This window comes from Silene latifolia, chromosome 10, assembly GCF_048544455.1.
Source record: "Silene latifolia isolate original U9 population chromosome 10, ASM4854445v1, whole genome shotgun sequence".
Taxonomy (NCBI): domain Eukaryota; kingdom Viridiplantae; phylum Streptophyta; class Magnoliopsida; order Caryophyllales; family Caryophyllaceae; genus Silene; species Silene latifolia.
In genome coordinates, this window is record NC_133535.1 from 15,208,461 (window position 1) to 15,331,441 (window position 122,981).

General features: G+C 36.8%; 9 protein-coding genes and 2 long non-coding RNA genes across 11 annotated transcripts; 6 read left to right on the plus strand and 5 right to left on the minus strand.

Annotated features, from left to right (window-relative positions):
• Positions 1 to 1,162: 1,162 nt before the first annotated feature.
• On the minus strand, positions 1,163 to 3,389 carry LOC141607716 (uncharacterized). Its single transcript, XR_012526940.1, has 3 exons — positions 3,209 to 3,389; positions 3,003 to 3,111; positions 1,163 to 1,459 (listed from the first exon to the last, which is right to left on the minus strand). It is a non-coding gene; the product is annotated as an uncharacterized LOC141607716 (long non-coding RNA).
• An 18,944-nt stretch (positions 3,390 to 22,333) lies between these two features.
• LOC141607166 (uncharacterized) lies at positions 22,334 to 22,666 on the plus strand. The gene has a single exon (XM_074426525.1). The coding sequence runs from the start codon at positions 22,334 to 22,336 to the stop codon at positions 22,664 to 22,666; it is 333 nt and encodes a 110-aa protein (XP_074282626.1).
• A 2,994-nt stretch (positions 22,667 to 25,660) lies between these two features.
• Positions 25,661 to 30,670, plus strand: LOC141605241 (RGG repeats nuclear RNA binding protein A-like). The gene is made up of 7 exons (XM_074423937.1): positions 25,661 to 26,157; positions 27,139 to 27,445; positions 27,539 to 27,604; positions 27,722 to 27,854; positions 28,980 to 29,138; positions 29,228 to 29,281; positions 30,179 to 30,670. The coding sequence occupies exons 1-7, from the start codon at positions 25,959 to 25,961 to the stop codon at positions 30,398 to 30,400; spliced, it is 1,140 nt and encodes a 379-aa protein (XP_074280038.1). The 5' UTR covers positions 25,661 to 25,958; the 3' UTR covers positions 30,401 to 30,670.
• A 670-nt stretch (positions 30,671 to 31,340) lies between these two features.
• On the minus strand, positions 31,341 to 36,421 carry LOC141605242 (ras-related protein RABD2a). The gene is made up of 8 exons (XM_074423938.1): positions 36,018 to 36,421; positions 34,536 to 34,608; positions 33,940 to 33,987; positions 33,805 to 33,852; positions 33,556 to 33,627; positions 33,279 to 33,434; positions 33,084 to 33,187; positions 31,341 to 31,668 (listed from the first exon to the last, which is right to left on the minus strand). The coding sequence occupies exons 1-8, from the start codon at positions 36,029 to 36,031 to the stop codon at positions 31,575 to 31,577; spliced, it is 609 nt and encodes a 202-aa protein (XP_074280039.1). The 5' UTR covers positions 36,032 to 36,421; the 3' UTR covers positions 31,341 to 31,574.
• Positions 36,422 to 39,188: 2,767 nt separating this feature from the next.
• On the plus strand, positions 39,189 to 51,154 carry LOC141605244 (dol-P-Man:Man(7)GlcNAc(2)-PP-Dol alpha-1,6-mannosyltransferase). Its single transcript, XM_074423939.1, has 20 exons — positions 39,189 to 39,401; positions 39,495 to 39,580; positions 39,700 to 39,741; positions 40,008 to 40,053; positions 40,375 to 40,461; positions 40,786 to 40,841; positions 41,832 to 41,949; positions 44,814 to 44,872; positions 45,213 to 45,284; positions 45,581 to 45,644; positions 45,748 to 45,851; positions 46,648 to 46,719; positions 47,176 to 47,262; positions 47,344 to 47,411; positions 48,357 to 48,425; positions 48,503 to 48,585; positions 48,699 to 48,795; positions 49,947 to 50,012; positions 50,593 to 50,686; positions 50,790 to 51,154. Exons 1-20 carry the CDS (start codon positions 39,365 to 39,367, stop codon positions 50,865 to 50,867), a joined length of 1,485 nt encoding a protein of 494 aa, XP_074280040.1. The 5' UTR covers positions 39,189 to 39,364; the 3' UTR covers positions 50,868 to 51,154.
• An 8,346-nt stretch (positions 51,155 to 59,500) lies between these two features.
• On the plus strand, positions 59,501 to 63,600 carry LOC141605246 (pentatricopeptide repeat-containing protein At1g02150-like). The gene is made up of 2 exons (XM_074423941.1): positions 59,501 to 59,965; positions 61,974 to 63,600. Exons 1-2 carry the CDS (start codon positions 59,594 to 59,596, stop codon positions 63,183 to 63,185), a joined length of 1,584 nt encoding a protein of 527 aa, XP_074280042.1. The 5' UTR covers positions 59,501 to 59,593; the 3' UTR covers positions 63,186 to 63,600.
• Positions 63,601 to 64,147: 547 nt separating this feature from the next.
• Positions 64,148 to 68,208, minus strand: LOC141605245 (large ribosomal subunit protein uL3y-like). Its single transcript, XM_074423940.1, has 6 exons — positions 68,115 to 68,208; positions 66,534 to 66,636; positions 65,720 to 65,830; positions 65,313 to 65,617; positions 64,761 to 65,170; positions 64,148 to 64,648 (listed from the first exon to the last, which is right to left on the minus strand). Exons 2-6 carry the CDS (start codon positions 66,616 to 66,618, stop codon positions 64,378 to 64,380), a joined length of 1,182 nt encoding a protein of 393 aa, XP_074280041.1. The 5' UTR covers positions 66,619 to 66,636; positions 68,115 to 68,208; the 3' UTR covers positions 64,148 to 64,377.
• Positions 68,209 to 75,234: 7,026 nt separating this feature from the next.
• LOC141607734 (uncharacterized) lies at positions 75,235 to 82,848 on the plus strand. Its single transcript, XR_012526941.1, has 3 exons — positions 75,235 to 75,382; positions 82,018 to 82,105; positions 82,746 to 82,848. It is a non-coding gene; the product is annotated as an uncharacterized LOC141607734 (long non-coding RNA).
• Positions 82,849 to 88,653: 5,805 nt separating this feature from the next.
• On the plus strand, positions 88,654 to 98,003 carry LOC141605247 (dolichyl-diphosphooligosaccharide--protein glycosyltransferase subunit 2). Its single transcript, XM_074423943.1, has 20 exons — positions 88,654 to 88,836; positions 88,960 to 89,098; positions 90,020 to 90,209; positions 90,368 to 90,457; positions 90,578 to 90,634; positions 90,755 to 90,824; positions 91,175 to 91,239; positions 91,965 to 92,019; positions 92,378 to 92,505; positions 92,670 to 92,785; positions 94,405 to 94,474; positions 94,716 to 94,820; positions 94,910 to 94,999; positions 95,104 to 95,252; positions 95,799 to 95,910; positions 95,985 to 96,068; positions 96,634 to 96,714; positions 96,796 to 97,020; positions 97,427 to 97,549; positions 97,647 to 98,003. Exons 2-20 carry the CDS (start codon positions 88,962 to 88,964, stop codon positions 97,761 to 97,763), a joined length of 2,064 nt encoding a protein of 687 aa, XP_074280044.1. The 5' UTR covers positions 88,654 to 88,836; positions 88,960 to 88,961; the 3' UTR covers positions 97,764 to 98,003.
• Positions 98,004 to 98,406: 403 nt separating this feature from the next.
• LOC141605248 (uncharacterized protein At1g28695-like) lies at positions 98,407 to 100,273 on the minus strand. The gene is made up of 2 exons (XM_074423944.1): positions 99,847 to 100,273; positions 98,407 to 99,032 (listed from the first exon to the last, which is right to left on the minus strand). The coding sequence occupies exons 1-2, from the start codon at positions 100,174 to 100,176 to the stop codon at positions 98,508 to 98,510; spliced, it is 855 nt and encodes a 284-aa protein (XP_074280045.1). The 5' UTR covers positions 100,177 to 100,273; the 3' UTR covers positions 98,407 to 98,507.
• Positions 100,274 to 107,456: 7,183 nt separating this feature from the next.
• On the minus strand, positions 107,457 to 113,058 carry LOC141607167 (uncharacterized protein At1g28695-like). Its single transcript, XM_074426526.1, has 2 exons — positions 112,726 to 113,058; positions 107,457 to 108,035 (listed from the first exon to the last, which is right to left on the minus strand). The coding sequence occupies exons 1-2, from the start codon at positions 113,056 to 113,058 to the stop codon at positions 107,505 to 107,507; spliced, it is 864 nt and encodes a 287-aa protein (XP_074282627.1). The 3' UTR covers positions 107,457 to 107,504.
• Positions 113,059 to 122,981: the final 9,923 nt, after the last annotated feature.

Here is a 122,981-nt window from a genome sequence, read left to right on the forward strand (position 1 = left end):
GAATCACATCCTTGAACTCACGAACTACATCGAACAACATTCCACCAAAATTCCCAAATCCAGATATGATTAATAAGGTCAACCACGTGTTCTCAAATTTCGAAAGGTCAACAAGGCTACTCTATACTAGATTTGGTCAACTCAAAAGGTTTAACAAACTAACTAATTCCAAAGTACAATACCAATCCATTAAGCAACATCAATGTCCTATTGTATTCCTTTCAAGGCCTACAAGGATTAGTGCTAACTATCACCTTTAATTCTCCACAGGAAACATCGAGACTCTCAAATGAAGTAGCTCAGGTTCATTCCATCTTATGTGCTATGGCAGTACCCATGCTCAATCATCTATAACAAACAAGCTCTCAATAGACATAAATCCCAAGGTGTTTCTCATTTCACTAAGTTCTCATATCAAGCACAACTAACAAGACTAACCAAAGGATCCCAAGTTATATTCTCCTATACAACTCAAACCCTAAACAATCAATTTCTCAACTCGTTCACGCCCTCCAATGATACATTCTCTCAAAACTGGGTTCTCTTGAACAAGGGAACTACCCTGCGGAATAAAAGGAAGGTGTCCACAAGGACTCTTATTATAAGAAGAAAACGAACCAAGGATGAATCGGGAGAAAGAATAGAAGAGTAGTTACCAAGGCGAGAGAAGAGGAATTAAAAAGACGAATAAACAACGAGATTGGAAGATTAAGGTAAGATACACCGAATACGAAAAGAAGTATCAAGAAAGTGGAAGCATTCTTCATTTGGCATAACCAATCTTCAACATTCGGCAACGGCCACTCAGTCTTGGTCACCAACGAGTAAGATCACGGTCATAGCTTCAACGGCACGAAAATTAATAACTAACAATTAACAAACCCAGCTGGTAAGATTGCATTATCTACGTTTCTTGGAGAGCCATCTTGCAAAATAGAACATTGGTTAGAACCTAACAAATAGCAATCACAAACAGACTACCACATAAAATCCTAAATCTACCCATCCTACCCATCTCTCAAGTTTATTATTTAAAGGTCAAGTGACTTTAAGTGGGGTGCACAAACGTGCGTCGGGAGCAACAAGCTCTGATACCAACTGTGACACCCTTAAAAAAAACGTTAATTAAACACGTAAAATCTACAGAAAAACTGACAGGATATGTTTGTAATTGGTTCAACTAGACAAAACCTGTAATTTTTAAAACTTTCCTAACCATTCACAAACAATTCCGAAAGAAGAGTGTCAAAACCTGCAAAAGCTAACAACTAATTTACATGCCATAGCTAACGATAAGAAAATATAATGATACAAACCAAAATCAAAGAGGGAGACATATGTCCCTTCAAAATATATACACAACCAAAAGTTAAAAGGTTTACTACAAAAATAGCCAAACTAGGTCCAAGGTTCTTTTGCTCACTAGCTCGTCTGTGTACCCCAACTAAGCATCATCAACCTGTCAATCGCATTTTATACAAACACGAAAGCCACAATTCAGTGGGGAGTAACTTCGAGTCCTCCCAGCCACGAAAGGTCATATTTAATGTAACATGTAATGTAACATGTAAACAACATGATAAATAATTCAATTATCAAGTATTCTAACATATGAACACTAATTGACCAATTTAAGCTATCATGTGAAACATATAACAAACAGTCATCCAAACTTTATCAATTGTAACCGGCTTACATCTCACCTATTACAATTCATAAAATCACCATACAAGAAAGGGCAATATATCAAAGACAGGGCATAAGTTCTTAGCACCGTCAATAGTCACTCAGAATCGAGTCTATACCACGAGGTAGGGAAGGTAATCGAACCGGTATCTTGGCTCAGAGGTTCTATCAAAACATGGCCAAGACACAACACAACCCTAGCCTAAAATCTGCGCAGACCTAGACATGCGGATACACACCACCACACCCAAGACCCACAATTTTTCTAAAACAAAGTGAGTACCCTAAGGAGTCCACCAAAGGGTTGGCTAGTACTTAAGCTGACCACTTACTATCAAAATAAGTAACGAGGTCATGCCCCAACTTGGATATAATCCCACCAAGTCAGGAACACAAAGGCTATTAAGCAGTGAACATATACTCGTCAGAGACTATAAAGGCCTATCTATGACAAACACAACAACCTGCAAGAAGTATTCAATACCAATTCCAATTCTAACAATATTAACAATATTAAAGGTTTCAGGGAATCTAGGGCCGTTTCTACAATATAAGAAACTATTAAATTCAACCAACAACACATGTGAACTAAAACTTAATAAATGGCCTAAAACAAGAATAAGGCCAATTATCCCTTTTTCACATTAATTTTCATCCAACCGAATTTTTACCCGCAACCCCATCTGCGACAGTGCGGGTTAAATTGCGGCTGACCAATCACACAATTGACTGACATCGAATCGGTCAAAGGGACTAAGGCTCAGTTTTCGGTACAATCATCAAAACATTGCAATTATTGCTATAAAATTCATTTTGAGCCTATTCATTACAATTTCATTTTATAACCTATACTAATATGTGCAACTACCAATACAAACATAATTTTTACCATTAACATAATTTTTACTACTAATATGATTCAATTCAAAAGTGTACTCATATGTGACTTATACTAACTATAACATTAATTAACCCGAAATGACCAATATTGCATGAAAAACCGCGAAACAAGCAACGGGCTGACCGGGCCAGGCCAGGCTGCCGTGGGCCTGCACGGGCCTGCCGGGCCTGCTGGGCCTGCTGGCCGCCACCCCCACTCCTCCATTTCTCCATTTTTGTTCAGTTTAACATCGTCTGAAACATCAATTAATCATTTCTATACTAATATGTTAACTTAAACTAACAAAAGACAAGCATTAGACATGCATGCAACCCATTTTATCATGTGAAAATTTACTACTCAAACAAAAATCACAAAAACATACAAAAAGCAAAGAATGTGACGATTATTCGTCGAGTAACTCGAAATATGTTACCTTAAGCTAGAAAATGAGCAATTAGCACCTTGAATACCAAACCCTAATATACACTAGCCACTATCTTCAACAATATACGAGTCCCCAAACTCGTCTTCCAAATCTTCACCTAAATAAACAATAAAAACACAATAATAAGTATAAAAACCGAAATTATGCCAAAATCGTCTTAAACCAACATCAAGAAAACTGAAATTAAAACATACTAGGTTGTAGATCTCGAAGAGAGGATTCCGAAAATATAAATTTTGTGAAAAACGGACTAGTAACGAAGAAATTATGATGAAAATAGCTTAGAAATCTTTGATTTTGTATAAAAATGGTGTTTGCTAGAAGGTTCAAGGAGAGAGTAGGTGGAAAAGAAAAAAAATCAGAATGGAAGGGGGAAAGGAGGTGTGCCGCGGGAAAGGAAAGGAAAGGAGGAAAGGAGCGGGTTTTAGTCGGGATTTTACGAGTCGGTTTTTGCTTCGTTTCGATAATAATTAAAACCGTTTGTCAAACGCAAATTCCGACAAGACCAAAGTTCTTAAACACGAGATTACAAGAAAATTGAATACTCATACGACCCATTTCCAAAATCGTTTGCCCAATTTTCAAAAGAGTTGTCATTTTTCCCCGATATGCCCATTTTTCGAAATAAAAAGTTTTTACACGGTTTAAACTATTTTTAAACATTTCGAAACTATCAAAATAAATACTTTACTTCAAAATATAATAAAATTATATTTATTTGAATTATTATTACTTCAAATACATTAATATCAAATTTTACTTGATTAATAAATTACTTTCGCAAAATAATAACGGTCCGATTTACGGGGTGTTACAATCACCCCTCCTTTTAAAAAGTTTCGCCCTCGAAACTTGGAAGGAGAAATTATAGTATACAACATCTTAATAATATAATCATAAGAAAAATATAGGTATCTTTTCAAAGAAACGGTGATACTCTTGTTGATCAGACAAGAACATCCACATTCATATCAAGATATATAAAAATATTTCTACACCAATAAATGAGAAAACCCATTATTGTGACGTCTCCAATAACGAGATTTAACACTCATTAATGTTAAAACCATTAAAAATCATAAAAGCATTTTCAAAATTTTAGTTTAAAGTTCTATAATAAGAATAATATCTTTACTAATTATGATTAAATACGGCTTAGTAACTCGGAAAAAAAAAAAAGTAAGAAAAAGGAATACCTTACGGAAATAAATCAAAATTTCATTTTCAAAAATAGGTTAGGTTTGCAGAAGTGACATAAACTTTTATGAATGAATCGAAACTGGTAGCTTGAAAGTTTAGAAGTCGTACAAAAAAGGAAAGTAACTTAGATAGCATAAAAATAAAGTATGTTAAGAGAGCTCAAACTTAATCAACAAGAGAGCTATAATGAATTTCATGGGGTAAGAATTAAAGTCGAACCTAACAGGGTGTCAAAGATGGAGTTTCATAGGTTACCAACATCAAACTTATGAGAGGAGTATGATGAAGTAAGGAAGAGAGGTATGAGCGGTAACGCTCATGATCAAGGAAGAAGGGAGATTAGACAACAAGGAAACGCCAGACACTCTTATCAAACGGTTCCGAAAACTTCCTAACAACAAAACTCATAACCACATCACTCCCAAGGGTTTCCTCAATCGCTTATGTTACCTCTTCCTAATATATTCCCTGGAACAAGATATTTCACTATAAGTGTGATCTCATCGCTCCAAATCCTCAAACATCCCGAAACAACTTTCACAAGCCTAAGGTCAAGGCTTCCAACAAAGTTATATTCGTATCCAACTAGTGTCAACTATGGGTTCCTCAAATATTCTACAAGGTTCTCATTTCAAAACAAGGTAGTAACATACCAACCCCAAAATCCGAAAAATCAATAGGATCTCAAGTTCCTCTATCCTTTTACTTATTAAGGATTGCCAAAAGCGGAACTACACTCAGCTACAACACCGTCCCATCATCTCAAGTACTCAATGCGACCTCAAGGTCTATAAAACTATAGGATTAACAAATTCTTCTTAATACTAAGTCTCTCTCAACTCAAGAACTCTCAAGAGCCAACTAATACCAAATCACATCACCAATCCATTCTGGTCATCAACATCCCCAAGGAGTATTCTTTCAAATTTGATATCCTATACTTACTTACCATCAAATTCTCAAAGAACAAGGTCATAATTGTAACAACACTTTATCACCTCAGAGTTCCTAAAACCATTAATTGAAATTATGTTCCTTAGCCTAACAATTGGTGTCAACCATACCATTACCCTTTCTAGTTACCAAAACAAATGCTAAAACCTCCCAATAATGTAACTTACTCTCACTCTCATACCATACCTCAAGTAGTAATCAATATCACTCACTAAAACCAACTAATAATCCCACATTTAACATTTCTCACACGGTAACATATACATTATCAAACCCTCATCTCCAAAGTGATTATGGAAGCCAATCACAAACTCGACTACTTAGTCAATCCTATATCCTCAAGTCACATCTCACTAACTCTGTAAACATGGTCAACAAGGTACCAACTATACTAAGGAGATAAGGAGTGATAACGGGATAGAGAAACGGTAAAATATTTTCGAAGGGTGCATGAGCCTGACAAGTTAGGAAACTAAGGAGTCGGACCGTAAAGATAACGGTTGGCAAAAATAAGAGGTATTCGAGTTAAGAAGATATCTCGGGTAAGAAGAAGACACGTAAACTTTGGCATAAAAACAGGGTTCAATGATCGTTAAAGAGAAGGAAAGGAGAACAGAAGCGGCATAATGAAAGGGTTACTGCTTACCAAACACTCATCAAAGCTTATGATCGATATGGTAAGGTTACATCACTAAGGTGCTCAACAAAGCCTCAAAAGTCCACCAAATCATAGGACTAACAAGGACTCCACGAGGGTAGGTATTCCTCAACTCAATTGGTTCTAAGAGCCAAAATCAATTCACCACACAAATTCATTTGTTACCACCCATGTCCCAAAGTATCTCCTTTACAATTCTCGTCATTGAACTTCACTTACTATGTCATCCCCAAGTACCATAGCTTGTCTACTCCATCATCTCACCACTTAATACTTCTAGTCTCCGATACCATAAATTAGAATCACATCCTTGAACTCACGAACTACATCGAACAACATTCCACCAAAATTCCCAAATCCAGATATGATTAATAAGGTCAACCACGTGTTCTCAAATTTCGAAAGGTCAACAAGGCTACTCTATACTAGATTTGGTCAACTCAAAAGGTTTAACAAACTAACTAATTCCAAAGTACAATACCAATCCATTAAGCAACATCAATGTCCTATTGTATTCCTTTCAAGGCCTACAAGGATTAGTGCTAACTATCACCTTTAATTCTCCACAGGAAACATCGAGACTCTCAAATGAAGTAGCTCAGGTTCATTCCATCTTATGTGCTATGGCAGTACCCATGCTCAATCATCTATAACAAACAAGCTCTCAATAGACATAAATCCCAAGGTGTTTCTCATTTCACTAAGTTCTCATATCAAGCACAACTAACAAGACTAACCAAAGGATCCCAAGTTATATTCTCCTATACAACTCAAACCCTAAACAATCAATTTCTCAACTCGTTCACGCCCTCCAATGATACATTCTCTCAAAACTGGGTTCTCTTGAACAAGGGAACTACCTGCGAATAAAAGGAAGGTGTCCACAAGGACTCTTATTATAAGAAGAAAACGAACCAAGGATGAATCGGGAGAAAGAATAGAAGAGTAGTTACCAAGGCGAGAGAAGAGGAATTAAAAAGACGAATAAACAACGAGATTGGAAGATTAAGGTAAGATACACTGAATACGAAAAGAAGTATCGAGAAAGTGGAAGCATTCTTCATTTGGCATAACCAATCTTCAACATTCGGCAACGGCCACTCAGTCTTGGTCACCAACGAGTAAGATCACGGTCATAGCTTCAACGGCACGAAAATTAATAACTAACAATTAACAAACCCAGCTGGTAAGATTGCATTATCTACGTTTCTTGGAGAGCCATCTTGCAAAATAGAACATTGGTTAGAACCTAACAAATAGCAATCACAAACAGACTACCACATAAAATCCTAAATCTACCCATCCTACCCATCTCTCAAGTTTATTATTTAAAGGTCAAGTGACTTTAAGTGGGGTGCACAAACGTGCGTCGGGAGCAACAAGCTCGATACCAACCGTGACACCCTTAAAAAAAACGTTAATTAAACACGTAAAATCTACGAAAAAAGCGACGGATATGTTTGTAATTGGTTCAACTAGACAAAACCTGTAATTTTTAAAACTTTCCTAACCATTCACAAACAATTCCGAAAGAAGAGTGTCAAAACCTGCAAAAGCTAACAACTAATTTACATGCCATAGCTAACGATAAGAAAATATAATGATACAAACCAAAATCAAAGAGGGAGACATATGTCCCTTCAAAATATATACACAACCAAAAGTTAAAAGGTTTACTACAAAAATAGCCAAACTAGGTCCAAGGTTCTTTTGCTCACTAGCTCGTCCGTGTACCCCAACTAAGCATCATCAACCCACAATCGCATTTTATACAAACACGAAAGCCACAATTCAATGGGGAGTAACTTCGAGTCCTCCCAACCACGAAAGGTCATATTTAATGTAACATGTAATGTAACATGTAAACAACATGATAAATAATTCAATTATCAAGTATTCTAACATATGAACACTAACTACCAATTTAAGCTATCATGTGAAACATATAACAAACAAATCATCCAAACTTTATCAATTGTAACCTGCTTACATCTCACCTATTACAATTCATAAAATCACCATACAAGAAAGGGCAATATATCAAAGACAGGCATAAGTTCTTAGCACCGTCAATAGTCACTCAGAACTCGAGTCTATACCACGAGGTAGGGAAGGTAATCGAACCGGTATCTTGGCTCAGAGGTTCTATCAAAACATGGCCAAGACACAACACAACCCTAGCCTAAAATCTGCGCAGACCTAGACATGCGGATACACACCACCACACCCAAGACCCACAATTTTTCTAAAACAAAGTGAGTACCCTAAGGAGTCCACCAAAGGGTTGGCTAGTACTTAAGCTGACCACTTACTATCAAAATAAGTAACGAGGTCATGCCCCAACTTGGATATAATCCCACCAAGTCAGGAACACAAAGGCTATTAAGCAGTGAACATATACTCGTCAGAGACTATAAAGGCCTATCTATGACAAACACAACAACCTGCAAGAAGTATTCAATACCAATTCCAATTCTAACAATATTAACAATATTAAAGGTTTCAGGGAATCTAGGGCCGTTTCTACAATATAAGAAACTATTAAATTCAACCAACAACACATGTGAACTAAAACTTAATAAATGGCCTAAAACAAGAATAAGGCCAATTATCCCTTTTTCACATTAATTTTCATCCAACCGAATTTTTACCCGCAACCCCATCTGCCGCGACAGTGCGGGTTAAATTGCGGTGACCAATCACACAATTGACATCGACATCGAATCGGTCAAAGGGACTAAGGCTCGATTTTTGACAATCATCAAAACATTGCAATTATTGCTATAAAATTCATTTTGAGCCTATTCATTACAATTTCATTTTATAACCTATACTAATATGTGCAACTACCAATACAAACATAATTTTTACCATTAACATAATTTTTACTACTAATATGATTCAATTCAAAAGTGTACTCATATGTGACTTATACTAACTATAACATTAATTAACCCGAAATGACCAATATTGCATGAAAAACCGCGAAACAAGCAACGGGCTGACCCGGGCCAGCTGTGGGCCTGCCGTGGGCCTGCACGGGCCTGCCGGGCCTTTCTTTGGGCTCGCCGCCGCCACCCCCCCACTCCTCCATTTCTCCATTTTTGTTCGGTTTAACATCGTCTCAAAACATCAATTAATCATTTCTATACTAATATGTTAACTTAAACTAACAAAAGACAAGCATTAGACATGCATGCAACCCATTTTATCATGTGAAAATTTACTACTCAAACAAAAATCACAAAAACATACAAAAAGCAAAGAATGTGACGATTATTCGTCGAGTAACTCGAAATATGTTACCTTAAGCTAGAAAATGAGCAATTAGCACCTTGAATACCAAACCCTAATATACACTAGCCACTATCTTCAACAATATACGAGTCCCCAAACTCGTCTTCCAAATCTTCACCTAAATAAACAATAAAAACACAATAATAAGTATAAAAACCGAAATTATGCCAAAATCGTCTTAAACCAACATCAAGAAAACTGAAATTAAAACATACTAGGTTGTAGATCTCGAAGAGAGGATTCCGAAAATATAAATTTTGTGAAAAACGGACTAGTAACGAAGAAATTATGATGAAAATAGCTTAGAAATCTTTGATTTTGTATAAAAATGGTGTTTGCTAGAAGGTTCAAGGAGAGAGTAGGTGGAAAAGAAAAAAAAATCAGAATGGAAGGGGGAAAGGAGGTGTGCCGCGGGAAAGGAAAGGAAAGGAGGAAAGGAGCGGGTTTTAGTCGGGATTTTACGAGTCGGTTTTGGCTCGTTTCGATAATAATTAGAACCGTTTGTCAAACGCAAATTCCGACAAGACCAAAGTTCTTAAACACGAGATTACAAGAAAATTGAATACTCATACGACCCATTTCCAAAATCGTTTGCCCAATTTTCAAAAGAGTTGTCATTTTTCCCCGATATGCCCATTTTTCGAAATAAAAAGTTTTTACACGGTTTAAACTATTTTTAAACATTTCGAAACTATCAAAATAAATACTTTACTTCAAAATATAATAAAATTATATTTCTTTGAATTATTATTACTTCAAATACATTAATATCAAATTTTACTTGATTAATAAATTACTTTCGCAAAATAATAACGGTCCGATTTACGGGGTGTTACAATTTCCTCAAGTAGTGAAAGTCCTTGATACAAACAAGAGTAAGTACCATGGTACGGATGACGTCAATCGATATCCATCCTTAGGCCCAAATAAGAATTAGGACCGTCTAGACGGGACGATTGGTCGAATGGGTTGGGTTAAGCCTAGGAAGGCCGAATGAAACGATCTAGGAAGACCGAGTTATGAAAACCGACAATTGTCTTGTACAAACTATTCCCTAACCTTTTTCAAGTTTCACCCTTTTGGCTACACATAAGTGTATTATCCCCAACGGAGTCGCCAAACTGTGGACAATGGGCCCACAGGGGCGCTTGGGAGAGAGAACAAGCGTTTGCATTTGTGGAGTCGCCACCAATTTATTGTGGAAAATTGGAAACCGTTCGAATACCTCGTGCCATGTCAAGACACAAAGTAGTGACATGAACACCAAGAACTCGTTACCCTTAGCATTCTATGTCTAGAATGACTCTCGTGGATGCCAATGAATACGGATGTTCACAGAGATCTGGAGTAAGGGGTGAAGGTACGTATTAGGAAGCTCTTTTGATCAAACACCTAATCCCGCCCGCCTCGATAGCGGCCTCTACTAATGATTAGGGAAAATCGTCTATACTTGATATATTGTCGATTATATGCATGCAATGCAACATCCAACATTTTAATCCTAACATGTGAGAATTAATACTAAGTCGGTGAACACGTAATTTATCATACAATTAATGTCGAGGTAGAGATTTAAGTGCAATTACATGTGAAGGCATACAAGTGATATAAGAAATACAATAATGAATACAATAATGAAAATTACAATAATTACATTAGATTAAGTTGATTTATGTCGAAAATACATTTAAAACGGATGATTTGAGAAAAGAAAGAATAACAAATAAACGAACAGGAATTAGGCGATAATACAATTAATAGTTAATTAAATACGTAATTAATAAACTAGGTCAAAACAACACGGAAGTTTAGGGACAGAAATCAGCCAGGAACAGGCGCAACAGAGCTGCGTCCCTTGGAAGAGGCGCAACACTCGTTGCGTCTGTTCCTTGGCTCAGTTCTGGCTGTGAAGCCGGAATTGCAAGTCGTTAATGTTCGTTGTGAATTTAAGGCTTGATTAATAATATTTACTCGGATGGAAGTGATTATCAAATTATTTGCATGTGATTAACGGTCATGAAAGCAACAAACATGGATGAAACCGATCGATACGAATTAAAACAAGCTTAATGAGATTAATGAGCAAATCTATAAATACTATTAAAAGGCTAGCATAAAAATGTCACGTAGACAATGCCACATCGGATGAAAAAAAGTCACGTATACAATAACAATGTGACTTGGCAAACTAATATGACATGGATTATCAATTTATTCATATATTGCATTAATTTAATTCACTTGTTTTCTTTAAAAATCCATTCATATTCCATTAGCTTTAAACTTAATTAACTCAAAAAAAAAAAAAAAAACTACAATAAGAAAATACACATTAACTATAAGTTAATAATTTCAAGAAATTTCATATGGATTAGTATTATATGTATTCGAAATATAAAAAAACTGAATACATAAGAAATTAAGAACGAAGAAGAATAAATGAAGTTGAAAACAATTTTTTTTTTTGTATTGTCAGATTTGTCACTAATTCACTACTTTTTTTTTTCTAAAGGCACCAATTCACTATTATTGTTATTATAACTTTGTTGTATATAGAAGATGTTTTATAGAACTAATTAATCAACAATTGATTATTAAATATCATATAAAATATTTTCTTAGGAAAATATAAAATATATGGAAAAAAATATTTATTTAATTTAAGTAATTTACAAACAAATTCAGTAAATACTTAAATGAAATTAAACACTAATAATAAAATTCTAAAAGGGGCGTAATACCGTATATTTAGTTCATGAAATTATTTCACGTAAAGGATAAGGTTTTGGAAAATATAAAATATATGGAAAAGAAAATATTTATTTAATTTAAATAATTTACAAACAAATTCTGTAAATACATAAGTAAATTAAACACTAATAATAGAATTTTAAAAGGGTAGTAATACCATGTATTTTTTTCATGAAATTATATCACTTAAATGATAATTTAAATGAGACCTTCTCCATTCCACTTTTATTGTTTAATTATCCGTTAAAATTTATTCAAAATTAATTATTTTTTTTCAAAATTTAGTATGATAAATGACTTAATTATTAGTATCTATACAATATAATAAGAAGACAAGATGAGTAGTTTATTATTTGACGTGTGTTATGTCAAGCAATTTTAAGTGCCACATTTTATGTTATTTTTCTTTGCATTTAATTTTAATCCATGTGTAATTTTTCTATTGGTTACTAATAATTCAATTATATTAATTACTTAATTATTTAACTAAAATTAAGTAAGTATCCAACTAAAAGTAATCTCTAAATATCATGTGTTACATGCTTATAAAATACAAACAAAATAAAAAATATTAGTGGCAAACAAAAAAAACAAATTAATAAAACTCTTTATTTTCCTCTCATAAATTTGGTATTAATCTACCTATTCATTTAACTTTTTTTTTTCTTTTTTTTAATAGATGGTCTTTTGGTTTTTCCTCACAATTTTTATACTTTGTATTTATTTCACCATTTTTTATCTCCCCCTTTGTTCACACAACATTCTTCTTCTCTCAAATAAATTATTGAAATTAATTACAAAATTTTTCTTATATAAATATTATAACAATCCTATTTTTCATTTTTATCCAAAAAATTGGTAGGTAAAGTATGCATATATAACCAATTGAATTATTTAACTTTTTAATTCTTATTATGTTTTGAATTAATTAATAGTTTGAATCTTATATAAATATTACAACAATCCTATTTTTCATTTTTATCCAAAAAGTTGCTAGGTAAAGTATGCATATATAAACAATTGAATTATTTAACTTTTTTATTCTTATTATATTTTGAATTAATTAATAGTTAAAATTCTAAAAGGGAAGCAATACCGTGTATTTAGTTCATGAAATTATTTCACGTAAAGGATAAGGTTTTGGAAAATATAAAATATATGGAAAAGAAAATATTTATTTAATTTAAATAATTTACAAACAAATTCTGCAAATACATAAGTAAATTAAACACTAATAATAGAATCTTAAAACGGTAGTAATACCATGTATTTAGTTCATGAAATTATATCACGTAAATTATAATTTAAATGAGACCTTCTCCATTCCACTTTTATTGTTTAATTATCCTTTAAAATTTATTTCAAATTAATTGTTTTTTCAAAATTTAGTATGATAAATGACTTAATTATTAGTATCTATACAACATAATAAAAAAACAAGATGAGTAGTTTATTATTTGACGTGTGTCATGTTAAGCAATTTTTAGTGCCACATTTTATGTTATTTTTCTTTGCATTTAATTTTAATCCACGTGTAATTTTTCTATTGGTTACTAATAATTCAATTATATTAATTACTTAATTATCTAACTAAAAGTAAGTAATTATCTAACTAAAAGTAATCTCTAAATATCACGTGTTACATGCTTATAAAATACAAAAAATAAAAAAATATTAGTGCTAAACACAAAAAACAAATTAATACAAACTCTTTATTTTCCTCTCATAAATTTGGTATTAATCTACCTATTCATTTAACTTTTGTTTTCTTTAATTTAATAGATGGGCTTTTGGTTTTTCCTCACAATTATTATACTTTGTATTTATTTCACCATTTTTTATCTCCCCCTTAGTTCACACAACATTCTTCTACTCTCAAATAAATTATTGGAATTAATTACAAAAATTTCCTTATATAAATATTATAACAATCCTATTTTTTATTTTTATCCAAAAAGTTGGTAGGTAAAGTATGAACATATAACCAATTGAATTATTTAACTTTTTTATTCTTATTATGTTTTGAATTAATTAATAGTTTGAATCTTATATAAATATTACAACAATCCTATTTTTCATTTTTTATCCAAAAAGTTGCTAGGTAAAGTATGCATATATAAACAATTGAATTATTTAACTTTTTTATTCTTATTATGATTTGAATTAATTAATAGTTTGAATCTTATATAAATATTACAACAATCCTATTTTTCATTTTTTATCCAAAAAGTTGCTAGGTAAAGTATGCATATATAAACAATTGAATTATTTAACTTTTTTATTTTTATTATGTTTTGAATTAATTAATAGTTAAAATTCTAAAAGGGAAGTAATACCGTATATTTAGTTCATGAAATTATTTCACGTAAAAGATAAGGTTTTGGAAAATATAAAATATATGGAAAAGAAAATATTTATTTAATTTAAATAATTTACAAACAAATTCTGTAAATACATAAGTAAATTAAACACTAATAATAGAATTTTAAAAGGGTAGTAGTACCATGTATTTAGTTCATGAAATTATATCACGTAAATTATAATTTAAATGAGACCTTCTCCATTCTACTTTTATTGTTTAATTATCCTTTAAAATTTATTCCAAATTAATTGTTTTTTCAAAATTTAGTATGATAAATGACTTAATTATTAGTATCTATACAACATAATAAAAAATCAAGATGAGTAGTTTATTATTTGACGTGTGTCATGTTAAGCAATTTTAAGTGCCACATCTATACAATATTGTTAAAAGGCTTCTAAAAGCATTACATTTAATTCCATGTGGCATACTCATTAAATTTTATTCTATGTTGCATTTTCATAATTTTTAAATTTGTATTGATTAATAAATTTACTAAAATTTCTTACAAAAGTTACATCATATATTTTGTAACATATAAGTTAAAGTAAATCAAACTAAAAGACTTTTAAAAGCATTAAATTTAATTCCATGTGGCATAGTCATTAAATTTCAATCTATGTTGCATTTTTATAATTTTTAAATTTGTATTGATTATTAAATTTACAAAAATTTCTCACAAAAGTGTCATCATATATTTTGTATCATATAAGTTAAAATAAATAAAGGGATATTATCATTATTCTTAAATTAATTGTATACATTAAATATTTCTTGAGTTAAAAAAATTTCAAAAGTGATGTGATTTATACAAATTCACTTACAAATTTCATAATTGTAACATATAAGCTAAACCAAATCGAAGGATATTAACATTATTCTTAAATTAATTTTATACATTGAATATTTCATGAGTTAAAAAAAATTCAAAAGTAATAAAATCTATACAAATTCACAAATAAAATTTAACATTTTAATTAAAGTTTTTGTAATAAAACCTGTTAATGAATTGATTAAAGTTCTTCATACTTATTTTTCTAATTTATAAATTTGATTAAGTGTTTGTTGGAAGTGTTGTATTTTTTTTTATAAATTGTTATACTTTACTTTCCTAAAATTAAAACCTTTTTAATTAAAAATAAAAATAATTTTGTAGTTTAATAACATTCCTAAAAGTAAAAGTATGACATTTTACTTCAACTACTATTTAAAAACAAGGCAATTGAAAAACTATGACATTTTTCACATTAGTCCAATTTACTTATTATGTAAAAAACTATTCACGCGTCTAAAAACAAGGTAATTGAACACCCACAATTTTCATTAACCTTTTTCCTAATTAATTTACCTCTTAAGGTTCTCATAATCAATTATCTTATTTATTTAATACTCATAACTCACAAAATAAATGAAAAGGAATATGAAAAATGAGAATCAATGGTTGTATAATCTTATTTAATAATACTCATAACTCAAAAAATAAATGAAAAGTTTAAAGCTAATGGTTGTATAATGTATATAAAACTAATAGTTTCCATTGACTAATCCTCCGTTTAATATTCATTGATCATAAATTTTCAAATTACATACTATATTTCATTGTTGAATAGTATATTTGATTATGGTGAGTATGAACGTATGATATATAAAAATGAATTAACATCTCTTATATGAAATTGTTATTGTTGTTGTTTTGTAGTATGATAAAATATTTTAATTTTTTATGTTATTCGTTCTTATGAATCGTTTGCTTTACATTGGAATTTATACTTTTCATCTGGATGAATTTAAATCTCCTACATGTGAGAATATTTCGATTCTTTTGTTAAATCTTCGTCATGTTGATGTTTTCTCTTTGATCAATAAAACATGTGTATCAACTCTACAGCATCATCAAAGGCACGTGAATGTAGATATGGTAGAGCCCCATGCAAGTAGTTTGAAGAAAGAAGATAATCAAAAGGCACAAGACTGAGGCGAAAACTAAAGATAAAACTTAAGGTATAAACTAATAGATCATTGATGTATCGTTTTATTAGTAGATAAAGACAAAAAATGTACTTTGTGTCAAATGACAATGAGTTGTAAAGTTTGTATAACAGATTTTGGATAACTATTTTGTTTATATTAGGGTAATTTTTTTTCACTTTCTCATATTTAATTTCGTAGATCAAACTATTTATGTTTCAAACACAATGTGTAATTATTTTCTTGTACTACTATACTACTATATCTTGATTTGTGCAAGAATTTGTTGTACAATTAGTTTAATTAAACATTATTATTCACTTTTGAGTATTAAGAAGCAAATCTAAATTTTAGTAAGAAAACTTATATTTATCCCGTGCATTGCACAGGTAACAAAACGAATATACAATTAAGAGGCTACCTAAATAAGTTAATTTTAATTCACATGACATTTTTATAATCTATTCATTCATAAATTATTATCCTTATTATTACTATTATTATTACTATTTTTTTTACTATTATTATTATTATTATTATTATTATTATTATTACTATTGCTATTGCTATTATTATTATTATTATTTATTTATTTATTTATTTATTATGAGGAGATGCGCGCAACTTTCATTAAAATAAAAAAAAATAAAAAATAAAAAATAACATAAAAATGATATTTTGAGCAATTCCTTAAGTATCAAGTGATATCATCTTACTCTAACTAAGTGATCATTTAAGAACCTTTATAAATTTTCTAACATAGATATGCACTAAATTTTTCATAACCACTAATGTAACTAAAAAGACAAAAAAAATAAAAAAGATAAATATGCACTAAATTTTTCATAACTATATGAGTAATGATTTTGGTAACTATAAAGACAAAATATAAAAATTGGTTAAATAAATTACTATGTAAGATTGTAAGAACCTTAAAAAACTCTCTAAGAAAATATGCATTAAATTGTTCGTTACTCCATTATCGTTAATGATCTTGGCAACTAAAAAGACAAAAAATAAAGATTGGTTAAATTAACTCATTAAAATGATGTTTACATCAACTCATTATAATTCATTAAAGTTTAATTTCAATAACTCTCATTATCATTAGCACTAGGAGGGTTTATTTAGATCAATTATAACCGATAACTCAAGAGATATCAATAAAAGTCATATAATCCAAGATTATAAATAAGACCACAAAAAGGCGGGGGGACTTCCATTCACCAATAATTTTTTATTTGCATACTTTTGTTTAGTCTTTTACACTCTATTTAATTGGATTCTAATTTATTTTTGTTTATTTTCAGAGTTACTTACCAAAGATCTAAACGTGAAATGTCGAGGTATAAACAATTAATATTTTATTCTTTTTACTTTTATTTCACATATACGAAGTATTTTTGTTTTGCTTAAGCAAGTTTAATTTAGTGGTTACAATGCTCGAATATTAAAATGGAATACTAACTTAGGGGTTCTCATTAAGACAGATCAAATCATCATACAGATTTAGGAGTTTTGATGTCATTCCTCATTACATAGTTTTGACTCATATCACAAAATTTCAAAATACCCTAATTATAATATATCTCCAAGTTAAAAAGAAAGTACAGAAAAAGACGAAAACACTTTCACGAACAATACACCAAAAACAAAACAACAAAAAAAAGTCAACCCCGTGATTTTCACGGGTCACACAACTAGTTTTATGTTATTTTGCTTTGCATTTAATTTTAATCCACGTGTAATTTTTCTATTGGTTACTAATAATTCAATTATATTAATTACTTAATTATCTAACTAAAAGTAATCTCTAAATATCATGTGTTACATGCTTATAAAATACAAAAAATAAAAAAATATTAGTGCTAAACACAAAAAACAAATTAATACAAACTCTTTATTTTCCTCTCATAAATTTGGTATTAATCTACCTATTCATTTAACTTTTTTTTTCTTTTTTTTAATAGATGGTCTTTTGGTTTTTCCTCACAATTATTATACTTTGTATTTATTTCACCATTTTTTATCTCCCCCTTAGTTCACACAACATTCTTCTTCTCTCAAATAAATTATTGAAATTAATTACAAAAATTTCCTTATATAAATATTATAACAATCCTATTTTTCATTTTTATCCAAAAAGCTGGTAGGTAAAGTATGCATATATTATATATAACCAATTGAATTATTTAACTTTTTTATTCTTATTATGTTTTGAATTAATTAATAGTTTGAATATTATATAAATATTACAACAATCCTATTTTTCATTTTTATCCAAAAAGTTGCTAGGTAAAATATGCATATATAAACAATTGAATTATTTAACTTTTTTATTCTTATTATGTTTTAAATTAATTAATAGTTAGAATCTTATTTAATTATTATTTTTGTATTTGTATTAAAATTGTAGGAGGATGACATACTCACATATCAAAAACATTGCATGAAATCTGGAAATAATGGTTATGAAACTTCTTTGCAATTATCTTTTGACTTGAATAATTTTTCAGTTTCATTGGGGTTTCCTTTTTTTTTATTATTATTATTATGTATGCACAATATCAAATTGTACTATGAATCTCTAATTATTGGTGACATGTTACATTATATATTCCAACCCTTAGAATATTAATTGACAAATTTTGTAAATTGTACTAAATTGTCTTATACCCTTTCGTGCACTTTATTAGTTTTCCGCTACTCTTCAACTTGTATTTTGTCAATCAGGTTATAAATCAAATATATTAGTCGACAAACATATTATAAATAAAATGTCTTAATGGAAGTGTTGAAGTTATATGCTCCAAGGATATAAATCGGATCTTTTAATGCGGATCAAGGTAAATATTTTGCATGGTTTTTGATTGAAATCCAATGATAATTTTTCAATCCATTGTTCCATTTTGAATGCTTTCAAAGTTTCAAGCCTTTAAATCATTTTTTGTTTTCCATCAAATATTTTCTTCTAGCACTCTCAATATTTCTTCGAAAAATATTTACTTTTTTTGCTTGTATATATTTTTGTTTTCTCATAATCAATTGTTACGAATATTTTAAAATTATACTGTACACTTGGGAGTTGATCATGAGACTGTTCTGGTGGAGTTAGAGCCTGGTGGGTATTCGCCCCCTTTCTCGCCCCAATGATCATTTCCTCCTGGAATGTGAGGGGGATGAATGATCCCCTAAAACAGCAGGAGGTTTTAGGCTTCTTGTTAAAACATAAAGTGGATTGTGGTGCCATCATTGAAACTCATATCAAATCTAGGTATGCTCAGGATATTCATCGTAAAAGGTTTAGGAAGTTTTCTTTACTTAGTAATTATGGCTCTCATACTGGAGGGCGAATTTGGATTTTGTGGAATCCTGGTTCAGTTACGGTTCAACTTCTTGAGGAGGGTGCACAATATATGCATTGTCTTGTCACTCATCTTCTTACTCAAAAATGTATTTTGGTTACGTTTGTTTATGCTCATAATAGGGCTGTGGACAGGCTAGTTTTATGGGATAGGTTACGTTATTTTTCCATGGGGCACCAAATCCCTTGGGCTTGCCTAGGTGATTTTAATGTGTCTTTGGCTGCTGAAGAGAGGTTGGGGTGTATTCTTCATCAGAGGGAGATGATTGAGTTTCGGGAATGTGTGGCTGATTGTAATCTGGGAGATCATCCCTACACTGGTGGTTTATTTACATGGCACAATAAGCAAGGTGGCTCTCCTAAGTGGTCTAAACTTGATAGGGCTTTGGTGAATGCTGCCTGGTACACCTATATTTCTACTTCTAATGTGGTTTTTCTTCCCGCTGGGGTCTCTGACCATTCTTCTATTCTTTTGAGTATCAATCCCTCTTCTGCCCATTATGTCAGGCCTTTTCGTTATCTTAACTGTTGGGCTCTCTCTCCTGATTTTCCTGCCTGTGTCCAACGGGGTTGGCAGCTTCCCACACATGGAGGGAAAATTTATTCTCTGTTCTGTAAACTTAGGCACTTGAGGAAGGGACTTAAATCTCTTAACTCTTCTGAGTTCTCAGGTCTTCTACAACGTGTTGAGGCTGCAAAAAATAAACTCTTAGACTGTCAATTGCAGATGCAGGTTTCTCCTTTGAACACTCTTCTTCTAGCTCAGGAGAAAGAGTGTCTTTCTGAATACCACAAGTTAAAGCACGCTGAGATGAGGGTACTCTCTCAGAAGGCTAAACTCCAGCATTTACACCTCAGTGACCTCAACACTAAATATTTCTATGCTCACATTAAAGCTAGGAAAATTGGAAACACTATTGGGGTTATTGAGGATGTGAAGGGTACTCTTTGTCATGGTCATGCTCAGGTTGCTCAGGCTTTCTTGGGATATTATAAAGACCTTTTGGGCACTTCGGTTGTTTCTCCTCTCCCCGTGGCTCTCTTTGATAATAGAACTCTTACTCATCGATCACTTGGTTGCTCCCCGTCACTCACCTTGAGATAGAAGCTGCTCTCTTTGCTATTCATAGGGATAAAAGTCCTGGTATAGATGGTTATTCCTCTGGGTTCTTTAGGGATTCATGGGACATCATTGGTCATGAGTTCACTGCTGCTGTTATGGAATTCTTTACTAAGGGATCTATGCCTTGTGCTGCCAACTCTACTATTATTGCATTGATCCCTAAGGGGGACTCTCCTAAATCTGTTACTGAATTTCGACCAATTTCTTGTTGCACGGTGTTCTATAAAACTGTGAGTAAGATATTGGCTAACAGAATGAAGCCTATGTTGGGACAGATTGTTGGCTTAGAACAGGCTGCTTTCATTGAGGGGAGAGACTTGTTTGATAATTCTATGCTGGCCCATGAAATGGCTTTCAAATACAACAGAAGCCTCATTTCTCCTAGGTGTATCTTGAAGATTGATATCAGGAAGGCCTTTGACTCAGTGAATTGGGTCTTCCTAGCGGATTGTTTGAGGTTATTTGGTTTTCCCCCTTTGTTTGTTAAGTGGATTTTGGCCTGCGTTACGACCTCTCATTTTTCTCTTAACATTAATGGTATTACTGAAGGGTTCTTTCCTGGTCGGAGGGGGTTAAGACAGGGCGACCCTCTTTCTCCCTATTTGTTTACTCTTTGCATGGAAGTTCTCTCTCTTTCTTGAGACAACTACCTAGTGCTTCTGGTTTTTCTTATCATCCCAAATGTGTGAAGATTAATCTTACGCATTTGATTTTTGCCGACGATCTTTTGGTTTTTACTAGAGGAGACCTGCCTTCTATACAGGCTGTCAATTCTTGTCTTTCCTTGTTTGCTGCTTATTCTGGACTGAAGGCCAATCCAATGAAAACTAGCTTGTATTTTGGGGGCGTCTCTGCTCATTTGAAGGCTCATATTCTTCTTTCAACTGGGTATGTGGAAGGGACTTTCCCTGTGAAGTATTTGGGCATTCCCTTATTTAGCTCTAGGCTTACTCAACCTATGTTCAACTCTCTGCTTGACAAAATACGGAGACTGGTGAGTCATTGGGCTTCTAATCTTCTGAGCTATGCAGGTAAAATTCAACTTATAAATTCTGTTATTTTTGGTCTGAGAAATTTTTGGGGTTCTAGTGTGCTTTTGCCTAAGGGTATTGCAAAGAAAATCAACAAATTATGTAAGGATTTCCTTTGGGGCATTGAACCTGGCCATAGTAAACATGTTTTCAAGAGTTGGGACAGTTTTTGTCTCCCTCGCGAGGAAGGTGGAGTTGATATTAAGGAAGTTCTTAGCTGGAATAAGTCCCAAATGTTGTCTTGGCTTAAGAAACTCATTACTCACTCACAGACCATATGGGTTCAGTGGGTTGAGGCATATGTTCTCAAGGGTGCTGACCTTTGGGACTTCCAACTTACGCTTCCTACTCATGGTTCTGAGTAGCATTATTTCTTGTCGTGACTTGTTTGGTTCAACACCTAGGAGGGGACCTAGAGCAAGCACGGTTATTCTTATTGCAGGATGATTACAAGACTAAATTTTATGAGCTGATTCGTGCTAAGGGGGTGCCATTTGTTCCATGTAAAACTGTTTGGGATTCATTCTGCTACCCTAAGCATAAGGTGGTTGGTCTTTTGGCGCTCGAATAGGCTGCCCACTGTTGATGCTCTTTGTAGTAGAGGTTTGGTCATGGTAAATAGGTGCGTTCTATGTGAATCTAGCCTTGAAACCCACTCTCACCTCTTCTTTGAGTGTCCCTATTCTGCTGCAATTTGGCGTGCCATAGCTGTGTGGCTTAAGATCTCCCCTGATACTTCTCTTCCCCATCTTTTCCACTGGTACAAGGTTTACAATCGCGGACAAGGTTTGGTTAAGAAGCAGCGTAGATGTGCTTTGATGTGTGCTCTTTACCTTGTATGGCATGAAAGGAACAAGCGCATCTTCAAAGGCATACAAGCTACCCCTGTCACTATTATTCGCAAGATCAAAGTGTTGGTTCTTCTTAGGCTATCTTCCCTTTGAATTGGTTTTGTAAATTTTCGTTTTGGTTTTCCTTTTGGTTGTTTATGTTTTATAAGGTGGCTATTCTGGCTCCCTTGTAGGTAATTAGGATCTTGTACGAAAAAACTCTTTATCTTAATATATTGATCCTGCTTTCCTGCAAAAAAAAATATTTTAAAATTATATATCACTTAGGTATTTCGTTATATAAAAATCATTTCAATAATATTTTTCCCAATACGTTGGAAATCAATTGAATTTACAAGGACGATGTTGCAAGACCGACGAGCCGACAAGAATTGTAAATGTATTATTTGTTAAAAGTTTAACAAACTCAATTGCATTTAAGAAAATAAACTTGTAATTTTAGCCTAATTAGTAAGATAAACATAAGTTGTATTTTAACATAGCGCTTTCTGTGCATTATTCGTATCGTCTCTAATTGACTAAAGGCAATATGTAAAATTCAGTTATAAAAATCATTACCATCCATTCATTTATATATTTTACATATTTACTTTATTTTACATTTCTTTTTTCATTAGAATACCTTAGGTAATAAATAATAGAATTAGATGTCCAAGTGTCCAACATTTTGTTTCTTTATCGGATAAAAATAGAACCAAGGTTCTCCGAACGCACCAAAACAACACTAAAAACAATTTATCAAGTACTAGAATGCCAAAAGCCGTCAATGTTGAGTGAACTGAATAACCACCATGACAAAGCCAAGCGTCCTCGAAATCCAGAGACAATCTAAACACCGTAAAAAGAAAAGCACAGAACAAAAACAGAAAGGGACTAACAGTAATTAACACAACAAGACAACATTCAGTAAAAGGACAAAGACAATGAGGACCGTAGCAAAATAAGAGTAGTTTTCAAAGTTAATATTCCACTGTTTGAATGCAATTTTACGTTTCCGATAATTTGTGTTGACTTTGCTTATAGGCTTTGAGAATAAGTTGTTTAAAGTGCTCTAATGAAACACAAGGCAATACAATTTCCCATTTAATTTATATGCAATACCAGTTTTCGAAATCAGATAATGGACATTCGTTGTTCTTTAAAATGAGAGATTCATGGGGTTTGGTGCTCTAATATATCTTACCCTCATGAATTATGACAGGACCCTCTTTATTGCCTTGCTTAGGTACCCTACCAACATATCTCCAAGATAATAAGCAAGAAGACAAACAAGCCAAATAACGCATTCATGAACGATACAGCAAAAATAAAAGAACAAAAACAATCAAGCCCGTGATTCTCACGGGTCACAAAACTAGTTGATGAACTAATTAGGTTAAATATGATGGATTAATGATGAAGATGATGAAGATGATAATAAACAGATGGGAATCAAAGATCGAATTCCATAAACTCAATATGAATGAATCGAATTTCTACAACCCGGTTTGACTCTAATGACGAAAACCCGCAAATATTGGTTATTTGAGATTTAAGTCGGGAATTTATGACGGATTATGTGTTAATGATGATGAACAATATTGTTAAATATCATGTGAATGAAATAAGAACAAACAAAGACGAGATAAAACGAAAAAAGACGAAATCAACAGAGGACGAAGGAAGAAGAAGAGAAGCAGGAACGGCGGCAACCTCAGGAAGAGGCGCAGCAGATGCTGCGTCCTTTCCAAGCGGCGCAGCAGTTGCTGCGTCACTTCTCGACGTCTGTCTCCTGTTAATCCGTAAAAAGGGTTTAAACAAAGGGTTTTAGAAATCGGTTTAATTGTATTTTCGACACAAATCTTATAATATGATTACAACAAATAAAGAACAATAAATAAAAGAGAGATTTACACCCTCATACTTACATGTTTGACGAAACGAGATGAACTAAGTTAATGATTAGTGATGCTCGACTTGAATGTAACGAAAGTGCCCTCGTAAGAGGAATTAAAACAGATTGATTAAAGTTGATTATGGTGTAGTTGGTCAAATTGGTCGGTCATGCAAAACGAGGTTGGTACTCAGAAGGATCCATGCTTACGTGGTCGAAAGTTCAAGCACGTAGACGCCAAAAAGTAAGAACGTGGACTTAGAATGTAAAGGGAGACGAGAAAGGCGGACACTCGCGTGAGAAATATGTGAGACCGAAGGTCTCTATTTATACTAATCACACGGAGGAAGTAGGGTTTTCGGAGAGACTTTGGAAGTGAATCTCGAAAAGATATGAAAAGATACGAAAAACACGCAGAAAAGGACTTGGGAAGAGGCGCAGCAGGCACTGCATCTCTTGGAAGAGGCGCAACACCTGCTGCGTCCTTTCCCAGGTGGTTTCCTCCTGCGGAAGAAAGATTTCCGTGTTTGGTTTATGGAATAACGGAATAATTTGGTTTTCCTTAATATTTTGTGTGAATATTACCGGAAATTGTTTACCAAAGATTAAAAAATTTATAAAATATGGAATAGAAATATCCGGAACATTCCAGAACATTCCGACTCGGTTTCAGAAAATGAAGACGGTTTTAGGCCCGGACTCAAATGTACTCTAATTATCACAAAACGACCGTATCGGCACGTAGATGACAACTAAGAGGTAGACATAAATGTTTGAGCGATCACTTGACGATAAACTTACGAATTGTCACAAATCGTTCCGCGTACCAAACATGCGGCCCAATCATCACCGGATGGTTTGCGGGAGGTGCAGAAATGAGGTATCTACAAATACAAATATCAATTAGAATACGTAGATTTGCATATAATTCGTTGTATCACACATCAATAGATAACCAGTAACTTTAAACTCTTATTTATTCACCACGAGATAGGGAAAATGTGAGATAAAAAAAAACATTTTCATAATATTTCTAATTAATAGATACTTATTTTAACTCAATTCCATTTTTTTTTTTTTGTGGTAGGGAAACTCAATTACATTTCACTATATAACCAGTTTACATTTTATCCATTTAAAGAAAAAAAAAATAGTTGGCAATAAACAAAGTTTAACTCGCTAAAGGCATATAGTATAAAGTGAGGTTCTTAGACTTCTTACTCACAAATCCACAATCTACAAAACACACACTCATTTCTCACTTTCTCACCCTTCTTATTTCATTCACTCTTATATTGCGGCTAGGGTTTAACAACAGCCACCTCTCTCTCATTTCCTTCCTCTTCCTCTTCCTCTAATCCAACATTTCCCCATTTCTCACATTTCTGCATAACAAATGCACAGATCTAATCCCCAAATGGAATAAACATTTGATTTTGATTACTGGGTTGTCCTCAAAATCCTCTATAACTTCCAAAGTTTCGATCTTTTTGTGATTTTTGACGGAAAAAAATGACAACCATGAACCCTTTTGATTTGTTGGGTGACAATGATAACGATGATCCATCGCAGCTCTTAGAGTCTGCCTCTGCTCAGCTTCAGAAAGCCGCTGCTGCCGCCGCTGTCGCATCTGCGGCTGCAACTGGGGCGAAGCAAACCCAACAAAAAGGTGCCAAATTGCCCACCAAACCTCTTCCTCCTCAACAAGCTGGTATATTTCTCAATTCGATATTTTTTAGTTCGTTTATACTTGCTTTTTCTCGTTCATTTGTTTACCTTTGATTAAATACCGCTCCCAGAGAGTAAAATAGGCAACAAACAAATGATTGTAGCTCGAACTTGATAAGATGATGTTAGTTTTAAATGGTTTTGTTGCTTAGTTTTTTGAGCTTGTGTTGTACTCCCTCCGTCCCATTCATTCTCTTGTTTATTTTATTATTTGTGAGGCGTATTTTAATCAAAGGTAAACAAATGATGAAACGGAGGGAAAATTTGTAGCAAAGTACGGAGTATTTGTTAAGGGAATAATAAGATGTCTTGTTCAACTGTTTGTTCATGTTTATTTTGTTGGGTTGTTCTATGATTGGTGAATGGTGGGTTTATGCTTTTATTTACCTTCCTTTTTTGCTGGCTATTGTCTGTAGGTTTTGAATGTTTGTGTCTTTTATTGGGGATGGTCAGTTATTTGGGATTGGTAAAGTATCGATTTCTGAGGTGACGAAATTAACGAGTTTTTTGGGGGTTTGTTTGTTTTGGGTGTGGTACTGACTTCTGTAGTGTGTTTTGAGGGTTGTTTAAATATCACCATTCTTATGTAACACGTTTTTAGTATTATTGTTTATCCACTTGTCATTTGGTAAAAGAAATATCCAGAAAATATGGTAAATTATGATATCATAATGTATACTGATTGTCTTTGATGTATGATTTTACTATTTATATTAGTAAGAAACTGTTCTGCAAGAGACTCCGTCCCTTATAGATTAGCTTTGTTGGCGACAAATTGAAGAGGATAAAAAAATGTGTCTTTGTGCGCTTCTAGCTTGTTTGATATTCTCTACGAAGTAAATTTTTGTGTTGGTTATGGTTTTTGGGGAGTTGTTTGAACCTTCATGAATCACGGATCATTTTTATTTGCAATACTAATACATTGGCATGGCTTATACTCTAATATCTTAAATATTTGGTGCAGTACGAGAGGCAAGGAATGAAGCTGGGCGTGGTGGAGGCCGTGGTTTTGGGCGTGACGGAGGCCGGGGACGTGGTGGATACAACCGAGACCGAGACTACTCGAGGAATGAAAATGCTTTCAGCAACTCGGGAGCTCCTGCACCCCAAGGAGATGAAGGGGAAGGCGGGAAGGTCTCTGAAAGGAAGGGTTTTGGTGGACCCCGTGGACCTCACCGTGGTGGTCGCCGAGGTGGCTTTAGCAATGAAGATGGAAGGGATGGTGACCGCCCACGTAGAACATACGAACGTCACAGTGGGACCGGGCGTGGGTAAGTGTTTCTTGTTTGTCTGTGCATTAGGAATTTGTTTCCTTTTTTGACCTACGATTCCCATATTTATATATCAATTTTCTTTCCTCGTAGAAATGATATCAAACGTGATGGAGCAGGCCGTGGAAATTGGGGCAGTCAGTCAGATGAAGTTGCCCCGTAAGATTGCTATGCACTTGTTTTGACTTCTGCCTTTAGTTTGATTAGTGTTCTCTGTTCGATCTTGTTTATTCCTTGGCCTGCTGTATGAATGTATGATTTTCTTTACTGTTACAGAGCTACTGAGGAAATTGCCGAAGAAACTGAGAAGACTGTGAATGCTGAGAATCCTCCAGCCGGTGAAGAGACTGTGGAGGTCAACAAGGAGGCCCAGCCAGAGGAGACCGTAGAAAAGGAGCCTGAAGAAAAGGTATTTGTTGAGTTAGTGCAAGTTACTTGTTACTCTATAGCTTTTACGGAAAAAAAGGTCAATATTAGAATTATTTCTATCTTTTCAATCTTGAGATTATACTGTGGCATGTACATATTTTGGGGTTTTTTTCTGTTTCTTTTTGCTGATGTCTGTTTAGACTTTTTCAGGTAAATTGTTCAGTGAACTCATTAGTATTGACTTCCACTTGTTTATTTGCCAGCTTATATAGGGTCTATTGATCCCTAGTGTTTCGACCGGGAATAGCCAGTTAACGTTGACTCTATTAGTAGTCTTCTCCAAGAAGCTTCTACACCTCAATTTCATTGATTTAGCATCTATTTTGTTTCTTTGTGCATTATGTCTTTCTTGACATTTTTGGTAAATTCTCCAATGAGCTTATTAGCATTGTTTCCCACTGCTTAATTGCTAAACTATTTTGATATTCATGATCTAGCATTTCGTTCTGTTTTTTATGGGGGATAGTTAGGTTAACTCGGTGATAATCTCAAAGAAGCATTGACACCCCAAATTCAGGTTTTTCTTGTTTAAGGTTTTCGAAGCTTATATTGCTTTGTGTCAACTATTTTCAAATCAACAAAAGCCCCCTGTACATATGCTCAAATGATTTTTTCATCGATGAATAAAGGCATGGCTTTGGCAACGATGTGATGAAACCGAAACCCAGTTCCAATAGAGTTCTATGGGAAAATTTAACATTTGAGAGTCACCAGTGTAACCGTCTTATAGCTCCCATTAGAACTCGTTTCTTAAATCCAATTAACTGCTTAATTTCTGTTTGGCGTCATAGCTGGTAATTTCCCACGGTAAAAAGTTTCATTTCAGAAAGAGCATACTACAATTGAAAGTAAAAGGTTTACTAAAAATCGTAAAATGCTCATAAATGGTTTAGAATGGTTCACCAAGATGTTCACGACCGAAGATAAAATGGTTACTAACATTGTGAAATAAAAATTAAATAAAAGAGTGACTAAAAAACACATAAGCGGTCACTATGAAGTAGTCTTGCATTAAGTTATTGTAAGATTTGTCAGCTTGTCACATACAAGAATTATTGATTTCATGATGATTTGTTATTTGACACTGTTTTTATGTTAAAAATAGGAGATGACCCTGGAAGAATATGAGAAGGTTCTGGAAGAAAAGAGGAAGGCTTTGTTAGCTCTCAAGCCTGAAGAACGAAAAGTCGAGGTTGACAAGGATCTTAAAGCCATGCAACAGCTTTCAAGCAGAAGGGATGAGGAGTCCGTTTTCATTAAATTGGTACGCCCCTTACTGCTTATATCTATTGACGGTTAAACTGCTGAAAGTGTTGGGAGTCGCCTCACCTGTAGAACTGCTTGCTAATGCAGGGTTCTGACAAGGATAAGAAAAAAGAGGCTTCTGAAAGAGAGAGAACAAAGAAGGTATGCTTTTGATGCACTTGTGGGGTTGGTCATGACGGTGTTAGCTCTCCGAATGATGTATGAATGCATAGTCTCCTATTGATTTTTCATTGTCAAGGGCCATTCTCAAGGAGGCAATGTTTTACATCTGCAATATTTATTTTTAGTGCCTTACACCTCTTTTTTCTTATGTCCTGCTCTCATAAGGAGCGTACTCAATTTGGGTGGAGTACTCCAGTCTCGAGGTGGTACGTACTATCCAGAGTAGTGGTGCTGTGTGGTACACACGAATCTATCAAAGCTCTTGCTGGTTGGGCCTAAAATGTTTTTAGGACTCCATTAGTTTAGAGTTATTCTCTTTCTGGTGTGGGTTTTAACCCGAAAATCAAACCATCTGCTCATATATGAGCTAAAATTCAAGCGCGAGTACTTGATCCATTGAGCTATCGAACCTGACCTTTAAAGATCTCGAATAAAGAGCGAGTGATTTAAAACTTAAAAGGTCCTAGTGTCCAACTCAAATGCGAGTTTTATTACTATCATCATGTGCACTTCTTGTTTCCCTTTCCATTCTATCTTACTAGGTTGGGGATATGCTTTGAGTTTTGTATGAGTTCATCTTACATCACATGAGACCCTACTTGTACACAATTATCATGGTTACTAGATTTGCTATGAATACGCCCTTTTACTGCGCAATTTGCTCTTACACAATGTGTTTTATGTATATTTTTATTAAGCGAGTGGAAAGGATTCGCGCTTCGTAGGGTACCCAAGCGAATCCGTTAACCTGATAATTATAGCTGATGGATTCGTCCCACATGCAATATTATCTAATTCAAATTTTTTGTGAAGAAAATTTAGGGTTGTAATTATACTGTTGAGTGTTGTTGACTTAGCTTTCTGGTGTATTTGCAGTCTGTCAGCATCAATGAGTTTTTGAAGCCAGCTGATGGAGAGAAGTACTACAGCCCTGGTGGCAGAGGCAGGGGACGCGGTCGTGGTTCAAGAGGTGGTGGTGGTGGTGGCGGCAGCGCCGGCAACAGTTATGGTGGGGGCAACAGGATGTCCCATGCTTCAGCTCCACCAATTGCGGACCAGAATCAGTTTCCGACTCTTGGTGGTGCCCCACGTGCCTGAGCTCATGCATCTCCAAGTCTTGTTCAATTTTAAGTCGTTTTTGAGTCGCAGGAATGAACTCTCTCTCAGTCACGAGATTCCTGTATCAAATTTGAACTTCAGAAAAGTTTTTGTTATGCTTTGTAATCTGTATATTTGCTGATGTCTCTCCAATTCGGTTCTCTTTTAGTGTCTCTTTCTAGTTGGTAGAGGTGGGGGAGATGAACAGTATGATAGCAGGATGATTTTGTCAATTTTGTTACTCAAATAGATGAATGGTTTTTTATTTAATTTTTCCGACTTCTGGTAAGTTGATGGTGTTGGTCATTGTTGCTCTTCTGGGCAAATAAGCTGATGCAGAACATTAGCTAATGTATTTTCCGGAGTTGAAATCGACCACCTCTTTAACAAAGTAAGTTGTACAGAGTTTCCGGAGTTGCTCTTGTGGTTACTAGTGTTATAAGAACTCCTATAGACTTGTGAACCACAAGGACAGTGGTCGTTCTGAATATCTGTTGGATAAATCGATCTTTTGCCGAGACCATTTAGCACCCGATACTTCACTACAGTGTGGATCTTAGAGGTGTGGCTGTGTTTTAATGCCTGACTGATTACACTTGTATGAACATTTGGTTGTAGATGAGCGTTTGTTAGAATCAGAAATCAAACCGCGGTGGTACATGGTTGAAAATTGATTCTTGAAACTAATCAGGAATCAAACCATAATTGTCAAATCAAAATATTCAGTTCATTTGAGACGAGTCCAAGGATTCAGGAATCAAATCGAAATTATAGCTGCCATATCTGGTGGACTTGATCCAAATTAACCTGCCAACTATCATTGTACGGCCATATCAGGTGGCCTCGCGTTCATAGTTGTAAACTTCTAAGGCAGGACTTGGTAGTGAGACAATACACGAAAAAAAATCAAATAAAAAAAAAAAGCAAAACCACACAAGTATTGAAAACGAATAAAATGACAGAAGTCTGCTAGAAATTTCCGTTATGATTTGTCATTTTTATACAAAAGATCTAACTGAAAAGAATCGAGATTAAGGAGTAACAAATTTCAAACCACTAGATACGAGAGACCTAGACAAGGCCGTATTCTTGAATTTCGAATCCAAATAATATTGCAGCAAAATAAAATCATTACATGCCACAAATGTGGAACCACCAAATAGTGAGTAATTTACTAGGAAGAGCAGCAACCACTCTTCTGTGCAACAGGCTGACCTCGGATCTGGACTGTCGGAGGCCTGGCATTGTTCATTGGCTGGCTAGCCATCCTGCCATCAAAATCGAATCGTTTAAAATTAATTAGATTTTACTATAACAAAGCGGACCCTTACGAGCGAAAGCTGACTTAGATATACTGTAACAAATATCTAGCAACTCAGCAATTCCCCATAGGCCATAACAGTCACCTTCAGGATAAGGGTTTTTTTTTTTTATGCTATACATGTAATAATTTAATTAGATTTATGCACCTATCCATATATGCTTCTTTTGATTTTGGTCAGCTTTATTCTCTCTTTTATGCTTTTCTCTCTTTTTAGTTGTTGTGTCAAACCCAATAGTTATTTCAATAACAAAAGATTATGCTACTATGTCTCAGATAAGGGTTTTTAAAAAAAAAAAATCAAAAATATATCTATCTTCTGTCGGCCTAAATCTACAAGGTTAGATAATAAACTATGCCTATGAAGTTACTGAGAAAGAAAAAGAAACTATACCCACATTCGGCCATAGCTATTCAAAAATCGAAATCATCAAAATTTCTCCCTCCCTCTCGTCTAGACTTCACAATAGTCTTCTGACTGTCACTAGGTTTGAGAGTGCATAACAGCCATATATAGGAATAGGGATAATATATACTGAGGGGGTGTTTGGTTGGAGCTTTTGGAATGGATTCAATCCATTCTAGTGTTTGGTTGGGGTGATTTGGAATGAAGTCATACCCCTTCTCTTATGTATTCTTTATTTCCCCTTCTCCTACACTTGCTTTTTTTTTTTTTTTAAAAACCCTTATCTGAGACATAGTAGGAGAAGGGGAAATAAAGAATACATAAGAGAAGGATACGGAAACATATAAGGTATAAAGAAGGAGAAAGGTGAAAGGGAAGGAGGACTACGAGGTTAAAGAAGAGAAGGTGGTTTAGGATGCAACGTTGATGAAGATAAAAGAGGGAGATAAAGAGGATGACGAAATAGAGGGTGAGGAAGGTTGGGGAAAACAGAAGGAAGAAGAGGAGAAGGGCTAATGTGAGAAGAGAAATTAATATGAGGAGGAAGGGGAGGAGGATGTGTGATATTTACGTTACTTCGCAAAGTACAATATATACTAATATCGTATATACTCAATAGAGGCAATCGTAATCATGATATCATTTTTTTCGAATAAGCATAGAGAAAGTAGACATATGAGAAGGCATTGAGATCATAGGTAAGCTAAACAAGTCATTCTTCCGATCTATTTACTAATCATATGCCTGGTTAGCAGTCAACAACTCAATACTCGGTACAATAAACTAATAAAGTATAAACTATTGTAGCAAGTAGCAACTATTCTATTTGTAATAACACACGTATTTAAATAACAAACAAGACACAGGCGTAGGTAATTCGACAGACGTTTCAATCATGGTACCAATCTAGTAAAAAAAAACATTATGTACTTTTGTACAGAATTATGAGCCAGTACCTGTTTTTAATAGAACCGGTCATAGCCATAAAAGCCTGTTCTACATTGGTAGCATCTTTAGCACTGGTCTCCATAAAAGGAATGCCGATTTCATCAGCAAAGGCCTACATAAAACACAATGTTAAAGAAACAATCAAATTACCACGCTATACCTTCTAAAAATCTGAGCACACAAAAGTTCCCTAAACAACCAACCTTAGCAGTTTCATATGGCACAGCTCTACTGGAAGCAAGATCACACTTGTTTCCAACCAAAAGCTTGTTGACGTTGTCACTAGCATAACGATCAATTTCATTAAGCCACTGTTTCACATTATTGAAACTCTCCATATCTGTCACATCATAAACAACCTAATATGCAAAACAGAAAATTATGTAAGCAACTCAAACAAGCTGGAGATTTGAGAATACCTCGAAAAGAAAACTATTAAAAATAGCTACACTAAGAACTGTCAACATCTCAGTTACTCACAATGATTCCATGAGCCCCACGATAGTAGCTGCTTGTAATTGTTCTGAAACGCTCTTGTCCGGCAGTGTCCCACTGAAGTGAAGTTGAAGCAAGTACGTTATTATAGCTTTTAGACAGACCAATAAGCACATCTCAAGAAGTCACTTAAGAGGTACAAGAGATGGAACTCTGTACTTCGAATGTAATTATGATCAAATCATCAAAAATATGATTCATAATACATGCATTACTGATGGAAGAAAATCTTACAATTTGAAGTTTGATAGTCTTTCCATCTTGCTCCACAGTGCGTATTTTCTGGAACGAGAAATATAAGAATATTAAATCATGCAGGTAACAGGAAAATATCTATCAGCTGTAAGAGATTAGATAGATGATACTCACAAAATCAACTCCAATGGTGCTAATGTAACTCTCCAAATACGAGTCATCCTGTTCCAGTGATGAAGAGTCAAAAATGTAACATATAACAAGACAATTAACAAAATTGCAGTATATAAATGGCAGCCACAAAAAAAGACGATCGACAAATTTGCAGGATATAAATGGCAGCCACAAAAAAAGTGAACTGATTATCAAACACTAACTCAGTCCACTGACAAATATTTCAAGATGACAATAACATCAGTTCAACCAACTTCACAATAAAAAAAAAAAGAAAAAGAGATTGATAAAATCCATATACTCAAGTTGTGAGGGAAATGAGCACCACACAATAGTAACTCGCAGAATTGAGCCTCCCAAGGCAAAGGAAAAAAAGTGGTTCCATAATCTACGTACTTCATAAAAGATATTGATACAACTTTGATGTTTCAGAATTATTAAAACATCCAAATTCCAAAGAAAATGAACCACTTTCATGATTTCATCAACTAAGTAAACAACCGGATTATGGTGTTTAATTATTACTACTACCTCAGGTTGCCCTCAGGTAAAGACTATATAATTGGGTGATTCACTAAATCGATTAAAAGGCTTACCGCAAATCTCAGAAGGAGACACGATTTGCCGACACCTGAATCGCCAATAAGCAGAAGCTTGAACAGGTAGTCACTGCAAAAGGAGGCACCCCTATGAGTAACACAAAAGAACAGCAAGCAGCATGCCAATACCTTTATATCTAAATGTCATTATTACATAGCAATTTCACATTAAATTACAGCAACAGACTGTCAGATCCTCATTATGAAAGACTCTAGCTGATTCGACAACAAGGGCGGCAAACTAATACAAAATTAGAATTATTTTGCTGAATAGAGTCCGATTTTGTCAGGATCACAACAATATTACCATAATGCTTTAAGGGCTCCCACAAATTGCGGATAAGGGGCATCAGGATGTATATGGCCTTGCCTTAACTCTGATTTCTTAACAAACAGAGTCTGTTTTCAGATCACCCATAACGAACATTGCTGAGATTTGCATCAAATGACTTAAACTTCACAATAGAAAATGAGGCACAACTAGTTTGATGAGTCATTTTACTGTATTCAATACCCATCGTTATTCAGAACCAAAGAACACCAAGTCATAGGCTATATTGGAAAAGGAAATGATTTTTTGTTGTAGATTACACACAGAAATTCCAGATTCAATAACTACATCAAAATTGGTTCAACAAATAGTTCACACTTCACTCATTGACAAAAAGGAGTTGATTTTACAGAGCCTGGGACGCTAATAATAAGAATAACTTTTTTAGACAAGACAAACGAGACATCCTGAGCTCCTTAACGCATAATGAAAAAGGGCTACTTTTCTTCAAGCTATACAAAGTTAACATGGTGGATGATACTACGATAGTCTACCGAAAAGTAGATCAATAAAAATTAAAAAATAAAGCTCGAAAACTTAAAAAGACGCCTCCTTGAAATCCGACGTTCAACCAGCAATACACGCCACAATCACGAAATCAGAAAAAGGCAATCTACCATGAGACAGTCTCACCATACAAGAGAACTAAATTAATTTCATCAAACTTGAAGAACTCTCGTATTAAAAATCAAAAGTTCGCCAATTTTATGATCCAACACTCAAATTGAAGCTTGGGAATCTTTAAAAGTCCTTACTTTTTCAGGTCATCTCAAACAACAACTCGCGAAGATCATACGAACAACACACAATTCTCCCATCACTAACCCAAAACTATAGTAATTTCTGCTACAAAAATCCTCGATCAACAACTGTTTTGACAAGGGATACATAATTAAAAAAAAAATACAAAGATGCGCAATTAATTCCGCAATCATACAATTCCAGGGACCAACAATCACATCAAATATCAAATAAAATCATAATCTAAGGAAACGCGCGATCACCGACAAAATTCGAAGGATCAATTGAAACGCACATATACATCTAAATAAACAACAAAATAGCGAACAAAAATCAATCAATTGTAAGATAATTAGAAGAATTAACGAAAAGTAAAGGAAATTGAGATCAAAAAGAGAGAAACTTACTACTCGGGATTCATGGCGGAGGTATGAGATCGATCAAAGAGAGAGGGGAGTTCGCCGGTTGACGGAATTCTCCGGCGAAATTGTTGTAGGAATTTAGGAGATCACCGACGAAGAGAGAGAGAGGGGGAAGGAAGGAAGGAAGGAAGAGGGAAAGAATGTGGAGGTGAAGGAACGGAAGAGTTAATTAATTAGACACGCATGTATATGTATTTATAATTTATGTATGTATGTATCCAAGAAAGGGGAGGAAGAACGTGTTTTTATTGCTCTACGCCTCTACCCTCGTGAGTCATGATCAACTACAAAAGTACGGCCAGCTATAGCCGGCAAACTTGACCCGACCGGATAAATCCGATTTCACCCATCTAACTCGAGCTGTTTTGAACATTCAATCAATATAGCTTGATAATTTGAGTTTTTTTTTTTTTTTAAATAGACAATTTTCACTAATTAATTATCAAAATGGGTCGTTTTGAAATTTATTACTCAAAATGGGTCCATGTAAAATCGGATTTATCGAACCTGGGCTGAGGAATCAAATCGCCACCTCGCTTGGCGACTTGATTTTGGGCTAAAAACAGAGATTAATCCAAACAAAACAAAACAAAACAAAACAAAAAACAAATCGAAAAACCGTAACCCCATTTGAAAACGCAATTTGTCCAAAAACTACCCTAAATCTTTCAATTGATTCAATTAAATGCCAATTTATTAGTCTCTAAGTAATATCAAACAATCATTTGGGTATTTCTTAGTCAATCTCCAAACAAATGTTTCGTTTGGTGTTTATTTGAGTATTAATGTTTGGTGTTGATTTGGTTTCAAATAAATGTCTCATTTGGTTTGTGTAATAGATGATGATGGTTGTGCAATAATGTTGTATATCAAGTGTCTAGGATTAGGATGTGGAGTGATGCAAGAAGGATATGGAAAATAATTTTGGGTATGAAAAATTAATGTTGTTTTGCAGTGTACAAAGACACGGGTTGCCAAGGGAGGTGACGACTTCAGCCCAAGACGCCAGCACCCCTGGCGATTTGGCTCTGAGACTGCAAAACTCAGGGTTGGTTACTCTTTGGGTTAGGTCGCTGACCGACACGGCGACTTGGATCCGAGCCTAACTTCGGTGTCGACGTAGACCCATTTTGGGTAATAAATTTCAAAATCGACCCATTTTTATAATTAATTGGTGAAAAACGCCTTTTTTGGCAAAAAAAAATCTGATAATTTAGTGACTAAAATCCGACCCTCAAGTGATATAATAATAATCCGATTTGAGATTGGTTTGATAAGATTGATGAACCAACAAAACAAAGCTTAATATAGATCCAAATGAGAGTGATGTCCTTTATTCGATTATTCCCTTCTGGTAATTTGAAAATCATTGATTTTCTATTACCGCTCTCATCCGCAAGGATGTTATAGATTGATTTTTTATCAATCTAGTTTCCTTTCCTTATCAAAAAAAAAAAATGAGAGTGATGTAATTTTAGCTTGACACATTTGACTTAATAATAGTAATGTAACAAATTTAAGGGGGCGTTTGGTTGGAGGTCTATAAGAAAGGGAAAGGGAAAGGGAAACAAAGTTATTGATTTTCTTTGTTGATGTTTGTTTGACACAAACAAAGAGAATGAAATTTTCTTCCTTACCCCTTAACCCATCTAATTCCTTATCCTCACCCTCCAAGGTATGAGATTTCATTACCCTTGTTACCCTTCAACCACCTTATTTAACTACCACCACACTTACGACTCCCACCACAACAGTCACCATCAAGACGACATTGCCACCACCACCACCAAAACCACCACCACCACCACCCCACATAAACCACCACAACCACCCTACTGCCACCACCACCACCACCACGACGCCATCGCCACCACCACTACTACTAAAACCACCACCACAGCCACCACACATAAACCACCACCACAAAACCACCGCCACCAACCACCATCACCACCACCACAACCACCCCACTTAAACCACCACCCGCACACCAAAACAAACCACAACCCACCACACTTCATTTTCTTGATGTAACCAAACAACTAGTTAAGTTTTAGGTAATCCCATACCTTTCCCCCTCTTACCCTTTATCCCTTTTCCTTTCTCTAACCAAACGTCCCCTGGGAGCGTTTGGTTCGGGAAAGGGAAAGAGAATGAAATCAAGAAAGGGAAATAAGGGGAATGGAAAGGGATCACCTCTAATCTACCTTATTGTTTGGTTTGTTATCAAAGGAATATAATTAATTAACACCATCCCCTTATAAACTGAACTACCAACCACCACCACCACCACCACCAATGACCAGGACCACCTCCGCCTATCACCTTCAACAACCGTCGAACGCCAGCGCACAACTACCGTTGCCGGAGATTTCCTCTGCCCCACTGCTGTACTCAACTCGTCCCCATTTCAAACCATCACAAACACCACCAAAAGCTTCGAAAAACTCTCTCCCACCACCGACGTTCACTCCCTCACCACCGATCTGGTGTTTTTAGGGGTGGGGGGAGTACACTATGGTGGTGGGGGAGAGTTTTTCGAGGTTTTGGGTGGAGTTTATGACGGAGGTTTCGACTGATAGTGAGGGGTTATGGGGCATGAGTGGTTTCGCTGTAGGTGGGATGTAGATGTCTCCGGTGTATCACCTTTCGCACGTAGGCGGTAACGACGGTTAAAAGGTGGTGACGGGGGAGGGGGATGGTGGTTTTAAGGCTTGTAGTGGTGGTGTTGGATTTAGATACGGTGGCGACGAGGTGGCTATGTTACTGGTGGTGGTGCCGTGATGGCGGTGGTGTCGTGGTGGTCGCAAGTGTGGTGGTGGTTGCAAATAATAGTGGCAGTGGTGGTGGTTGATGATGAGTAAGGTGGTTGAGGGAATGAGGGGAAATGAAATCCCATTCATTAAGGGGGTGACTGGTGAGGGGTAAGGAGTTGGAGTTACTTGAGGGTAAGGGAGGGGTAAAGGGAATGATTGAAATAGGCAAACAAACACCAATAAAGAGAATCATTTGATTTAATTCTCTTTCCCTTTCCCTTTCCTAAATAAAGTTAATTTCAGTTTATTTCAAATCAGTTTAGTTCAAGTTAAATTTAATTCAATTGAGTTTTAATTCAAAAAAAAAGACATGACCTTAGCACGGCACAAGTCCGGCCCGTCCTAACCCACGAATCGACGATCAATTGTAATTTGAACAGTGAGTCCGAGTCCGAGTCCGAGTCCGAGTTGAGTCTGAGTACCAACCACCAAGTACGAAAGAGAGAGCCAGAGACTATACCTTTCGCCTCGCGCACTAAACTTTCCTCAACATTCACACTCAAAATCAGTGCAACAATGGCTTCCAAATCCAGCAAACTCCTTAACCAATACGGTGAGCTAATTCTATTCTTCACCCAATATTTCTCAATTATTTTTCTTATCATTTCATGTATCTTATATTTGTTTTGCATAAATTTCTATGAAGGGTATGATCTAATTTTATGGTCAGTTGCTGCATTTTATGTATTTGCTACGCCTTATACTAAAGTTGAAGAGAGCTTCAATATGCAGGTACATTTTACATAATACCCATGATTTTAATTGAACATTAATTGCTAATTACTGTTCATTTTCCTGTTTATTTATGCCAATTGTTGGTTTTGATTGATTATTGTTGGTTGATTGATTAGGCGATGCATGATATACTATACCATCGGCATCACTTTGATAAAGTATGTGACTTTTTAATTTTTATGGCGCCACCGGTTGGTACCGAGACTCGGTATCACCCTCTCACATGCCCGTATGTAGGGTCCATCGTTTTGATGGAGCTACATATTGTATGTGATAGCTGTTAGATGGACCCTACAGCATGTGGGAGGGTGATACCGGTGAGACCTGATGGCGCCCTAGCATTGTCCTTTGATAAATCAACCCAATTTTCGGGTTTATATTAATGCTGATTTTGTTTGTTCTCAACTGAATTCTACTACAACAGTATGATCATCTGGAATTTCCGGGTGTCGTCCCTCGGACTTTCATTGGTAAGCTTGTATCTCATTGTTGCCAATAGATTATCTTAGGTTATTGGTCGAGATATGCTTCTTTGTTTCTTATAGATGTCATGAAACTAGGGAATGATCAAGCTGATGTTGTTAATGTAATCAAATAACAGAATTCATTAACTCTTCACTTCTTCAATGTTTCAATCTACGTCTTTAGGTTACACTAATTTATAGGTTATGGTACTTGGGAGATTCTAATTCATTTGTTTTTGAAATCATACATTCCCTTGCTTGACAAAAATTGAGCGGCAGATGTCAATTTAATCTTTGACATGACACCTTTATCCCCTTTAACTTTAGGTGCTTGGATTGTGTCAATTTTGGCGTCTCCTGCGGTATTCGTCATCAATTTCCTACACTTGCCAAAGATCTACAGTCTCTTCATAGGTGAGGTGGTCAGATACTCAGATGTATTACCTGAAATGCATATTATGTATTTTATTTAGCGATTTCTCCTTTGTACTGTGTCTTTTTAATTCTTGGCTGTCTTTCCTCTGCCTAAGTGAATTGCTGCAATAGTTAGACAAATTAGCTAAGTAGCATACTCTAACTCTGTCATTGAGTTGGTATGGCTTGTGAGTTGTGAGTAGTGATACCGTTTACAAACTATGTGGTCTCTATTTTGTTTCAGTTATGCTTTTACTTTTATCTGTTATTTGCTCATCTATGAACCATGATCTTGATTTATCGTGTTCTTCTTTCCTTGTCTAGTTCGTTTGGTGTTAGGAAGCATCATACTGTCCACCTTACGGTTCTTTCGACTTGAGGTATGATTCTTCTTTTTGTATCTAGTTCATTGTGGCAAATACTCCTTCCCATTCAATGGTTTGCAACATTGTGGTATTGATTATTAAGGCAAGCAAGTTGCATCTGAATGTAATCGGAGCATCTAACAATTACACACTTTCTTGCTTCTCCACATAATAAGAGTAAAAAAGACATTTGACTGAGTTACCTTTATCCTTCAGTGGCAATGTTGCAAATTTAGTGAATTTGCTGAAAATAGAAAATGTTGATCGAGTGAATGAGAGGGAGTACTTGAATTCCTAATGGTTGTTGTTTTTCTGATGCACAGTATTTAGTATAGTTGAATTTCTATGTAGATGCTGTGAATGTGCTTTTGTTTCAAGCCCAAGCTTGTTCAGGCTTTGTAACCACATACTTGAAACTCTTGAGTTGAAAATTAATTATCTGGCATTTCACCAAGTTTCGAATAGTTTTTGGTTGAGGGTTTCCTTTCTTCACCGTGGCATTTACAATACCAGTCCAAGGGAACAATGAAAACTCGTGGACTTAAAACAGTTGTCCAATCAAATGTTGGGTTTCCCTTAATTTTTTTATAATGGGTATATTGATCATTAAATCAGGTAAATGTGTGAAAAGCAGAGCCTAGTATAAAAAAATGGACAACTTTCGACTTAGATGCTATGTTGTTCCGACTCAGTTGCAAGCGTCTGACTCGTTTATTTTGTGAAAAGTTCCATATTTTTGGCCTAAAATCAAGTTTTGAAGCATCTGATGTGTTGGACACGCGATACTCAAAGATGCAAAGTAACATAGCTTACATGTTTAGAATACCAATCAACATATATCTGAAGTCCTTACTAACATAGCTTACAGTTTCCTCATATTGAAATGTCCAACAAATCTCTAATTTCTATTCATATTGATAGGTGATACGTCATACTTTGTCTATACTTATACTGCGGAGCAAGTGACATAATTCTCACCATCAAGCATAACTCTTTCTGTCACAGATCAGACGCAAGTTTGGCCATCAGGTGGAAGCTTTCTTTGTGATAGTAACTGTTTCTCAGTTTCACTTACTTTTCTATATCACACGTCCTCTTCCAAACATTTTGGCGCTGGGTTTAGGTGATTATGGCTTTCTCTCATCTTTACTCCCTTTAATCATTCTATTTTCTTTAAATATCTGTTTTCATTTCTTGTTTTCATTTTCAAGTTATCCCACTTAGTGTCCATTAGTTTGATACTCCGTACAACTTTACGCTTATGGTATATCATATATTGCAAATTTTGTTTGAAATGCCGTCATAATTATCATTGTCCCTTCTTTTATGTGATGCCTTTCAACCATTCTTCCCTCCAAGCTGTTTCCCATTTGAATTTTGATGCTTTAAAATTGAACAATATGATATTTGTGTATATTAGTCATTGAGGTCTGACTCATATTGTTTTAATTAAAGATCTTTGGTAAATTTAATGTTTCAAGTAGCCCTTTATATTTCCAGGTCGGCCATTAATGAGTCTCGGATACGAATGAGTTTTAGCTGGGCACAATAAGGATATTGCTTTTTTTTTTTTTCTTTTTTTTTTCAAGTGTCCTTTTATATTTGTAGGAAAGCCTTATTTGTTCCTCTTCGGTCTCTTGTATTAGAATCGAGAGATTTGGTCTCTCTTAAAGACGTCTGTATGATTAGCTATGTTACTCAACTCGGGTGCGGGTGTCGGATCCGTACGGATCCAAGTGTCGGATACTCCGTGATCAAAAATTTCAGACATGGGGACTGTGGACACGGTTGCAGGGACACGACAATCATTTAAAAAAAAAAACACTTATTCTATAACCCAAAAATATAAATTTCATTCACTAATAAAACCTAAATACTCTTTGAAACCCAAGCATTGACGTGGAAAAATAGCATCGAAGTAGATACTCTATCTTCGAGTACTTCCCATCTTCCTACACTTCAATCCTCAAAAGGCATAGCCTCAATCTCTGGTTCATTAAGAGACAACTCAACCACTTAAATCCTCCAAAGACCAATCATTCATGGTCAAACAGTTTAGCTTTTACCTCTTGTATCATGCTATCCCACATATCATATACCAAGTGTAGCACACACGAATCTTTGTCGGGAACCCTTAAAAATTTCATCATAGGTTCAGTAAAGTTTAGTAGATATTCTATCTTATCCCACCAAGTATCACTCACAATAGTATCTTTAACTTCCAGGAGTCCTTCCATTAACTCTAAATTTTTTTCCAACTGAATTAATTAAAGCATCTTTCACTTCCATGATCGAGCACCATCACTATATGACTAGCAAACCTAGTTTCAGCCCCTTTCAGTAACTTAGTGTGTGAATGTCTGTTAAATATTGGCCTAGATATAGTATGTTCTAGGTCAATATTTAACAGACATTCACACACCAAGTTACTAAAGGGGCTGAAACTAGGTTTGCTAGTCATATTGTGATGGTTGCTCGATTCATGGAAGTAAAAGATGCTTTAATTAATTTGGTAGTGGATTCTGACTGGAAAAAATTTAGAGTTAATTGAAGGACTCCTGTAGAGTAAAAGTCTAGGGAAGTTAAAGATACTATTGTGAGTGATACTTGGTGGGATAAAATAGAGTATCTCCTAAGCTTTACTGAACCTATGATGAAAATTTTAAGGGTTACCGACAAAGATTCATGTGTGCTACACTTGGTATATGATATGTGGGATAACATGATATAAGAGGTAAAAGTGTTTGACCATGAAGGATTGGTCTTTGGAGGATTGAAGTGGCTGAGTTGTCCCTTAATGAACCACAGATTCAGGCTGTGCCTTTTGAGGATTTTGAGGATTGAAGTGTAGGAAGATGGGAAGTACTTAAAGATAGAGTATCTACTTCTATGCTATTTTTCCAAGTCAATACTTGGGTTTCAAAGACAGTATTTGGGTTTTATTAATGAATGAAATTTATATTTTTGGGATTTAGAATAAGTGTTTTTATTAAAAAAAAATGTCGTGTTCAAAATATGGACATGGTGTGTCTGAAATTTTTTGATCACGGAGAACCCCACACTCGGATCCGACACACACCTGAGTCTGAGTAACATAGACGTAATCACTCTCTTTGTCCGATGTCTTTTAGTCGATTCTGATTGAATTTTGGCTGCTTTGCTATAAACTTTCCTTGATTTGTTTTTAGGTTCTTTCTTGGATGTTTTTGAAATAATAATCTTCTGGTATATAGATAAATTATTTGAGGGTCTTTGAAGTGACAATTGGATGTGAGTATGTGACTACAATTAAATCCTTGGAAAAGCTTAAATTTCAGATCCCATCTCTCAACCACCTCTAGTCTACATTTTTCTTTTTTATATATATACTCCCTCCATACCAGACCAATGGTAACATTGACTTTTTTGCACTATTTATGATCGTAGGGAATCTTCGATATTATTCTTAATCTATAATATAAAATATAGTCATGTGAGATCTTGTTTGATTTATCGTCATGAATGCTATAAGAATATCAAATTTTTATAATTTTTAATAATGTGTAACTAAAGATATTCGCGTTGCAAAACGTGTCTCGACAAGTGTGAAAAAGTCAATGTTACCATTGGTGTAGTATGGAGGGAGTATATATATATACCAAGGAGAGCCACAACAGCATGACTTTTAGTTCAGAAAATATGAAATAAATATGCAGCTATTCAAGAAGTAAGAGTCGTTCTCGAATTGGATTAAATGTTGCATGAGTATATTTTTTTGTCTTTGTTTTTGAAAGTTACAGTAAAAAAAGAAAAAAAAAGAAGTCAAAGTGGCTACTTGCATTAGATCATGATGAGCTGATGCCATTTTCTTTCTTCTATGTTCATGGATCCAAAGGGTCTCTTATTTTAGTTATTGTGTTAGGCATCTAAGGATAATTTTACTTCTGTCTACAACTCTTCTAGTCCATACTTCTGCTCCTGATATTGCTGTTTAATTCACCGCTGCAGTCAATATGGCATATGCTTATTGGTTGAGAGGGAGCTGCTATGCAGCAATACGATGCCTGGTGAGTCTATCATGCTGCAGAATTTTTTTATATTTGTTTGAACACAATTGTCAATGTATAAGGTATATTGGTTGTACGAGGACGTATCTCTGGCATCTTCTGTCCTTAAGATCAAGTAATAATCTGTTTGAGCAAATGGTTGGCATTATGTCTCATCAATTGTTTCTGTTGTATTTAAGGCTGCTGTTATCTATATGTTGACTATTTTTGCTTTGGCCATTAACAGTTTGTATGAGATGATGGTCTTAAGTGACATTTAATAGACTATGCAATGTTAAGTTGTGGCTCTGCCTGAGTCCCTTCGATCACTTATTTAGGTCATTTTCTACTCTGATGTCAGGCTGTTGCAACATTGATTTTCAGATGCGATGTGCTTCTGTTGGCCTGCCCTATCGGCCTTCAACTTCTGTTGGTACGTTGAGGTGTTACACTTTTGTCACTGTCAATACATTTAAGAAGATCGGTTTATTGAAATATAAATTCTGACAAGGAGGGAGTTTTTCTTTTGATTCTGTTTCACATTTCTTTATACTTGTTATTTTCATTATTTATTTATCATTATGATTATTATTATTGACGTCTTTTCAGAAGAAAAAAGTTTTCTACGTTTTATGTCTTTCTTAGCTTAATTTGTATATTGATTATTTATCATGTTTTCCCCTTCTTTCTAATAAGCTTTGTTGTTGTTGTTGGTGGTGGTGGTGGCAGACCAGGTCGGTCGCATTCTGGAAAGCAATCAAGTGCTGTATTGCAACGGCACTACTTTCTATAGGTTAGTAGCGTCTAAGCTCCAACTGGCTTGTGAGTGCATTCGTAGTTGACCCTTACATGATGGTAATTGTGGTTGGCCATTTTGATTGTTCTTCCACCTGTAGGTGTAACTGTCATTATCGATTCTGTAATGTGGAGACGGATGTTATGGCCAGAATTTGAAGTTTTCTGGTTTAATTCAGTTCTTAACCGGAGCTCTGAGTGGGGTGTATCCTTTTTTACCTGTTAAGTAGCCTTGTAACATCATGGCCTCATGGTCAATTACTTGCTGCTAGTGGTACAAATGTTCAGTGTTAGATTCACTATGTGGTTTAAGAACCATCATACAACGATATTGCCCCAAAGTCACAATGGCTCCTGCCAATGGTAAAGAGTGTGTGTGTGTGTGTGTGTGTGTGTGTGTGTGTGTGTGTAGGTGGGTGGGTGGAGGTTCCTAAGCAGGGTGTATTGAATCGATTCGCAAATTAGGGCGTATTGATACGTAATCGAATCGCAAATCGATGTGCCCGAATCGATTCGCGATTCGCAACCCTATGGACAAATCCGGTAATCCTGATCTTGAGTAGCCTTACCCTGTTTAAATAACTCAAAGAGGCTGTTTCGGATGACCGTTATGAAAAAGTACACTGAGAAATTGCATAGAATGATTGCTACTTCACAATGAGTGTCTCTCAATGTACTTTTAATAATGGTAATCCGAAATAGCCTCTTTGAGTTGTTAACTCAGGGTAAGGCTACTTAAGACTGACCCCCCTACACACACAGAGTACGCCGTTTCGTTTTATTTTATCTTAATCAAGAACCAAATAACAGTAAATCTTGTGGAAATCATCAGACATAAAAAATAGTGTATGATTGCATCCTATCCAGTTGGTAAAGACTTTTTCGGGTTAAAATGACGAGCTTATTCAATCCATTGTAACACGCATAACTTCAGTTTCTTACGGTTTCTGAAATGATGAAATCTCTTGTCTCTCAGTTCATCCTTAAGATCATTGCTTCAGGTATCACCGTTTCACTGGTATTTCACTTCAGCACTTCCCAGGTCATTGCTTGCTGCATACCCTCTCTTCATGGTGAGCACTAATATTACGGCCTCCGTACCATTTGACTTGGTGGTCAACTGAGGTTAACCTTGACCATTAGTTTCTAATTTTCTATGAATATATGTAAACTTTGTCTTTTTGATCTAGCAAAACAAACATCTTCGTAGTATCAAAGTAGTGGCTATTTTATTTTATGAGAAGATATCGGTCAAATTCGATGTTAATGACCATCAAATTCAATAGGGAACAATATAAAAAGAGATGGGACGCCAACTTCATACTGATGGTTTTACTATTATCCCACACACATTGATCATTGCTAGCTGTTGACAGTTTTGTTGTTGTTGAGAGGAACATTGAGTGCGGTTACGATTCCAGTTCATTTGAAAATGTGACCTTGCCATAATATACCCTCCAAAGTCGCTCAACATTAATTCTAGTTTCTATGCTATTTTGTATTATCTTACTTGATGGCCTCTTATGCAGCTTGGTCTCATGCTTGATAGGAGGGTTTCGATCTATCTGCTCCCAGTTTTGTCTTTCGTTGTCTTGTATTCCAAACTAGCTCACAAGGTAGGCCTCACTTAGAAGCATCCATGTGCTTGATTTTAATGCTAAATCATTGAAGATAACAATGGATTTTTAATGTCACAGGAGCTGCGCTTCATCATTTATTCTCTCCCGATTTTTAACATGGCAGCTGCAATTTCAGCAAGCAGAATGTATTCCATTTCTCTCTCTCTCTTTCCTTTTTTTTTTTTTTTTTTTTTTTTTTTTTTTTTTTGCAATGGGGCAAGTGGTGAAAGGACCCTGATTGGTCATTGGATAGATTTATCTCAGACCAACACAGCGTGAGTATACTAGGCCGCCTGGCCCTGAGAGTGGGGAGGCCGGGAGGGAATGAATCTTGCTGAATTCATGATGAAGAATCACGTGAATGTTTCTTAACATATACTCTATGCTCCAACATTAGAATATACAGATTTCATTATGCTAGATTAGTTTTGGATTTATAGTGACTTTGGCGGTGTTGAATAAAACCCTTTTAGTTTTACTTAGATAGCCAATGATGTTTGATTGCGGTTGTTTGTCATTTATGTGTTACAAAATCTTATAGCAAAACCTCTGGCTTTACTTCCTATCATTCTAGAAAGACAGATAGCTAGGCAGCAGGAGACATGGGATACCATGGGATAAGAGGGGAAGTTTTCTTACCTGCTAAAGTACACTCCATCAAGGCTTTCAACCTCTTGCTCTAACCAAAGAACTAATCTACTAATTTATATCTAATGGCTATTGGTATTATTATATTTTGACAAGTGCTGCATGGTTTGGTTACAAACATAAAGGATTGGCAATATATAGTCTGAAAAGAACTCCGTTCCACTTCACTAGATTTGGTTCAGGGATTGACCAACGGAGGCCCAAACCTTGTGACACTGGTTTTGACTTGGAATACACTCCAAGCTTCAGTGAATCGTGAATTGATTCTCACGTACCAAGTATTGTAATGTGCTGTATTATGGTGTTTGGTAAAAATCTATATAGTTCTATATCAGATGCTCTATTATGTGTGTATCACGAAAAAGCTAATCATTCTATATTCTACAGTTCTCTCCTTTTCTCTAGTTTGCCTACTTCTAAATGTCTTATTTTTCTTATTACAGATATAATAATAGGAAAAAGAGCTTTTGGCGGTTGCTCTCAATTGGAATGCTTGGACTATTTTTAATCAGGTTAGATTCCATTGAAGCTGACGCAATCCTATGTAGAGAGTGATGGTTGATCTTACGGTCTAATCTTATGGTTGTAGTATAGGGTGCACAATTATGTTTTTCATGGCATCATACAACAACTATCCCAGTGGCTATGCTTTGAAAGAACTCCATCTAATGGGTTAGCTCTCTCTAGCACCAACTTAAGTGATGAAGCCGATTTGGCAACTGTAGCATGTAGCCCCCTTCGCTCAATTAGGGCTAACAGTTATGGTTGACTTGTTTCTTTGGCAGGCCATTTGAACAACACTGGTGGCGTATGGGTTCACATTGACACTTACTCAGCCATGAATGGAGTTTCGAGATTTTGTGAAAGTAGTCTTCCCTGGAGGTAATCTAATTCTATTTTACTCGGACTCCTCATATAACCTTGCCTATCCGTGTCCGACACTCAGAACTTGGACAAGCGCGAGACACTTAAACATGTAAACACTTCATGTTTAAGCCAAAAACATTTTTCGATTTTTTCATAAGAAATAGCTGAGATTGGCTTGGTCGTGCACCCGTTCCGAGATACTTCTAAGGAGTGTAGGTAAAGGTAGATCTTATTTATGCTTATGAGTTGATGAGGGGTATATGTTTAAATGGTAAGTTACTACTTTCTTATAGATTTTACCTGGTTCATCCCGGATCCTTAACTCTATTTCGGTTTTTAAAAATCGTTTTAATCTTTTCTCTCGATTTAAATTTTGAGTTTTTATAAAAGAAAGACGGAATTCGATTTTAAAACCCCGAAGTTCAGCTTGACTTCCCATTACTTTTTCGTTCTCCCTTTTTGTTTTTCATCTTCCCTTTTTTATTCGCATTTTGAGGCGTGCGTTCACCCATGGACGGTTCGAAAGGATGATTCATGTCAGCCGACCCCAAATCATTTTGGGATTAAGGCTCTGATGTTGTTGTTGTTGTTGTTGTTGGTAAGTTACTAAGTGGTAACCTCTTTGTTGTGGTCTCTATATGTCACTGGCTAGCTAGTCCTTTAGTCTCTACAAATAACTGAGTCCTCTTGATGTACTGATTTCTCCATGCATATACATGCATATAGCTGATAAGCTCAATGCCCTGAGGCCTAGAGAATTTGATTGATAAAATGCATCAAGGAACAACCAGTTGTACTTCAACTTCTTTTTGCCGATATACTTCTCTGATTATGCATCCCCATTCCCTTGTAGTTCCTAACTCTGCTTAGTTCACATATATTCATTTTCTTATGATTTCCTTACCTGTTCGTTTTTCTTACAATCCCCTCTAAAATCTTTCCTGTTCATTTGAAAATTATTAAGGGGCTGGAGGCTCGTATTTGTGGGACCCATATTATTATTAGGGATGTTTGATATATCATTTTGGTTTGTTTTACTAGCCTCTCTAGTCTTTCCTGGTAATTGGAAGATGAATGAGGGTCTGGGACACAGTTATAGTCTTAGACGTTTGACCACATTTTTATTTCAGTCATGCAACTTATACAGTCTGTGGTTTATGACGCAGGTACTCCAAAGAGGAGGGTCTTGCTCTGCATGAATATTCTCATAAAAATTTTACGTACCTTTTGAAGTGAGTATTTAATTTAGTAAATTGTCTAATTGAATGCGCCATTGATATTGTCCATTTTTAAGTGTATCAAGTCTCATCTGTTGACAAACTACACGGACTGAGATAAACCTCGAAGGGAGACAATTTGCAAAGAATGGTGACATGTTAATCCCAGAATCTGCTAAAAAGTGTGACAACAATAAAATAATGATCAGTTTCTTTTTTCACTTGTGATGATTCGGATGTTTTTCATTTCAAATGGGGCCAAAGACCGATTATTCGTCAGCTTTGGAATATGGTTGAATGAAGCAGGGTGCCGAAACATTTTATGATGTAATTTTTGTGGATCATTAAATACCGGTCACTAAATGTTTCATACACCCACCCCCGTTACTCTGCCAAAGCCGAGGGCCATTGCGGCACTGGGATTATATCTCTGTACTCAAAATAATACTGCAGATGTCAGCTTGATTCGGTAGTAAAGTCATTGAGTTGTGGAATTCATGACTTGTTGATAAACCCGTCAGCATCTCAACTGCCTTGTCTCTTTAGACTAAAAGAAAAGAAAGGAATGATACTGATAAGAGATTACTTTCTGCAGTGAGCATGCCAGCATTGATGGATACCAGTGTTTATTTGCGGTGGATGCATTTTCAAGGGCTCGTCTTAGGAAGGGAATTCCACCTGTTGTATTGGTAAGCTACTACTATATCAACTATGGAGTACTTCGTATTCAAAAGGAAAAGTAAAAACATGCGCAGTCCACTGCCACAAAATGATTCTTATGCTATGTTGCAGGTGAAAGAGCCAAAGATGTATGTTCATGGATCCGTGACCAAAAAGGATATATTTGACAGATCTTGGCCTGGTTGTTGAATCTGATTTGTTCACCTGTGAGACGGTTTCCTATGGGTCTGGGCAATTTCCAGCGGCTGTGTGTCCAAACTTGCATTTGTTCCCTGTTGATGTGCTCAATGAAGATGATTTATTACAAGAGAGATGCCATTTCGAGATCTAATTTGTTCCCTGTTGAACGGGGAATGCATCTTTGTTTTCTGTAAGACTGTTGTACAGCATATAGTGACCTTGTTATATAACTTGTGGTTATGAATGTCAGCATTTAAAGATGGTAAAAAATAATGTGATAAGCTGTTACAGGGCCGTTGTATGTTTTTACAAGTTTACAACGGTCTTATCTAAAACACAATGATAAAGATTCATTCCCCGTTCAAGAATATGCATCTAATATATGACTTCCTATTACCGAAGAGGTCTTAGCCTAGAGATGGAAGTTGGCATGCGGGCCGTTAGGCTGGCACGCTGCAGCACGGCCCATGGCCCATTTTTGCACGACATGGAATTGGCACGGCCTAGCACTACACGGCATGCTATGGGTTGTGCCTGGGTCGCCATTTTCATTTGACTAGCACGACACGCTTGGTGTCACGGTCCGCTACTTTTGCCGGACCGTGGCGCGCACCCTTGCCCGTCTCAAGGCAAGATGCAAGCGACAAGGATCTTCGTACTAGTGAGGGATCGCCCACTAGCACGATACTCGGGTCTCGGGATGTGAGTCGGGATCCTAGTGTCGATCCCGCAAACACGGCTTGTTAGTAAAGTGAAGGCAAAGAGTCGTTCACAACAAAGCAACAACAAGCAATACGAAGGCACAAGGTAGGAAGTAGATTTTCATTCACTAGTACTCCCTAAAGAGGGAAATTTGATATTTACATCCCTGTAGCAGAAACATTGATTTTACAAGTTTAGTTCAAAATAGCGATATACCTATTTATGGAAACCTATTCTAAAACTACTAAGAAAATACTTACTACAAATGTACAAGGGAAATGAAATTACATAAGCATAAATAAATCTAAGGGTTCAAGTGTGCGGATCGTCACACTCTCCCCACCTAATCTGTGCCGCCTCGAACACAAAAATCTTGAACGGTGCTTGGTGAGACATCCTCGGTGAGCTCGACTTGTCCATGCGGTGTTGGGGATTGGCTTGTATAACTCGGCTTGAATGTGCGCTTCGTCCCAAACAATGATCGCCTCTTCGTCCCTTCAAGGATAGGCCGGAGTTCCTTGACATAGAAGCTGCCGAACATCATGTTCTCCAAGTCCACCACGTGCTCCTTGTCTCTCGGGAAAGTCCACTTTGCCGCTGGCAAAAGTCCTCTCTCGAGATTCCTTCAAGCATCGGCCCCAACGGACCTTCGTCTTGTCTCTCGTCACTTCGCACTGCATTCAAGGGAATGTGAGATCTCCAGGACGCCGAATCGGCATTTCGGCGCGGCCCCCACGATGGTACGAGGCCTTCTCTCTTGGGTCGACCGACCCGCAAAACCAGGACGTCGATTCAACACATCGACGCGCCCCCGATGGTACGAGGCCTTATCTCTTGGGTCGACTGACCCGCAAACCAGGACGTCGATTCATCACATCCACGCGGCCCCCTGATGGTACGAGGCCTACTTCTTTGGGCATCTCGGCCCTCATTGTCTACTCCTCGGTGAGAGGGTAGACTCTTCTTTCGTCCCCCAGGCTACTTAGCATCGTAGTTAACCTGGGTCTTGTTCGCCCTCGGCTCCACCGAACCTTTAGGCATTCTCCAAGGTCGCATCCCTTGTTTCGGCGTCGGTATCACCCTCATTGCCGAAATTCGATCGCCCCTTGTCTTCGTCGCCGTCTCACCGTCTTCACTACGATAGACCCCATTAGTAGCATCGATCCGTCACTCGGTTTCAATACCACCAATGCTTTCTGAAAGAACTGCATCCCGAGTACTAACTTGAAGTCATCCAGCGGAACGGTGGTGAAGTCGAGCTCCCCTGCCCACTCACCCACTTGGACCGCGACCTTCTTAGCCACTCCTTGGACGCGACTCATTTTCCCATTGACCGGCTTCAGGCAGCTGTTAGCATCCCGCAGAATTAGCCTCAACTGATCCGCTTCCTCTTTCGTAACAAAGTTATGGGAGGCGCCCGAGTCGATCAAGGCTCGTGCTTGCTTCCCATTCACCATCAAGTCCACGTACATGAGCCCGTTGGATTTCTTGGCGGAGGAATCTTCGTATTTCCCCATCGCGCTGATCCGTTGGAGTGAGCCCATCCGTGGTTGGTCTTCACCATCACTCGAGTCTTCCTTACACTCTTGGTGATAGTCGGCCAACGCCCCATCAAGACGTTCTTGAGCCCCTTTCGGCATCTCCTTGAACATGGCATTGAACTCCGCTTTGCTCGGACAATCGGCCATCTTGTGAGGACCCTTGCACACAAAACACGCGAACGGTCTCTTCGTCGTGGAAGCAGTAGAGTTTCCCGCCTTCGAAGACGAGCTTGAGGGCGAGTTTGTAGTGCTCGCCGATTGGGCTTGACTTCCTTGTGAGCGGAACCGACTGCTCCCAACTGAAATGGCGCTGTTTGTGGCCTTTGTCCATTGTACCCACTTTGTGACACACCAGTATTCCCCGTTGGTGCCACAACTCTTGGTGCCTCTCGCTCCCCGTGAAAGTCGAGTAGGCGCTCCGCAGCCGATATGACCGAAGACAGAGTTTTGGGATTCTGCCTCATGACCTCTTGTTGTGCCCACCTCTTCAACCCGTCAATGAACTCGAATGTCCTATACGTCTCGGACATTTCGCTAATCTCGAGCATGCACGCTGAGAATTCCCTCACATATTCCCGGATTGATTTGGTGTGCTTGATTTCCTTCAACTTCTTCCGAGCAACAAACTCCGTGTTCTCGGGGTAGAAGTGATCCTTCAAGATCCTCTTGAAGTCGGCCCACGATGTCACCGAAATCGTGCCCGCATCGATTTCCTTGTACCTAGCCCTCCACCACATCTTGGCATCGTCGACTAGATACATGCTTGCCGTGACAACTTCCGCGTCTTCGTCGAGCCCACTTACTCGGAAGTATTGCTCCATATCGAAGATAAAGTTATCCACCGCTTTCGAATCCCTCGCCCCATCGTAGGCACGAGGTGGAGGTGCCTTCACCTTATGGCTCCCCACAGATTTCCCGTCATTGGCCACCGCTTTCACGAGCGTGGCGCAAGTGTTCTCTAACATCTCGACCTTTCGATGCAGATGATTGATCTCTTTCTCCCGATCGTCGGGGATCGCACCACTGATCGCTTGGATGCGGGTGTCCATCCCGTCCACCTTCGTCTCAAGGTCACAAACCGTCTTTTGCAACTCCTCGAGGCTCGCAGCCATCCGCATAACGATGTCCTCGAGTTTGGGAAGCTTGACGTCGATTGCGTCCTCTAAGGCATCCACTCGGTCCTCGATCTTTTCGCCCATTTTCTCGATCTCGATAAACAAATGCGGCTTGCAGACGCCCGTCCGAAAACCGGGCTCTGATACCAAATGTCACGGTCCGCTACTTTTGCCGGACCGTGGCGCGCACCCTTGCCCGTCTCAAGGCAAAATGCAAGCGACAAGGATCTTCGTACTAGTGAGGGATCGCCCACTAGCACGATACTCGGGTCTCGGGGTGTGAGTCGGGATCCTAGTGTCGATCCCGCAAACACGGCTTGTTAGTAAAGTGAAGGCAAAGAGTCGTTCACAACAAAGCAACAACAAGCAATACGAAGGCACAAGGTAGGAAGTAGATTTTCATTCACTAGTACTCCCTAAAGAGGGAAATTTGATATTTACATCCTGGTAGCAGGAAACATTGATTTTACAAGTTTAGTTCAGAATAGCGATATACCTATTTATGGAAACCTATTCTAAAACTACTAAGAAAATACTTACTACAAATGTACAAGGGAAATGAAATTACATAAGCATAAATAAATCTAAGCGTTCAAGTGTGCGGATCGTCACACTTGGGCACGCTCAAAATACAAAGAAATTGTATTAAAGTGGAGGAATTGTTAAAGCACACTCGAGCACGGCACGAAACGACAGGCATGGCCCGTGGACCGTGCTTGGCCCACTATTTCCATTTGACTGGCACGACACTTGGCCCATTTTCATAGGCCTGGGCCATGTCATTTTCTCCTCTAGGCATGGTGGGCTGGCACGAGGCGCGACCCAGCACGACCCACTTTTATCTCTATCTTAGCCTAGTGGTTAAGACTCACATATTGTTACAATGATTCACGGGATCAAATTCCCCTCTCCCTTCCTATATTGTACCGGCTTTGTGTCTCATTTTACATAAAAAAAACACAAATTCCTATTTCTTTCCAAAGGTGATATTGAGATTTGAGGCAATGGTAACCGGTAATCTATTCAAATCTGATATCTAGTCTTTTTTTTTTTTTTATTAGGTAAGAAAACTAGATTGATCATCTAGGGTAGGACCAACCTATCTCATCCTTTCGAATGAGGGAGGTAAGTTGAAACCACCGGCTATCAAACCACCTCGAAAGAGTTGGACATGAATGTCCAACAGAAGCCATGAAGTCAGCAACCTTGTTGGCTTCACGAAAGCAATGTTTAATTATCACTTCATCGAAAAAATGAAGGTCTAATTTCACATCGTTGATAATACTAGAAATTTCCCACGGAATTTGCCAAGTACCTCGAATCGAGTTAATAACACATAAGTTATCACCCTCCACAATTAACTTTGAGATTCCTAAATATTTAGCTGTTAAAATACCTTCTTTTAAAGCAAGTGCTTCCGCAACAAGGATACTATTGGATCCGCACATTTTTGCTCCCAACAAAACGATTTTACCATTGTGATCTCTTATAGAATATCCTAAAGCGGCTTTATTACCTTCTATTCTCGATCCGTCAAAATTTAGCTTTAGGAAACTGTTTGTAGGTTTTTCCCACCAAATCTCTTCCTTACTAGAATTGTTTCTAGCTGACTCTTCTACCTCGGGATTCTTGAGATTCTTAAATCTAGTCACATTTCAAGTCTTAGTGCTATTATTACATAGAGTAATAAGTTTGCTGATACTTAAATTAACATTATTAAAGATAATATCATTTCTATGGAACCATGCATTCCACCAAATAAAAATAATCTTTATAAAGTCATCTTTTGGAATTAAATCTTTGAGATAATTAAGTTTCGTTAGAAAACTTTGACTTGTAATAGTACCATAATTTGACAAAAACTCGTTGAAACTAATAATGTTCAAGTCTTGGATGACAGACCCAATCAAGGGACATTCGTAAAAGAAATGATATTTGTTTTCAATAGGATTGTTGCACAGAACACAATGAGGTGGGACATCAATATGACTCTTGAGAAATCTACTTTTTGTTGGAAGCCCGTCAACACAGGCTTTCCGAAGAAAAAATTTCAATTTAGGAGGAATATTCAATTTTCAAATCCACTGAAATTCACATTTGTCAAGAACTTGATCGAACAAACCTTGCGCTAACCAAGTTGCTGTTTTGGTAGAGAAATTTTCATCTACGGACAACCCCCAAATAAGGGTATCTGGAATATCATTATGTGGCACTGGAATGTTAGTAATCTGATTAACAATATCGTTATTTACAAAACTCGATAATTTACAAATATCTCATTGCTTGTCTGAGGTTATGAAATCTTTAACCAAAAGATTAAGATCACGGTTACTATCATCATCAACCATACTGCTTGTAAGCGGGTGTGAAAAAACCCAATTATCAGACCAAAACTTAATGTTGCTACCATTACCTACCTGTCATCTCAGTCCTTTACTAAATAGAGTCCGAAGACTCATTAGTTTACGTCATTGCCAAGAAGAGGCTTAGTTAGGCTTATGATCAAAGAGTGAACAATTTCTCAAGTATTTTTTAGATACCACTTTGACCCATATATTTTCCTTATCCATAAGAATTTTCCATAAAAGTTTCATTTGAAGAGCTTTATTAGCTGCTTCAGAAGATTTAATTCCTAAACCACCAACCGACTTTGGTAAACAAACTTTATGTCAACCAACCAAATTAGGAGAACGCTGGGAAGGATTCTTATTCCAAAAAAAATCTCGATTAATTTTATCTAATCTATTATGGATCGGTGAAGGGAGGAGGAAGCTTTGCATCTGAAAAGTTCCCTTCGCGGATAAATTAGCATTGACAAGAACTAGTCTACCTGCTTGAGATAGAGAATTCGCTTTCCATTTCGATAATTGAGTGCAAGAAGATTGAATAATGTTTTCGAAAGTATTTTTAGTCACTCTGCTTTCAATTATAGGACATCCTAAATACTTATCCAAATGAGCTTCCTCGTTCATATGAAGAATGCCTTTAAATGATTCACGAACAGAACGCTCAGTATTTCTAGTGCATTGAAAGGTGGATCTGTCTAAATTAACAAATTGCCCGAAAATCGTGCAAAATTTATCTAATATAGACTTAATAGTTCTACAACTCTGGTTAGAGGCTTTAGCGAAAATGATAGTGTCATCCGCAAAAGTGAGAAACGGAATTTTCTCCACCCCGGATCCAATTCTAATACCAATATCAGTAGAGCTAACATCACTATTTTTTTGTAGAGATCTTGCTAAAATCTCGGCGCATATAATAAATATATGTGGCGAAAGTGGGTCTCCTTGTCGAATACCTCGAGTGGGTCTAAAAACATCTCCCGGTGTTCCATTTACTAACACTGAGTAAGAAACAGTGTTTATACATGCCATAATCCATGAAATCCACTTAGCATTAAAACCCATTTGCTTAAAAGTTTCCTCGATAAAATTCCATTCTAGTCTGTCGTATGCTTTCTCCATATCAAGTTTGATTGCAATCCAACCTCCTTTGCCTTTTTTACGTTTAAACGAGTTAAAAATCTCGTGTGCTAAAAGAATATTATCTTGAATGAAGCGATTAGGTGTAAAAGCACCTTGAAACGGGTGTATAATCTTATGCAAGACACTTCGAAGACGATTAGCCAAGATTTTTGCAATAATTTTATAAATTGTTGAACAAAGACTAATCGGGCGAAAGTGGTTTGCTGTTTGAGGATTTTCAATTTTAGGAATCAATGCTATGAAAGTATGATTCATTTCTTTTAGTAATTTCTCAGAATGGAAAAATGCTAAAACTGCTTTAGTGACAGCATTTCCTACAATATCTCAGTATTTTTGATAAAACTCTGCAGGAAATCCATCGGGACCTAGGCATTTATCTGCAGCTAAACTAAACACAGTTTGTTTAACCTCTTCCCTACTAATATTACCTATAAGAAATCTGTTATCTTCATCTGTAATTAAGCCACTAATAGACTTAAAATCCTCATTCTTGTTGAAATTACAAAGTTGATATTTTGTAAACCTAAGTCAGAAATTTTTTGTTTAATAAGTTCTTGATAAGTAATACAAGCACCATATCTAATCTTCTAATTGACTTTACTTACTATAAAAATGATACTTATTCATAGTATCTAATCTTCTAATTGACTTCCGAGACGAAACAGGTAATTTCATTTCGGCTTACTATTTCTCGTGTGGAATTTGCACGTCCATGAAAGCCGAGCTCCTAGCCCTCCTCTGCGGGTTGGAACGAGCAAAGTCTCTCCGGATTACCAAGCTCCTAATACACATGGATAATTCCCCATGTGTCAAGATCATTAACGAGAACCAGCTATTAAGCAACAATTTGAAGTTTATCGCTAGACGATGCAGAGAGCTAATCAAGGAGAATCACTGGACGGTCAAGCTTGAACATACTTATAGAGAAGCTAACAGAGCTGCGGATTGTCTAGCTAATCGAGGTGTTCATTCTAGTACCATTCCGGTATATTTAGACTCTCCATTAGATGAGATGCGTTCCATTCTTCGCGAGGATATTTTTGGGGTAACAATTCCTCGTGTAATAGCTAATAACAATTAATCATGGGGCTTTGCCCCTCATATGTACCAAAAAAAAAAAAAAAAATAGTATCTAATCTAAACTTTTTATAAAATCATCAAGTCTTGTATAAAACGGTTATACACGTCGCGATACCCGATACCCGATACCCGATACCGGATACCGGATACCGGATACACTTATCTTCTCCCCACCAATCTACCATCTGCACTTCCAAGTCTTCCAATTCCAACATTTCTGCAAACTAAAAGGGGAGGTTAAATTAAATGTCGACGCGGGAGTAAAGGAGGGTGAAGGGGTTGGAACGGGTATTGTATGTCGAGATAGTGATGGTTCGGTTTTATGGGGTGTTTCGATTGCAAGAGATGTTGCTTGGGAGCCATGGGTTGCGGAAGCGGTTGCTATTTTGGATGCCTTACAGGAAGCTGCGAGGAGAGGAGCCCAGAAAGTGGTGGTGGAAAGTGACTGTCTTCAGGTGATCGAGGCGTTGAAGGAGAAGCGATCTGGACGAAGTATTCTGGCACAAGTTTTAGATGACATTTTTATTATTTGTAATAGTTTTCTTTCAGTTTCATGGTCTTACACTAATCGTTTGAACAATAGTGTCGCTCATGCTTTAGCTCATGCGATTCCTAGGATCGAGGGTAGAGTAGATTGGTTGAATGTTTTACCGCCGATGGCGAACTCGGCTGCGTTGTTTGATTTATCGTTAATTAAGTAATCCCCTTTGGGGGTTTTTCCTCAAAAAAAAAAAAAAAAAAAAAGATCCCACCTTTCCCCTCAAAAACCTCCATTAAAACCCCTTAAAACCTTGAGTAAACAACCCAAAATGATCCTACAATCAACCCTTACACCATCATCACCACACCCTCTTCCTCTATCCTCACCAATCTCTTTCCCACATGGGTCTTCCTCCTTTGCATCATTCCCAATACTCAGAACACATAAATTGAACACCATTTCCATAAAATGTTCAATATCACAGATTCATAACTATGGAACTATGGATTATGAGAAAAGACCCTTGCTTAAATGGAACAATATCTTCAAGAGGATTTCAACCATGGCAGAAGATCCTCAAATGAATGTTGCTTCTGTTCTTAATCAGTGTGAAAATGAAGGCAAAAAGATTTCTAAATGGGAACTTTGTAGGATTGCTAAAGAGCTTCGAAAGTTTAAGAGATATAAACTTGCTCTTCAGGTATTCTTTCTATCTTATCTTATCTCCGTCGCGGAACTAAAGGGGTTAGCAGGGGCGCTCACCCTCAGTAGACAATGAAATGTTTACAAGTTTGTATCTTATCTTATCTCAGTGGCGGAACTAAGGGGGTTAGCAGGGGCGTTTGCTCTCAGTAGGCAATTAAATGCTTACAAGTTTTTTATTTGTATCTTATCTTATCTTAGTGGTGGAACTAAGGGGACTAGTAGGGGCGCTCGCCCTCAGTAGACAATGAAATGTTTAAAAATTTGTTATTTTTTGTTTACTTGTTTGTATCTTATCTTATCTCAGTGGCGGAATTAAGGGGGGTTAGTAGGGGCGCTCACCCTCAGTAGACAGGGAAGTGTTTACAAGTTTTAGGTTGGATTTTCGAATATTTTGCTAATTTAGTTATAAAACTGGTTCTGCTCCTGCTGGAATTTTTCGTCCCCTCCTAAGTATAAATCTTGGTTATGCCACTGTCTTTGTCTTGTCTTATTATCTCATCACAGTTACAGAACTAGGGGGTTAGTAGGGCACTCGTCCATACTGGACAATGAAATGTTTACAAGTTTTAGGTTGAATGTTCGAATATTTTGCTAATTTAGGTATAAAACTGGTTCTGTCCCTGCTGGAATTTTTTGCCCCTCAAGTATAAATCGTGGTTACGCCACTGGCTTGTCTTATCTTATCTAGATTCTAGAGGGTTTATTTTGAGAACTTGAGTAGTAGTGTCTCTTGATGAAATTGCTCAATTTGAGTAACAGATAAACAGTATCTGTTCACAGGGTTCTGAAATTTTGTGCTTTAGTATGCTGCTTGATGGATTTAGTATGGTGTTATCTGAAATTATTTATTGGTCTGATAGTTGATTGAAGATAGATGTAGGTTCCAAGTCATCTTGGATTATCTTTCATCTTTGGAATTTGAGTTAATGTGACTCCAACTCGGCTGTAAGTGTCGACTAGGGTAACATTATAAGAAAGTTGTGTGATTTTGGCCTAAGATGAAGTGTCAGTGTGTTATAGTGTCGGAATTGAATGTTAGGAATGACACACGCATCAAACTGGAGTGTTTAGGTATCTTTAACTCGTCTTATATCGGTGTGGGAGAAGGCATATCACTTACAAGGTTTGAAAGTGCAATTTCTATATTTTAAGGCTTTGTTAAAGCTGGCAAGATTTTGAAGAATTCTATTTAATAAGAATGCTCACTGTTGAGCGTTTCTAGAATTATATCATGGGAGTTTATATGAATGACATCCGTATGGACTAATTTATGTTGGTTTTACTGGGTCCATGATTGCATCTGTCTCGATTCTTCTGTTTTCTTTGTCTTTCTCATTGTGAATAACTTGTGATTCGTACAACATTACCCTAGTCCCTAGTGCATCAAGGGCTGCTGCAGATGGTGGGCTAAGTTGGATGTACGAATTCCAAAGAGGCTGTCTCCGAATGGCTGATAATGGAAAACTAGGTTGAGAATTGTATCAAATGTTTACGACTTCACTATATGTTGTCAAGTGTTTTTTACTGAAATGCAGGGGACCTTCGCAGATACCCAGTAAATTTTTGTCTTCAGGGGTCTTTATACCCTTCTTTTGTACTCCCACCTTCCCGGTCAATTGTTGTCCTTTGGTTTTGGCGCAAAGACCAAGGAAAAAGGAAGGGACCAATTACTAAATGACAAGTGGAACAAATTGAATGTGAATGATCAAATTGTTCATGAAGTTCATTCTTAAAATAGAAAGGACAACAACTTACTGAGACACCCGAATATGGAAAAGGACAACAAATGACCGGGACAAAGGGAGTATTATGTTTCACTCCCCTTTTGTTTTTCACTTTTTCTTTTCTATATTTTCGCATTTTGAGGCGTGCGTTCACCCATAGACGGTTCTAAAGGATGATTCATGTCAGTCGACCCCAAATCATTTTGGGATTAAGGCTCTGATGTTGTTGTTGTTGTTAGGAGTCTTTTTAGCATTTATGATCGTTTCCATTATGTGTAGGTCTATGAATGGATGAACAACAGAATAGAAAGGTATAGACTATCCAGCAGTGATACAGCTATCCAATTAGATTTGATCGCCAAAGTGCATGGAGTTACATATGCGGAAGATTATTACACAAGGGTACCCGATACACTGAAGGATAAGCGAATATATGGGGCTCTTCTGAATGCCTATGCTGGAGCTAAATTAAGAGACAAAGCCGAGAATTTGATGGAAGAAATGAGAAATAGAGGTCATGCTGTTCAGCCGCTTCCCTATAATGTGATGATGACCCTTTACATGAAACTGAATGAACTCGACAAAGTTGATGGTTTGATTTCTGAGATGAAACAGAAAAGTATACCGCTTGATTTGTACACTTACAATATTTGGCTATCTGCTCGTGGTTCTCAAGGTTCAGCCGAAGCAATGGAGCAAGTATTTCAAGAAATGAGTTTGGACCCGACTATTGTTCCTAATTGGACCACTTTCAGTACCATGGCTGCGATGTATGTTAAAATGGGTCAACTTGAAAAGGCGGAACAATGCCTGAAAAACCTCGAGACTAGAATCACAGGCCGTGATAAAATGCCATATCATTATCTTATAAGTTTATATGGTAGTTTGGGAAATCGAGATGAGGTCTACCGTGTGTGGAACGTGTACAAATCGGTTATGTCAAACATTCCTAATTGGGGATATCATTCCGTCATCTCTTCACTTGTTAGGTTGGGGGACATTGAGGGAGCCGAGAAACTTTACGAGGAATGGCTTCCGGTGAAGACCTCATACGACCCAAAAGTTGGAAATCTTCTTATCGGGTGGTATGTCAAGAAAGAACCCTTCGAAAAAGTCAAAGGATTCTTTGACCATATGATTGAAGCGGGGGGAAAACCAAATGCAACCTCATGGGAGATTCTCGGAGAAGCTCATCTTAAAGAAAGGAGAATATCGGAAGCATTAGCTTGCTTCAAAGAAGCCGTATCAGAAGAGGGTGCTATGAAATGGAGGCTAAAACCTTCAAATGTGAACGCCTTTCTAGAGCTATGCGACCAAGAAGACAACCAAGCTTGCAAGGAGGAAATTGTTGGGTTGCTGACTCATACGGGTTGCTTACAAGATGAATATTATAGGTCGCTTCTTACTGGATTGGGTGAAAAAGCAGTCGAAATTACTGATGAACAAGTGATGTTCAATGACCCTGAAATGTTGCACTCAGTTACTGAGTAGATTAATTATCGTTCAGCTTTCCGTGTAAGGTTTGATGTCAGCGACATACATGGAACATAGGACAATCGACCATAGCTCGTCATTGGAGCAGCAGTTGAAGTGATGCAGTCCTCAGGATGGTGGGAGATTTACTTGTCTAAATGGGCCATTCCTTACCTCGCGCAGATCTCTGATATAAAGGATGACAGTTTTGGGATGTGTAGTAATAATTTTGCGAGTTTTCATGGATATCATATTGTTCAGTGATGCGACTTTAATCAGATTTTGCCATAGCTTCTTTACGGTTTTAATAATATAGGGTATCGGTATTTTTGGGTTTCCTATATGTACTGCTCTTCCCTTGTAATTTTGTACCGACAAAAATGTTACTTAATTCATCTGCCCTCGAGCAGTGGTATGCTACTCTCTTCCGTTATGTGAGCCTAGATTGACAATAAACCATCTTTAAATCTTTGTTTTCAATCACTAAGATTAGTCGCATTAACTATTTAGAAGATGGTGGCGAAGACGGTTCGTGCTGTCTACGATTGAAAGTGCACCCCACTTCCTCGCACAACATATGAAGGGCGCTCACATTTTTTGGCTGAGCCATATCTTGTTGGGTGAGACCGAGATAAAGAAAGGACGGAGGTTACCCTGGTAATGGCATTTCTCGATCGTGTCTCCGAGGGACAGTTGAACGAGCGACTCATGAATGCTGCCAGATCAAACGAGCCAATAACTCGAACGCCTTCGGTCTTTTTTTTTGTGCAAGAATCACAGCGTTACCTTACCTACTATGAAACTAAGGTTGATACTTGTTAGTGAGCTAGAAACTTAAGAAGAGAAGCCAGGTACTACCAGTACCGCAATGACAATGTCATCACTGATGTTGATGGATGATTGTCGAATTATAGAGAGACAAGAAAATAATTCAAATATTTCCGCCATTAAGAAAATTGCAGTAACGTATAAAACTTAGATTGAAGAGGAAATATAAAAGCTTAGATTGATGTTCTGATAACTGCATTCACGTATAAAAGCGTTATTAATACCGAGTACTAGAGTGACGAAAAAAAAGGGAACTTAAAACTTCAGTCTAACCAAACAGCAAGAAAATTCGGAAAAAAAAGTGCAAAAACCAAGCATAATGTAGGACCTAAAAAGCTTGCTCTATTAAAATTCTAAGTAAACAAGTAACTCAGCCTCTCCCTCAGCGCGCAGCAGTAGGCGTGGACCGTCCAAATTGAACCGCCTTCTCCTCGCTAGTCTGGAAACGACCATGCCCAAACTTAGAGGAAGTATCAATATGCTTGATATTGATTACCTCCGAAGCCATCCTGGACGTCTGCTTCACTAGCGACTGTCGCAATGTCACAACTCTCTTCTTCGGACCCACACAGCATCCTTTAATAAGGAGGTAGTCGTTTTTCACGACACCATAATGGGGGAATCCACCCATTGGTGTAATCTCCTTCACAGTCCTGAAAGTGCAAAAATCCACACATTACAAATTGTACTAGAGCTATGTATAACTGATTCAAAGTTTTTAGTTTTAACCGAAGGTGAGAACTGGATTGAATAGGGGAGGCAAACCTGTCATAGTCAGTCATGGCTAAATGTGAGTCGGTACCAGCCTTTCCGACTCTATAAATCTTCTTGTTCATCTCAGTACGGTGGTGGTATCCATTTTGCCCAGCCCTGGCAACTGTATATGAAACCCTAGCTGGATGCCAGGCTCCTATGCAAGCAACCTTCCTAAGCCCACGATGCGTCTTGCGAGGAAGACGTGTTACTCCCCAACGGGTCACTACACCCTCATAACCTTTACCTTTGGTCACACCAATAATGTCAATCATCTCATCCTTTTGGAAAACAGCATCAACAGGAACCTGCTTTTCAAACAGACTGTAGGCATAATCCACTTTCTTAGCCACATCGCCTCCATTCACTTGTATCTCCATCATGTGAGCCTTCTTTTGCTTTAGCCCTTTCATTTTTCTGATCTGAATGACACCATACACATAATAAATAAAAATTAAGGATGTAAGAAACAGAAAACTTGTCAATAGGTTCAAGAGCAGGAAGAAATTATTTGTAACCAGATCCCATGAGGATTGAGAAATTATCTATTAGCAAAAGTGTTACCTGGGTGTGAGCAATGACACGAATTACTGAGCAATATTTCTTCATTTTCTCCAACTGGGAACAGATTTCCCGTTTACCAGGTTCAGTCTCATACTTGGCAGCGTTCTTGGTAAAAGCTTTTTTCTTGGAGCTGCACCAGTTTTTGTAGAATCTTCTTTTCACATCCTCGCTCAGGTGTTGTGCCCACACTGTATTTACAGTTCGAAGGCCACGAGGCGTTTTGCCATAACCAACTACTCCAACCACTACCATTGGCGGAACTTCTACAATGGTGACTGCCTCACATGTCTCTTTCTTGTGTAATTCTGAAAGTTTAGAATAGACTCAATTAGCACAAACTAACAGCTATTAGCAGACAATGTTCAAACTTCAACAATTGCGGACTTAAAGTAATTATTTTGACTCACTTGATCCGGGTTTTTCAACATCTCTGACTATGTGTGTCATTCCAGCTTTGTAGCCAATAAAGGCAGTTAACATGCAAGGCTTCTCCTGATTATCTGTGGGGAATGCCTTCACTGCAGAGCACAATGATTCAGTAACAACTAACGGATACCATCAACAAAAGAACAGTAAAGATGAAATTTCATGCATACAAATGAAAATAAGGAAGAATATTGACAAGTACTCCCTCCCTCCGTCCCAGTCATTTGTTTATCTATCCCATTTATGGGTGTCTCAATCATTTGTTTACATTTCTATATTCGGAATACACTTGTCACCCAACATCAAGTCATCAACACACCCAAATGATCCCCTCTCCTATTCTTGGTCTTTGTGCCAAAACCAAAGGTGGACTAATGACCACGGAGGAGGAAGTACTAAATGAAGTGAGAAAGATTATAAAAGGAAAACAGTTTCGATAAGTTTACGGGGATCCAACATCATGAGTCAAAGCAGAATAATGTACTGCACTAACACGACTTAGAAACCATTGATACCTAACATAGCGATTTGCACTGAACTAAACAAAGGGTACACTAAAGGCTAATAGGGTTTGCATCCTTAAACATACCTTATAATACCATGATTCCTAAAAATATCAACGTTACTAACTATAGAGGTAAGAACAGTATTTTACAGTTTAGGGTCTAACAAATTTAAAGAGTCAAACTAATGAGACCAAACACAAGCATAAAAGGCAGATAAACAAGTCATTGTCTATTTGTCGTCAAGAATGTTAAAAGGCGATAAATGTACAAATTATAGTCTTCAAAGTACCTTTCCCCCTTTGACGGGATGCCCTTTTCCTTGGAAGAAATCCCAGAGAACCATGTCTTGGGTGCTCAAATTTCCGATGAGACATGCTTACAGTAAATACAACCTGTTAAAAAGACATTCATTTCATCACACCAAATATAAACAACACACACAACTTCCACTGGAACTGCTCACACACAGATCGAAACAGGTTAGTCCAAAGCCCCTGACACAAATATTCCGTTAAGCAAATACATTAACACAATGTGCAATCATCTAGAGATAAAGAATATCAAAAGGCAGCTTATCCAATCAAATAATAATAGAAATACATTACTTGGAAGTTGCATAGGATGAGTACTATCCAATCAAATAATAATAGAAAAATACCGCCATATAAATTACTTAGGTTGCATAGGATGAGTACTATCAAATCAAATAATAATAGAAATACCGCCTATCCAATCAAATAATAATAAAAATACCGCCACATAAATTACTTGGAAGGTTGCATAGGATGAGTAATTATCTAGGCCTATCCAATCAAATAATAATAGAAATATCGCCATATAAATTACTTAGGTTGCATAGGTCGCATGGGATGGGTAATGAGTAATTATCTAGGCCTATCCAATCAAATAATAATAGAAATATCGCCATATAAATTACTTAGGTTGCATAGGTCGCATGGGATGGGTAATGAGTAATTATCTAGGCCTATCCAATCAAATAATAATAGAAATATCGCCATATAAATTACTTAGGTTGCATAGGTCGCATGGGATGGGTAATGAGTAATTATCTAGGCCTATCCAATCAAATAATAATAGAAATATCGCCATATAAATTACTTAGGTTGCATAGGTCGCATGGGATGGGTAATGAGTAATTATCTAGGCCTATCCAATCAAATAATAATAGAAATATCGCCATATAAATTACTTAGGTTGCATAGGTCGCATGGGATGGGTAATTATCAAGGGCTCGGCCTGTCCGATCAAATAATAAATTACCGTCGCAAGGGAGTACCTTTATGGTTAATGAACAATAATGAATGTGTGTGGTCAAACTACACTTTAGAAACATCTTAGATGGAAAGGTAAACAAATGAATGAAACACCTGAAAATAGACTATGTAAACAAATCACGTGGATGGGGAATTAGAATTGCCCAAGAAAAGATATAGTAATCAGGCATACGACGAAGAGACCAAAGTGCCCCCACATCAAAGGCCTATGGCATCAAATAAATGAATAACCAATTCTCTACGGCTCGATTTCGTGTATCGAAAATGAAAGAGAAAGAGCCCATCAGAGATTCCAGCCTTGATTCAATTTTGGAGGGTCACTTAGTACATCTTACAATCATACATCATGAATCACTATCATCAATTTCATATGCAATTCTAATTTTTTTGGAACAAATCGTCATAGAAACACAAACAGTTATGAACAAATCGTTAAATAAGATTTAATCAAGCGATAACTAATTTTAACGAAAAAACATCAATTAAAAACGAAAACGATTACCAAAAACCTTCTTATGATCAAATTTCCGCCTTACAAACAAGGATTTGTGTAAAAATCGAATGAAAATAAATACCTGGGAGCTTGGAGAAGGAGAAATATACGGAACGGAGTGGAAGAAGGATGAAGAATCGGACGATGAAGAATTGTGGATGCGTTAACGGAGAGGCGGGTTCGGGAATTTATAGATTCCTAAGAAATGAGCTTCTCTAGGGTTTTTGGTGACCTCTTCGTCAAGGCCCATTGGACATTTGCACCTCTCCATTTTCATGCTCGGGTTGGGTTAATTTAAGTCATTTTTAAGTCTGCAATAACTCGGATTAGATTGGGTTGAGTTATTTTGATTTCGTGCTATCTTCGAGTTTGTTTTTATCAAGTTCATCATGGATAACAACTTGCAACATTAAATATTCGGATCGAGGTATATTGGTTTGGGTCATATTCGAGTCCTTAGTTTGAATGACGGGTTGGATATAGGTCGAATTGATTTTACCAGGTCACCATTGAGATGAGGTATTCAATGTCAAAATTCAACCAACGGCCAAAATAAAGGGCCTAAATAACATAAATCTAGCCCATATTGTAGATAGAGGTGAGCAAGTTAAGAGGTATGGTTCCGATCCTTATTTTTTGAAGTTTCGGTTTTCGGTTCGATCTAAGCCAGGTTATTTCAAGTCTAGACCGAATGGACCGCAATATATGGCTTTCATCGTCTATTTATTGAAACTTTGTAAGGGGCTGTCAAACGACCCCTAAGTGAGTCGAATATTTTATGCTAAAATCTCATTATAAGCTCAATTACATAAATTATTTAAACTAAGTAATATTTCAAATACCTATGTTATTAGCTTTTAGATGAATTTAAAATTCAATAATCAGATACGAATTAGCGACAAATCGTACTTTTCGATCTATTTCGGCCACAAAATGGGCTGGACCAAAAATTCGGGGTTGGTCCGGTCCAAGACTGAACCTTTTAGGTTCGGTCTTTGCACTTCGGTCAACTAAATTTATTTTTTCAGTCTTCATTCCGGTTCGATTTGTACCAATGATCAACCCTAATTGTAGATGTACGCATTTGTAGATGTTATGTATAGGTAGACAATATAGCAACAACTAATCCATTATCCACTGATTTCTGCCAATTTCGTTATTGCTGCGGGATTGGTTGTAGGGCTTGCTTCTATTCGACATGGGGTTGGTTATGTACTTTTGCAGGCTAAGTTATACATACCATCACCATAAAACCATTTTAAATCCGATCATAGGAGACAAATGGTTCCACAATCCAACATCATACTTTTCAAACCATACCTAACCAAAACGTTTTGAAAACATTCTTAATAAAGCAATATGAAAACAATTCTCAAAACAGTTCGATGTTTGGTTCGAACAAAAAAGGTATAAGGTATATGTTTGGAATGAGTCAGGTCCATACCAAGTGTTTGTCAAACATAAGGGTTTTATACCATAACTAAAACCCATGAAATATGAATTTCTCATATCCAAGGAGGGGGGTGGGTATGAGATTGATGCATATGGGTATCACATTAAAACAAAAAAAAAAATGTGAAAAAAAAAATGTAGCAATATTGTAAAAGAACTTTTATATAATTGTTTGATTAAATATTTATTTTCATGATTTTATAATATTTAAAAATATTATTTAAAATATTATATTTTATATATTTTAGCTTTAATTGAGTTTAAAACATATACCACTCGGCACTCGGAATTGAAACAAACACATGGAATGAGGAATGATGTTCTAACCCTATACAACCCATGTATGATTGCCGATTCCAAACTCATACCCATTCGCGAAACAAATGCCCAATCATATCAATTCATACTCACATGTCATCATACATATTCACATTAGAGCAACTCCAATGGTTGCATTTAAGGATCTGCTTGCAAATATTGTAAATTATCAAGCAGTATACTTACCATTGGAGTACAAACGTACGTCCTGCTTACGAGCGGGTGTAGCCTTGTCAAGCTACGTAGCTTGACCTTCAAAATAATAAAATTAATAATTAAAAAACAATAAAATAATTTGTATTATAATATTTATTTGTTAGTGAGACATTTTAAGCTACATCTATTGTACCTTACCATTGAAGAGTATTGTAGTTTGAAAGTTTTTTTGCTTAGAAAAAAAAATATGGGGCAAGGCAAACTACAAGGTCTTGTAGCTTGCCATTGGAATTGCTCTTAGGCTGTTCTATTATAAAACCAATCATATCAATTTATACCGTTAATCGATTACTAACATTCCACTCCACATAATGATATTCCGTATACCGTCATTTGGGGGTTGTTCGTAGATGGAATTTTCTTTACCAAAACAGCAACTTGGTTAACGCAAGATTTGTTCGATCAAACTCTTGACAAATGCGAATTTCAGTGGATTTGGAAATTGATTATTCCTCCAAAATTGAAATTTTTCCTTTCGAAAGCCTGTGTTGACGGCCTTCCAACGAAAAGTAGACTTTTCAAGAGTCATATTGATGTCCCACCTCATTGTGTTCTCTGCAACAATCCTATTGAAAACAAAAACCATTTTTTTTACGAGTGTCCCTTGATTGGGTCTATCATCCAAGACCTGAACATTATTAGTTTCAACGAGTTTTTGTCGAATTATGGTAATATTACAAGCCAGAGTTTTATTTATAACGAAACATAATTTCCTTAAAGATTTAATTCCAAAAGATGATTTCATTAAGATTATTTTTATTTGGTGGAATGCATGGTTTCATAGAAATGATATTATCTTTAACTAGTTTTGTGACCCGTGAAAAATCACGGTACCTTTAGAATTTATTGCTAGTGATTTCATACTAATTCTAATGTAAAATAAACTAACCCAAAAGATGTTTACACATTTAAGTAACAATTTGTTGTGCAATATTTGTACCATCGCGTTTGTCTACATCCGACGTACCAACAATTTATATCTCAGACTCTCTAATGTAAACCAACAGTAAAAAAAAATACTCTACATGAATTACGTCTCAAAAGTTCCAATTCTCTCCATGTCCTGGGCAATTTGGATATGTACTTTGTCACATTTTTTGAAAAACATAACCAGCCATAAAATCAGATGATACAATATTTAAAATAGAATCCCCTCACATATTCACTCAAACTATGCTGTATGACTTTCTTCTTCAAGACATTTATAAAGTTCAAAGAGTAAGACTCCAAGGTCACTACTTCCAAACCCATTTGCTCTGCAGCTCTAGCTTCCACAACACTCGGCTCTCAAGCCTGACTTGGAGAACAACCGCACGAACTCACCTCACCCTCACTACCACGGACCACCACTCATATCCCATTCTCTCTCTAGGGCAACAGTGCCCCGTCGACATTAACTTTCCATCTTCCAACCTCCGGCCGCATCCATCTCTTAGTAAGAGTTAAGATAATAATATTATTTTTTGTACAAACCAAAAATATAATATGAGAAGATAAATCAGCAGGGATTCACAACTTCCATTTGTCAACTTCGCCATAATTTACAACTTAAAAAAAATACAAATGGTCTTCTAACTTGTAAAATCTATTGGCAATATTATAATGGGATAACTTGTAAAATCAATTATATTTTAATAAAGATTGTTTATGATAACTATGTTGGCAATATTATAATGGGATAACTATTTGCTGATTCACATGATACACGTTGGTTTAAAGGATAGTCGTTAAAGTACGTTTAATTGAGCCGTGAATATAACTGAGTAAAGAAGCACAACTAAAACCCTGATGTTGAGGTAATAGTCGTTCATTAGTAAAGATAGGACTGAAATGAATAAGCTGAATCTGTAAGATTATAATATATGAGTCGACACCCAAGCTTGTTTTGTTTAAAGGAATTGAATTAAGTTTACCTGATTTTGGGTTTCGTAGTAAGCCGTAAGTGGATTCTATGACGGCTCTGTTATAAGATTTATGATTAGGAAAATTATTCACCGTCCAGTATTAAAGTAAAAGTGTTGAAAATGAGGTAAAATTTTGTCGAGTGAGTATAAACTAGGAATGAGATTTCCAGCTAGTGTCTGGTTGAATGGTTTCCTGATAGTTGCTAAGTCTGGAGTAATGAAATTAGAACGGAGTCACAAGTGGTGGGTCAAGTTAGTCATGTTGTGCGTTCACATAGCGAATTGGTGGGTTGTGGTTGGTTACGAATGTCGAAACGGGAAATGTGATGTGGTGATTTAAGTGAGTTACGTGTTAACATGGTAAGTTGATATTAGCATGACAGGTAACGAATAATTGTAAAAAATTGGTGTCGTTAAATACATTAACCTTGTATGTCATTGTGTTGGGTGCAGTTTAAATATATTAATACAAAGAACAAAATTTATGTATGATAGTCTTGTATGTTACCTTTCCAATACCGTTGCTTAATCACTTGTGTGACTCGACCAATAAGTTATAAAATTTGCCAATCAATGGCATTCGTCATTTATGAATAAGTACCAAACCTTTGCGATGAGGATTGAAAATATTTTGGGACGATAAGTACTGCGAAACTGGTTGTCTTCATTTGTTATCGGTGATTCTGTGTGTATTGACCTGAACTTGTACAATTGTGTGAAGGAAAGTTGGATTGGACCTATTAGGTTATAAATTTTAATAAGATCGAATTACCAAAGTGTTGACCTTAATCCTTTCCTTATGATGATTGATCCCCTATATTCTAAAGTATGAAAATTACAATGATTGGTGAGGTGAATAATTACTAATGATTTTACCAGTAACGGTAGCATCCTTGAAAGAGTTGTATATCGATTGTTTTTGGTAAGAACTAGTTATCTGGAACGTGAGTTGAGAACCTTTTATCCTTTTAAGTTGTTAGCAGTAGTTTGAGACCGTTGTTATAATAATGAGGGTTACGAGGACGTAACCATGTTTCTAGTTGGGGAGGATTGTAAAATCTTGATGCTTAATTTGCACTTGTTTGTAGATTATAGCCGACCAAGTTGATGTTTAGTTGTGGGGTACCTATACAAATGAGTTCCATATGTGTTGTTCCTACTTCAGTTAGTTGGTTGACGTGTAAAAGGAGAGTGTGATTAAACTGCTGGTATTGAGTTATGAGTTGTGGGGCCTTTGTGCCGAGTTATGCTTGCGGTCCAGTGCGACCTTGGTTAATGAGTTCATGTTGAGTTTGAGATCGGAATTGAGATGGAAGGATGATGGTGCTCTCAGATGATTATATAGTGTTATACATTTGTGTTCACAGGTAGTTATTAGTTGTAGTTAATTGGGTTAAGTAAAGAAGAGCTAAAACTTCGGGACGAAGTTTATTTTTAGGAGGGCAGAATGTAACATTCCGTATTTGTTACGTTTAATTGATGAGTCAAAAGTGTGTTAACCGTGTTAGAATTGCGTGACGTCCGTAAGTACAATATACAATACCCTTCTGAGGTTTGAGTATGGGAGCGAACTTCGGACGAAGTTCATTTTAAGGGGGAAGACTCAGAATACCCCGTATTTTTATATAATAAAAATAATTAAAAGGATATTATTTTATATTAATTATTATACATTTATATTGCTAGTTATGTCGGGTTAATTGTTAGTCGAGAATTAGGTTAAGTTATCGAGCTAAGTTAATTAAGACGGGTTTATAAGGATTCGAAAGGTAAACTAAATAATTAAATATCGGTCCCAAAATAATTATGGGAACCGTATTATGAGACAAGCATAAAGCATGCTTGATTATTTTTAGAGAACCTATGCTACCCATACTCCACGCCTACACCAACAACAATGCAAGCCATACTTCATTGTCTTCTTCTTCCTTATTAAAACACGACAACCTACCCATTTTCTCGCCATGTTTACACACGACCCTCAGCGCCTCCCTCCCTTTCTCCAGCTAAAACTCCAACCCTCACGGACATAGAGAGAGAGTGAGAGGCCGTGGGTGATGACCGTGCAGCAAGGAAGAGATAGGGATGAATGTCGACGGCCGTAGGTGGCCCCGGTGGCGGCGGTGGCGGCATAAAAGGTATGAGTTAACCCCCTTCCCCATTTTCGTTTCTCTAGCTGTTTTGTTGGTGGTCGTGTGTCTGCTAGAAGTGTTAATAGTGATTGGTGTCGGGGTAAGGGAAATGTGTGGTGAGAGGCGAGTAATTTGGTGGTTGTTGGGGTGGTTGTAGGTGGTTAAGGTGGTTTGAAATAGGCGGCGTCGACAGGGGTGGTCAAGCAAGTTTTATACGGTTTCAGACGGGTTTGTGATGTATTGGTTGGACGAATAAACACGGGACTTGGGTGTCTGGATAGCTCGGCTAGGGGCGGTCTTAACGGTGGAGTTGGGGTGGCTTGAGGTGGTGGTTGGTGCGGTGAGCTGTTTGTGGTGGTTCACGCGGGTTGAGCTGTTTAGGTGGGTTTTGAATCGTTTAATGGGTCGGGCGTGGGTGTAGCAGGTAGTGGAACCACCGTGGGTCAAGGGAGACCACGGTGGTGGCCACGGGTGGTCATGGTGGCGGTAGCATGGTGAGTTGGTTAAGTTACTTTGTTATCGTGTCGGGTTTTCGGGGGTTGTTTGGGGCGTGATTTCACGGCCTGTATAGGAGGTTTCAGGTGGTGGTTAAGGGCTGTCGGGGTTGGCCGTGGTGCAGGCTAGAGCGTGGTAGGTTTGGGTGGTGGTGTCGGTGGCTGGGAGTGTCGCAATCGGCTGGTCATTGTGAGGGGTTTGGGACTCGGTATTTTGGGCATGTCGTGACCTCTGTTTTACCTTTCAACTAGTTATGCGGGATTGCATGGCCATGGAGTTTGTAGAGTTGGTTTGTGTCAATAAATTAATAGGTTGGATTATATAATTGTACACGGAAAATTAATTAATTTGTTTCCGAGTCATTTAAATAATTAAAGACGGGTTTAAGACGGGTTGTGAGTTGTTCAATAATTAATTCGGGTTTCTCTTAATCGAATAATCCATTTAATCCTTTTAATTATCATATCGGTTATTTAATTTAATTCCCGAAACATTTAATAACTCAAGTCGGGTTTTTGAGTTGGGCTTGTTAAAAGAGAAAAGTTACTATATTGGGAAACTTCCATTTTAAGAAATTCTACTTTGGTAACCTCCTATTTTGGGAAGTTGAGTCAAATACTAATCGGGTTATTTTAATTATCAGCCGGGCATATGTTGGTGTCGGGATAGTATTTCGGGAAGACTTCTAATTGAGAGATCTCCATATTTAGTAGTTAGTAATTATAATTATTATAATTGTTTTTAGGTGGCGGATTCGTGAAGGATCGATAATCCAATTCATTGCTTTATTTCTGGACTGCTTAACTGCTTAATTGGATTTGCTGGCACTTGAGGTAGGGGAAATACACTTGACCTATTATCGTTGTTATTGAATTGTGTTGACTGGATTCATGGTTGTTGATTTACGTTATCATTCATATTGGGAAGGGTGATTGACTGATTTGATCGTATTGAGTATGATATCACAACATCGGGTAACTGGCATGATTTTATGATTCATCAGTTCATTGATTTATATATATTGTGTTGCATCAATTTCTTTTGATCATTCATATGCGTTGGAGGATGGAGCAGAGATTATTCAGGGTCTGTGATATTCAGGGTCTGTGATATTCAGGGTCTGTGATATTCAGGGTCTGTGATATGATGTGGAAGTTATTGATATGGTGTGGAAGTTATTGATATGGTGTGGAAGTTATTGAGATGGTGTGGAAGTTATTCAGGGTCTGTGATATGAAATGGAGATTATTCAGGGTCTGTGATATGGTGTGGAAGTTATTGATACGGTGTGGAAGTTATTGATATGGTGTGGGCGTTATTCAGGGTCTGTGATACGGAGAGGTGGAGTATGTGACAAATCGGAAATGGAGTTATGTATTTTGTTGTCGTACTTGTTTTGTTTTCCCTACTCAACCTCGTGGTTGACCCTGTGTATTCGTGAACACCTGTGATGATCCGTTTTATGGGGAGCAGACTTGACAGGTTTAAGAGATAGGACGGGAGCTTGATGGGCGTGAGACATTGGATCAGACGACTTAGTGGCTAGATCATCATCTAGAAGACTTTCACTTTTAATTATGTCAGTTTTTTGTAATTCGAGTTGAAAAGAGTAATTGTAATAATTAAGTTGAAAATATTACATAAATTGCCTTGGAGTTTAATTTGTTATTCACTACCTCGGGAAACCGAGATGGTAACATCCGTTTATTAGAGAATGTCTTGACGAGGACTTCTTTTATAAACCGGGGTGTTACAAAGTGGTATCGAGCGAACGATCCTCGTGCCTAAACCAATGAACCCAATGAACCTAGGATGTGTCTAATTAAAATGAACACCGGGATAGAACTGTTAGGAGCACACCGAGGTAAGGTTTGAGTTAGGGGCCCCCACACACACCGAACCAAAGGCCCTCTCGGTTTGACTCGGAAAACCCTGAGGGTATATGAGAGAAAGGGTAGAAAAGTTGCATAAGGTTGAACCTGAGATTCCTATACTGTTGCCTAAGTGTTGATTGATGCATTGATTGTTGCATAATCGAGTTGATATATACCTTGAGACCTATGTATTCTAACCATTCCGCAGGACAACGCTACGGTAAGTATTTTGTATGAATGATGACGTGATCATATAATGTTGGGAAATGAGAAATAAATTTTCGAGTTCAGGTTAATAATCAATGAAGTGTTGTGCTAGTCGTGAGCATGAAAATAATTACGAGTCAATGATAATTACCTAGGTGGATGTTGAATGATGTGCTGATAGTATCATTATGTCTAGTAATATGCGGTTATGTGATCCCAAGCCATGCTAGTATAATAATGTGATAGTAATAAGAAACGCTGTTGAATTGCCTGTTTTTAGTCATAGCAATCGTAATGTAGATGTAATGAGTAGATTGAGATGCGAAGGGGCTCTATGGGGTATATGTTTACGTAAGTACACTGTGAGATCTAAGTTGGTATGAGTTAGTAACAATAGTGTGGTTGTAAGGGTTGGAACATAGTAAATGAAAAACTTAGTGATGAAACTTGTTTTGGTTAATGTTATTCTTTAATTGACCTTACCACCATTTCTTTTCTGTTTGTTGCCTACCGATGAAAATTTTATGGGAAACAGCCTCGTGAGTTAGTGATCATTTGACGTTGGATTCACACTTATACGACATACGGATTATGAGTAATAAATACCTTAGTGAACTGGGGTTAGGAAGTTCTTGTGCAGTGATGTTTGACTCGCGACTCTATAAAGGAAAATCCTCATTTAAATTGTGTTAATAATTCTCGCATAATTCCAACTCCACCGATCATGAAATTCACATGTGTTTTGATGTCTCAATATTAAATAATAAGTTTTGCAAACTGACCCAAGTTTTGGACCAACTGAGTTGTAAAATTCTTTAAAAATGGTATTCTTGTGCTTTGAACCTAATTCTTTTCCCTGTGATTTTAACTCTCCGTGTTTTGTAAAAGTAATATGAATCAAGTTTTAATCGAACGGTTAATTATTCGTGATCTCTGGAAGTTATAACGTGAATCATGACTTGTAAAATGTGTGTTCTAGGTTGAGTCTTCATATAGTGTTTGATTAACCTACGAACTTTAATAATATGAATTTATAATGTCCTTATATGATGATAGTAGCAAGCATGTTCAGTAGTTACATATCTCAACCAGTGATAAAAATTGAAGTTTAGTTGATAACATTGTTGGCGTGATGGTATAAGTAAAATTGAATAAATTAATTTGATTCGTAATTGAGGGTGAAATATTTTATATGAGTCCAGTTGTTTACATATATTAATATACATTTGACACGTTGTGATATCTCTGGGTGTTCATCATAATTGCATAGTGGTCGGATATATATAAATATAAAAACTATATTGTCACATCTTGGTAAAGTTGATGATATTAAAAGTAATTTGGTAAAGTTGATGGTATTAAAAGTAATTTGATTGTTCTAATATACTCGCATGAATAATAATTATAATAATTCTGTTAATGTTACACATGAATGATAGTAATGAGTGTGTCTAAATGTTCACACGTGGTGGATGCCATCTGAGTTCTAAGGTCTTTCATATGAGTTGTGTGCCCGTAAGTTATAATTATTACTTTCATCGCATTAAATTATTTCAGTTAAACCTAAAACCTATAGCATGAAAATAAACAGTGTTGTTAATTCTTAGTGGATATGTTCATCACTATATCGTCATAAAATACTAAAGGGATTCTTGCAATTGTAGGAGCATGATATAAAGGAAATTGTTTGATATAATACGACAGTTGGCATATCTATATTCTCGAGTCATTACTATCAATTATATTTTAATAAAGATTGTTTATGATAACTATGTTGGCAATATTATAATGGGATAACTATTTGCTGATTCACATGATACACGTTGGTTTAAAGGATAGTCGTTAAAGTACGTTTAATTGAGCCGTGAATATAACTGAGTAAAGAAGCACAACTAAAACCCTGATGTTGAGGTAATAGTCGTTCATTAGTAAAGATAGGACTGAAATGAATAAGCTGAATCTGTAAGATTATAATATATGAGTCGACACCCAAGCTTGTTTTGTTTAAAGGAATTGAATTAAGTTTACCTGATTTTGGGTTTCGTAGTAAGCCGTAAGTGGATTCTATGACGGCTCTGTTATAAGATTTATGATTAGGAAAATTATTCACCGTCCAGTATTAAAGTAAAAGTGTTGAAAATGAGGTAAAATTTTGTCGAGTGAGTATAAACTAGGAATGAGATTTCCAGCTAGTGTCTGGTTGAATGGTTTCCTGATAGTTGCTAAGTCTGGAGTAATGAAATTAGAACGGAGTCACAAGTGGTGGGTCAAGTTAGTCATGTTGTGCGTTCACATAGCGAATTGGTGGGTTGTGGTTGGTTACGAATGTCGAAACGGGAAATGTGATGTGGTGATTTAAGTGAGTTACGTGTTAACATGGTAAGTTGATATTAGCATGACAGGTAACGAATAATTGTAAAAAATTGGTGTCGTTAAATACATTAACCTTGTATGTCATTGTGTTGGGTGCAGTTTAAATATATTAATACAAAGAACAAAATTTATGTATGATAGTCTTGTATGTTACCTTTCCAATACCGTTGCTTAATCACTTGTGTGACTCGACCAATAAGTTATAAAATTTGCCAATCAATGGCATTCGTCATTTATGAATAAGTACCAAACCTTTGCGATGAGGATTGAAAATATTTTGGGACGATAAGTACTGCGAAACTGGTTGTCTTCATTTGTTATCGGTGATTCTGTGTATTGACCTGAACTTGTACAATTGTGTGAAGGAAAGTTGGATTGGACCTATTAGGTTATAAATTTTAATAAGATCGAATTACCAAAGTGTTGACCTTAATCCTTTCCTTATGATGATTGATCCCCTATATTCTAAAGTATGAAAATTACAATGATTGGTGAGGTGAATAATTACTAATGATTTTACCAGTAACGGTAGCATCCTTGAAAGAGTTGTATATCGATTGTTTTTGGTAAGAACTAGTTATCTGGAACGTGAGTTGAGAACCTTTTATCCTTTTAAGTTGTTAGCAGTAGTTTGAGACCGTTGTTATAATAATGAGGGTTACGAGGACGTAACCATGTTTCTAGTTGGGGAGGATTGTAAAATCTTGATGCTTAATTTGCACTTGTTTGTAGATTATAGCTGACCAAGTTGATGTTTAGTTGTGGGGTACCTATACAAATGAGTTCCATATGTGTTGTTCCTACTTCTGTTAGTTGGTTGACGTGTAAAAGGAGAGTGTGATTAAACTGCTGGTATTGAGTTATGAGTTGTGGGGCCTTTGTGCCGAGTTATGCTTGCGGTCCAGTGCGACCTTGGTTAATGAGTTCATGTTGAGTTTGAGATCGGAATTGAGATGGAAGGATGATGGTGCTCTCAGATGATTATATAGTGTTATACATTTGTGTTCACAGGTAGTTATTAGTTGTAGTTAATTGGGTTAAGTAAAGAAGAGCTAAAACTTCGGGACGAAGTTTATTTTTAGGAGGGCAGAATGTAACATTCCGTATTTGTTACGTTTAATTGATGAGTCAAAAGTGTGTTAACCGTGTTAGAATTGCGTGACGTCCGTAAGTACAATATACAATACCCTTCTGAGGTTTGAGTATGGGAGCGAACTTCGGGACGAAGTTCATTTTAAGGGGGGAAGACTGTAATACCCCGTATTTTTATATAATAAAAATAATTAAAAGGATATTATTTTATATTAATTATTATACATTTATATTGCTAGTTATGTCGGGTTAATTGTTAGTCGAGAATTAGGTTAAGTTATCGAGCTAAGTTAATTAAGACGGGTTTATAAGGATTCGAAAGGTAAACTAAATAATTAAATATCGGTCCCAAAATAATTATGGGAACCGTATTATGAGACAAGCATAAAGCATGCTTGATTATTTTTAGAGAACCTATGCTACCCATACTCCACGCCTACACCAACAACAATGCAAGCCATACTTCATTGTCTTCTTCTTCCTTATTAAAACACGACAACCTACCCATTTTCTGCCATGTTTACACACGACCTCAGCCGCCTCCCTCCCTTTCTCCAGCTAAAACTCCAACCCTCACGGACATAGAGAGAGAGTGAGAGGCCGTGGGTGATGACCGTGCAGCAAGGAAGAGATAGGGATGAATGTCGACGGCCGTAGGTGGCCCTGGTGGCGGCAGTGGCGGCATAAAAAGGTATGAGTTAACCCCCCTTCCCCTGTTTTCGTTTCTCTAGCTGTTTTGTTGGTGGTCGTGTGTCTGCTAGAAGTGTTAATAGTGATTGGTGTCGGGGTAAGGGAAATGTGTGGTGAGAGGCGAGTAATTTGGTGGTTGTTGGGGTGGTTGTAGGTGGTTAAGGTGGCTGAAATAGGCGGCGTCGACAGGGGTGGTCAAGCAAGTTTTATACGGTTTCAGACGGGTTTGTGATGTATTGGTTGGACGAATAAACACGGGACTTGGGTGTCTGGATAGCTCGGCTAGGGGCGGTCTTAACGGTGGAGTTGGGGTGGCTTGAGGTGGTGGTTGGTGCGGTGAGCTGTTTGTGGTGGTTCACGCGGGTTGAGCTGTTTAGGTGGGTTTTGAATCGTTTAATGGGTCGGGCGTGGGTGTAGCAGGTAGTGGAACCACCGTGGGTCAAGGGAGACCACGGTGGTGGCCACGGGTGGTCATGGTGGCGGTAGCATGGTGAGTTGGTTAAGTTACTTTGTTATCGTGTCGGGTTTTCGGGGGTTGTTTGGGGCGTGATTTCACGGCCTGTATAGGAGGTTTCAGGTGGTGGTTAAGGGCTGTCGGGGTTGGCCGTGGTGCAGGCTAGAGCGTGGTAGGTTTGGGTGGTGGTGTCGGTGGCTGGGAGTGTCGCAATCGGCTGGTCATTGTGAGGGGTTTGGGACTCGGTATTTTGGGCATGTCGTGACCTCTGTTTTACCTTTCAACTAGTTATGCGGGATTGCATGGCCATGGAGTTTGTAGAGTTGGTTTGTGTCAATAAATTAATAGGTTGGATTATATAATTGTACACGGAAAATTAATTAATTTGTTTCCGAGTCATTTAAATAATTAAAGACGGGTTTAAGACGGGTTGTGAGTTGTTCAATAATTAATTCGGGTTTCTCTTAATCGAATAATCCATTTAATCCTTTTAATTATCATATCGGTTATTTAATTTAATTCCCGAAACATTTAATAACTCAAGTCGGGTTTTTGAGTTGGGCTTGTTAAAAGAGAAAAGTTACTATATTGGGAAACTTCCATTTTAAGAAATTCTACTTTGGTAACCTCCTATTTTGGGAAGTTGAGTCAAATACTAATCGGGTTATTTTAATTATCACCGCATATGTTGGTGTCGGGATAGTATTTCGGAAGACTTCTAATTGAGAGATCTCCATATTTAGTAGTTAGTAATTATAAATATTATAATTGTTTTTAGGTGGCGGATTCGTGAAGGATCGATAATCCAATTCATTGCTTTATTTCTGGACTGCTTAACTGCTTAATTGGATTTGCTGGCACTTGAGGTAGGGGAAATACACTTGACCTATTATCGTTGTTATTGAATTGTGTTGACTGGATTCATGGTTGTTGATTTACGTTATCATTCATATTGGGAAGGGTGATTGATCGATTTGATCGTATTGAGTATGATATCACAACATCGGGTAACTGGCATGATTTTATGATTCATCAGTTCATTGATTTATATATATTGTGTTGCATCAATTTCTTTTGATCATTCATATGCGTTGGAGGATGGAGCAGAGATTATTCAGGGTCTGTGATATTCAGGGTCTGTGATATTCAGGGTCTGTGATATTCAGGGTCTGTGATATGATGTGGAAGTTATTGATATGGTGTGGAAGTTATTGATATGGTGTGGAAGTTATTGAGATGGTGTGGAAGTTATTCAGGGTCTGTGATATGAAATGGAGATTATTCAGGGTCTGTGATATGGTGTGGAAGTTATTGATACGGTGTGGAAGTTATTGATATGGTGTGGGCGTTATTCAGGGTCTGTGATACGGAGAGGTGGAGTATGTGACAAATCGGAAATGGAGTTATGTATTTTGTTGTCGTACTTGTTTTGTTTTCCCTACTCAACCTCGTGGTTGACCCTGTGTATTCGTGAACACCTGTGATGATCCGTTTTATGGGGAGCAGACTTGACAGGTTTAAGAGATAGGACGGGAGCTTGATGGGCGTGAGACATTGGATCAGACGACTTAGTGGCTAGATCATCATCTAGAAGACTTTCACTTTTAATTATGTCAGTTTTTTGTAATTCGAGTTGAAAAGAGTAATTGTAATAATTAAGTTGAAAATATTACATAAATTGCCTTGGAGTTTAATTTGTTATTCACTACCTCGGGAAACCGAGATGGTAACAGTCCGTTTTATTAGAGAATGTCTTGACGAGGACTTCTTTTATAAACCGGGGTGTTACAGTCCGGTCCAAGACTGAACCTTTTAGGTTCGGTCTTTGCACTTCGGTCAACTAAATTTATTTTTTCAGTCTTCATTCCGGTTCGATTTGTACCAATGATCAACCCTAATTGTAGATGTACGCATTTGTAGATGTTATGTATAGGTAGACAATATAGCAACAACTAATCCATTATCCACTGATTTCTGCCAATTTCGTTATTGCTGCGGGATTGGTTGTAGGGCTTGCTTCTATTCGACATGGGGTTGGTTATGTACTTTTGCAGGCTAAGTTATACATACCATCACCATAAAACCATTTTAAATCCGATCATAGGAGACAAATGGTTCCACAATCCAACATCATACTTTTCAAACCATACCTAACCAAAACGTTTTGAAAACATTCTTAATAAAGCAATATGAAAACAATTCTCAAAACAGTTCGATGTTTGGTTCGAACAAAAAAGGTATAAGGTATATGTTTGGAATGAGTCAGGTCCATACCAAGTGTTTGTCAAACATAAGGGTTTTATACCATAACTAAAACCCATGAAATATGAATTTCTCATATCCAAGGAGGGGGGTGGGTATGAGATTGATGCATATGGGTATCACATTAAAACAAAAAAAAAATGTGAAAAAAAAAATGTAGCAATATTGTAAAAGAACTTTTATATAATTGTTTGATTAAATATTTATTTTCATGATTTTATAATATTTAAAAATATTATTTAAAATATTATATTTTATATATTTTAGCTTTAATTGAGTTTAAAACATATACCACTCGGCACTCGGAATTGAAACAAACACATGGAATGAGGAATGATGTTCTAACCCTATACAACCCATGTATGATTGCCGATTCCAAACTCATACCCATTCGCGAAACAAATGCCCAATCATATCAATTCATACTCACATGTCATCATACATATTCACATTAGAGCAACTCCAATGGTTGCATTTAAGGATCTGCTTGCAAATATTGTAAATTATCAAGCAGTATACTTACCATTGGAGTACAAACGTACGTCCTGCTTACGAGCGGGTGTAGCCTTGTCAAGCTACGTAGCTTGACCTTCAAAATAATAAAATTAATAATTAAAAAACAATAAAATAATTTGTATTATAATATTTATTTGTTAGTGAGACATTTTAAGCTACATCTATTGTACCTTACCATTGAAGAGTATTGTAGTTTGAAAGTTTTTTTGCTTAGAAAAAAAAATATGGGGCAAGGCAAACTACAAGGTCTTGTAGCTTGCCATTGGAATTGCTCTTAGGCTGTTCTATTATAAAACCAATCATATCAATTTATACCGTTAATCAGATTACTAACATTCCACTGCCACATAATGATATTCCAGATACCGTCATTTGGGGGTTGTTCGTAGATGGAATTTTCTTTACCAAAACAGCAACTTGGTTAACGCAAGATTTGTTCGATCAAACTCTTGACAAATGCGAATTTCAGTGGATTTGGAAATTGATTATTCCTCCAAAATTGAAATTTTTCCTTTCGAAAGCCTGTGTTGACGGCCTTCCAACGAAAAGTAGACTTTTCAAGAGTCATATTGATGTCCCACCTCATTGTGTTCTCTGCAACAATCCTATTGAAAACAAAAACCATTTTTTTTACGAGTGTCCCTTGATTGGGTCTATCATCCAAGACCTGAACATTATTAGTTTCAACGAGTTTTTGTCGAATTATGGTAATATTACAAGCCAGAGTTTTATTTATAACGAAACATAATTTCCTTAAAGATTTAATTCCAAAAGATGATTTCATTAAGATTATTTTTATTTGGTGGAATGCATGGTTTCATAGAAATGATATTATCTTTAACTAGTTTTGTGACCCGTGAAAATCACGGGTACCTTTAGAATTTATTGCTAGTGATTTCATACTAATTCTAATGTAAAATAAACTAACCCAAAAGATGTTTACACATTTAAGTAACAATTTGTTGTGCAATATTTGTACCATCGCGTTTGTCTACATCCGACGTACCAACAATTTATATCTGTACTCTCTAATGTAAACCAACAGTAAAAAAAAATACTCTACATGAATTACGTCTCAAAAGTTCCAATTCTCTCCATGTCCTGGGCAATTTGGATATGTACTTTGTCACATTTTTTGAAAAACATAACCAGCCATAAAATCAGATGATACAATATTTAAAATAGAATCCCCTCACATATTCACTCAAACTATGCTGTATGACTTTCTTCTTCAAGACATTTATAAAGTTCAAAGAGTAAGACTCCAAGGTCACTACTTCCAAACCCATTTGCTCTGCAGCTCTAGCTTCCACAACACTCGGCTCTCAAGCCTGACTTGGAGAACAACCGCACGAACTCACCTCACCCTCACTACCACGGACCACCACTCATATCCCATTCTCTCTCTAGGGCAACAGTGCCCCGTCGACATTAACTTTCCATCTTCCAACCTCCGGCCGCATCCATCTCTTAGTAAGAGTTAAGATAATAATATTATTTTTTGTACAAACCAAAAATATAATATGAGAAGATAAATCAGCAGGGATTCACAACTTCCATTTGTCAACTTCGCCATAATTTACAACTTAAAAAAAATACAAATGGTCTTCTAACTTGTAAAATCTAACCACCAAATTTCGCAATAAAATTAATCCTCCTATTTATTCGGCTGAATTAGTTGATCCTGCAATTTCAGTTGTATTTAATTGGGCTTCCCATGGTCGCTTTGTCATTATTGTAGGAAATAGTTGAGCATAAGTTTTTTTCAATAGTATTGAATATCCATGCAATAATAATCACATTCATCACGGCCTATTAGGATTCGAGATTGACAGCAAAATGGAAAGAAAGGAATCGTCAAAGCAAAGTGAAACAACGAACTATATTAAACTAAGTTGCACTATACTCCCTACTCGCTCCATGTTCAATAATAATAATATGAGATTGTCAATGGCTACCAATCAGTCCACGAGGCAATTGAACAACAAATAAATAAAGTGTCTCTACTCAATCACATACCTTCACCCCATCATATTATCATTTGACCAAAAATGCAATTATCATATATAAGTGCCACACATAATTGCATGTCCTCTTGCTAAATGGGTTTGTATTGGTGGGTTGATGATCCACTCTTTGCTACTTACGTTCTACGAGTATATAAATGTACGACAACTCCTCTAACTATGTCATTCACTTAATCCCTTCCAAATCCTCGTTAATTGGTATAGGAACATAAGTCTTTATTATATGACTTTTTTTTTCAAAACCAACACCCCTGGGAAGACAGAATTTATGAAATAGGAGATAGGAGGTAGGACATCAAGAAGAAGATATTAGAACATATTGTTATATTAGGATAGAATTATAAAAACACAAAAGCTTCCTTATACTTCCTCTATCCCGGTCATTTGTTTACCCTTTTTCATTTAGGGTGTCCAAGTCGATTGTTACCTTTCTTTTTTGAGAATGTATTTGATGAGCAAATTGATCCTATGCATTCAATTTGGTCCATTTGTCATCTAACAATTTGCTTCCTCCTCTCTTAGTTATCTTTGTACCAAAATGAAAAGTAAACAAAAGCAAACATGCATTACTAAGGCGGTAAGGCTATGACTAAGAAATAAAGAACAAAGCGTTTAGGTTACCATATTGAAAAATACCGATTTGATAAGAACCAAAGAGTCTCAATTGCTTGAAAACTGCTTGAAAAAGGATTTATGATTCTAACAACCTGCAATTACATAAAAATAAGTTGTCAGGGAGGGATTAATAGAACAAATTATGAATTATGAATAATAAGAATAGCGCAAAAAGTTGTTATGATTTTTTAATGTCGTCTTATATATATAAATGGTTGCTAAGGAGTAAGGAGTATATGAAGTGCCATCGCCGTTAGCGGAGAAATTCCCACCGTAAAGGAGATAGATGAAGAGAGGAAGAGAAATAGCCATGAAGACTTAAATGAAAGATGTACAACTTGATAATATGAACGGTTGTTTTGTCTTTATGATTAGTAAATAATACTCATAAATCAAATCAAAAGACCGTTTAGTAGTCCATTTGCTTAATACTCCGTAGCTCTTCTAAGTATTTTGCAGCATGTCACGTCACAAATTTCATCATCAATACTTATTGAAATTGATAAAAAGTTGATGTGCTGGCAATTTTATTGCAAACGTGTCATTTGTAAAGCAAATGTGGCATAGCGTTAATCAGACGTGGCTTTTTACAATCACACGTGGCTTTGTTGACGTGGACTTTATGAGCCATTTTAGTTTAGGCTTTTAATAGTATTTTATAGATAATGTTAATTTAAGTATTAGTAAACTTATTACTTTATGTAATAATAGCACTAAAGACTTGAAATGTGACTAGATTTAAGGATCTCAACAATCCCGAGGTAGAAGAGTCAGCTAGAAACAACTCTAGTAAGAAAGAAATTTGGTGGGAAAAACCTGGAAACACTTTCCTAAAGCGTAATTTTGACGGATCGAGAATAAAAGGTAATAAAACTGCTTTAAGATATTCTATAAGAGATCACAATGGTAAAGTCGTTTTGTTGGGAGCAAAAAAGTGCGGATCCAATAGTATCCTTGTTGCGGAGCTCTCACTTTAAAAGAAGGCATTTTAACAGCTAAATATTTAGGAATCTCAAAGTTAATTGTGGAGGGTGATAATTTATGTGTTATTAACTCGATTCGAGGTACTTGACAGATTCCTTGTGAAATTTATAGTATTATCAAGGATGTGAAATTAGACCTTCATTTTTTCGATGAAGTGATAATTAAACATTGCTTTCGTGAAACCAACAAGGTTGCTGACTTCATGGCTTCTATTGGACATTCATGTCCAACTCTTTCGAGGTGGTTTGATAGCCGGTGGCTTCAACTTACCTCCCTCATTCGAAAGGATGAGATAAGTTGGTCATACTCTAGAGAATCAACCTAGTTTTCTTACCTAATCAAAAAAAAAAAAAAATTAATTTATACCGTACTCTCTAAATCTCGACAACACTCAAATAAACCCAATCCATTACCATCCCTACATCTGAACATTAGGGATGTCATTGGGGCGGGACGGTGGTGGATATAGGTTCCCTCGTACCCGTGCCACCAAGAAAAACTCGTACCCATCCCCGCCCCACCACCCGTGGCGGGTACAAGTTTCCAAAACCATCCCCGCCCCAGCGGGTGGAAATATAAAACCGTACCCGCCCACTTACCCATTAACCCGCTACACAATAATTTTATTCGATAATTTTTTTCGTAAAAGTTGGTTTAAACCTTATTCATTTCAATTTTTTTTTTTGAATTTATCTTTATAACTTTATTTTTTTCACCAAATAAGTTTGTAAAAACTTTATAAAATAGTTATTATTAACATTATATCTTAATTATAACTAAATAAGATTGGCGGGTATTAGGTGGGTAAGATGCAAAATCCATCCCCGCCCCATGACCCATGGCGGGTACAATTTTCGTACCCGCACCCGCCTCACCACCCGCCAAAGCTCTAACCATCCCCGCCCCAACTGAGTCGGGTGCGGGGCGGTACCCACTTATACCCGCCCCGCTGACATCCCTACTGGACATCGACGAGGTAGGCCAACTAGGCCTAAACCCAATAACAAACCATGGTTAGTCCACATAACTTTTAACCCAACAAATATCCAATTCCCAAGTCCACTCCATACTCCAAATCGGACCAAATATCAATTCGTCAACCCATAAGTCTTCCTTCTTATACTCTCATACTCATTCTTCTATCTTCCCTTCAATTTTCTCTCATCAATCTCTTCACTCTCACTTTGCAGACAGTATGATCTCTATCTCTCACTGTTTTTTCACTCTCAATTGATTTAATTTCAATCAATTTTTGAATTCTTTATTCAATTCACATTGCATTAATTTTGATCTTACCCCCATTTTTGTTTTTGCAGGAATGATCCGAAAACTAGTTTTTTTGGCGATTTTGTTAATTGGGTCAATCTGTGAAGCTGCGATCTTTCACCCAATTTCAGATTCTCATCGATCCGCTGCGCCGGAGATTTTCAGCCCTGTTGATGGATCGTTTAAGAGGTCTTCTTAAAAACCCCACTTAAACCCCTTTTGTCAAATGTTTTGGTTCGTTGATTTTATTGAAATGCTGGATTGAATCAATGTTTATTTGGGTGTTTTCTGATACCATTTATGTTTAGATGATGAAAATTATGTTATTTGGGTGTTTTTAATGGATCCAATTCAATAAAGTTTGTAACTTTGTGTGACAAATGTGGGATTAGCTGAGTTGGTGTTGTGTTCCGGGCGCGTGATCTGGGGAGGTCATGATGTATTGTATAGAGCTTCACTTGTTGTAAGTAGAGAGGGTTCTGGCATTTTCAGCTGATTATTCTCAAATGTTAGACGAAATCAGTTGTTGTTGGATTATAATGGAATAAATCAAAATGACTCACTAAAGTGGCTGCGCTTCTTTCTTTTGTGAAGTAGCGGTCCTTCGATGCAGTTCTTGACGCAATTTTCATCTTGGGTCATTCGGAAACAGCCTCTTTGTGTTGCTAACACAAGGGTTAGCATTGCCAATATCTATGGATACTTTGGAAGCTTATTATCATGCAAATGGGAAATAAAAGGGTGTTTTTCATTTGTGGATTAAATCGAAGTAGAAACAAGAGAGAAAGTTTGAATTCGATTTTACTAGGGGTTGGCAGTGATGAGAAAGGGTGTTTGGTGATTAAGGATTTTGTGGTACAGTTACCTTTTTCTGTTTGTCATTAAGCTAAGTAATTGAGGTAGCGCTGTTTATACATGGCTAAGTTTACAAAAATACTACTTTTTGTGATTCGTTCTATCTATTCTAAATATACTTCGTTTCAAATCCCGCTCTTCAACTGTTTTGTATCCCGATGCCTCTTGTTTGTACTCTTTAGTACATGAGGTTTCGCCATCCATTGTGGAATGTTTCTCGTCTATCTTGACCTAAGGTTTTTTGTTAATGGACAGCCTTGATGAGTCTTATGAAGCTCTGCGAACATTCAAGATTCTTGGAATTAGCAATGTTGACATAAGTACCTCAACATGCCCTTTGGTAGAGGAGACTCTCAAGTCCTCATCTGCCAGTTTGAAGGATGTTTATTTTGCATTGAAATCAAACCAAATTCTTAAATGCAAGATTACTACAGAAAATTATAAGGTATTCTTTGTTCATGGCTAAAAATACTATTTCTAACTTGATGAAAAAAATGCACCTCACCTTTATTTGCTTCAACTCCCAGCTACAACTTTTTTTTTTTTTTTTTTTTTTCTTATTGCAAAGAAAAAATATATTAATCCTATCTGTCACTGTTCTAGGCTGTCGGTTCAAGGCTGCAAGCTGCTATCAGCGATGCGAACTCATTGTTGGATTTCTACTTTCCAATTGGAGGATTAATGACTCTCAAGGTAACTGCTCACCTAAATGGTATCCTCATTCTTCTCTCAACCTAAATTTACATTGTGTTTTAGGCCTCTGAACATGGCTAACTGCTTGTAATTTTTAACTATCCATTTTTATTTATATAGGCTGGTGATTTAGATATTCAGCTTGAAAATGCTGGTGAAGTCTTTCGTTCAGTTAAGGTTGGTATATTTGGTCTTTTCATAGCTTTCAGTTGATCTTATCTTGTTATTTTATTCTCTCTTATTTCACCTCTCTTTATTCACATGGATGTTTAAAATGAGGCTTCTGCATTATTTTAGGCTCTCGCTCAAAGTGATGGCAGATGGCGTTACAGCTCTAACAAACCAGAGTCTAGTACTCGTGCTGCTGGTAATGATACGTACAACTGTACTCTCTTTTTTCTTGAGTATATTAATATATATGGTTAGGTGGTTGCTTAGCTATATATTATAACTTTTATCAGGCTCCTCATTGTTTTTTTATCAAACCTGTTGGTAGCCATAGTCATGTTATTATGGCTTGGTCTTAACTCCAAATCTCGATATGTACATTGCTTTGAAGGTTACCACAACTGCATTTATGGCCGGCCCAACGACTATGATCATGACACTGCAAACTATTTCTAGATCAAGTCTAAACCCGAGATTTAATAACACGACTAGAGTTCTAGTGTCAGGATGCTGAGTACTGTTTTAAATTGAATTGTATTTCTCCTGCAGGAATTGCTCTGGAAACTCTGGCGGGGATAGTGTCATTAGCATCAGCTGATGTTGATCAGTCACTAGTGAGTTACTTTCTCCTTACTCTCTGCAGATGGTACACTTGTTTTCTTTAATATATAGGAGATACAGATAGGGCAGAGCACGGATCGGATATCCATATTAGAAATTCCTGAAGTCAGATATCCAAATCCAAACCAAATATTTCGGATATCCAATGTTCGGATCGGATGCGAATATTCATATTTTGGAATTTACTATAAAATTAAGGTTGAAACGATCATATTCATCGTCTTACATGATGATTTTCTTTAGTATTCTTAGTATTTCTTACTCCAATGTTCTTGACCATAAATTTAAGTAGCACTTACATATTTCTCTAAAACTTTAACTAAGTTGTTGTATCAGAATAAATTGTGTTTTCTCGAAATTATACTAGAAAACTATAGTTTCGGATCTGATCGGATATCGAAATATTTTAATTCTAATATCCATATCCAAACCAAAACCAAAGATTTCGGATCGGATATCCGATCCAAACTTAACTTTCGGATCGGAGATCCAAAAATTCGGATCGGATATCGGATTGGTTTGGATAATCGGATTTTTTGCTCAGCCCGGTGATGCCTGCTATTTTTACATTGTTTTGTCTATCTTTTACACCCTCCATCCAAGCAAAGGTGCAGTCACTAGTAAGTTTGTGTTTATACTTTATATGCAGTTTTGTGTATGGAGTATTATGGTGCCTCTGCAATGAATTTATTTAACTTTTATTTGATTAATGTTGCAGATTAGCGCTCTCAAGAACGACATAGTGAAACTTTTTGACAGCATCGAAAAATACGGTATGTGGTCTCTTCATATTTTGTCACTAGTTCATTATTTGGCATGTCACCTGATGATGCTATTCAGGTCGGAAATTGGCTTCTACCCTATTAATTTTATTCCTGTACATGTGCGATTGACCTAAGTTAAAACTCCCTAATGGGCTGTATGCTTTTCCTTTTCCCTGAATTGAGCTATATGTGTGTGTGAATCAATTGATTTATGAGTACTCGATTTTGTAAATTGACATCTATTGTCGATGAAGCCTGGTTTTCTGTTGTTTGTAGTCAATTTATTGAATTTAGGCACATATATATATATATAATGTTTTTTGGTGTACGCCATTTCAATTGACATAAATTCGTGGCCTCGTTACAGATGATGGCGCCATGTTTTTTGATGAGAAAATTGTTGATTTGCACGAATATCAAGGCCCTCTGTCAACATCAGCGTCTGTTGTTCGAGGGGTTGTGGCATTTGCAGATGCAACTTCTGAGAAAATAGCTGTAAGTTGAATTATATGTGAAGCTGTGTAATTTGTTCTCAAATTAGGGTGGTTTCAGTTGAGAGTGCTTCATGCTTTCATGTGTAGTATTGATTTTTTTTTTTTTGGTGAACTTCGTGTGTAGTAATGATGGGGTATTATCTAAGTGTGTTTAAAAATTTTCAGCTTCCAGGGGACAAAATCTCAGGGTTGGCCAAATTTTTCCTTGGTATTGGGGTACCGGGAAATCCTCATGACTTCTTTGACCAGATCGATGCTCTGGCTTTATTGGAAGACAATAGGTATTCTTTTTTATTGTGCTCAGATTTTTTTGCATTTTTTTGTGGGTTGTTTGGGCTGCTTACTTTTCTTTTTTATTCTTTTAACCACTCTTACCTTGCCATTTGTCTTTTTTTTTTTTTTTTTTTTTTTAACATTCTATCCCTCTAACCTTCTCATTTGCAAGATTCCTCGAGGCACATGGGTAATGTTGTTGCATCACGTAGTCCGGGGTTGCAAATTGTAAATGCATCAGTATAAGAAACTAAAACACTTATACAAGTATGATAAAAGGAACATTGATATATACTAGTTATAGACTTGCAAACCATAAACAAAAATTTATGCTATTTTTCATGAATAGAAATATAGAATCTTTGTTTGATTAATTAGACTATAGATTGATACTGAGTGCTTTCATGATTTTAATTGACTGCGTAATGGAAGATTCCAGACAAAAATCTCCCCGTTGTTTGGATGAGAGGTATTTAGAGGGAAAGAAAGGTAGGGGGAACAATTTCCTTCGTTTGATTAGCAAGTTCGATTCGACAAATTTGTGGGTGGGAGAGAGATAGAGAAATGGAAGGATCCATTTTCTTTACAAGTAATATTAAGCTCCTTCCAATATAACCCATCTACAATAGGTGGGCAATGTTACTCGATTTTTCAACCAGGTGTTAAATCTAGGCTGGGACCATGACATTAAATCAAAGGCACGATACCAAATGACGACCATTTTTTTAAAGGTTTTAAAGATCATGCGACCAAATTTTGCTGCATTTTGGGGCAATTTAAGCTGCAGTTAGTGAGATTAGACCGCAACGGCCAATGGTTGATACTGCAACTGTGGCCGGAACCAATATTTAATATAATTATGTTGAGACATCAGATACCAATTTGTAAAGGATTCACTGCAACGACATCTGGATGTGCTAGTTGTTGGCCACATTTATGTAAAGGATTCACTGCAATGACATTTGGATGTGCTAGGTGCTAGATTCTATTCATTAGGAGCAGGCTGTGACAATCGATTCTGGGTTTCGAATCCAATATTTGATACCATAATATGCCAGCTTGTTATTATGCTTCGGGTTGGTACGACTTGTTTGATTACACTTGCGGGATATGCCAAATATTGCCAATAGTAGACGCAATATGGACACACCTGGGATGGAGGTATTAAAATTTGTGCTCGAGAAGAATTGTAAAAAAGGAAAAAGAAGTATGTCGTGAAATAGTTAAAAGAAGACAAGGAAATACAGGGAAGAAGAGATGAAAGATTCATATTAATTTGAATGGGATAATGGGATATCGGGATGGGTATATTTAATGGAAATCTTTTAATCCGCCAAAAAGTTCTCTGTTTTCAGTCCTTAGATTGTAGTCGATACTATGGGAAACTTGCTTTGACTTTATATAATGTTCTGTCTTTTCTTGCATAAACCAAGTTATCCATGTTGATTAGTGAGTTATATTACTGATTTTTAGAGTATGGATACTCTGAGCTGTATGAATAAAAATATGAATCCAAGTGAAACTACAGATGATACCGATCAGACTACAGGCTGCTGTGATTCAAAATTTGGGAATGGTGGCTTGTTTTTAATCTCATCCTAAAATGTTTTTACATTTCTTTGGGCAGGATATCAATCCCATTGGTTATTTCTCTACCTGCTACGGTGTTGTCCTTGACTCAGAATGACCAGCTGAAGGTATCACGTTAGGCTAATCATTTAATATTTGAACCTATTTTCTGTCTTTATATTTTGGGAAAATTTACCCTAGATGATTCATATGTGGTGTTCCTTCATGTCTATGTTTGACCTAAAAGTTGCTGTTTACAGTTGTCTGTTTCTTGTTCCCCAATTTTAATGGTAGTAAGACTAGTAACCTTAACCTGCCAATCTATATCTATAAACAATTCTTCAATTAAATAACAATGATCATCATCAGGTTAAAGTGAGCACAGTACTGGGATCTGCAACACCTCCTCTAACCGTGAAAATCGTCCAAGCTACCAAGTCTGGATCAAAAGATGCCCCTATAGTTGAGAATAAGGTACCATACAAACTAAGTTCATATTGCACCTGAATTTCAGCAGAACTTACTTGACTGACGGCTTGCTTATGTTCCCTAATCTATTGCAGGAACTCACATATGATGCCAATAGTGGATTTCATCTCTTTGATGCTTTTCTGAAAGATATTGATGTTGGGGTTTATGAGTTTGTTTTCAAGGTTTAACTTCTCCATGTATAACTGATTTTTGATTCTTTTTTGCTTTAGAGTATGATGATTGACATACCTTTTCACTCATCATTTTTTCTTGTTTCGATGTTTAGATTGCTCTTCATGATTCCAGTGACAGTGGCATTTATTCCACCGGAGGTCGTACTCGAGTGCAAATTTTTGTTACCGGAGTAATTAAAGTCGACAATGCTGAGATATCAGTCCTTGATAGCGACCTTGAGAATGCAGATTCGAAGAAAGCGTAAGTAATATGGGAAATTTTCATTGCCTTTTTTCAAGATTGATAATGTATTATGCTCTTTCTCCATTTTTAGTGGAGCCAAAGTCTCCTTAGTCTTTGCTCCTGGATACGATGGAGTAAGCAAAATGACTCACTAAATTGGCTGCGCTTCTTTAATTATGAAGTAGCATTCATTTGATGCAAATTCGAAATCTCGACCAATTATCATTTGGATCATCCGGAAACAGCTTGTCTGTGTAGTTGTTATACACGGGTTAGGTTGCATACGTCCGACTGCCCCTTACTCTGCAATTTGCAAGAACCCTTTAGGCACTGTGATAATGTTGTTGTATAATGGATTATGCTCAAGGACTGGTTAATACAATAATACTCGATTCTATTTCTGAGCAGTACAGAAATAAATGAATTATGATGCTTTCGTTGGTACTACTGAGACTATCTTTACCATGCAACTGGCAATCTATTGATTAGGAATTGAAAATGCTTCAGTTACTGAGAACAAGCTACCAATAGAAATTATCTTATGATAAAATTATGGAACTGCAGGTTAGATTTGTCGACAGATAGTTCAGTCTCGTTCTCTGCAAATCATCTCCAAAAACTGCGCATATCCTTCCAGTTGGCTACACCTCTTGGAAAGGCATTCAAGCCCCATCAGGTTTGATACTTTTTGGTTTCTTTCTCTAATTATGTGATTACCTTTTATTGTATGCTTATCTGGATGGGGTGCAGGTATTGCTTAAGTTGAGACATGAGACAAACGTGGAACATGTATTTGTGGTTGGGAGCTCAGGGAAAAAGTACGAGATGACACTGGTAAATTTCTTGTACCGTTTTATATCCAATGATTCATATATGTTCCCTTGTAACTAAGCACGACATCAAATGTTTGTTACTTCACATTATAAAGAAGCTCATCCAATTTAGGGAGTCATTTTACTTTATTCCATCATAATCCACAATCCAACAATAACGAGTCTTTGACTCCATTGGATTTCGGAATAATAAATAGTGACCACTTCTGATATATTTGTTTGCCAGTTTTGATTTTATCTACGTTTTATCAAAATTACTATTCTAGCAAAATAAAGAAGCATGATGTTTTGCAGTAACGAGGAAGAGAAGTTGGGTGAAGGTAGATCACTAATAGAACATCAAAACATAGAATATTTCTTGTGATTAGGTTGTGGTAATGACCCAAAAACATTTAGGTAAAACTGTCAACATAGATCATTAATAAATTTGTCATACGATTAGTTGTAGGGAAATCGAATATTTGTGCAAATACAAATAGGACAAATACAAATAGGACAGATGTCTAAAAAGATGCATTGTTACTAGGTGTCATATTGTTCAGTAAACTAACGTATTTGTGGCGTAGGATTTCCTTGGACTCGTGGACAAGCTCTATTATCTTTCAGGAAAATATGATCTTCAACTCACAGTTGGAGATGCTGCCATGGTAAGTATAATTGTGTTCAGTTTCCAGTATCTGATTTACTTGCATTGGTGCAGTTTTCTAACTTTTTTTTTTTTTTTTTAGGAAAACTCATTCATCCGGTCATTGGGCTCTGTCGATTTAGATCTTCCTGAAGCACCTGAGAAGGCAACTCGTCCGCCAGTTCAACCTGTTGATCCTCTTTCAAGGTTTGGTCCTAAAGCAGAAATCAACCACATCTTTAGGGTTCCAGAGAAGCGCCCACCTAGCGAACTGTCCCTTGCATTCTTGGTTCTGACCTTTGTTCCACTTGCCGGATTTTTGGTTGGGGTAAGTTTACTCCTCTAACCTAAACATTGGTAGTAAAAATTAGCAAGTATATTTACGCTTCCCTATCAAGTACTTCATCTGATTTAATTTCTTACCACTTGCCTTTGTTGGTCGATTTTTTGGTCTTACCATTTCCTGCTTGGTTAAATTTGAAATTTGTGAATTGATTAGAGCTCCCTTAAGAAACGACGTCTTGGGAAGATGATGTGTGAGGGGAGGATCATTTTGGAATTTAATCTCCCCACCATAATACCACTTCCTGTGTTTCTTTCCCAAAAGCAAGTCATGAGTATCGAGAGAATCCTATTAAACTAAAGAGTCTTCCAGATCTGTTATCCTCTATATCCTATTTGTACATGTTTACTCAACTCTTTTGGCGCAATCTTTTTTATATGCTTCTCTGCAGCTTCTTCGACTTGGAGTCAACCTCAAGAACTTCCCTACATCAGCAGTGCCTGCAACTTTTGCCACACTATTCCATGCAGCCATTTTAGCCGTTCTCTGTCTTTACGGACTTTTCTGGCTGAAGGTTTGCTTTACTCATATTTGAATACGATAATTAATTTTGTAATTTCTTTCATTTTCATAAATAATCCCAGTATCTCATTTCTCTTTCTTCTTTGCAGTTGAATCTTTTTACTACACTCAAGGTTTTAAGCTTCTTGGGAGTCGTCCTCGTGTTTGTTGGCCACAGGACACTTTCCCACCTCGCATCGAAATCAGCCAAGTTGAAATCTACTTGAAAATGCAGATCTAGGAAGATTATTATTGTTGAGGATATAGGGCACATGTTTGTTACAGGAAACCCTATCGCCTATCGGAGCTCCGAAAAATGAGTAGAGTTGGTAGACATAGATTCAGCTTTGTAGAACTCTGTTTTTCCTCTAATGAGAGTGTGCTAGGCTTCGGTGGATAGTTTTATCTATATACAAACATGTATTAACAGCTTCTGATCCTATAAACAAGATTGAACATGCCTCATTTCAATTTTTTTTTTTTTTTTTTTTTTTGGGTTCAGGAATAGGATCCTCTCCATTTCTATTTACGGTCCATTTCTTGTCAACGGTCAAGATTGTATTTCGGTGCAAAGTAACGGTTCTACATTTATGCATAAAAATAAAGAAATAATGGAGGAAAGCACAATACATTGTTATATGATTGTTAGAGAGGAAACATGTCCTTTATATCTTTTAGGAAATGAAGAGGATCAACATACTAGTACGTATGACGTTATGTTCTATGGAGTATGGACTATGAAGTCAAAAAAACCTTGGAAAATCAAAAATAAATTATTCTCTCTTTAAATCAAAGGGTATAATTCCGCCTTCACACAATTTTCGTGAAAAAAAATGAAAATTTCGAGCAAAAAATTTAATTGGGATAGGCACAACCAAGTCATTTTTAACACCCTCTCATAATTTCTTTGAGAAGTAAAACTAATTACTTTCTCCGTTTTAATCATTTGTCTCGATGCGATAAAACTAAATTCAGTCATTCCCATAGGTCGCGCTCCAAGAGTTTCTGCATTCCCAGTGTGGAGACCATCGAAATGAAGATGTTGCATTAGCCGCGATTACTTTGAACGCGGCCCATTCACGGAGCAATTGAGACAAATCGGCTACTTTAGCCTTAATGAACCTACAACAATTGGCATGAACCGTGATCACTGATTCAATATCCGAACTGTCTTCACAAAACCCGCTAAATAATTTGGTATCGAGAAATCGGGCATTTAGGTCCAAATCCGAAAGTACACCGTGTGATATTAACTTCTGTAGGACATCTTGTTCTTTCTCACCATGTGAATTATCCTTCAAATTATACCATTTATTGAATAGAAAAATGGTCTTGCTATTCGATTTAACAAAGTAGAATCCGGTATTAATCGGGTTGCGAGTAGACGATGGGTCGCCGTTGTAATGCCAATCGGTGCTAAATTGGATATCACAGCTTCGAGTCTTGCTTGTGGTTAGGATCGTAAAAGGATTCCTTAACCACAAAACATCTATATCCTGTTTTTCGACATCACAAGCAATAATAAGTTGTTAACAAAGGTGTATCGTCCTAGGCTGCTAATGAGAGATGTTCCTCGTTACCAAAAAAAAAAAAAAAAAAAAAAAGTCGTTAACAAAAGTTTAACAAAACATTACTCGAGATTTAGATGTTAACAAAGGTGTATCACTGATTCAATATCCGAACTGTCTTCACAAAACCCGCTAAATAATTTGGTATCGAGAAATCTAGCATTTAGGTCCAAATCCGAAAGTACACCGTGTGATATTAACTTCTGTAGGACATCTTGTTCTTTCTCACCATGCGAATTATCCTTCAAATTATACCATTTGTTGAATAGAAAGATCGTCTTGCTATTCGATTTAACAAAGTAGAATCCGGTATTAATCGGGTTGCGAGTAGAAGATGGATCGCCGTTGTAATGCCAATCGGTGCTAAATTGGATATCACAGCCTCGCTTCTTGCTTGTGGTTAGGATCGTAAAAGGATTCCTTAACCACAAAACATCTATATCCTGTTTTTAGACATTACAAGCGATAATAAGTCGTTAACAAAGGTGTATCGTCCTAGGCTGCTAATGAGAGATGTTCCTCGTTACCAAAAAAAAAAAAAAAAAAAAAAAAAGTCGTTAACAAAAGTTTAACAAAACATTACTCGAGATTTAGGCCTTGTTTGGATGACGGGATTGGGAGGGAAATGGAGGGGACGGGAAAGGAGGGATACAACATCCCTTGTCTGGATAACAAAAGGGATTTGGAGGAATCCGCTTTTCAATATAGGAGAGATTTGGAGGGAAATTTCAATTTTACGTACCGTGAAGACGAAGTCATACCCTCTTTCAAGGACCTCAAGAAGAAACAAAGTTCTTCTCCACATCATCTTAACAAAATCAGAAGACATGAACACTTCCTCCCTTGTGAAATCGACACCATCCGTTTCAAGCTTATAACAGTGAAGGCCACGGAGAAGACACCGCTCGTAGGCTGTTTGATCGACCGCCACGATCAGCAGATGGTTCACAAGCTCTCTTGTTCCTTCCCCTGCATTAAAACCCTCTAAGAAGAGGTCTAACATGTTTGGCACCACTTCTCCTTCCACATATGCCCGGTTTACTACCGCCAATATTACGGTTTTGTTTGTCATTGATGCCTTTTCTAGTGCCTGTCCTAGCTCATCTGTCGGATTATGCAATGTAGTATGTCTCTGTCAATGGAAACGATCAATTCTTTACGTTTGCTTTTGACACAAAGACCAAGGAAATGAGAAAGGACATGCTTTTAAAACAAAACAAAAAGTGAAAACACAACTCCACATGCATTATATTTGTCAACTTGTACATGCATGTTATTAAAAACAGAAAGATAAAGAAATAAACGAGATACCTAAATAAGAATATGTAAATAAATGATCGGGACATAATTTGTTGAATTACCTGATTAGGGTTAGAAAAAAAGGTTTGAAGGTTGATGAAGGATGTCGACGATTGTAAGGAGAAAAACGAAAAGAAAACGAAAGCGAGGGCTCCTAGGACTAAGAAAAATGTAGAGACGTTCTTAAGCAATGAATAATGAGGATTTTTGTCGTTAGAAATTTCCATTGTAGTAGTAGTAGTCATTAGAGAGCTAATTATTATGGTGTTTTATAAAGACTTCATTAGAAGAGAACAAAGGAGTTGACATTGGTGAGGAGGTCATGCTTTGTCAACTTAGAATCATACAACGGTGAACGGTATGTTGGAAGGGGTAAAAACGTAGAATCATACAACGGTCCCATTCTATATTACTTACGAGTAAGTCTCCTTTAGGACGGACTATTTTCGTCAGGAACAATAAGACGGAAATTTGAGACTACTTTACACTCAAATGTGTGAAGAAAAAGTCACTATGCTGTAAACACTAGCTGGAACAATGGTACATTATGGTCACATTTGATCATTAAAATGGTCTCAGACCCCATCTGAAACACGACTTATTATTTTAGACAAAAATGGCTTGGCTGAAACAAGAATTTGCGATTACCAAATATAGAAGTGTAGTGGTAATTCTATATTACTAAAAAGAGAAGTGCAGAAGTTGTGTGCAGTATCAAAGTCGCATCTATGAATGAATCTATCATGTGGAGATATTATCAGATGGTTTTAAACATACATACTCCATTTAAATTAAATTGTTCCATTTGCTTTGTTGCGGTCTCGAGAGACATAATTTTAATTATGTTTTCTCAGTCTATTACGGAGTACTAATTTTTGTTGTAATTTGTTTAAGGTTATTTTATGAGAATAATCCATCCTATGCCCTCTCTTCTCAAATTAATCTATCCTGGTGTTTAACTAAGAATAATCTCATCTTTAACTTCATTTAACTTGTAATAGACCAGCCTCATTTTTGACCTGATGCTACCAGTTTCTAAACAAGTGACCATGTAGGTTAGACCTGACAAACAGATCGGGTCGTGGCGGGTTTGTGTTCGTGTCACATGTAAACGGGTCACAAACCCTTCAACCCAAACCCGACCCGTTTAAATCTCGTGTCGTGCTCGTGTCGACCCACTTACATAAATGGGTCATCAAGCCTCAACCCTAACCCGCTAATATCGTGTCGGGTTCGGGTCGTGTTTTCGTGTCATGTCAATATTTGGAAAGTTTTAAGTATATTTATGTGATGAAAGATAAAAAAAATAGGATTAATTTATTAAACAGGTCATTCGTGTCGGGTTCGTGTTTAGAGAGCTCAACCCAAACCCGACCCAATTAAATATCGTGTCGTGTTCGTGTCGACCCACTTACATAAATGGGTCATTGAGCCTCAACCCAAACCCGTTAATTTCGTGTCGGGTTCGTGTCGTATTTTCGTGTCTTGTCATTATTTGTCAGCTCTGATGTAGGTCCCATTTTTTTTTCTTTGTTAATTCTTCATTTCTTCTTCTTATTCAATTCGTCAATTTTCATTTCTTCAATTCAACCACCACCACTGTCACCACCCCACGCAACTACCACAACACCTACAACAACCGTAAACATTGACACAATTAAAAAAAAAACCAGATCCGACGGGAAATAAAGTGAAGCCCAGAAATTCGAAATCCTTGAGCACTTGAATCTTCCCAGAGATACTAAGCCTCCTCACACAAATTCTTTTAAAATCAACCCCAGAAATTCGAAAAAAATCCAACCAAATTAAGCCTAGATATTCAAACCAAATCCAATTTTGGGGAAATAAAGTGAAGCGGTATTGTCGGGTAGAAGGAGTGTGCGACTGGTGTTGTGGGTGGTGGGTGTTGTTGTGGGTGGTGGAGTGGTGGGTGGTAGGAGTGTGCGGTTTGGTGTTGTCGATGGTGGGTGGTGGGTGTTGTGGGTGGTGGGTGTAGTAGTCGGTGGTGGGAGTGTGCAGTTTGCTGTTGCCGCTGATGGGTGTTGTAGTTGGTGGTGACTGGTGGGAGTGTGTGGTGGCTGTTGTAGTCAATGGAGTTGGAGAGAGTTTTGGGGAAATAAAGTGAAGGATGATTATTAAAGGTTAATTATAAAATAAACCGGTTGTCTAGGTAACTCTTTCATTGGTCTACTATAAATTAAATGACGTCAACGATAAGATTATTCTCAGTTAAACACGAGGATAGATTAATCTAAGAAAAGAGGGTATATGATGGATTATTCCAATGAAATAACCCATTTGTTTATTTTTGAGATTTTTTCAAATTCTTTTGAGTAATTTTATTTAATCCTTGGAAAGGTTTAGGCCTTATTTTGTATTTGAAACTCATTTTTTTTATATATATATAATACACTCACATTTTACCAAATTTTTTTTTTTGTTATATATTCATTATTTCTTTCAAAAACTACCAAAGTTGGCTGGTGTGAGTGGTAATAGCTCTCATCTCTTAAACAAAGTTATCTAAATTGGTCTCGCGGTGTTAAAATGGCGCTCATATACAGAGCGATGTTTGGATTCATCACAGGCCAGGCTGTGTTAGAACTTAATTGTTGATGATGACATGCCTATTTTAATTGTGTTTCAAAGTGTTACATTTCAGGATTAAGCCTACCTCCCTATTCATTGTGTTTACCGTCCACTTACTGATGCAACAGTAAGCAAGACCGTTGTTTAACAACGGTCTGCTTATCGAGGCAACAGTAAGCAAGACTGTTGCTTCAGCTTGTGTCACTTGAAGAGAGTCTTTGATTTCAAAATACTTAAGCTTTCAAATACAAACTTTTATTTGTGAAATGTTCATTTATGATATTTTGAATATAATGAAAGGTTTTTTTATGAAGAAAAGAATATTTCAAAGGCATCTTCTAAAAAGGCTTTACTCAAATTGGCAAATTCTTTTATCATGGCTTTTGAGAAAGTAGAACTTATTTCTTTCCAAAATTGTTTTCTAAAATGTCCTTACTTGATTGTCAACTTTGCTTTATGACTAATTTACAAAGACCTTTTAAGATAATAACAAAACTTCTTTTCTTCTTTCACCTTTGGAAGAATGCTCCCTTTTATGCAAACTTGGAAAGGTCAAAATATTTGTTCTCTACCAAAAGCTTTGACCTTCAAAACCCTAGTTCGCCCCCTATAAAAGGAGCACTCCTTTACTTCATTCACTAAGACTTTTTTCTGAGAATTTCAAAGTGTTTTGCAAAATTGTTTTTAAAGAACTCAAGTCATTTCTTTCATTTGCAAAATCTTTCTAAGTCTTCAAGTGACAACAGTCTTTACTACCGTTGCTTTAAGTATCATGTTCTCTTACCTAGAATCATTTGATCAATAAGTTGTCCTTATCAATTTTTCTCGAATCAGTTTGAGGAAACTTGATCTTGTAAACATTTTAAGTTAGAGTGTCGAGTTCTTAGACGGAGCAGTCTTTGAACTTTTGTCGCAACCGGAGTAGAATGTTGGTCCTTTTTATTTGTAAGGGTTTTAAGTAGTCGGAGTAGATCACTTAACTAATCAATAAAAAGAAGATTGGACGTAGGCCCTTAGAGCGTTGGCCGAACCAATTCAAAAATCATTGTGTGGATCTCTCGTTACTTTTAATTCCGCTGCAATTACTTTACTTGTACTTCATTTGCGTTTTCCTTTAACAACGGTCCTGAATACTGTTACTTCTGGTCTGTAACCTTTACCTCATTTGCTAAGACAAAGAAGCAACAGTCAGAACAACCGTTGTTTTTCATTTCAGCAATTTTCTTCAACAACGTGATACACTTCTAATTACTCGATTTATTTGATATATCCACTTGTTCCTCATTGATGATTCAAAGTCTTACCTTGCAAGAGAACGAGTTCGTTGCACTATTTAAGGGCCGAATCCGCAATCAAGGAGCATGGGAGAGTACTAATTGTTTTAAGTCTTTTGTTTAACTAAGTCGGTAATAATTGAGTTGCGTTTTTAAACTAGTCAACTAAACTAATTAAAATAAAATGCAATTGAACTAATTATGGAAAATGAGCAATTGAAATTGAAAGTTGTAATTCAGTGATACGAAAGGCCTAGGACCCGACTTCTCCTCCGATAAATCTTCCTACAAATTTAGCTTCCCTTTAATGGCCGATTAGATAGTGCTAAGAGGGAAGACAACTCTAGGTCGCCAAACACCTCCCTCTCGGGTTCGCGAGTGGACACTAGCAATCCCTTCCAACCTCCCTTTCGGGTTCGCTAGTCGGGTGTCTAAATTCAAGTTCCGACTCCCCCAAATTTGTGCACAAACTTAGAGGTGGCTTAAAGTGTATTTAGATTCATTAATCCCGCGTCGTGTTTTCGAGTCATCCCACTCCCTTTCTCAAGGGTCGATTTCAAATCCAAAATTAACGGTGTTCTCCCAAGGTTCTCAACCAAGGTTAACAAAAGACAAGCAAAATTAACCCAATCCTCCACCTAATTGATTCTCATCAATGGTCAAGGGTCAAGGATGAGAAGAAAATCCTAACAAGTCAAAGACACAAGCAAATCCCCTTAATTCTCCCTTAGCACCCTCTAAAATGGCCAATTAAGTGGATATTAACAAAGTAGGAAACTCATATCGGGGATAATCGAGTCCTAGTTAAAGGAATACTCACGAATCATAGTTATTAAGACAAAATAATTGATAAAGATGGATACTTTAACCATGTACATGATATAAAATTGATTTCTACAATTAAACATGCAATAGACCAACAAAACTATGGGAAGAGACTAATTAAGCTAAGATGGAGAAGGATTAACGTAAAAAGGAACAAACTTTGACACACACATTCAAAGATTCAAACTTTGGATGAGAAACAACAACTAGAAACATGAACAAATAAACAAGAGAGAGAATTCTAGCAATAAACAAGACAATCTCCAACAATTAAACTAATATGCAAGACTAAAATGAAAGACAAATGTAAACAAATGAACAAGGGAGAGGAATTATACCAACTAGATTGCAAAAGTATGAAACTTGGATTGATTGGAAAAGTGAATCACTTCAATCTTCTTTCAACCCAAAACTAGATCTAAAACTAAGCTAATTTTAGAGAAATTAAAGGTTAATTATGAAAGGATTAAGGAAAGATTAACAAAATTCAAAACTTGGAGGTTGGAAAACTAGATCTAGGGTATTGTGTCCCATAAATTACAAAGTGAGAGTATATATAGTGTTTGCAAAACAAATGGAGGTGAACCGGAAGAGAAAGGGGCGAAGTGAACCGTCCCTTAGGGATGAAATTTGTCCCGGTCGGTACGACCTTGTCTGTCCCGGTGGCTGTCCCGGTGGGATGGGTTTAAGGACGGACTCTAGCACTCGCCTCTTACTTCCCTTCTTCCATACCGGTCATTGTCCCATATGGATGGTTATAGGGACGACTCTACTTGCTTCATAGCTTCTCCTTAAGGGCCAAGGAGCCTTGAGAGCTCATCCAAAGGGTCTTCAAGTGAGCCAAGACTGTTCCTAAGCTAGGATTCCGCCCCCAAGTCCTTGCTCCATCCAAATGGCTCCAATATGCACAAATTCCGTCTCATTTTGCCTTGTTTCACCTACAAAGCATTATCTAAAGCCAAATGAACTAAAGGGAAATAATTTGTACCAAAAATCGCTCCAAAGAGCGGAAATGACATGTGATAAGACATTAAATAAGCGGTAAAATGAGACAAAATAATCACATATCACACATATCGTTAATCAATTTACTTTAACTCAATAAAGATTAAGTTGAAATTTTTAAATAGTACCTAATTCACCCCCTCTCCCTCCTCTTAGGTACTTGGAATCCTAAACTCTTCAGGCTGGAACCTTTTTTTTTTTTTTTGGAGAAGAAGAACATATATAAATAAATAAAGTGAGAGCGTGTTCAGTTACATCAAGGGGACGGGTCAGGGGAAAGTGGCGCACATGCCAAAACAAAGTCAATAGTACAAAGATCGATTACAAACGGAGGGGCATAGTCCCACTAAAAAAGACCCATAGAAGAGCTAGTATCCCGAATGGAGTAGTGGGCAATAGCATCCGCAACACGGTTGGCCGTTCTTTTCTCAAACACAAGCTTCAAATGGGGAGAGTCCTTCAAGAGTTCCCTACACTCAAGAATAATGTTAGCAAAAGGGCCGCATGGGACGTTCGACTGCAAAATAGAGGTAACCGCATCCAAACAATCAGACGCAATCAAGACATTATTCACATGGATGCTAGACCGTATAATCCCTTCACGAATGGCAAGGACCTCGCAAAGGAAGGGGTTAGGGGCAAAGAGGCGGGAAGACCAACCTAAGACCCAAGAACCATGATAGTCTCTAATGACACACCCCAGGCTAGCTAAACAAGAAGAGGGGGAAAGGGCCGCGTCGACATTGACTTTCAGCCAACCATGCGGAGGGAGGGCCCAGCTAATGGGAGGCATCAGGGGGGTGGTACCGGTGCATGGGGCAGCGGGGGTGCGGTCATTGGCCTGGACCCAGGCCGAGGCTTGAGAGGTAACGGAAGCGCAAAAGGAGGAAGAGGGCAGGAAGGTATGGGAGGAGAAGGTCAAATCGCAGTGTCTTTGCCAAAGGCGCTAGATGAAGAAGGTGAAGAGGGTGTTAGGCTGGAACCTTGGTGGCCGAGTATAATTACAATCATTTAATTTACATTAAAACTCTGGATGTAATTCGATCTCGAATGTCAATTTGGAGCTACTGCCAAGTGCTCCTTCCCTATATATGCTCAATGTTGATCGCGATAATAGAAACAGGTTGCCTGTTTATTGGCTGTTTTTCTCATGGGACATGTCTGTTTTGAAGCGGCCAGGAATCAAATATTATTGGCTACTGATCCTCTGCGGCACTATTTAACATCATTAATTCATTACACATACATGAACTTTCGTAAAAGAAAAAGAAAAAAGTTCAACAATAACATTTTTACGAGCAAAAAAATTTATGAGTCGGTTCTATACATGAATTCGTCTAAGCGCCCACAGAATAACTCGCCGTTTCCTAAGCAGTACAATTAAATCATTTTATACGATAAACTAAATTTAAGGATTATTCCCGTACGTTGCGTTCCAAGAGTTGTAGCACTCCACATGTGGTGACCATCGAAATGAAGACGTTTCATTAGCAGGGGCGACTTTGAACGTACCCCAATCACGAAGTAATTGAGACAAATCGGTCACCTTAGCCTTAATGTACCTACAACAATTGGCATGGACCGTGATCACGGATTGGATATCCGAACTACCTTGGCAAAACCCGCTAAAATATTTGGTGTCGAGAAACCTTGGTTTTAAGCCCATTTCCTGAAGCACACCGTGCGTTGTTAGGTTTTGTAGGACATCTTGCTCTTTAGCTCCACCCGAATTATCCTTTAAACCATACCATTTGTTGAATAGGGAAACGGTTTTGGTATTGGATTTAACAAAGTAGAATCCGGTGTTAATCGGGTTACGAATGGAAGATGGGTTGCCATTGTAATAATCGACGCTAAGTTGGATATCGAAGCCTTGAGTCTTGTTTGTAATTGTAGTTAGTACTGGAAATGGATTTCTTAACCATATCACATCTGTATCCTGTTTTCCACAAAAAAAAAAAAGATTATTTAGCTGGAAACCGAAAAATTAGTTGAAAATTAGAAACTGATAAGGTCGTTGACCATATTAAAAATGTTAGATAAATTAGTGAAAAAGTAATTGATATTCGGTAAAATTACTTTGATCAAATAAGTTAGCTTATTTTTTACACGTTACCCTAGATATTTAGGTAACATTTCATTTCAGCTATCTTATTTGGATAAATAAGCTACTAATTAAACGATTGCAAGAAGAAGTAAACTAGTTGAAATTTTGATCAATAGCTCGGTCGAATAATTTTAGGGTGGAGGGTCGGCATGTCAAAACATGACTAGGGATGGCAGTGGGTCGGGGACCCGACCCAGACCCTGAGGGTCGGACCCTAATGGGTCGGGTATGGGTCTCATTTTTTCAGACCCAATGGGTTTGGGTCGGGTTTGGGTCTTAAGAAAATATTTTGGGTCCGGGTCCGGGTCTAAGTTATGAGACCCATACCCGACCCTTAGACCCTTTATTAAAGGAAAAAAAAAAAATTACAACTTTTCTGAATTCATACTGGCACACTGTAGAAACTCAACTAAAGTCTCTTTCTCTTCTCTCATCCCATAAAGTGATAAAATCCAACCAAACTCTTCTGACAATACCACCACTCCACCACTGACACAAGAAAACCACCACCACAGCACTGATACGCGACTGACAACCACCTCTCTAATAGCCGGCGACCGACAACCACCATTAACGGCAGATTAATAAACTCATAATGTAAAGTAGCATGATTTTTTTTTTAATATTATAGACCCCATAGCTGTTAATCTTGTTACTAAAGTGGCTGAAACTCCGACCCACGGGTAGACCCAGACCCTACCCTTACCCATAGGGTCCGGGTATGGGTCCTCAAATTTTAGACCCTTGCGGGTCTGGATCGGGTACGGGTCCAAAGGGAAAATCTCGGGTCGGGTCCGGGTCTAGGCGGACCCTACCCAGACCCTACCCATTGCCATCCCTAAACATGACCCACCCGGTTTTTAGGGTCAAAGACTCGTAAATCTTGACCCGCAACCTGAAATTAAATGATCCGTTATTTTTTGTCAAAACATGACCTGACCCATTTGACCCGATGGGTTGAAGCTAAATCAAGAATATTATTAAAATATTAATATTTTTATATTATATTTGAATTAATAAATATAAAAATAATATTTTTAATATTTTTAATTAAAAAAAACTAATTTAAAAATCAATTTAATATAACTTTTATGTCATTAAATAATAATATAATTATTAAAATAATTTTATTTCTATAAATGCTTTAATATAAGCACGATAAATAACTAATATAATCATACTATTAATACCATTAAATATAATTTAATTCTAAAAAGTAATTCGTTTTTTCGGCTGAAAAATGATTTTTTTCGGCTGAAAAATGATAAATTAAAGACATTATAAACTTTTTTTGACCCGTTTCTACCTACTTATTACGTACCCGACCCGAGATCCATATAACTCAACCTGTATTTGATCTGATTCGTATTCTAACCTGACTCAGGATCCGATCCGCCTAACCCGTTTGACAGGCCTAGTGGAGGGATATGTGAGCCAATGATGGGTGAAACACATGCATAATTGTCAACTGTCTACGTAGAAAGAGACCATCTCCTCTTAAAGATGAGTGGACGACTAAACCAACCAATTCAACGATAACGATAACCTTACTAAACTATTCTACCTACATACTTATATTTTTTAATTAGAAAACACTCCCAATCTCCCATAAGCATATTATTATATGCATTAAACACTACGAAATGTAATATTTTAGTTGTATAAGCATAGTTCATCTATAAATAAACACGACTTCATTTCGTTAATGCAGTAACGTGGAATTCTGACAATGTATGATTGTATATCATTTTGATACCTAGTTGTTAATTACTACGTAGTATTATAAATTTGATTAATCATTTTAATTAACTACCCTCGACGTGCGTGCATGCTAACCTGGGATGATTAATGATGTCTGAATTTTTGATTGACTTTGTGGGTAAGGAAGATAAAAGATTAGTCATTAGTTACTCTAAAATGAAAGCGCAATTTCGAATAATATCACATATAGGTTATGGGTATTTCATGATTATAATAAGTTCCAGCTCATCCCTATTTTGTTAATTTCTTTCATTTTAAGCATTTCTGTTGAAAAAAATTCAAGTTATAACATTACAATTTTCTACTCTTAGGTTAATTTGTCAAATGAAATAATAAGTTGTACAGAGGAATAATCTAATAAAAACAAAAAATCCCTTTATTATACTCGGTATTGATTACCGATATGGCGATATAGGAAAGATCTATTATATATAACCAAGGGTGTACATTATTTTCTTCATGTACTAATATGCAACGATTTGGATACTTTTCAATTCCTAGAAAGAAATGGACCTTTTTTTTTTTTTTTTTAAACGATCCGAATTTAAATTGAATATACAGAAAATCCTTCCAAATATGGAGATTAGATAAAACCAAGGGTGTACATTAAATGTCACTAGTGTAGGACAAAACTAAGTTCTACTACTCATTACACAAATGTGATGGTTGGTATGTAGGTTATTTAAATGAGAAACATGAGGAACAGTATATGACCGTGTCTTATATGAGGAACATGCATGGTTGGTAGGTTATTTATAATACGGGGTACAAAGAAATAAAACCGCCATCATAAACTAACCAATATTTATGTATGAGCAATTAAATTAACTGATGAGAGTTTATTCTAACTTAATCACATGTCTTGTGTTTAAGCCCGAGAATGTAGTAGTGTTAGAATTCATTAGGAAGAATTTTACCATCCTAATGATCCTACCCGACTCAAATTTAGATTAAAGTGGATGATGTACAACAAAAAATTAATACTCACCCACTTTTTATACGGAGAAATTACTTTTTCAATTTGTTTAGCTAAATGAGAAAGAGACAATCACGAACAATAGTGTAAATAATGTAGCAACACGTACAACTTAGGTTATTCCGTCTCTTCTGATTCGCCCACGTACACATATTCAACACTCGACACTTAGATAAGGATATGACACTTCGATACCTCATTTTAAGTCAGAATATAAAAACATAAAAATAACCGAATCCGACATTTAAACACACACCCATGTCAAATATTTTTAAACGAGTCTGAACAACATATTTTAAGCCAAAATATCTTTTTTAACCTAATAATAACAATGCAATTGCCAATGACACCATACTCATAACTCACTCGTTCTATGCAATAATTAAACATGGGTTAGATACTTAGATGTCGGTAGAGTTATTTTTACGTGGATTTGATATATTTTACTAAAAATGGATATAACTTTTATTTAATTACATTTATGAGTATATATAAAAAAGGGTATGTTTTTTGTTACTATTTTGGGTAAATTTACAATATGAGATGAATTCTCAACTTCAATGGTTCCCAACACATTAAGCTCATACCATCCGATCAGACCCCATTGTTTTATACTCCGTACCATGCAATATATCCTTTCTTATATTATAACCCATTAATTATTTTTTTTTTCAAAAAAAAGAAAAATTATGCATCGTATAAATATTTTCCACGTCTAACATTTTTCAGTAAAACACATTGTTTTATCTACTAGGAGTATATTTGTATAATATATTATAGTTACAAGTTTGTAAGAATTTCTCTTTCAGTCCTAGTCAATTACTATCATTTGCTTTTTTTGGGAATTATTCAAAAGTAACGAGTGTGTTAGTCCAGTGGTAGCCGGGTTAAACCTTAAAGTTTGCAGATGTGCAAGAGTTGAGAGGTCCCGGGTTCGACTAAAAGCTGGGGCGATGATCACTTGGCCACTGCAGCCCCCGAAGGGGGTGTGACTTACATGGTCCATGTGGTGGTGCGTGAATGCATGGGCCCGGGGGATTCAACCCCCTCGTCATAAAAAAAAAGAGATATTTAAATTAATTTTTTTTACATATATAAAACATTAAATATAGTCATCTAAGACCATATTTAATTTGTTTTAATGATTGCATTAATAATATCAAAATTTTAAAATTCTTACAAATGAATCAAGCATTGACAAACATGCAAAAACAAATGATAATGCAGAGAATATGAGTAAGAGCATCTCCAATGGTTACCCAAAAGGACTTGCTTGCAAATAAAAAAATTTTCAAGCTACTTGCTTAACCATTAGAGCACTCCTATTGAACTATAGCTTAAATTGAGCAACTAGCTCCATGGTAGCTCAAATGGTCCTACAAAAAAAATTTGCCAACTAAACAAATACACGTGGAAATAGGCATGAAGTACAATTGCATTTTCAGAAATGTTGTGCATATGGGCCCATCTAAGCTACAACACTAGTAGCTTACCATTGTAGTAGTTTCTAGCTTAAAAATATTGTAGCTTGAAAATCTTATGTGGCAATGGTAAGCTAATAGCAACTAGCTTACCATTGTGGATGCTCTAAGTCTTGCCAAGACGGCGTAAAATTTTTGGCACTTCCTAGACAACTTGTAATGTGATTTAACAAGTATTTGACCGTTTTAAGGTTTAAGAGAGATAACTCCGTTTTAAACAAGAATTTGTGAATTATTAAATTGGTGGTTTGACAAGGTCTAACATGACAAACTTGATAAAGGACGAAGAAGGGTAAATACGTACCGTGAAGATAAAATTATAGCCTCTCTCAAGGACCTCAGTAAGAAACAACGTTCTTCTCCACATCATTTTGACAAAATCAGATGACATATACACTTCCTCCCCCATGAAATTTACACCGTCCGTTTCAAGCTTATAGCAGTGTAATCCACGGAATAGACATCGCTCGTACGCAGTCTGATCGACTGCGACGAGCACCAAATGGTTTAGAAGTTCCCTTGTCCCTTCCCCTTCCCAAAACCCTTCCAAGAAGAGGTCTAGCATGTTTGGTGCCAGCACTTTCCCTTCAACGTATGCCTTGTTTACCACCGCGATTATCACGGTTTTATCTGCCATTGATGCGTTTTGTAGAGTCTCTCCGAGCTCATCCTATGGATTTTGGATGCAATGTGGTTAGTATAGTAATATTGAGCCAGTCTCTAAGTTTGACATTTCAATCTTCGACCTATTCTTAGAGAGGATATTTTCGGCAGTAAGTGGATTATACATCTGATGTAGTACATCAGATGGTATAATTTTTGAGCATTAAGAAAAAGTTTTTGAGTTTTAATTTTAAAATTTTGAGTTTTATTATAAAGTTTTTGAGCTTTAATTTAAAAATTTTGAGTTTTATTATAAATTTTTTGAGTTTATTTACTTAAACATTAATCTCAAAAAGTTACATTATAACTCAACAAAAATTACATATAAGCTCAGAAAAATTTGATTTTTGACGTCATAAAACTAAGATGTAATTTATAAACTATATAAAACTAAAAAAAAAAATACACAAAAACTCATTTGATTTCTGATGTACAATTCTTTTTCTTTATTTTCGGGGTGGCGATCCCCGTCTAGTAATAATAACTAGTTAGCTCCCGGGTTCGCCCTCATATGCACCAAAGAAATTAAATAAATAATACTTAGTGTGTAAATCCCTTGAATTACGAGGGTTAGACAAAGTCGAGCCACATTAGTTACTCCCTCCGTCACAAAGAATAAAAAATAAAAATAATGATTAGGACGGAGAGAGTATATATTATGGACAGAGAGTGATGAGAATTATTACCTGATATAGGTTAGAAAAAGGGCTTCGAAGGGAGACAAGGGATTTGGAAGATTGTAAGGAGAAAAACGAAAAGAAGACGAAAGAAAGGGCTCCGAGTACAAGGAAAACCGTAGAAACATTCTTTAGCAATGAAAAATGAGAATTTTTGTCGTTGGAAGTTTCCATTGTATTATTTGTAGCCATTAAAGCTTGATTTTTAAGGTGTTCTTACAAAGAAATGATAAGAGAGAACAAAGGAGTAGACTTTGGTGAGGAGATCATGCAAGCAACATGGAATAATATAGTATGGTTTATTTGGAGATTTATATAGTAAGATCGAGGGAGATTATGTGCATATTAGTCAACAAACCAAGCAATAAGCCAATAATCCTCGGTCTCCATCAATAGTTTACACTTTATTATTTAAGATGTATCATTCAATAATTTACATTTTTTTTTTCTAGTAAATAAACCTAACCCGTTTAGGTGGAAATCATTATATTTCCTCATCATTTTAAGTTAATTTTTTTTTTTAAATAATTATAAACTCATTTCTCTCTCCTTACCTAAATACTCATGTATAAAATAATTGTAAAGACCAGGACGGAGAGATATTAATTTGTTTGATTTTAAAATGACATATGGATTAGATAATATAGTCTTCTTCCTTAATCCTTTGTGCGTGTCATATATGGACGTATTCTTTCTATTGATGTTGTATTTGATGAATGCTCATCAACAAAAAAAAAAAGTCATTCATTGTGAGAGCGACTTTGTCGAGTATGTTTTCATTCTAAGGTTATATATGAAACTATTTAACGAAATAGTGTTCGTTTTTAATTTTGTATACTTCATGGATCTACGTTGAATGAGAATATTATTATGGAATTATATTTTCTTGTTTAATTAGAAAATGACTTATAAATTAGAGCTCATAACTAGTATAGATTATGTGCAATGAATGCATGATACATATATATTGAAATTTTTAATTTAGCACGTTATTTATACATTTACATCTGGGTTTACTAGGTCGTTGCTCATATGCGACGCGTTATCTTTACATTTGGGGGCCGGGTGCACTACGCCAAATAATAGGTGCAACAACGGTTAGATAAGGTGATATACCGTTGTAATACAAAACACGGAACCGTTATTACATCGACCGTTGTTATTTTGTGACCATGATTGTTAAAAAGGCGGAACCTTTATTATGAAATGTAAATAACGGTTCAAATAACCGTAATACAATATTAAGAACAGTTCAAAAACCGTTGTCTATAATATTGAAACCGTGGTAGTATTAGTTGGAATGCTCTACGTAAACCTATGACAATGGTTTTACTGAAAAAACACTGTTGTAAAATATTAAATATGACAATGGTTTATGCTTATTAAACCGTTCTAAATGTCATGAATTCGACAACGGTTTTATTTCGTCATATTATATTTTTGGCCGTAGCATTATGGATGACTATGTCAACGACTTTCTATTTAAATGCGACCATTGTCAATATATTTATTGACCACGGTTTTATTTTTAACCGTAATCCAATTTTAAAATATTTTTTTAAAAAAATTGTTTTAGCAGGTTTTAGCAAATTTCTTTGAAATGCTAATTTTTGCGATGAAGCAGTTCTTATTTGAAAATGCTCTTGTAAAATAGCATTTCAAAGAAATTTGCATTGTAAAAATTCAATCCTGCATCATCAGAATATTACACAGATTGATCTATTCAACCCAGCATCAAAATATTATAAACATGGTGACCAAAACTAAATACACATGGCTCTATATACACACATACATAATGAGCGGACTATTAACCTTCCGTTAAAGAAAGAAAATAAGTGGCCCACTTATTTCTCATGTCGGCAATGTCTTCCTTCGAATAGGTTGGGTCATTGTTGTTGATTGAAAGTGAGAACTACAAATCAAAATATACTCAATCAAAATAGACAGAATTAAACCCAAGTTATGTTTGAAATAGTTATTAAAAAACACTAACCGGTGACTGCTGGTTTATTTTCGGGTTATAATCTCTCACATGGATCGACAAGAGTAAAAGGCGCATTATCTGTTGTCTGGTTGTAGAGGAGACTATTATATAAATCACATACAAATAAGCTAAATTAGATCAACCTCTCGCATACACATAAATTAAATAATAGGAGTAATTATTAAGAATACACTTACTATTATCCGGACAATAGTTGGACTTATTGCTCCAATTGCTCGAAACACACTAATTCATAAATGTATACATGAAATTATAATTAGCATTTGGCTCAGTAATATTGAGGGGACATTAAAAGGAGCCTAGTCTTCAGAGGTCATATAATAACCATTGACATTATAATGTAAGGTTGTAAACTTACTCACTTATATAATTTACAAATTTCTAAGAGGGAGCATGTCCGCAAGAGTCAATCCAGTACACTATACTTTTTCTCACATTGATTGCCACTAGCAGCCAATGGTTGCTATAAAATATTGAAAATTGAACTGTTAGTTCATATATATGCATGTAAGCGTGTTAATAAATGAATAGAATCGTGATTCATTATAATAAAGTACTATACATACCAATTCTCATAATATGGGGCAAACTATAGGTTTTTGGGCGTCCTCAACCGTTGAACAATTTTATCGATGTGATCTCTGTATGTGTATCCAAGCATCTTTAGAGAGAACACTTCAGGTGACAAGAATTTGTAGTCATGAGAAACGTAGTTCCCCTCAGCGATGTATGTAAACAGGTATCTATTACGTCAAATGGAACGAAGAATGTTATTTTCATTGATGATTTAAATAAACATCACTATTCGTAAAACCAAATGACAAGTTTTATTAATGAACTTACTGCATCCAAATTAAAATGTGCATAGCATCTAACTCGTCAAGGTCGAGAAACTGACACAGTGATTCCTCATCCTTTATAACAACTGTACCTTCGCCCACAACATCCTCTTCGATCTCAATCACGAGAACAACTCCGGTAGCTGCCTTCCTTCAAGTCAGCTGGTGCAAAGCTACGAACGTTGGAGTATTCAATTTTTGCTTATAATCATCGCTCTGATATTTAGCTTTAAGAGGAACAGCAGGGTTGAATTTATGAAGGTTTATGCCTGACGACTCACAAATTAGAATTGGTGAATGTGTTCATGTAAAAATTATAGCCAATCTAAAATAGTAAGGATTAAAATAACATGAGTTTCAATGCTTGTTATAAGATGTAAACTATATGCAATTATTAATAATTAACCTCAATGATAAAATTATATGGAATTTCTTTGAAACCTACGACCAAATTTTATTATTATTGTTTTTTCAATAAACAATTATAAAGTATAGCAGAAATATACCTTGATTAGCGGAATTAAATGATAAGATTTGATACGAATTTCTTAATTATCATATCTTAGTAATATATGAATATGAACAAATTAAGACTATTAATCATCATATGAAAATATGAATTGCAAACATTATGAATTTCAGGCCACAGTTTGAAAATCTGTAAACAATATGAAACTTCAGGTCATAATTCTGTATATGGAAATACTATGAACTTTGGGTCATAGTTTCATTATTTGCAAGAAGTTAAGGCCATAGTGTGAATGTCAAAATTGCAACCCATAGATAATTTTTTTCCTTTCTCATATCGAATTTCGAGCATATATGAGTCTCACATGACCTTTCCATAAGATATTTTCATTTCTTTCAATGAACTAATTTGGCTCAATAAGGCCACATGATTAAGCTCAATTAAGGGCTTTTTTTACTTGGCTCAATAAGGCCACATCATTAGGCTCAATTAAGGCAGCAATATTAGGCTTATCATAACGCCATATTCTCGATCTATACTACAGACAGAGTTTTTATGAGATTTCACATTCACTTCAAAGAATGAATCAAATTTCATATCTCATTATATTGTTCAACTTCAGGTAAATAAAAATTAATTCGCAAATAAATTTGCCTTTCATAAAGAACGCTTTAAATTGAACAACGGTTCATATAGTCATAGACGTGGACTTCTGGCGACTTACACTTATACAATATGAATATATTGTACTGATGAGACGGTGTTAAAATATGGACATATCTCCTCATCTTTGTAAAATAATCCTTTTGGAGCTTCAGGCCCAAAATTATATGATATGTGAAGGAAAAGTAGATCTATATACTTAACATATTCCTATGTGTTTTATTTTAATTTGTCATAAATTTAATAAGTGATCTTATGCATGCAAACTTAAAAACAATTTATAGAAGAAATCATCATCTTACATTTGATTTTCGGATCAATAGGGCACAAGAGAGTTCTCCTTCTCTCTTGTTCTTGAGCTCTCCTTAAATGGATGAACAAAGAGGATACAAGTATAGTATCCCTCCCAAGGATTAATACCCAAGATATACCCTTAATAAAATTAGTATTATCAAAACTAGAATAATATTAACTTAAATAAAAGACTCAAAAATCATTTTGGTCCTCTTGTATTTCGGTCAAGAGGAGGATGAAGAAGGAAGAATTATTTTTATCTCTCTAAAAATAATGTTTGAATGATGGAATGAATAAAAATAAATCACACACTAAAGCATGTAGTGAATGATCAATTTTTAAGCAAAAGACCCTTTGTTCTTTTATAGGGGAAACCGGGTAGGAGGGTGGAGGAATGGCCAATGCATGGGCTTGGTGCTCTTCCACAAGAGACACTAGGTATGCATGCCTAGTGCAGAGAAATAATCATATATTCCACTAATCTTAATTAACATTATAAGAATTGTTAATCACACCCAATATTTCGGTCCATTAGAGGATAAAATGGATTCCATTTTATCTTTGTCAATTTGTCAATATGTCACATGTCACATGTTACATAAAATTGTTATGTATTTTTAACATATTAAAAATCAACGTATTAATGAAAATACGTCATATACAAAAATCGACTTAGTAATTCATAATTACTTGTACCAAAATATTTTACCAATTATAAATCACAATAACTTGTATTTATAATAATTCATTCTGTTCCGGGTATAATTCCAGAGCAAGTATCGTTACCACCCGTGGCTTGTAGAATAATGTCTTGGATTAGACCCTTCGTGCTTCTATCGTCTCCCTCGGCCTCCCCTGCAACAATGAACGAACTGAGGGCTTGGCTTTGTGCCAAGCGTACCCACTCCGACGCCCAAGTCAGTGAACTTAGAGGTATAAGTTGTATGCTAAATGGCTAGGAATGTATTGTAGAGAGATAAGAGAGATGTTACCAGATGAATAGTGTATTTAGGTTTAGTTGTGAGATCCTTTCCTCAAAGAAGGTTGAGGAGTATTTATAGGCTTTCACCTTTTGTCACGTAGTGGCCAAGTGGCCAAGTGGCTTATCAGGTGGAAAGACCGTTCTACCCTCGGCCGATGAACCTATGGCGGCCGGCGAGAGGGTCTTGGATATGAGTACGCGGGTATGTGTCCCGGTTGGCGGGTTGTCGGGCCGAGACGACAGCTAGCCGGGCCGATGGGATGCATCGGCTAGACGATCTAAGTCGTTGACTTGCTTTGTGGATATCTTTGACCTTGCTCGGTGTGTTGACTTTGGTCAGCGGTGCAGAATATGCCCCATCAATTTGCCCCCAGCGTAGTCTATGCCGTGGTATGGGCTCCGATGTATGCTGAGCATATATTCTGCACAAACTTCCGCAAATTTCCTGTATCGGTGTCTTCTTGTGTACCGGCGTGGCTCTTGTTAGGCCGCACCATATACCATATCCCCCCTCCACATGGATGCGTAAAGGGTATCCGATGTGGAAAAGGAACATGACGTTGGCCGAGACCAGGTGAGAGTGCTTAGGTTGACTTTGATTGCCCCGGCGTGCTCCATTACTTGGTTGATCGGTGGCCGTGGAGAGTAGATACCAGAATTTGCTTGAAATGAACAGTCGCAGAGATGTGAATAGGCTTGTTGAAGACGCTTGGTCATCATTGCATTGATTGACATTCAACTGTTGCGACGATTGACATTCCGCGGTTGCATGCTTGACACGTGTGTGTTCGCTGATTGGTTGACACTTCATGGGCTGTGCCCTGATTGGTCCCTCTTCATGGGCTTTTCTCTATAAATAGGGAAGTTATTCCGTGATTTTGGCCTCCATTTTATTTTCGAAAATTTTTCTCTAAAATCTTCATCTCTCCAAACTTTCAAGGGTTTTCTTCTTCTTAATCTTCGGAGTATCTGATCCGGCGAGTGTTTTTCTTTAAGGTAAACAAGCAAACTTTTATTTTTTTCTTGCTTTGGTAATTTGTTGTGAATCATGTCTTCGACGGGATTGGTATTACGCGCCGGGGTTCCCCGTCGCGTCTTGATGAGGAGGAGGAGTCTTTGGAGGCCATCCCGCTAAGGTTTGGGGGCCCTAAGTCTCCTTCCCCGTAGGCCGATCTGCCCCTCCCGGAGGAGTTGGAAGATGAGGATGATGATGAGGGGCTCCGGTGATGGCGGGAGGATTATCACTCCGGATCGTGGTGAGGGGCTTCCGTTGGTGGTGGGAGGAGGGCTATTCCGGACCATGGTGAGGCCTCGCACGACCGCCTCGACCGTTCTGGACAAATAAATTCGCAAGCGACTCCGGGAAACTCTTTTCGGAGATCACTTCTTCCTTGGTGAGGGGTATAAAATTGTTTTCCCTCGGGAGGGTCAGCGGTCTCTTGTCCTCCCCGGGTCATATCGGCGTGTACATCGGGCAATTGAGTACGGGCTCCGGTTTCCTTTGAACGAACACCTCGTGCCCATCATCGAGCTATGAATCTTGCCGTGGCCCAACTGCATCCGTTGGCTGTGAGGACGATAATCGGCTTTGTGTGGCTCTGCCTCTTTAAAGGGGAGATCCCTACGGTCGACTTATTCCGCCGACTTCATAGTCTTCGGCCGTCATTTGCCAAAAGGGTGGGGTGGTACAGCGTGCAGATGGAGCCGGGATATGTCTCCGTAAACAAGCTTACTTCCTGCAAAGACTGGCAAGAGCGATGGGTGTATGTCAAAGTGCCGGAGGACTATCCGTTGCCTCGGTCTTTTCAGGGCCCTGTTCACTTACGGTGTGAGACCCGGGCAGAGTATGAGAAATACGTCTCCCGGGGTAGCAAGGTTAAGATGGACGCTTCTTTTGTCCCTCTTTCGGAGGATGAGAAACGGGCAATGCAGCTATTTGACGCTGAGGAGGGATGGCTGCCCCTCGCTCATTATTCTTCAGACGAGCTGTTATGCCGCGTGGGCCTCATACCGGCCCTCAACTGGGGTGAGTGGGGTCGGTGTGAGGCCCACCCCTGCTCGTTATGTTCCTTTTTCTGAGCTTTGTTTTTACTTCTTTTATGTAACTCTTGTTCGGTTTCTTGCAGATCGATTTGGCCGGGATCTGTCTGAGAGGGACCTGAAGAGGCTGGGGCTTGATAAGGACGGGAAGGTTCTCACCCGTCATCCTACGGCTGAAACGAAAGATCGCCGGCTATCCCCTAACGAGCTCATGGAAAAGCAGTCGAGGGCGTTGGATCGGGAGACGGCTCAGGCACGGGTTCTTGACGGCGTGCCGAAGAGACCGAAGAAGGCGACGTCCAAGTCGGCGGCTGTATCAATTGCGACTCCCTCTTCGACCCCAGCGGCCGAAAAGGCTCATGTGGAGGTGATCAACATTTCTGAGGAGGAGGCAACTGCTGCTAAGGTCCCTTCTCCGAGGAAGAGGAAAGACCCACCGCCTGCTTCCACCGTTGGGGAGGAGCTGCTCCCCACCACCCTCCAAATAAGAGGGTTCAGACTGGTACGGACTTAACATGTGGTTCGGATTTGGCCGGCTCGTTGGACATTCCTGGTGACAGGCTTTCTGACGTGCCAACACAAGGTGACATGGATGCTCTGTGTCATTTTTTTGTAGATCAACCGTCGGCGGCTGCCGTTCTCACTGAACGGCGAGCAGGGAAGCAGCCTGAGAAGGCAGCTGAGAAGGCGGCTGAGAAGGCTGGTGGCCAAAACGTCGTCGTGGACTCCTTTCCCCAGAAGGTTACCCCCGCCGAGCTCGTGGCGGAGGGCGAGAAGATATATAAGAGGCTGGGGAGATGGAGTCGCCTGGCCGTGTCTCTTATCCAGGAGCAAGAAAGGGCCACGGCCCGGTCCGACCGGTGATTGCACGCTCAAGCTTGATCTCTCCGCCGCAAGGGAGGAAGCCGGAAGGCTCGGTTGGATCTTCGTGTTCTTTGTGGGGCGCGCGGAGGAGGCTGAGAGGCTGCTGAGGGCCGAGAGGGCCAAAGTTGAGAAAGCTGATGGCGCCACGGCCAAGATGATGGAGGAGCGGGATAGGTACAAAGGTGCCTATGACGCTGTGGTTGCCAAGAGGGACGAGTGGGAGGAGCGATTCCACAAGCAAAGGAGGTGCTTAGTGACGTGCGAGCTATCCTTGCTCAAAAAGAGAAGGATATTGAAATGCTCCAATGTGATCTCCTCCCTAAAATGTGCGCCCAATTCCGGGACCAGGCCGAGGAGGCGGCCAGGGAGGCGATCAGAAGGTCTGTCCCCGACGGCTCCTTCCCGTGGGAGAAATATGATCAGTTCCTGGATGAGATAGCTGAGGCTGCGGAGACAGCGGCTACTGAGAAGGCGGAGGCGGCGAAGGCGGCTCAGACAGCTGAGGCCAAGGAGTTGCCCGGGGATGGTCAACCTTCCTCCAAGCCGCCACCGAGGATGCTTTGTTGTTATGCGATGGAGGGCAACAAACAGGCATAGGGAGACGGGCGGTCGTCACCGGACTCACCGGCGTCTCGGATAGCTTCACTGTGTTCGGGGCCAATTATTGAGCCTTCTCTCCCTGCCATTCTTTTGGCGCTTCAAATCCTAAGTCTGTAATCTTTTGCTTTCCTTTCGTTTCTTTGCTTTTGTAATGCTTTGGTAGGTAGAGTTTAGGCTACCCCTACGGGGACGGCCGTCGTTTGTACTCTCCTTGTGATCCTTCTTAATAAAGTTATTTTGCCGGCCTTTGGCTTGGCCGGGGCTTTGATTACGGTTCTCTCGTTCGTTCTTCCACTTTACTAGTTGAGTGCGTTTGTTTTCACACATGACATGGCCGAGGCAGTTTGAATGCACGTCTCAACTGTGTCCAACGTCTTTAGCGTCCGTAACCGTGTAGGCATATTGACCGCTAGATTGGCGTCTCAATTGCGCTGAGTATACGTTTTTCTTTTAGCGTATCG

Coding starts and splice junctions, on each gene's coding strand:
- LOC141605245 (XM_074423940.1), bottom strand. CDS start 66,618: ATGTCTCATCGGAAATTTGAGCACCCAAGACATGGTTCTCTGGGATTT. Junction 65,618..65,719: donor TGTTGAAAAACCCGGATCAA/GTGAGTCAAAAT, acceptor CTAAACTTTCAG/AATTACACAAGAAAGAGACA. Junction 64,649..64,760: donor GCCATGACTGACTATGACAG/GTTTGCCTCCCC, acceptor TTGCACTTTCAG/GACTGTGAAGGAGATTACAC.
- LOC141607167 (XM_074426526.1), bottom strand. CDS start 113,058: ATGGCAGATAAAACCGTGATAATCGCGGTGGTAAACAAGGCATACGTT. Junction 108,036..112,725: donor GCTATAATTTTATCTTCACG/GTACGTATTTAC, acceptor TGTGGAAAACAG/GATACAGATGTGATATGGTT.
- LOC141607166 (XM_074426525.1), top strand. CDS start 22,334: ATGGTAAATAGGTGCGTTCTATGTGAATCTAGCCTTGAAACCCACTCT.
- LOC141605247 (XM_074423943.1), top strand. CDS start 88,962: ATGATCCGAAAACTAGTTTTTTTGGCGATTTTGTTAATTGGGTCAATC. Junction 90,825..91,174: donor GTCTAGTACTCGTGCTGCTG/GTAATGATACGT, acceptor TTTCTCCTGCAG/GAATTGCTCTGGAAACTCTG. Junction 96,715..96,795: donor CAGTTGGAGATGCTGCCATG/GTAAGTATAATT, acceptor TTTTTTTTTTAG/GAAAACTCATTCATCCGGTC.
- LOC141605246 (XM_074423941.1), top strand. CDS start 59,594: ATGATCCTACAATCAACCCTTACACCATCATCACCACACCCTCTTCCT. Junction 59,966..61,973: donor GATATAAACTTGCTCTTCAG/GTATTCTTTCTA, acceptor CATTATGTGTAG/GTCTATGAATGGATGAACAA.
- LOC141605242 (XM_074423938.1), bottom strand. Junction 33,853..33,939: donor GCACCATTGGAGTTGATTTT/GTGAGTATCATC, acceptor TTCTCGTTCCAG/AAAATACGCACTGTGGAGCA. Junction 33,435..33,555: donor GTGGGGCTCATGGAATCATT/GTGAGTAACTGA, acceptor TTTGCATATTAG/GTTGTTTATGATGTGACAGA.
- LOC141605248 (XM_074423944.1), bottom strand. CDS start 100,176: ATGACAAACAAAACCGTAATATTGGCGGTAGTAAACCGGGCATATGTG. Junction 99,033..99,846: donor GGTATGACTTCGTCTTCACG/GTACGTAAAATT, acceptor GTCGAAAAACAG/GATATAGATGTTTTGTGGTT.
- LOC141605244 (XM_074423939.1), top strand. CDS start 39,365: ATGGCTTCCAAATCCAGCAAACTCCTTAACCAATACG. Junction 41,950..44,813: donor CATTTTGGCGCTGGGTTTAG/GTGATTATGGCT, acceptor TCACCGCTGCAG/TCAATATGGCATATGCTTAT. Junction 47,412..48,356: donor GCAATTTCAGCAAGCAGAAT/GTATTCCATTTC, acceptor TTCTTATTACAG/ATATAATAATAGGAAAAAGA.
- LOC141605241 (XM_074423937.1), top strand. CDS start 25,959: ATGACAACCATGAACCCTTTTGATTTGTTGGGTGACAATGATAACGAT. Junction 27,605..27,721: donor CAGTCAGATGAAGTTGCCCC/GTAAGATTGCTA, acceptor TTACTGTTACAG/AGCTACTGAGGAAATTGCCG. Junction 27,855..28,979: donor AAAAGGAGCCTGAAGAAAAG/GTATTTGTTGAG, acceptor TGTTAAAAATAG/GAGATGACCCTGGAAGAATA.